This window comes from Neolamprologus brichardi, chromosome 4 (assembly GCF_056152115.1).
Source record: "Neolamprologus brichardi isolate AB-2024 chromosome 4, ASM5615211v1, whole genome shotgun sequence".
Lineage (NCBI taxonomy): Eukaryota > Metazoa > Chordata > Actinopteri > Cichliformes > Cichlidae > Neolamprologus > Neolamprologus brichardi.
Genome location: NC_142107.1, coordinates 15,026,854 through 15,148,749, shown reverse-complemented (window position 1 = coordinate 15,148,749; position 121,896 = coordinate 15,026,854). Strand labels below are relative to the sequence as shown.

Here is a 121,896-nt window from a genome sequence, read left to right as displayed (position 1 = left end):
TTTAATTGGTTTAAAATGGTATCATTTGGCATATTTTGTGTGTTTAAGTATTTCAGGCTAGAAAAATAGCTTCAATATTATTCTAAATGCATCTTTTGTGCTTTGTATCTATCTGTCTGAGCTAGGCTTCAAGGAAATAACAGGAACTTTAACAACACAGACAAAGGAAATGTTACTCCTATTTGAGCCTTTCAAGTTTGAAACCACATTTTCAGACAGATTTTTCACCTCTTCCAAAAATTCATCTAAGGTTTTTGAAATCAAAGTGACAATGAAATACAAAAGCATAAATGGTAAAGAGGATATTTATTTATCATCACAAATAAAAAGAACCATGCTTACTCATCACAGAAAGAAAAAAAGAGAGAGAAGCGCTCAGTCTTTGTATCTTTGCCGACCTTACTGTCGGATAGTTTTTTGAGAATGTGAGTAATAGCACTCTATGAAGAAATTCATTTAAAAAAAATCCAAGCCTATACCCATACATTAAAGCCCCCAACCCACACCTCCCATAGTCTGTGCCCCCCACCTCTGACACCCCAGAACAATAATCACAGCATTATTTAAATCAGTCAGTCTGAGGGTCCTCAGTCTCCAGAAGTCTTAATAACCTGGAAGAGTGTGACATTGTACAGCACCTGGTGTCCGTTGTTCCAGGTATAAAGGACCCTCTCCCTGGGGTTATAGTCCATCATGGAAATATGGGAGTATTGATTGTGGAAGGGGATGTCTGTGTACTCATAGCTTGATGTGTTGGTGTAATAAGCAAAATAGATCTTGGCACCAGCCAGGTGGGAGTTGGTGACATATAGTGTGCCGCAGATCATAAAAGACTCTCCAGCACTGCGCTTAGGAAAGCCTGTGTCCCAAGTCTGCAGCACCTCCAGACTCTGAGGCTCCAGGCGGCTGATGACAATGTTTCCAGCATTAGGGATGGTGGTGTAAACAGCCCATAGGCCATTCTCGTCCGCCATCAGGTCGATGTCAGAGGAGCCACCCCAGGAGTAGGGAAAAGTGTTGTTATAGCCGGCCCCACTCAAACTGCGCTGCACCAGCACACTTCGAGAACGGAAGTGGTACTTGATGATAATGTTGCTCTGGTACTTGTTGTAGTACAGTGAACCATTGTAGACCACATGACCAGTGCCAGCCCAAGGGTGTGGCAGCAAGTGTTGCACAAAGTTCTGGCCCTTCATGAAATCATTCATTGTGCGATATTCCAGGACCCGACGTCCCTTGAAGTAACCGTCCATGGACCACACCTGTGGAAAAAAGAAAAATGAATAACATGGGAAAAAAAGGTCAGAAAAATAAGTTAATGAGAAGGTCTCGAGATTACTGGAGAAAAATATTGTTGTGTTAAACTTGACCTTTCTGTAAGAAATTGTAAGTCACCGTTCATTATCAGTAGCTGCAATGGCCTAAAATAAGAATGTTTAGCGTGTATGTTTAGTGTGAGTGTGTGTATATCGATTCTCTGAGTTGTGCATGCATCGATGTGTGTGCAGAGCTACTGATCTGCCAGGCATGTGGGAGTGAAGATGTTGCCTGCGCTTCGCAGTCAACCACTGCTTGTGCTCCTTGCCCTTTCCAGTCCACATTTACAGAAAATCAATCCATTTAGCAACTCTATCTTTTTCCTCAAGCACTCTCAGCGGATCTCTCCACTGACATGGCCCCTCTCTGGCTGCATTTCCCATCTCATTCCCTCAGTGCTCTCACTGAGGCACAGTTCAGCTTTTAATTGATTCAATTAAACTGCAGTTGGCTTAGATGGTTATTTTTCTCTAGAACATTTGAAGGAAAGCTTTGCTACGATCTATTGCTTTTTCTGGTTCTGTTACTGCAATGTTTCTTTCTTGTCCCACTTTTGCTTCCTTCTCCATTGTAGAGTAAGTATTTTCAAATGCACAGAGGAGAAAGGAAGGGTATGGGAGGAGCTGATGGTGAAGAGACACAGCGGCTGAATTATGTAGGAGGGGAGATTATAGAGTACTAAGTGTTGTTTCTCCTATGCCTGCTAATTTAGGTCTCTAGAATAGAGCAGGAGACAGAAATTGAGTAAAGCAAAGCTCTTGCACATTCCGATTTTTTCCTCCTTTGCCTTTGGCTCATGAGCAACAATGAAATTTCCCCAGAATGATTATGATTATTGCTGCGGATGTTAATGTGGCATTGCTGATGTATCTGCCTATTAATACTTGGAGAGATTGAAGTGATTGAGCCAGGTGATTAAAGACAAAGATCAGGACATTCAGTCACAAAAATTGACCTTTTCTGTCCACAACACCTATTTAGGCTGTTATGATTCATTGCAGGAAAGAAAAAGGCCAAGCTCATCTCTCCTCTTAAACTTCATCAGTTTCCCTTCTCTTCTACACATGGCTAATAATGCAGTCTTCCGCTTTTCCAACACCACCATTTCATCTCAGTCACCATAGACCAGCCTTAATCTTCTATATTATTCTTCCCTTGTCTCTTTCCTGCTGCTTCTTGCCTTGTGCCTGACCATACAAAACTGCATGTCATGTCTGATCAGCTGAACCCATTACTATATCATTTGGGTCCAGAGCACATTCCTGGTAATTACCCAAGTGATTTGGAAAACTTTTGCCCAAACAACTCATTCATTTCTCCACTGATGATGAAGTGATTAATCAGCTAGAGTTGTAGTGACAGAGGAAGACAGGGAGGAGGGAAAGATACGCTATCCATCAGTGGCACAGCTTTGGATTCCCATTTTTCTCACTGTCTCCCCCCCTTGAAAGCTCATGAGAAGTCATTCTCATGGAAAACAGTGCATCAGTCACTGAAGTGGCGTATAGTGGCACTGCCCTGACACATATTTTCTTCTTTTTTTTTCCTCACTGAGAATGTTGACTGTGGTTATCCTCTTTGCTTGGTTATCCTAATAATAATAATAATAATAATAATAATAATAATAATAATAATAATAATAATAATAATAATAATAATAATAATAATAATAATAATAATAATAATAATAATAATAATAATAATAATAATCCTCTGTTCCTGTATTGGTGAAATGCAGCAGTTGAGAAACTCACTCTGTTGTCAGAACTGGGTATCATGGTATCTGTCATCCAGGAGCCGAACCTTGACCCTGATGCACGTACTGTGATGGGATTACTGACGCCAGTGAGCTTCCCACAGCCTGGAGGTCAAAGAGGCAGAAGAATTAAGAAAGCATGTATGCCTACATACCTAAGAGGCCACACAGACACGCATGCACTCAGGTGTTTTCTCTATCATCTATATCATCTATAACTATTTTTCTTTTATAATTTATCTGAAATATGGCATTTCATTTGGTTTGGTTCAGATTGTTCAGTTCAATTGTTTTCACTGTAGAGGTTTAAATTTTTTTACACTAAGAAAATGTATTATTTGTACCATTATCTCAGATAAATGCGTAGATAAATATTTTGTGCAGTCATCTTCTGTTGTCTTGTTTTCATTCGTGATTCTCAACAATGCGATCTTGTGTTTGCTTTTTGAAATCTGTAATACACAAAAACTGGTTCACCGACTGACTTTGCGGCATCATTTTTTTTATTGTTGTTTTACTGTCCTGGTTTTTACCCAGTACTCAAAAAGTGAGCATTATTTTTTTTTTTTTTATAATTCTCTCTCTTGGTTCATTTTCAAATGTAAAACTATAATAAAACGCAAATTAGCTAAGGGCTAAACTGTAACTGCGGTCTTTTTTGTTAACTCATCAGTTTATATGTGTGGGGTTTTTGTAAAATCATCAGTTTAAGCTAACACATTACACACAAATGCAATCTATTATTCATTCCATTTTTCTAGGCCAGTTTTTCTCAATTTATGCAATAATTTGAGATCAGAGCAAAGTGGAAATGTTAACAACATGCTACAGAGTTTTGACCAGCGATGATCCTAGTGTAATCATTAATTCTGTTCTGTGCAACTGTTGTCAAATTAATTAAATGCTGCAATGATATATGGTAATACATTTTTAATTGGGTAACAATGACCACATACAAACACCCACAATCATTTCCATATATACCAAGTTTCTGCATGCAGGAGTGGAGTCTGGTTTCAAGTAGCAGGACTCTCTGTCGCAGCTCCTCATAATCGTAGGCCCCCATCTCCTCTTGGATAGCCATAAGCACCAAGGACAGATTCCTTACTTCCTCCCGAAGACGCAGGATCATCTTGGCATCAGTCTTGTACTGTTCCAGCACTGGCAACAGGGGGAGCAGCTGGGTCACCTTGTCTTTTAACTCCTGTGATAGTTATCACCGAAAAGGGGGAAGAGGATTACACCCTTAGAGAATAGTCAAGATAGGGGACGCAACTGCCCTGTGATAGTCAGCAAATGAGAGTGAGTGCAATCTTCTCTCAGTGTTTGTGGTTCATAAAGCTTATGTCTCCATTAGGTTCTGGTTTATCTGTTCAAAACTATAGACCTTTGATTTTTAATGAGATTTACAACGTCTATTCTTAGTATTTTATGTCAATACCCTGAAATTAGATGTCCTTTTATCTTCTTTCAAGGACAAAAGGAATATTTTATCTATTTAAAAAGCAAATATTTTGTTTTTCCATGTCTGTAAATACAGTTTTACTTCCTTTGAAAATATTTTGGACTGGAAAGCCACCTATGTGAGAAACACAATTCAAATTGGCCAAACGCCTGTGATCTGTTTTGGGTGATGAAACTTCACCTACTTGCTGCAGTTGCAGAGCTAGTTGTAAATAAACTTGGACTGTGACTCATCGGGTGTTTAGAAGTTAAAAGAACAACATGTCCTTAGGTAGGAGTACAGGAAGCTGCATGAGAACCTGGCTGCCTACGTGGAGAGCAGTGGGCTCAAGAGAGAAATGGGCGTATCAATAAAGTGTGGCCGCCACAGGAGGGGCTGTTTCCTCCTTGTTAAGGTTTATCGTAAATCTGGTGATGGAGCAGCTCTCAGCCCCGTGGCGCCACATCATAAATCTCATTTTCACTTTTTCAAGAAGAGAAAATTCACTCTCGTTAATCTCCCGCACTCTGCCATCGGCAACTTTAAGCTGCACGCATTCATCAGCCAACCTGGTCTGGACAAATCCAGCTTTTTCCCCTCTTTGTTGAATTAAGATAGATCAGAAGATATAACTCATTTCGTTCTGCATATTTTAGTCGTCTCAGGCAGTGCTGATGAATTGGTTAATTTTATAAACATCTTCATTACCTTCTTTGGAATGGCTTTCATAAAACACACTGAAAGCAAAACACAGGCATTCGTGCTTGTCCTTGTGCTGCAGTATGGACCCAGCGGTAAAGCACACTTATCATTTATCAAACCATCTTTTAATCAAACTATTTTATGGTCCATCTAATATCTGTAAGGGTGTGAGAAATGTTAAAAAACCCCAGTAGGACAGCCTGCTGACAGGAAGACAAAAAGGCTTACTAATAATGGCAGCTAAGCCCTAGCTTGTAGACAGATAAGGTAGAGATAAATGTGAATGTATGTGCCTGTTATCTAAAGGCAGACAGCAGAATGTTAAGTATATCAAGTAGTAAGCTCACTGAAGATAGAGAACAAAGGGATACAAAGAGACAAATGCAACCCCCCCCAAAAAAAAACCCCCAAAAAAACAAAAAAACAAAACAAAACAAAAACCTCCATTCTTTTTCTAGGTCCAAGAATTTAATCACTCATGAGTGTGCGATTTACTTGGATTTCTCTGTGCATGACAAAAGAACTCATATAAGACTGGGAATGAATTTGTGTACCTATGTTTATGCTGCAGTGCATTGCGAGTCATACAAAATTTTATTGTCTGTGAAGAGCAAAAGAGATTGCAATGCATAAGTTTGGCGAGCAGTGCCTGCATTCACTTGACAATAATATACACACATATAAACACCAACGCACACACTGTACATGAGGAGACACAGAGCCAATTACCTGAAAGCCCTTTGGATTGAGGCTGCGGGGATTTTCAGAGGCCACCTTCAGCTTTCCATCTACCACTTTCATTAGACTCTCTGTGTTTCTGACATACTGTAGATCCCTGTACGTCCTTAGGTCCAGCACCTCCATTGACTGGCTGATGTTCTGAACCTGCGCCACAAAAACAAACCCACAATGACAATAATGATCGCGGGTTATCTTAGAGGAGGGGTTAGGGTTTTTTTTTTCTCATTTTACACCTCAATCACAGATCATTTATTGTAAGTTTCATTTTTACAGTTGTTCATTATTTAGTTTAAATTGCAGTAAATGAGTCAGGCAAGAAAAAAAAATCCTGCTGTAATCCTGCCTTCGTAGTTTGGGGTTGGCATGGGTTTTCCAGATACACAGGTGGTATGAACTGAAAACTTTGTGGCCTCAGTTGTGAATGTGAAATGTCTATAAACTTGTCCTTTACTTGTCTGTAGGCATCTTTTTTGTAGTACTCATGTGCAGATACTAAAAAAAACAACAAAAAACTTCTGCTCCCATTTCGTTCATATTCCAAGTTAAAGCCAAAGAAGAATATGGAGGTGGCCCTGTTTTTGAATTTAAATATGAAGTTAAAGAAGTTAGTTGAAACTACATTGTAACGTTGGACCCAAGAAACATATGCTGGAGCGAATATGTTGACAGCAGAACTTTTATTTGATACTGTGGTTTTATTGACTGGGACACAGACACTCCCGCTCTCTCTCTGCTGTCACGTCCGCTCCCCCTCCGACTGTCACTGCCAACATATAAAGAGACACAATCACTGTCAGATCCCAGCACACCTGTTCACCCCGCCCCTGCGCCGCCCCGGGAGCTCACTGCGTCACCCCTCCTCTGCAGCTGGCCAGAGACCACACCCACGCCACACACATAATCTGTGCTGTTTCGTTCATAAGCTGGAAAAATTACTGAAATAAAGAATGGGCTTTAAAATGTACACTAATCACACTGAATTATAGAATTAGGCATACAACTCTCAGTTTAAATAATTATGATGACAGGAATATTCAACAGTGATGACAATATTATTTCTGTGGTTAAGAAATACAACTTCACAATCTATCAAATTTAAGAACATTCTTGAAGAGGTAGCTGCATCATTGTCACAGTCTACAATCAAGAAATGCCTTCACGATAGGGAATACAGAGGGTTTACAAAATGTTACAAAATTGGTACACACAAAAACAGGAAGGCTCGACTTGGCTTTATCAGAAAACATTTCAAAGAGCCTACAAAGCTCTGCAAAGAAAAACAAAATCTACCTACCGTCTGTCAAACATGGTGGAGGCAATGTTGTGACATGGGTATGCGTGCTGACTAGTGGAACTAGGCAACTAGTGTTTAATGATGATGTGACTGCTGATAAAAGTAATAGGATGTATTGCAAAATTTAAAGGGCTATACGCTCAGCTCAGATTCAACCAAATGGTGCAAAATTGTCAGATAGCACTTCCTAATGCAAGACCCAAAGCATATTGGAAAAGCAACCCAGGAGTTTCTCTAGGTTAAGAAATAGGATATTCTTTACTGGCCAAATTATTCACCTGAAATCAACCCAACAGAGCTTGCTCTTCAGTTACACAAGACAAGCCTGATTGCAGAAAGACACATAAAGAAATGGCTAATGAAGGTGGCTGCAGTAAATGCCTAGCGGGGCATCTCAAGGGAGGGAGTGTAGCTTTTCAGCTGAGCCTCAGAAAATGGGGGACTATGTACAGTTAATCTAATAAAACTAATCAAAATTAAAGCTGAATGTCTGTACTTTAATCACATTTTCACTATCTGGTCTATAATCCATGGCAATGGTGTGCAGAGGCAAAATTACATTAAAATGTGTCATTTTTCAAAAGAAGTGATACACTGGTAGGATTTATCTGTCTATAACTGCTTACTGCGTGATTTGTGGAGTTTAATACATTTAATGTGCTGCTAAACATTTTTTAATGTGCGTTTTGGCAATTTGAACACCACAAGGTCTTTTCCATTTCTTTTATTTATTTTCAAGGGAAGGCAGGCATTTCTACAGCTGAGGGTGTGTAAATCGCACATAAAAAAACACTACATGTCCGAAGAAAAAAAAAAAAAATTAATAAAAATAAGTAATGAAAAAGAACGTTGGCAGCACAGATAAAGCATGAGGAGGTTAAAAAGCAGCACAGTCCTATAAAATCTGTCGAGGTAATAAACAAACAACGCAGCTATACATGACTTTCAACATGCAATGAAAGTCAACAAGTTTCACTCATATGAAAATGCTACAGCTATGAAGATAAGAATAGTAAGCTCATGATCATGACAGCGTGCAAAAGGTAATGGATGCCTATGAAATGTTACTAAACGACCTCGTGGAGGAGCAAACATGCTGTTAAGTAGGCGTTTATTGAACACTCAGTTTTGCACTATGTTTAATTTTTACTAAGTACTCAGCTTATTCACTTTTGACAGCCCACTCTGTTTCTGCATAACCAACCTACTGATTCATGCACCCCCTCATCTCCTGCACGATGCACTGAACTGGCCAGAAATCACTTGAACATTGATAAATATTACTGGGCTGTCGTGTATACTGGAGGCGTATGGGTACATATGTACAACTCCCCACAGCAACAGACGCCCACCCACAATGACATGCGCAATCAAAACTCCAAGCATCACTCCTAACATAAACAAAAAACAGACCAAGCTCTCAAAGGTCAGCGTTTGGCACAAAGTCTGCTTTGCACCAAATGCTTTGCTTGCCTACTCTCTGACAACCCACTCAATTACTTTGTGTCCCTTGTTTTCTACAACCAGTTCATTCCTCATGTGCTTCATGAACCGTTCTGGTTATATTTGGTCAGAAAATATATCCCTTCACTAATTAAAAGTTGCTTTACAGCACTACATGTGCATTAGATGGAAGAATGTGGAAGGGTAAAATGTTCCAGCAGGATGCAGCGTCACCACCCTCCAGGGCAGGTGACAGCTGGGACCACTCAGTCCTCTGAGTTGTGGCATTTCATGCTTACCTTTGGTCACATAAGATTCTCTCTACCCTCACCAGCTCAGATGAATCAGTCACAGGTGTTTCTGCTTCTTGTCCAGCGCGATGACTCACTTTGTAACAAATCCTAAAAACTGTCTTTATGTGTATGGCTGACTTTGGCCTCATATCACTTCTTTTTTTTTTTTTCTTTTTTTTTTTTACCTCAACACAGTTACATAGAGAGGTTAAAAGAGTCCATGAGGTGTTTAAAAGTCTGTTGTGAGCACTCTTGCACAGTATTCTTCAGGTCAGCTCTGCATTAAATGGCATTTTGTCTGGCTTTACAGAAAGCTGAATAGAGATTTTGCACAAGGCTACTTTAAATTCTTTGAACAGAGGGGCAGTTTTGACATTGTTATTGTATCCTTGGCTTTCTTTGTCAGAGAGAGATTTTGTGGATCTAGTCCAATCAAAATTTCACCTGCATGCTCTGAGTTCAAAAGAGGATGCTTGGTGGGCATGAAACTATAATGTGCTTATACACAGAGAATAACACGTAGTCTTTAAACTAACGTCTTGTGTGCAGCTGAAACAACATTGACTCCAGGTGTCCTCATTAAGCTGGGCTGTGGACAGTAGTAGATGGGAGTGTTTGGTTCTAATAACTAGTGTCTTACATGTAGTGTGCTACAGACACAGTAGCATGAACATCCACACAGTATGCAATATACCATAATAGCAATATTTCCAGAGCTTGTAAAAGCTCAGTTGATACTGTGTGAGAAGTGTTGACTATTATTGTAGTTTCTAAATTCTTATTTTATATAATAAATTGGATTTAGTTTCAAGGGATCACATGTAATGCAATTAACCAATGCAAATAGTTCAGTTAAAATTTACAGGTGTATAACAGCCTATCAACAAATAACATTAAAGGTGTCACAAAGACAGTTATTATGGCTTATCTTAGTTAAAAACTGTTATAAAATGTGATTGTGATCAGTCTCTCACATCATTATGGAAGACATTTAGTTTGTTCTTTTTTTCTTTTTACAATGTTGCATAATTCCATTTGAGCATTTCACCCACCACAGCATTTCAATCAGGTCGATGTCTGGACTTTGACTTGACCACTGCAAAACGCTGATTCTTTCAGTTTTTAGTTGTTCTGTTGTAGATTTGCTGCTGGGTGTGTCTTGTTGCATGGACACATTTTGGCCAAGGTTTAGCTGTCAGACAGGTGGCCTTACATGAACGTTAATATTTAACATGCTAACTGATGCCTGTAGAGTCTGAAATGTAGCTCTCGGGTTTTTTGTGCCATTTCACTGAACATCACATTGGGTGAATTTGTTGTGACATCCACTCGAGGGAAGATTGGCAACTATCTTTTCCACTCATACATAATCTTTCTCATTGTAGAATAATGGACTTTAAATAGTTTAGAAAGAGCCTTAGAGCCATTCTCACCAATATTTGCTTCTTTGAGATCATTCCTTTGTCTTTTCTCCATGGCATTGTGTTAACACACACACCTGACCAGGAAACTACCTCTGCCGTTATAGAGGTGGCCACATTAGATGGTCAATTAATCAAGTGCATTTGATTAGAAGGACTTGTCTGCTACTTACCCTCTTAATTTCTATAGAAGCAATGTACTTAGTTTTTCAGAAGACTGCATTTATATATGATTGTATGACTCATTTGAATCACTAAGGGGAAAAAATGGCAAAGTACTTTAATATTTATTTTAATTGAATTAATCGCTTACTGTTAATCAATGCAGGCTGCTTTGTTACAACAGTGAAAAATAAAAATATAAAATTTCAGTGGAATTTAAATCTGGAGACGGGCAATAAACAAACTGACTTGATCAATCCATGCAACACTACTCCAGCCAGTGAGCAACAAGGGGGTGTTTGTACTTGTATGCAGGGCAGGAGGCCAGCGGGGGAAAAAGCTGACACCTTGCTTATACTGAACTCCAGGACATATTTGGAAACGATCAAAAAATAAAAGGTCAAAAGGGAAACCACTGAAAGAAACCACACTGGGATCTATGTCGGAAATGCTAATTATAATTTGTACAATGGCATGCCACTGAAGAAAAAAAATCTATAAGAAACTACAAGCATTTTAATAAAATGTGTCATCCTCCAACCTGGATTAACAACACCGGTGCAACTGGCTGTGAGATAAGTGCTCAAGAACTGTATGCAAAGTACAACACCAAAAATTATATGTCGAAAATGACTTCACATTCGTTAAATGGGTGTCACCAAAATCGAGACTCAGACAAAAGAGGGGGATGAGGAAATACTATTATGCACTTGCTTTGCATTCAGAATTAATCTAAAGTTTTCCAAATACAAGCAGTATTTTATAATATGCACTTTTCATATACATTTTACTAGGTTATTTTTTTCCCAAAGGTTCAGAATGAGAATGAACTGAATCCCTGTCAGTTCCCAAAGAATTATATTTACCAAAAATGAGGGAAAAAAAACATCAACATGTAAACAGACCAGTGCATTTTTATAGTGCATTATTATAAAACTGAACTTGCAGTCTTTTAATATCTATAAAAATCTATTCTTTACACACACACACACACACACACACACACACACACACACACACACTGTAAGAGCAAATATGGAGACTATGAAGGAATATATACTTTGCATCGCACAAATGTGTAGGTGAACTTCTCTCACCAGTTTTACTGAGTTTGTCTCTTTATGTTCAAGGCTCTTCCTTTTCTGTCGGAATATGCTTCGTTTTAAGTGTGGATGAGTGTGGATTTTGTTAGTGTGAACATGTGCTTTAAACAGGAGCAGACAGAGACTGCCAGGGGAAAAAGGGAAACTTCAATGAGAATGAATGCAATATGTGAATTCAGGTGTCTCATTGATCCATCAGGGCCTCAGAGCTTATTCAGCATCTCAATTTACCACCACCTCTCCACACAAGACCACATCAATGTCAACCCCTCCTGTCTTTCCTCTCCTCCATTCTGCTTCTTTGCTCCTAGGCTTTCAGTTACTCGGTGAAGCCAGCCTCTCTTTCACCTACTCACTGGTTTTGATTGTCCAAGAAAAAAAAATCAACTGTACTATGAATGAACTGGAGAGCAGACCGAAGATACTCTGCCATAGCCCATCAAGTACTTGAAAGGTGTTTAACATCATTTCTCTGGTTTCTACTGTTTAAACAGACATGAATACAAATTAAATGAATTAAATACATAAAAAGAGACAGGTGTGCTGCCTGTAGATCTGGATATTTAACAAGCCTCTGCGGATCATTTATGAACCTACCTGTTGCCTGACCTTAGTTGCGTGTTTGTGCACTAGGTATTAGCATGCTCTACGTGTCAGTCAGTAATGCTTTACTGCATCTAAATACTGCCTAGATTTACTCTCTGCCTGTTGAAAACAGCATTCATAATACACACTACATCATTAAATGCTATCAATATCACAAGTAAGCACAAGAGCTCTAATGAAATGTTCTAATCAACCCAGATTTGGTGACACAGTATTTAATTTACAAGTCTCCACCTAAAGTATTTGCAATCTTCACTGACTTGTTAACAGTTAATTTTATTAATTTTCATCTCATAAATTTATATTTATAATAGAAACATTGTAAGGCTAAGGTTCAGTGAATTCAATTACATGGGTTGATTTTTGGATATTTTTCATTAGCAATTCATAATTCATTAATTTTCAGGTACTCAGCTGCTCAACAACAGTCTTCTGACTGGCGTCGTGTTCATATGCACAACTGATCAACTGCGGCGTAAAGGAAAACCGTTCACTTCAGCAGCCTTTATGTGACAGACGGCGTCAGACACGAGCCCAGTGTGGCAGTTTGTGCTTGCATGCCTGTGTGGGTAATACTCGTGTCCCAGTGTGGGTGTGTTATTGACAGCTGTCACCTTCTCCATGAGCTGGCGAAGCTGCCTGCTGCGTGGGTCGCGGTTACACATGTTCTGGGCTGGTGCAACGACGGTACAGATACACTTCCCATCTGCGTCCTGCGCTGAACTGTAGATCTCCCAGCCCTCCTCTGGTCTTGGGTATAGAGCCTGCAGAAATACAGAGACACATATATCTTAGAGGCATAAAATAAAAAATTAAATATGGTTGTTTCTGTCTGCAGTTGTTTATCTGTGCTACTACCAAATTGGCTTTTCAAAATGCATGAGGGCAGACAAGATATTTTATTCTGCCAGCACGCATCAACGGTAATCTGAAAAGTGTTCCACCCTTATAAAATGTGTCTAAGCCAATAAATTTATCTAATACTTAAAAGTGTTACATAAAGCCTTTTGAAGAAAAAAAAAAGACTCTTTTATACATCCCATATCATGATTGGTTGAGCCTATTCTGTCACCATAAATTAGCTGCAAAGTCATAATTTCTCTATTGCATTACTTTTTTCTTTGTGACTCTTTCAGAAATAAATCCTCTCCTAAGAAAATTAATGACAATTGCTCACCCCAACTATTCAAAACCATTTGCAGTTTAATTTCAGTTTTAACTGGAGATGAAGAGACTGACAGAGCTGGTAGTCACAGTAGTAAAAGACACCAGCAGGGAGAGATAGAGGATAGAAGAGTCATCTAGAAGATAATGGAGAGGGTGAAAGCTGAAATGGGTGTCGATTAAGATAAGACAAGACAGACTGGTGGAAAATACACAAAGGGATGGAGAACACAGTGACATAACAAAGACAGAGCAAGAATTTTGTGGAGGATGAAGAAAGACAAAGATAAATTGGTGGAAAATGGGGATTTCAAAGAAAAGAGGAAGGAAAAGGGCTTAGAACAGGCTGTACAAAAGCAGAGCATCTAATAAGTTTGGACACAGAAAGGAAATGGAGCTGTTCACGATCGATAATGCAGCCCCTTACCAGTGAAGGAGGGGAGAGGCTAAAAGGATGGATGTCTCTCTCTCTGTCTAATCCAATCAAAAGCAGCGCTGTGTGCTTGCAATCACACATGTATGCATTACACAATTTACGCAAAGGTTTTTCTATTCTGATTTGCTCATTTACATTGCATCTAGCATAGCCAGCATATGACGCAAGCTGTAATAAGACAAGAAAGTGCCTTTTTGGAGATGCAATTAAGACCCATCCATATAAGAGGTCGGAAAAGTCTAGAAATAAAATGTTATGTCTCAGCTCTGTGCCTCTCTCCTGCTTTCCTCTGAGCAGTGTTATGCTGTGATCTCGTCTCCTTGGGTCGGGGGATCAGATTAAAATGTCTTGGGGGACAGGGGGACTGTGTGATTGGAGTGTAAAGTAGCAACCACCCTGCGAGCCAATGTGCTCACTGTCACATCTTGTCATTCCTGCCAATCCCTTGGCACTCCACCCCCTCTCCACTCTTTCTGCTCCCTCTTTCACTGCCTTCTTCTTCCCTTGCAGTTGCAGAAAGAGCGTATCTTCAATCTGACTTACTTTAAATCGAGGGATGGCAAACACACTATAGCTATGTGAGAGACTTAAATATCCTGTGCCAATAGCAACAATAAAGTTCTACGCGTAATTCTTATCACATTTTCTCTTTTTCATTATATTCAATGCATATTAAATAGACTCATGAATTATTTATATGACTGCATCTAAATTTAATTAAGCTAAGTAAGGAGAAATATTCTGTTCATATAGTATTAAAGAGATATATTAGCTATATTTCAGGATGACTGAATTTCTACTTTCCATGTGAAAGACTCACCGTGGAACGTATTGGCACGCTGGTTAAAATATCTTTACAGTATTATCAGTTTTGCTGCATATTTTCCAGTCCCTGCAGTGACTTGCACTTTTTTTCTGTCACTCAGTGCCTTTCTTATCATTAGTCTTTCTTCTCCGAGGCAATCGACCATCAAAAGTCTATAATATGGTGATACAGAGGCACAATAGCCAAAGCCAGAGTTAAGACAAAAGAGCCAGTCGCCACAGCAGAACCTTTCAGCTTTGTCTGATGGTCTGTTTCATTCTGCCATTGCCTTGGCATGAGGGAGTTTGTATGTATGTGTGTGGGTGTGGGTGTGTTTGGTGGGGGTGCATCTTTTTCAGCATCTACTTCCCTGCTCATAATGTCTATGTATATCAGTATGAGTATGCTTCAACATACAGTACTTACATAAATTCTTGTGGAATAATACATACATTGTGGGATGACACTGAAATGCAACTACACATCTGATCCACACCCTCAAGATGCTATGTTTGGAAATTCCTGCAAATGTAATGCATGTTTACTTCAGAACTATAGAGTCTATGTAATGGCTGATATAATACTGTGAATGTGTGTAAAATACTAGAATGTGAAGTCACAGCTGGTTACAAGCACTTACATTAAAACTGGTACCCTGCAGTGTTAACAGGTGGAGGTTTTCTAGATACAAACTGCAAAATCTACTTAAGCCGCTAATTCTCAAGGTGACTGCAGTCTTCGGTAAAATAACTGCATATCCACACACCTAGGGCTTGTCCGCTTATGCACGAGATATTCACTTTGGGCTTAGCTAGATTTTTACCAGTGGATGCAGAAGTGTGCATTAATTTTTCATATTGCTATCAGCTTCAAAGGGAGCCACGGTCGGTGTCGCACCAACTTTTTTTTTCTTTCCCAAATGAAATCTTACGTAGCGGGCAGTAGAAATTCAGCAAAATAAAACCAGAGGCACGTTGGGTTTCGTCAGAAAGGGCATCTACTGTAAAAACTTTGCCAAATAAAACATGTGGAGCTACTTGCTGTGGAGCTACTTGCTGTGGCGACCCCTTGCGAGTAAGGGAGCAGCTGAAAGTAGCTTCTTTTAATATCAGAGCCATGTCAGCCTATTATCATGCTTTCTTCATTTTCCAACATGTTTAATATCACGCTGTGCTCTTCCTGTGCTTTTCCAAGCCAGAGAGCTTTCACAGCAACCAATCTTCTCTTCTGTTCATTAAAGTTTCATAAATGCTGAGCTGAAATTAAGAGCTTATTTGAATCACTTCCAGTTTCATCACCACCCACCTATCCGTTCAGCACTAACTTCACCGTTCTCATCACAGTGGCAGTTTAGGGAGCAGGAGAGAAAAGGTAATTCTTAAATGCAAATGTGCGTTGTACCTATATGCTTTGTGCCCAGATGGATCTATATATCAGAGCTAGTGATCTCTCACATTGAACATAGTGTCATAAACTTAAATGTGTTTTGGAAGGTATTAATATGATATTAATATGAGGCATCTCTACAGAATGGCTCATTGACATTGGTTCATTTAAGACAGTCAAAACTATGTAGCCTAGCAAACATCTCATTAGTAATGAAAAGGCTAATTTCTCAATATCTTCCTTTATCCGTAATTATGTTCAAGATATGCAGAGTGAAATCGAGTGTGAGTAATGTTTGCATACTGTATGCAGCTCGTGTATTAGTTTGCTACACTTGAGTAGTGACGATAACATAACCCGAGCTGTCACCGTGCTATCAGTGCGGCTAGCTGGAGTACCTAAGGTTTAAAGGATGATCCTTTTCTCCCAGACACAGATGGTGGTTTTAGCAGAGGGGAGGCGTTTAGCTCCCTGTACCAGAAATTTATCCATTAGATGTATGGGATGAAATAAAATGTGTAATGGACAGGTTTGAAACTGTAACATGGCTGCCATGTAAAAGCCCATTAATGGCGAAGACAGCAGCAATGAAAACAACAGGAAACCACAAAGGGTTGGCGAAATTAAAAATCAATTGGGTTTGCTCACTAAAATGAAAATTACTCGTTAATATTTCTGGATTTCCCACTTTGTGCCAACTCAGAGTCTCCTCCATTTCCATGACCTCATATCAGACAGCCTGGATGCATGACGTCCCATCACCATCAGCTGCAAACATATCTTCAAACCACAAACTCCCATCCTCCCAAGGGAAAACTGATTAAAGGAGGAACTGCTTACTTTCATAAGCAGAAAAGGAGAAGTTGTGCTTTCAGAAAGGCTGACGGAGAAGAGAGAAGTGGCTCTAATTACCTCTAGCTTGGTTTAAACGGTATCCAGTTACAATGCTGATTGACAACTTTAGGGGAATCTGTGCTGAGATAGGTGAAGATTAGATGCTTCTCCACTGTTTCCTGCTGCAGAGAAATCAGAGCTGATTCCACCAAAAAAACTTACTAAGTTAAACCATTATCTGAGTGATTCTCTGTAGCACAAAGAAACTAAGACTGCTTGGTTTTGTTGATGATTAGCAAAGTTTAGAGGTATTATCCAATTAGACATTTGAGCTGGTGGTATCACTGCTGATTTGCAGGATGGACTTCCTCTGGCGTTTCATTAAACCAACCCTGGAGCCTGCTGCTGTAAAGCCAGAGTTAAATGAGATCATAAATCTACAGCTCCCTACTTTATGAGCATGACGGGAAGTCTATTATAACTTTCATAAGCAGCAGGCAGAAGGGGCAAACAGGCAGAGGCAGGCACAAGTTGTGAGATGTGGAAGAGAGCTGACCACTACACTGTGAACTGTCAACACGGCTGAGAAATTGCAACACTACCGAGGATGGACAGGTTAAGAAGAGGAGGAGAGGTCGAGCTGTACACGGAGAAAGACAGAAGACATAGAAGAAGATAAAATCTAGACGTCATCGAGAAGAGGAATTCTTATTCAGGAAATAAAATATGAAGTTCTACCTAAATAATCTTTTTCTTTCCTTCATTGTCATCCAGCAGTGCCAGCTTTCATAAAAAATCCTTTACTTTCCTTTCCTCTCTGTCAGCAGAATGATGCTTTATGCCAGGCATTAACATCCATCAGTACTTGTCTCCAAAAAACTAGACATCTGTCTCTGTTGCACAGTGTTCGATTTTATCTCTATTATACCCAAACAATCGGTTCTCATTTTTCAGATTTGCCAGTTATTGCTATAATTGCGTGTATATAGATAAACATGCAAATGCACACGTTCACTCTTCAAATGAACAATCAGTAAATCCCTAATGCCAAAGCCAGCTGCTGGGCTTTAAAATAATAAAGACACCAAGTGAAGTCCCTGGCCTCCTCTCCTCCCAAGAAAAGTGATTAACACAATCAGCTCAGCATGGTTGCCAGTCAATAATATGAATCATAAAGTCATCATGGCCCTGTCCCTACTGCCTCATTTTGGCTCCCTACTGCCTTTCTCTCCGTCTTTCTCCATCACCCTCATGACTGCCACCTTTCTCAGTGGCGTCCTGCTCGCTTTCCATCTGCACCCAACTTGTTCCAATCCACCTCACACTGGAGTGACAGTGCGGGTGGGCATATGCATCAAGTGTTTTTTGAAGAGGGGAGGGGGGGGGGGAGTTCTTGGAGAGGTTGAAGAAAATGACACTCACTGGCACTCGGCATGAGTGCGCAACTGCAACTCTACACTTTTTCGAGCCAGCGCCGTGCCAGGTGCCGTAGTGAAAAGCATTTTGATTCTGCTCTTCTGTTACAGCGATGCAAGATAGCTCTATCATGTCTGGTGCTAAACACAGGCAAGAGAGTGCCAGGGTGGCTTATGTGAGAAAACACTGTGTAAACTGTTATAACACAGTTAGTGTTTCATTGGTAGAAATATGGATTACAGAATTGCTTTTGAAAAATGGAGGAATAGCAACAGGCGTGAGACCTGCAGGGTGGAATTATGCTCTTATAATGACAAATGAACCATGTCAAAACCCTGATTCCCTTTTCTGGGATCAATGCTTTATGCTAGACAATCACATAATGAATTAAAGTTTAAAACAATTGAAAATGATCTTTTATAGATTGGGTGAGCTTGTCGCTGTTCCCACTGCATCCCATTAACCTGACGTTAGATTACACATCATCGAAAGCAGCACAATGAATGTAAAAAATAAAGTGTGCAAATAAAAGCCTGCAGTCGTATTTAATTTTTAATCCATAGCTGAGAATCAATTTTTACAATACACTTTATTGGATTCCGCAGTGGAAGTGATAAAGTTTACGGTCTCACATCCTGACAGAGGCTGCGTGACCCCAATCAGTTTCTGTGTCCTGCCTCTTTGTACACTGACGTTTGTTATTCCATTCTCTCCTCTGATGGCGAGAATATTTTATTCAGACTTCTTCCTCACAGCTTTCTTAATTTAGATATCAAAGGGAGCGTCACCACATGCATACACATCCAGGCACCCTGCTGCAGTTTTATTGAGAGGAACCTATCTATGCCAGTCTTGTGCACACATACCTGCGTTTATTTATTTATTTTTATCTATAATGAGACAGTTATCCTTGACTTATGCTGTGTTCACTGAAAGTGTTGAGAGATTCAGTGATTAGTATTATTATGTAGAAAAGCAAGCATTTTTCATCTCAACAGATTTTCAGCTTTAACTTAGAGCACAGCAGGGTTCAATTCATGGACAAGTCTTTTTTTATTATGTGTTTCGCACTGTGAATGTGTCCTTTTACTTCTATAACTAACGACAGACAGCTCAGTTTTCTTTCAACGACAGTTTTTGCAGGTTGAACATACTAAGCTGAAGAACACCAAACTGCATTAGAGACTTGGTGTATCTTGTGTCTCACAATTAATAGCAGGTAATGTTTGAATTGCAGTAGTTGTTTATGGTAATTACTCTTTTTGGAAGGCAAATTTGGAAGTCTCATTATTTCTCCTAAACCTCTGCCCGAGATAATAACTGCTCTCCTTGACACTGTTTTCAGCTTTGAACATCGTGCTACTTCTTTTACTTGAGTAGCACTTGTCACTTGTTTGCCTTGCTTTCAGACAGAGAAGATATATATGCTATACTAAGAAATTAAAACTCATTTTTAATCCATGCCTTTATGTCTCATTGACCAGAACTTGATAAATAACTGGAAAAAAGTGCAGGAATTTATCAGATATACCCCTGGTATCTGCTGTGTGTCCACACAGCACTTTAAGAACATTTCTTTTTAAACGTATAACACTCTTTATAGGTTAATAAATCATTTTGGTATCATAATAAAAAAGATGATTTAGTGTGTACACTCTGTCTGGCAGGTTTATAGCTTTAACTTGTCTTAGCAATTCTTTATAGCCACGCTTCTTCTGTGTAAGTGTTACCAGGGTCTCGTCTGCTCATTAAGGAACATGGTTTTGCACTACACAGATGTGTACAAGCACCCAGGCAGTGTTGTGCTCAGTGCCATCACAGAAAGGCCCACATAAATTCAGTCAGCTGTGTTCTTGGATCAGCTGGTTAGAAGACAGGCACAGAAAGCAAGTGAAGCAGACTTGGAAAATAGCTCTGAGCTTAGAGAATATGCAATGCAGCATGCATGGGTGCCAGGGTGGAAAGCAGGCATGCAACAGCTACTGGCATGTTAGCACCAGAGTGTCACAAGACCACAGCTAGATTGTCTTTGATTCAAGCTCTAAACAATTTGTGAGTCATGACTGCTTCTAAGATCATCACAGGCAAAAGTCTCATTAATAGTGACGGGACTTTGAGGCAAAGTTTTACATTAAAGTTTTATTTGCTGCCATTGTTTATGAGCGGAGATTATCCCTGTCTCAAAGAGAAGACATTTCCCATCACAACAGACTGTTACACAGTAATAATTTGTGGCACCATCAAACGGGCTCATCAGTTTTGTTAAAACTTTGATGAAATGAACTTCAGTAGCAACATTTTTCATCCTTTGGCAGTGAATTAGGGCTGCCTCAAAGAAAATATCCACTCATGACTATTTATTATATTTTATTGTATCCAGTCTTTTGAAATGCAAATGATTAAGCTTCTGATCTCAAATCTTGTTTGAAAAGAGTTTATTGAAAATAAACATGGCGATGCTTATTTTTATCCCATCTGATCCTGAGCAGAATGAGTTGGTATAGAAAAGAAATCAGCGATTAACTAAGCCATAACCTCTGAGGAAAACTGGAATAATAGAATAATATAAAAGACTTATAATCCAAACATTTCTTACCTTGAGTTCTGCTCTAAATTACCCGACATATGCGCAAGTTGTTTGAAAGATTAACAGTTTGAAGCAATTTGCCAGGTGCTTGACATTTTCAAAAAAAGATATTACTGTGTTCTTTAAAGGGGAAACATTTCCACTGGCACACCACTGCTACATTAGGGAGACATAAAGTGGTAGATTTATGTTCTAACAAGCCACCCTACATCCTAAAACTCTTCTTACCACAGATGGACCTTCACCCCTGAGACAAGAATGTCTAAACATTCCGTGTGTACATGTCTGAACACGCAAACACTGTCATGCACAAACATGCATGCGAAACCACACATCCAGATGGTCACAGACCTCTTGGGACTTTCAATTTCATTCTGTCTTTTTGAACAGACCAGAACATTTACTTAATGGGTAAGCTGCCACAGAAAGACACTCAGGATAGAGGAAAAGCGATCACTTACTGCAGATGATCCGGAAAATATTACATTTATTTCTTTCTTTCTGTTTTTTGTTTGTTCCCTGTCTGTCTCATTGTCTGTGTTACCTCATGAGAAAGAGAGTACAACATTATGCAAGCATTAACCACTAAAAATATTCAAAATAAATAAACAAACTGCTGTTTTATTTATAAAACACCTTAATTGCCCTTATGACCTTTCAGGATGAGGCCAGTGTTTAATTTGAGGAGATAACAATCTAAAATGCTTAAAGATAGACATAGCAAGGGAGGAATAAGACATACTCAAAGCTGTAAAACTGTATTAACCTCTCGGTGTTCCTCATCACCTCCTTCCCACCCTGGAGGTGACTGACAGATAGGATCAGCCTGAGCATCAGTCAGGACAGCTCTCTACCTCCTGTCACCCTGGCAAAAACATATGGTCTCCTGCAAACATCCACACTTGGACTGTCCGCCACTCACCATCACTCACAATCACAAGCCAACAATTCTGCATCCTTATACTTATGACTCTCCCACAAACATATGCATCATTCATGCTTCACTGAAACATTGTTCTCACATGCGTATCTGTCTCCATCGTCTCTCTGTTAACACAATGTGGACTCTTTTATTCTTACTCGCGTCTTCACACGTCTCTCTGAAACCTCTCCTCTGCTTCTTCACTTTCTTCCTCTGTCTGCTGCTGTGTCACTCTCTTTAATCTGTCACATTCTCGCTTTCTTTCTCGCATTCACAACAGCATGCTCAAACAAAAACACTGCACACGCACTTGCAAATAAGCAAAAAGAATTAATACGCACGCTGACAATCCTTTCTGATGTGCCCCCTCTGGAGATGGTGGTTCCGTTGAGTCCCACCAGAGAGGGCAGAGTCTGAGACATCCAGTTGGTCACCATGGCCATGGTGCTGAGAACTGCCCCGATCTTTAGCATAGGAACGCTCATGTTTGCTTCCTGTGGGGCCCTGGCACAAATGGCCCAACAGCCAGCCCTGCCCTGCCCTTCCCTAGACCTCAGCTCCAGTCAACCCCACACTGCCTCAGACAGCCTAGCCAGGGAACCAGCCAGTCAGCTTGTGCCTGAGCCTGAGCAGCAGCAGCACCCCCCACAGCTGGTACAGCACAATTACTAGACCCACACACCACTGTCTCAGTCAAAGGGATGAGCAGAGGCTGGTTAGAGGAGAGCAGCTCACATCCAAAAGCACCACACTGGAGCCTTCCCTCTCAGAGTGACTGCCTTAGCTTCACCCTCTCCCTCCCTCCCCCACATTCTCGCTCTCATCTCTCTCTCTCCCTCTCTTTCCACCTCTCTCACTTCCTTACTCTCCTCTTAGCTCTCTCCCTCTCTCTCCCCTCCTCTCTTCCTCAAGATGCAGAGCTGCGCATTGGCTGCCTCTCCGTCTCATCCCCTCCCAATCAGCCCTTCCTCTGTTCTTTCCAGCCCTGTTTTGCATGCATGTATCCATTCTTTTTCCTTCCCCTTTCGTTCGCTGACATTTGCCTGTTCTTTTATGACTCACATCTTGATGTGTGCGCGCGTGCACTTATTTCTTAAGCAGAGAGATCTGAGACTGATTTCACAGGACTGATCTGTGCTCTATGTTAAGTGACATGTGAATGCCCAGGGCAACTGAGTGCAATGCTAGGCACAGGAGACCATCCTGCAGTTTCATCATCGTGTTTGTACTAAAGACAGGACTGAGAATGTAGACCGGTGGGTGTTTAGATTAAAAGGTTTCTAGGGGCTCATCAGTGAATATGGGCAGGTGGTTTGGCAAAGTGGGAGACATGATGTGGGAGAGATGCAGGTGCTCCAACCCACGGCTGCTTCTGACAGCTCATCGTTCATTCTGCTTCATGACATATCCTAAATTAGCCTGTAGCTTGTACTTTTAAAGAATCAATGTCGGAGTGATAAGAAACGTATCAAATGACACTAACTTCTTGACGCTCACTGTGTTAATTTACTCTGATGTTACGTCGTGTAATTGCAAACATTTGCAAGAGGACTGCTTTTTTTTTCAACTTGGAATTTTGGCTTAAAGTTATGATAAACCTGCATTTTGTTACTCATCCTGGTGCTGTGAGATGACCTGCTGAAAAAATGATGCTTAGATTACTTTTCAAGTAGCAGAGTTTTATTGTCGTGATCAAACAGAAGGTAAATCAGTATCAGATAGCTTACCAACTGTTTCTGTCTCATTTCACTGTCATTTACCCTGGTGAAAGTCTGGTTTGAGCCTGTGTCAGGCCAGACATCCAGCATGTTCTGAAGTCTAGACCGATTTCGTGGAAATATTTTGTCTTTTAGATCATAGCTGCTTGAATTTTCCGCTCACCTCTACAATGGACCAGATGGAGCGGTATGAAAATTGAACCATGTCTCAAATTTCTCCTTGAAGCCTCTGCTCACAGCAATTACTGGAAAGTTATTTGACGACTGGCCGTGTCATTTTATGCCCCAAATGATGACAGAATGGCTTGCTCAGGCAAAACGGCCAGGTCATCCCCTTTTCTTGCCTTCTTCCTGGTCTGCTGACTTATTCATTTTGTCTGCCATGGCTGGGCTCCCTTTCTCAAACAGTCACATTGGGTGAATGATATGGGCTCTTCTGTGTGGGGTGTACAGTGAAGTGATAATCAGAAGAGACAGCTTTCTGAGCCCCATCCAAAACAAGTCAGCCATCCTCAGCTCACCTGCTATTGCCTAAGTCGTGCTTGTTTGTGCCCTACATGTGGCAACACTGACCCCTTGTGGTAGCCAGTGGAATTGTAAACAAGAACCGTCAACATACAGCAGGTGATGGCCACTGCCTGTCGCTGTTATTGAGCAACACGGAATTTGATGGCAGGTAGCTGTCACCTTATGAAAATTCTTCAAGGAGATATGAGGGTGAATGTGGCAGCACTGTTCAGAGTCACACTTTTCCATGTCTAACAGAGGTTTTAGTGAGAAAGGTAAAATGTAATGTGCATGATAGCACACGCACGCATTCACACGTGACCGCGCGCACATACACATACATGCTTTCACCTGTTTCTTAAAAAGGTTATTCTAATGGAGCCCACGGGCATTTTAAAAATATACTCTTGTATACATCTTTCATTATTAAATTAATAATATAACAGTTTGCTTCTTTTATGTTTTCTAAGAAACCATAAACCATTATATCTGTATATTTATCTCTGGATTATAATGTGCATATACGGGTCTCTAATGTAATTATATTTTTTAGAGCTGAGTATTTTTGATTAGTTTAATTTTATTTCAGAAAGTTTTGTTCACATATGGAGGTTGAGGGAAGCAATATTTTACAAATTCCCTTACTGTCTGTAAAGCATGCAGTATTGATCATATTCACAGGGTGGCAGCAAAGATTTAAGCATAGATACAGACATCTCCGAGTCTTTATTCCGTAATCAAATGAGCCAATCTTCTCAGGTTTCTCAAAGAAAAGCTGGTAACAAAGAAAGATGCCTGAGCGAAAAGGAAATTTAGGATGATGCTTAATATAGATATAGATATAGAGATCAAACATTCAATGTGCAGATGTGGCAACTAGCAGAAGTAAAATATATTTCACTTTGATTCGAAGACAAAATCAATTTATTTGTTTTGTTCTTATTTTGTTTTTTGCTTGTTTTTTTTGTTTGTTTTCTTTTTGTTTTGTTTTGTGGCTCCAATTTGTGCAGTTTGGCTGCTGAATAAGAGTTCAATAATGCATTATGCAATAGCAAGATAGCACAGAAAATGCTGAGAAAGTAAAAACACACACATTACTCTACACTTCCAAGGATGTTTTGACAGATTGCTGTTCCTAGCCCCTACTCAACAATTTCCATCATCAGAAAGACTGGCATCGTGCCAATCTAAAGTAAAAACAAACTCTTATCCCCTCCTGTGAATGAAAATAAGGCAATACAGCTTCAGTTTTTCCACTATGTCATACTCAAATTTTCACAAAACATAAAAGGACATACACAGATAAAAGTAGTTATAATTTGTCCTTTTTTAAAAAATCACAGATGCATTTTTGCATCAAGCTCAAGCTCTGAACTTTCTATTTTCAGATCTCAAAATAAACCAAATTGGTATCTTTTAGGTCAGTTCAAAGAAAACTGTTCCATCAGCTGTATATTTTGGCAGCATGGCTCTCTTCTGGAACCAGCAGAATGAGAAATGTGGCATTAGGTACGTCAGATATGCCATAAAAAGTTGGAGCTGTGGTGGTGGGTGGGCTGCAGAGCGGCCTGCAAATGCATAGTAATTGTGAGAAGGCTAAAGCAACCTAAAGACCATGTCCTTTCTGAGATTTGCCAATTAGATGAGTAGAAGGGTATCAAGTGAGCCTTCAGCTGGTGTAGGCTGACACAGGTCTATGGCTGAGCTGGATTTAATGGCCTGCCTGAACTATTGCTATGCTCAATTAAATAAAATGACCAGAGTTTTCATATAACCATCTACAGTCAGCAGCCATGAAGTACTCTGTACTAGTTATGTACTGCTCCAGCAATTAAACAGAGCCCCAGACATTGTCATATAATGTTCTCAGAAGTAATAGTCCAAACAGGTCAAACTAGCCATAAAATAGTGTGGTCCTGTAAGGTTATTGTGATGGCTGCTGTGGTGTGCAGAACGGTACGACTGAAGTAGATTTGATATACATAACCTCAAACAGAGAAATGATTCACTCTAAGGAACATATTTTTTTAGATGAAAGATTATGGCTGAATAAAAAGGCATCAAGTTTCACATGGGAGGAGTTTTCTTAGCCCTCTATTTTCTACTTTCTGAGTTCTAGCAGTGTACACAATTATGTATTCTTCAGTCTGATTTTTTTAGTGCCAGTAACAAAACCACATTGATTCTCTGGCTGCTAATTGTGCTGGTTAACAATATTGAAGGAGGCTCATCTAAGATCCAGCCTCACATCTTTTCTCCGACGTTTGACTTTTGCCCATTTATCTTGCTTTTTGAAGCATCACTCAATCAAAGTCCGCTGCTGATAAGTGGTGCTTTAGCTGTTGCTGTATAGATCATGTTTCCACTGAGCTCTTTAAAATTCTTTTCACAGACTATGGGTCATATGCCATCTTTTGTGACTAGATGGACTAAATAAATGATGGCAAAAATGGGTGATGAGGACAATCTGTTATACTTCAAAGAATTCCAGCCCAATCAACTGTCTAATCACAAAGTCTGTTGGCGGAACAAGCTTTTATTAAATATTAGCCAGAGAGGAAGTCAGCCATTTAACCTGTATTAATTTAATCCTTTTTGATTAATTTTCTCTGCCATTCCATTCCATATCATTTTGACTCGAATAATTGGCCAGCATAATTTTCTGCATAACTCTGCTGTGTCATTGTCTGCAGTTTTTTGTCCCTCCCTTTTGTTCTTCTTCACTGTAAATTTTATACAGCCTCTAAGAACCCTCGCTGTCTCCCTTTTGTTTCTCTTTGCTTTTTGGCCAATGAGAAAAGATGCACATGATGTTTTACTCTTGTTCTGGCAATACATACGTTACTGTGGAGGGATGCATGTTGCGAAGCTTTGCAGCACAGTCACACCAACATGGCCTTGTGTTGTTATTATAAACATCTTAAAAAAAGGCCATTCTGCTCTTGCCTGTGGGTGTGGATATAAAGGGCATTTTTAATCAGTTCAAATGGTGAAGCTGCCCTCCAACTACAGAAATGGAAACACTTGTGCACACCCATGGGTGGCAGTAGAGCGCTACAAAGCCCAGAGGCTATAGGGACAAGCTTTGGGTGAGACTACAATACTAGGGAACAGAAAGCACCAAGCACAAGCAACATTGTCACCCAGTATAAATACACAGCCAGCTACAGATTCACAGCTAAAACACAGAACCAAATTACACCTCAGCTAATTACACAGACCTCTATCATCATGATGCAGAACTGTTATGACTGAAGTAGCAAGGCTTCGCAGAAATAAAGCCCCCGCCTGAGCGCTGAACGATAGCGGGGTCATCTGGCTCTAAGAATACTGGCTATTTTTCTGAGTCATAATTCATTAATTAGCTGATGGACACGGAGGCCCACTTCCTTCTAAATGTATCAAGATCAAAATCAGCTTAAACAAAGTGTGACCTCATTACCATGGCAACTATTTAAATCCCGTAAATAGGTTGTACCCCAGGGTTCAGGCCAACAGACACACTGGTATTTGCAACATGGAATGATTAATCTATTAATTGCTCCTGCAGGCCTCTGATTAAGGAAATTCATCTGGCGTTTTACATTTTACAGTAGTGACAGAGACCATGCGAGGACTGTATACACAATTCAAGACTTGCGTGCATAAAGTACAGAGGGCACGCCCGTTTCTGAAGAATATGGTCAATAATTCAAGTAGTGAACAATCACCAGAAATAAAGTAGGGCATTTGTTGCACTCTGACCGCAGAGATGACAGACGATGATGAGTATGAATAATGACAGGATATATGATGCTTGCATACAGACCTTGCATGGGAGTCTGTTAATCTTGAACTTGCATCAGGGTAACTTTTAAGCTTAATTAATCTGATGACAATTAGGTGACCTTAGGTACAGACTGCCCGTGAGAGCTACAGTGCAGCCCATTTGTTATGTTCCTCCTACGTTTCGATTTAAGTGTGGGTGTGTTCACATATGCATGCCGAGTTTTGTCTGTGTATGTCAAGGCTTTTTCACATTTGTGTCCACTTCCATGAGCAACAGCACTTTTTCTCCACTGAGCTGTGAATCTTTCTGCATTACCCTTTTATGGTGCTTGCGTGACAGTCCTGGCTAAGCCGTGCCATGCGGGTTAAAGTAAAAAAAAAACAAGGAACGTGACAGCATTAGCGTCAGGCTAAAAGCGCTTAGCTAAAATAAAAGTCATGAACAAGTGAGAATTTGTTCTTCTCACCTGTGCTGTAGGAATATGTAGTAAAGAAAATTAATTTGGTAAGTGTGTCTGCATGGCTATATTGACACCAACACAATACCTTACTGCTGAGCTTATTTACTGTCTTCACAATACAGCCCATAAATCCCATCTAATCAAGTCACAATGAAAGCAAGAAGATCCATCCACAGACAAAGCAAGACTGAAGATTGAATACACACATCAGGCTCCTGAACCTCTAATATTCTCGACTGAGCTCACAGAATGATCAAACTTACAGTAAGATTTCAAGAACTATTGTGCAAAGAGTGAGTAAAGCATTTAAATCCAAGCCAAACTCGCAGACAGTATTTCTCTTTTACCCAGCACACATGACATGAAAAAAAAACAATCTTGTATAATATACCGGGTAGCTTTCTGAATATACTGCTGGAACATGCATTCAAATTTATTCACAGAAGAACTGATTGCTCCTGATTGCTTCCTTGATTACAATCCTAACTGTCTATGGGGGTTTATACAGTATTATTTGAAGGATACGATAAACTGTATGTGTTTGGTTGAATCTTAGATAGCTCAATCAGGCACAAGCAGCGTGCCACATTTTGCTTTGGGCTTGGAAAAAGAAAAGCCTTGATCAAACCAATACACAAGGACTACATGTGGCAATCAGCAGCAATGCATTCTGCAGCCCAGCATGGCTCTATGTTCCGCTCCTTCTCGTGCCCTCATCACCAGCTGAATGTGACTCAGTGCAGCCCTTCCTGAGGCTTGATACGCCCAGTTAGATTGCCCCCCTCCCCCCCAGACACACACACAGAGCCACTACACATATGTAGATGCGTGCAGACATGCATTGACACTTACAGATACTGTAATACTGTAGTCATTTTCTGGATATGTGACCTGTTTACCAATGTCCCACACACCAGACCAACAGCAGAGCCCATGCCACATATTGACCTTTTCTCCCAGCTAATCACTGATTCTCTGTGTAACATAGCGAAAGCTATTACTGTAAATGGAGTAATTACTGACAGCAATTTGGAAGTCTTCTTCACAACAGAAAGGTAACAAAAGCTCAAAGAAATCCTCCTAATTGAGACAGGCCTCCCATAGCTACCTACCTCTTCAAAACAGCCTTTACTGAACTTACAATATGATTTTTTTTCATCCAGATTTTAACTTGTCTTATTCCGAGTGTTAGAAACCCTCAGATATTGAACCACTTTAAGACATTTAAGTTGATAAAATACATGTAATTGACATAACATTTACAAATCTCTATATACTATTTTGCTGTTTAGTCTTAAGAGCATTTTCAAATCTGCTTTAGCATGCAGCATAAGCGCTATTCCACCATCTTATCACTTTACTTTCAAACTGCTTTGTTTCATTAATGTCCTGTTCATGTTTGTTTGCAGTAGAGCTGGTAGCTATTCTTAGATAGCATGTATCTAGTACCTTGTTAGATGACCAAAGAGACAGCCAGTGGACAAAGTGGCTGTGTTTGGTCTTTGTCTGAGTCATTGTTTACAAATGTCACCGAGTCACAAAGTGAAGGTATCACAGTGATTAGCTAAGCACCGTGGTCGGTTACACAAGAGGAAAGTAAGCCAAAGATAACTCTGGAAACAGACAAAAAGGTTATAAAGGAAACTGTGATGCTAATAAGAGGCAGAGAGAAAGACAGCAAGACAAGGAGAAGGGTGTAAGATGTATTTTGAAGCTCCCTGAGGTGATGAATTTACATCTTTGTCGGTTTTCTGCCATGTCTGCAACAGTGAAACTAACAGGACCAGAGAGGAGTGGTGAGGTCTTGCCAATTGTACTTTGGTTTGCTGAGAGATTGCAGCAGTCAGATACTAAAAAAAAAGAAAAGAAAAAAACATGCTTGACATAGACAAGGAGCAAACAATGACCAGAACCTAACAGCTATGTACCGTATATTAGTAATTAAGGGACAGAACCAGCCTGCAGTCTTGTGTCCAACCTCTTTGTCAGAGCTCACATTGAAGCCTCCATTTGTATCCTCTGTCTTCAGGTCATTAATGCTCACAGAAGCTGTAACATTTAATTAGGGAGACATTATTACAACACAGGCCCAGTGTGCAGCAGAGAGAAATCCCCAAACAGCCCCTAACTGAATATTACATTTGCAGCCACATGGAATTATGAGGGTAAAGGTTAGCAGAAACTTGTAGATAAACAAATTAGCTTGTCACTTTATACTTTTTTGAGTTGGGAAGAAAAAGCCTGAAAAAAAAAAAGGCTTAGAATAAACAGCCCTGAAATAGCCTGTGTTCTTCCTTTGCCTTCCTCCAACTCCCTGCCGATTTCAGCCATATACTATAATCTGCAGTGTCTGTGCTGCACATCAAAATGAGGAGCCACTGATCCATCCAGTGATTACACAAACAAACAGACAGGAAAATATCAGCAAACTGCAATGCGGTGCAAAAATGAGAAGTTTGTACAAATATTATAAAGCGGTGATATTGTGTGGAGTTAGTCAAGTGTGAGATGAGAAGATTGGGTGAGTTAAGTGAGTGGGAAGGTGATAGTGGGAGGAGGGTGGATAGGCCCTAATGGTAAAGAGTAGTTATAACGTCTTCTGCTATACCACATGGGACATTAGTCTGGATCTGTCAGCAACAGATGTAATGTTTAGCAGTTACAAAGCCGTAAACTAATAACTGTAGTAGCATTTGCTATGTTACTGTCTCTAGTCAGTTCTTCTTCAAACATATGAATTACACTGCAGGATTTATGTGAGTTTGTCTGTGTGCTAAACAAAGACAAGCAGCTTTGTGGATTTGTCTGCAGAAATTCTGTTGATGCAAGATGTTGTGCAGCCTGCGTTTCACAATGAAGACACTGCAAGATCTGCAGTGCAACTCGTGAGCGAATGTCTGCGTTCAGATAGGATAAGAGAAAGGTCATTCTTTGCACTAATATTCCATGCAGCACCAAGCACCACCTTTCTTTGCTAATCGATAACATAATTACTTTCATTGGTGGTCTTTAGGACATGGCAGTCTTCTACTCCACTGCTCGATCCTCATTGGACAAACCATTGTTGACTTTTAGCTGATTGCCACGGGTAAAATGCATTCAAAATAAGATCTACCCTTTAAAGAAAGGAGTTTCTAATAACAGGGAAAAGACTTCTGGTGATTTTTTTTCTCCTCATAGATTAAATCATTCATTTAAATTTTAACAACACCCGTGCAAGGACTCACCTCTGAACAACAACTGAGTGTTTGTGTCATTTTGAAAAAGAAAAACTTATGAATAAAGATGGCCCTAACGAGATGCAGTCAATAATAATTACATTTTCTAATTTCCTTGATCATTTCCATTTATAAGCAGTTATAAAATCCAAATCCTTTATGCTTAGATTTTTTTCCCTCATTTTAAATGACCTCTAAATTCATCAAACTATGTATGGGCACAAATCGGTTAGTTTTACTTTGAAAGGAGTCCCGCAGGTCACACGTAATACCCTCCTTCTGGGCTGTTTGGAAAAGTTTAACCCTGATTTTAAGTATGGCAGCTGCAGATATTGATCCTGACACGCCAAGTAGAAAAATGTGGATGACATGTGAGATGTATTCTGCTGTGAAGATACTTGCACCAGCTCATTGCAAGCTGTTACTCTCACTGAGAAGAGTAAGAGATGAGAGCTGGGCCGAGAGGGCCGGTAGCCTGAGGCACTAAGGCGTAAAGAGAGGGACCTCTCCTGAATACCTATTCATCACATCACCATTAGTGTGGCTAAAGCACTCAGCTCTGCTGCTCATACCATATAACAAGAAATACTGCATTAGATCCCATTTCGTAGTTTGACATGACTATCACTGCTGCCTGATACACAGCAGTACTTCAACCTGCTTGCTTTTCTCACCTTGTTATGCAACGAGATACAGACATAGTTATCATGCAGCTCATCTACACACACACACATGCACACACACACAAACTCAAAAGTAGACAAACAAGTGTGGACTCTAATCATCATGAGAGCAGGTTTTTATCAGAGCATGGCGCCTTTTTTTCCCTCCTCCAACAAAAATGCCACTCTACATCATATTCTTGTCGCATCTTGCCTGTCAACACTCATCCTTCCATCCTGCTGCTTCCTGTGCCTCTCCCTCCCAAGCGACAGGATGCACATGTCATTGTTTTGTCATGGTCATGGCCGTATTGATTAAGCGATGTGCAGCTAATTAAAGACAATCTGCAAAAGAGTGTCGTTGCCAGTGAGGGGAATAAAATCACAATGACAAAGTGGTAGGCCTCTAATTATTATTCTCTTCTCGTTCGAGATGCGAGAGATAAAAACCCTGCAGACGCAGTCGTAAGGCTCCCTCTGACTATTTCTCCTTCTGTCCCTGCTCACAATCTGAGTTTTCATTTTCAGTAACTCTACTCTGTCTTTCACTGTCTTTTCAGTTTCTCTCTCTCTCTTTCTATCACACACTCACTTACCAGCCATGCTGCCCTGCTCAGCTACTCCACTGGGCACTAATTCAAACTCAGTTCACATCCTTTCACTTTGTACTGATACTGCCCACCAACCCTGATCAACACAGCAGCTTTAGTCCACAGCATCTGTCTACAGTGTGTGTGCCGGTGTGGCAAAAACGTATGCATGCACACTATATGGTCTCGGTTATAGTGGATTAGCTTTTGGAACTACACTTTTTCCTACACACACACACACACACACACTCACACACACACAGAGTAGATTTAATATAATTTAGATGCAATATGCATACGCATTTCCAAGAGTATTGCTAAGGGACAAGAGGGGGGAAAGGATGCTTTCTTTTCAGTACTTGAAGTACATTTTGTCCTTTGTGCAGGATGTCTTCGTGTGTCTGAGACTGCCATTTTTTTTTTTAAAGAAAAAGATGAAAACATTTTTGTTATGAAGTTGCTTTGCTCTAACAGGCTTATCTAAACCTGAGCTTTCTAATCTAGCATTGTGTTATCCATGACTCTACTTATTTCAGGACATTCAGCAGTGTCATAAAATAAAGCAATGTCCTGTGCATATCATAGTTCTTGGTTAATATATATTCATGTTTTGGTTTTTAGCTGCATCATGGTCTCTACTTCCAGATGTTGCATTCACATCCAGTACTGCGCACTAATGTGTCCATGTATGTTTTATAGAGTTGGAGAAATCCTGGGGGTTTAGGCTCAGCTATCATAATGTAATGCAAGCTGGAGTTCCTTCCACTGGATCATCTTGTTATCGCCCCCTCTCCGGCATGTAGTGTCTTTATCAAAGGACCTTTCTACCTTGCTCACCGTGGGGCTGCAAAGAGCAGCATTGCCAGCCTGCTTGATATGCAGCAGTGTCTGGTCGCTGCTGGGCTCCCACGCCTCCCTGACTGGAGCCTTTAAGCCCTGGCGCAGTCAGAGAAAGTGAGTCTCCCTCATCAATGGCCCTACTGAGTGGCTGTGACAGTGCCACGTGGAAAACACATCGATTAAATGGTTCCTCCTGCCTTCTACTTCCTCCTCTACTGTGCTGTATAGCTCTCATCCTTCATTACCCAAAATGATCACCCTGCAATTGAGTTAGCTTTCAACATGGGAGGCAATGCTGTCAGAGTCACACATGGCGGCGAGAAGAAGATTCGACGGAACAAAGGTAGCAGGGATCACGAGAAGTAGAAGCAGGAAGAGACAAAAAACTGAAGAGATGAAAGGGAAATGAGAGAGAAGACGAAGGATAGCACAGTTTGAGCAGTTCAACCAACATTTACTCTGTCACTTGTTTATCACCCCTCATTTAGTGTCAGTTACTGCTACAGCTCTCTGTTTCATACAATGAATGTCAGCAATTAACTAGGACGTTCAAAAGGAAAACAAAATCCACGACTGAGAATCTGACGTGAAAACCAACCGCTTTAAGAAGAAACAAGTTTGTATGTTGCCTAACCATGTGAGCGAGCAGGTAGAGGCACAATCTGTGACTGGCGTTTTTGAATGCACAACGCTCCTTGATGTGTTTCTTCCAATAAAAGTGAAGAAATGTAAAGAGCAACGTTCAAGTAGCAGCTTGCCCAATCTGCTCAGTCTTATGAAAGCTTTTGTATCAGAGCGGGAAGAGGAGCTCTAGGCGCAACAGCCATATTTATATTCCAATCTTCTACACAGAAACCCACATTGCCAGGCTCATAAAAGATTCATCGAGCAGGGGAAAGCAAGGTCGTACAGAGAGCTGGTCAGGAGGTGCCTACTGCAATGCAAAAAAATAAATAAATTAAAATAAAAAAGAGCCGATTGACACACACAAACCCACACTCACGTACACCCCAAAACACTGGGTCACTCCCATAGTGACTGTTACTAGGGCTACATGTGTTGTTATCCTTATCACAGGCAGCTGTGTGTTCAGCACTGACCAAATGATCAAGCACGTCTGTGCACTAATTGGCATCTGTCACTTAGACCATGCACTTCAGCAGCCTTAATAGCTTTAGCCGCGTTTGTTTGAATCGATTCTGTGGATTGCCTGGCTCTTTGTCTACTGTGGATCCGATTGCTGACATGCTTGGAAACTAGAGCGCAAAGGCGAGAGAGAAAAGGAGACAAAGACAATGTGTATTTGCGAGAAGAAAGAGTGTGCGTAGAGGTGCGTGTGTGTCTGTGCTGGGTGTTGTCAGAGAAATGTCACTCTTGCTTAGAGTCACAGACATAAACCTCTGGGAGTCCTGCACCCTCGAGCACACTCACACAGAAGGAAAGAGAGAAAGTGGGCTAGAGAATGCGATATAGGGATGATATTCATCCCACCAGTCAAGCCGATGCTTCCATACTCTGTCGACAGGAAGCATACAAATAACATCCTATGCATTATATTAGCAGCCAGAATGTTTTGAGAAATTATTTATGCATGAGTCAAACATTGTAAATGCTGTAGAAGAGAGATCAGGAGTCAAGGAGGGGGACATAATTTCAAAATATGATACACGCAATGCTATTTTTTAGGTCTCCTGTATGATTTTTTTTTTTAATCATCCAGTTATTGCTGGTTAAATGTCAGGTTAACCAACCATTTATGTAGAAATGACAAAGCTAAGCTTTCTAATAGTGATTGCAATCTGTCCTCCAGTCAGACAGCTTAGTCCATGTGAATCCTAATGGTCGTTATACGACAGCAGGCTGCTGGATTTTCAACACGACAGAAAACAGCAATAGAGGTCATTTAGGGCCCGCACATGCCTTGAGCAAATGTAGTGGACAGTTTGTGACTCGGAATGAGTAAGCGGTCATTTAAAGTGAAACTAAACCGTAATGTTCTATTTGATGCTGGCAAGCCCCTTTTCAAGTAATATTTAAATGTCTGCCAAGTGTGTTGAAGGTTTTACAAAACATATTTTTTTGGTTTGGTAATTGCAAAAGCAAAACAAAACAAACACATAACCTATGTAAAAAGGTTATTCCGTATGAAGAGGTATGGCCAAGCTTATGCTAGCTCTACCTCTGGAGGCAATCATGACAGGGAGGCAGTATTAGTCTGAGAGTCGGGCCACTGACCTCACATGCTTCTCTACTCAGCAGTGCACCCGTTAACCAATTACCATGCAGACCACTGCCTGCCTGTGAGGCTCATCCAAGGCACCGCAGTAGTAAAATCAGCTACCCGTTACACTTTGTCATTGAGACACACCTCAAATAAACTCCCCAGCATCATCAGAACCTAAGTCACCCAGGAGTGAGTTGTGAACAAAATAATAAAGAGCAGGTAAATCATCATTAAGAACTCAAAAAGCACAATAACCTTCCTTTATCTGTCCCTGCACAGTACTACTTGATCTAAATATAACCGGCATCATTCACAGCTGTCCCAACTTTCAACTTTAATTTTACAACTCATTTGCTCATAGTGGGGTCATCTGATTGCTGGGGTTTTTATTGTGGGGTCTTTACCTTACAATGGAAACTGAGTCGAACTGAATTTAAGTTTTGTTTAAAAAAGTCTTACAGCAAAAAAAAGAACCTCTTCAAGTCCTGATTTCCGTTCTTAGTCGTGAATCCATACAGTGTCGGTGCTTGTGAAGATTATTTGTCCCTGCAAACGCGATCACACACACACATAAAAACGCCTCTGATGATTAAGCAGCAGGCTACATGAAAGCACATCAAACATTAAGATGAGGGAGTGAACAGTGGACAGCACAAAGGCTCGATAGCTCTCAGTGCATCAGCCCCTTTCTTAAGCAGTATCTCTTTTATAAAACAAATCTCTCACACAATGTGGTATCATTATCGTGCCCTAATTCAGGCCCTACCCTAATCAGTCATGACACAAGCACATACTATTCAATCTCTCCAAGCAGCAGTGAATCAGATATAACGCAACCTCATTATCTGTGGCTGATTGTGAAGCAGCACCTTTGTATATTGATGGGGAGCGCATGAAAGTGGATGCACAGAGGCTAATATAACGCTGCCTGCTCACTTACTCACCCACATCATGCTAAACATGATTGCTTCTGAGTCACAGGCAACACAGGTATTAGTTCAGATAGGTAATTATGTGGTGTTTTATTCAAGAAACAGATGAAATTTACAGTAAACTTACATAATGTTGCCATGTAACGCAAAATATGTCTTTAAAACCACATTTTTTAGCAGTGAGTCAGTTGACTCATCAGTTATGTGTAAGCTACACCCATACTATGCAATGCTCTTGGCGTATGAAGATATATCTTTGTTGCTGCTTGACCTTCTAATTACATGGGCTTGTGTGGTCATGCAGTGTTAATAATTCATTCAAGCTCTGGAGCTGTCTAGTCCAGCAAGGTGATTTTATCAGCTGTGTCTTTGCCTCTCGCTGGCAGATTTACACCCATGCTCCTGCAGCTTTTCATTTGTTTAATTCTCTAGTTGGAGGTTATGATGCGGCTTGGCAGAGCACACTCTGTCCAGCGTGCTACTTAGTGTCCTTCTTCCTGGAAAACATAGATTCACATCTCTATTCTTAGAACATTATCCAGCTACACGTCTGTTTTCTCAACATTTATATAAACCTTTACCTAGTGGGTTCTCTGATAATAATGGCAGTGGGAGAATTTCTATAAAGAAATATTTCTGACATACAATTTTTTTTTTCTTAGATTTCTACTGTAATAGGCTTTTGGTGTGGAGACGAGGATGAAGATTTAACATGGCTCTGTCACGTTCGTATCTGGGGAAGGGTTTTTATTATGATCATGCAGCTTTGCTCTCATTCAGCTGGCACCAGGCAAAGCCATTTTTTCCAAAGGGTCAATGCCAGGGTGGTGGATTATTTAAAACTGTCTCATGTGGACATTCGCCAACCAAGCTTTTTGTCCTGTCTGACTCTGAATGAACAAAGCTCTGTCCTTTTTGTCCTCACATGTAGAAGCACTGTAAACAGCTTTACATTAGGCCAGCTTACAGCATTATCGTTACTGTTTTTTGCACTTGTGTTACTAAAAGCATCTAGTTTCTCTGACACTTATGCTGCATCGCTAAACTACTGTATAATTAGCTGAATGTAAATAAACTTAACGTTTGTGCCAAATGATGTTTTAAACAGCAGCCTGATTTACAAGTGCTTGTTCTGTTACACTGCCTGCCTTTCAGCTATAAATTGGCCCTGGCTGGGCAAGTTCCTCCTACAATCATCACACCAAACTAGAATGAGGAAACAAAATTTAACAAGGCTTTACAGGGTAGTATTTTGAAATTGGTTGTTTATCATGATCACTGGCAACAGGAGGGATCAAGAAAATTACTGAAGAATCTAGCCAATTGCTTACACAGGCTCCTGTCTCCCTCTTTGAGAACAACAAGGATTTCTCCCCCAATGCACTTTGTGTCTCAACGGCAAAACACCAAAGCAAGTGTTCATTTCCATCAGTCTCAACCACACTATTATCGGCAGGCTTCAAGGTGAGGAATCTTAAACCAATAACGGCATTTCTCTGGCACTCACTCACTCGTCTGGGATAGAAGCGTTTGTATTTATTTATTTATTTATTTATCAATTTATTAATTTTCCTTGCCCCCAAACCCTAACAGAGAAAGTACATGAACCGATCACTACACTACTAACCAGTAATTGTGCCGCTCTAGAAAAGGAAACAAATAAATCATTTGTTTAATTGGAACAAAATACACATTACATCCCCATCAGGCCCCTTGCATGCTTTTTAAAAGAGCTTGATTGTCGAGCAGGAATATAGTATTCTTCTCAAGTCTTTGATTGTAACAATAAAGTTATATCTATTGATGAAGAAGTCACCTTATTATTCATCTTTACTTCAATTCAATAATGCATTATTTTTAATGTATTACATTAGAGTAACTTTCCAAGCTGCAATACATTACACTCCCTATCTTGTTAATGATGAAACAGACAAAGTATACAATACATGCAGTATTACATATTGCTGTATGGTAAATCCTAGCACTTGATTGAGTGTACCTGTATTCTGTCATGCGTCACTTGGTGTGCACATTATAGCAAGACATCTGTGGCAAGGTCAAACAGGTGCCCATTTATATCAGTGGCACTAAGGACCCCTGGGCTTTATGGGCACTTAACAAACACACGCAGTGAACGAACAAGTGCATCTGTCTCATTAAAGCTGTCTAAATATTTCATAAAAGCCTGTGTTGAAACTGTGACTGAAGCTTACTGTGGATATGAGCTCTGCTGGTAGGGAGTGTTATCCCCGTTGCAGTACATATGCAAGAATTCATCAATACTTTATGTTTGCAAAGCAATCTTAAGAAGATGGGTGGTGTCATATTTTCTTTCAAACCTTTCAATATTTAATGTAAACACTTACAACAAATTGTCCCCCAAAGGCAGCTACTATATAAACCCACTGAAGAAGAGGTTGAGATATGAAACTGTATCATCAGTTACGTTGTCAGGATCACATTTGCAAGTGTTTTCCATTTATTGAAGTGCATCTGTGATGCTGTGTGAGTATTTGTTGAACAGAGAATATTGTGTAATTTACAAATTTCCTCCAATTTTGGCTAAATTTTTTGGTTTGGATTAGAATATATCAGTTTTTACTCCATAATTAAGCATCAGGGAAGTTTAATCATGCTGGGGTTGTGCTTGAAAATAAATGAGAGTTTTGCATGTTGTTACCACTCTAAGAGTTACACACAGTTCTCCTCTAATACCAACTGTGCTGTACATGATTTATTTTAAATCTACCAAACAGGTGTATGGCACATCTACTCATCTCCTATAAATTGAAAACGCACAACAGCTTTCACTCCTTTTACAGGTCAATTGTAATTGTTTACTCGGCTGGTAAACATAAATGAGTGATGTATGGCTAATGCAAATGCAATACGAAATATTAGTGAATCTGAACAGTTCCAACAATATACTGCATTTTACAATGATAATCGACAGCTAAATGGAGTAACAGGCTGTGCTCATATTTGAGATGAAAAGTCTATTAGTTTAACAGTATACATTTACTGCAAATACCTAAAGAGCCATTCTGACAAAGAAATGCAATCGAAGACAATGTAATAGAGAGCTGATGCAATTCTATTATCCATGAGTGACGGCCATATTATTCACTGTTATTTTTCATACCATTTTAACGTCGAGTATTTCACTGACCTTGTAAATGCACATATATTCCGTGTCATTTGATCTTTGGTGTTATATCTGCAAGACCCTGAGGCCTCTAGATGGCCTTTGCCAAATGGTGATACTCACCTCCAACGTATAAGGAGGCGCTGTCTTCGGTGCTAAATTGACTCAGGCGCGACACAGCGCTGTCCACGGTCCTGAATATAGCTTGGCTTGTTACTAAAGGTATAAACAGCGCTGACCTGCAAGGGCCATTGGCTAGTTTGTGTGATCCTAGTAAATGTGGAGAATTGCAGCTGGCTTCTCTGTAGACGTTACACTTTCTTATCCATCTGAGTTATGCTCATCACTGCACGTATGTTGACCAGCTGAACCCCTGCAAGTTCAAATGCTCTTGCCTTGGCCGAAAGCTTTTCTGGGTCAAATGATTTACCGTCCTTCACTTTAATTTACAAGTGTCACATCAAAGCTCGTCATTTTTCCAAACGGGCACGGCTTTTCTCGAGTGTCATACACGAGAGCACGCCACACAAGCAGGCACACATCCCCAAGAACTACAACCATTTGTTGGCGCTGGTTTGGTACAGTATAGTAATTACTCATGTCTTGCATTCACGGCCACAAATCACACTTCGTTGCGTGACACTTAAACAGCGCAATATCTGATTCTCGGTGAGCCCCGGGACCCCTCTGTCACTGATGTAGAGGTTGATAGGAAGATCTGTAAACAACGACCTCCAGGGCATCAAAAGCATCAGAGCGCCGACAAATCAATTACTATACTGTCAGAGGAAGATGGTACTTTATGTATTCTTACCATTCCCTTAAGGCGGTGACTATAAATTGCATGACGATATTCTTTTTTTTTTTTAATGTGTAAGGGCTCTAGTTTACGTGGATATGCCATCGACTGTTACAGCCCTTCTTATTGTTATGCTTGAACTTTCTCCCTATGTTTCAGTAGCATGATAGAATGCATACTGAACTGCGATATTTTCGGATTAATAGGTCTTCGCAGTCGTTTAACATATTTTACCTTCTTTGAAATTGCGATGTTGTTCCAATCAAAGCGTTGGTTCACAGGTATAATGTCAATTCTGAGATTCATAAATAGGTCCTTCAGGAACTTTTGAGCAATGCTTATTCATCGCATACATGCGTCCTTACCTCACCGGGCATGACAGCTAACATCACAAGTAGGAACATGGCACTGAAGAGATGCATTCTTGTCGAAATGTTCGCGTCCCAGCCGACACCGGTTCCGGCAGCTGTTCCTCCGTGTTTTTTTAATCGTTACTGGGGCGGTTTCTTCACATACAGAGGGATTCCTTCAATGCTGTATCGGCTGTGCGCCACCAGCCTCATCACCGGGACGCAAGGCAGCCCTATGTGGTTCGGTAAAGCGACCAGTCGCGTGTCTTTTGTGGAGCATAGACAGTTTTGCGGGAAGCGAACGCTGAACCTCCTATCTCTGAGAAGGAGAGAAAGGAGGGGAGAGAGAGAAAGAGAGAGAGAGAGCGAAATAGAGCGCAAACTCCTGAGATGCTGTAATGAGTCAAAGTGAACAGACAGCGGTCCCCTCCGTCCTGCAAAATAACTGCGACTGAGCGCCAGGAGCTTGGGGGGTGGGGGGCCAGAGGTTGGAAGGTGACTGCTGTGCTTGCAAGGTGCCGACACTAGGAGCAGCACGTCTACGTGCCAGGAGTCCAGAGAACGAAGTACCACTCTTTGATGCAGCCGAGGTTGGCTGTGCACCTGTGTGTGTGTGTGTGTGTGTGTGTGTGTGTGTGTGTGTGTGTGTGTGTGTGTGTGTGTGTGTGTGTGTGTGTGTGATAGATAGATAGATAGATAGATAGATAGGACCTTAAGAATCCGACATTTAGCATTAATGTCTTCCTGCTCATTATGAATGATAGGTAGAAAGACTGTTAGATCAACATTAATACCATCAATTCAGCTCTGACATATATCCAATTACAACATGCCAAAACAAAGGGATTCTCTTGGGTTTAGGAAAATGATAAAGATTATTATTGTTCCGATTACAATTAAAATAATGAATGCTCCAAGCTTTATCCACTCAATTATCTAAGAGATAATTGAGTGATTCTGCTGACATTCATTTAATACCTATTGTCCGAGCCAGGTGAAGATTAGAATGGGTGTGCGCACAGCTTCTTTGGTGTGTGTTCATGTAAGCTGTGACAGGCTGTGTTTGTGATGGTGGCGATGGTGATGCTTTCTTTGGTATAAAAAAAAAGTATATATTTCAGCCTCTGCTTCCATCTTGTCCTAACCTCTTAAGGATGTTCTGGCTTAAAAACGTCTTTGAGGTAAATGCAAAGTGTGTCATCTGTGGCTCTGGAATCTCTCGACTGACCAAAGCTAAGACAGCTAAAGCTGCAAAGGCAGGACATGAAACGAAAGGTGTATTGCTACTGAATAAAACATGCCTGTTTATAATTTTCATTGTCGAATCCACACAATACGGCAGTGTTGTTGTGTTTCGTATTTATTTTTCTTCTAAGGTCACAGTAGTTAATTCCATAAAACATTACTCTTGAAAACAAAACCCTGTGGCTGCAGTTCAGAGTTTTCCGAAGCTAGAATAGCATAGAATAGTTCAAATAAATTCAGAAAGGATATCAACTGTGATGAGTTGTTTCTACAATCCCTTTTGCCCCTGTATGGTTTGCGAGAGGGTTGACTTTCTCCACCCCTGCTGCTGCCCTCAGTGACATAGAGCACACCCCTCTATTTTCCCAGCAGGAAAAACAACAAGGAGGTGAAATGAGTAGCTAGAGGAGGGCGAAAGGGAATGGTGATATCTGAGAAAGACAAACATAAGAATGCATGAATGATTCCTCCTTCCAGTCATGCTCTTTTCACCAGCGTTATTGTATTTTAGTGTTTCATTCTGGATGCTGTCTTTGCTCATACATACAGTAAAGCATGAGAAGCCCAAGATTGCCAGAGTGTGTAAAATTGGTGATAAGTCATTGGCCAGGGTGCCACTGTTATTACTGAGGAAATACTGTACACTCTACTAACAGACTCATCCCTTCTCCTGGTTGCTCTACTCCATCTCCATCCCCTGTCACACTTTGCAGTCCTGGGGCATTCAGAAAATTGTGGGACTGCTTCTTGGGTAAATGCAAACAAAGCATGACCCATTTGTCAAACAATTGCACTATTTTTCTCTTGTTATCCTCAAGGCAGGCCAAAAAGGCCAAGGGAAAGAAGAATGAGACCTCCAGAGCCACTATACGTCTTCTCAGGCAAGCAGGCATAATCTCTCTGTGTTTCTGTATAAGGCAGATGTAGCACTAAAACCATGATGATCCCATGGTTACTCTCAGTGATTATCTTATTAGTTGACTGATTCAAGATTCGGGGATCAATTTGACTGTGATCATGGAATATAGAATTGTGTAAGTTAACTACAAACTTCTTTCATACTACTGACAAAAAACAAATAGATATATTTACATGGATGAATAAATAATTATTAAGAAATGTCATGATATTGTTGTGGTGAAGGAATAATGTATACTCACAGCCTGAGGAGAATACAGGCTGTGATAAAAGTTTGGTGGTATGACAGATAGCTCTATTTTGCTTGCCAGATATTGTCTTATAGCATCCTTTAGGCTTTGCTCAGACACCTCACATAACCAGAATAGCTGATTTAGCCATTTTTAGTTTTCTTAAAAAGAACTGTGTGATCAGCATAACAGGTTTCTGTGATATTAATTGCCAAGAACCTAAAGCTGTTGACCGACTCTCCCTCATCTTCATGGAGGGAAATGTGTCTTTACCTTCTTTGTTCTATAAAACCAGCAGTCAGCTCCTTAGTTTTGTTCACTGAACAGTCAATTGATCTGGTGTTGTATCTGTAAGAGCAGAGTTCTCTCCTTATTTGGACAGTGCGGTTGTACTTATATAGTATGAATTTGGGGTGGTGAATACACAACTGTAGGGAGCTTCAGTGTTGAGAAGATTTGATTTGCGATCTCAACTGTCTGGTATTTTTTTTGTTGGGATGTCCAGTATCCACACCCAGGGAGGTTAATTTGTCAGTCAGTTTCATGGGGAATTTCTATTTAGGTGTTGTTATTTTCCAGACAGTATGAAGACAGGGAGGAGGGCATTCAACATGGCATCCTCTGTGGATGCAATGCAAACTGGTAGGAAGCTGTCTTTGATGTACTGGAGAACCAGCTTATCAAAACATTTCATCAGAATAGAGTTGATTGGTTGTGTGAATGCATTTCATGCTTTGTGGTTCAAGCTAGGATTACCTGCGGTGCTTTTCTCCGAGTTAGTGTGTGCATTGCTAAAATATTTGCAATAATGGAACACACTCGAAGTGGCCTAAGGACTATATTTAACAACCATGGCATCTTGGTGCCTAGGTGTATGTGTGTGCAAGTACGAGTTTGCACGAGAGTGTCTGACTGCCTGCAGGCATCTTGCTTGTCAAAGCATTCTTAAGCATTAAAACACAGCTGTGCAGATGGGGCCATTTGTATTGAGCCACCGTTGCCAAGCCTGTTATTATATAGATTTTCAATTTCCAAGACTTGACTCTCTTAAAACAATTGGAAAGCAAGAAGAATATTAAGGATACTCTGAGAATGAACTGTGGTATAGAAGCGCTAGAGAAAGAGTAACTACACTTTGTTTGTGGTTCTAGTGAATCTAAGACAGGTGCATGGACCCAGGGAGCGACTAAATTGCAGAGCGCAGCACAGGCATACACAGACAGTCTAATTGGATTGTGTGACGTTGGAGTACATGAGTGGCTCCATCCATCTAGAAGACATTGGAGTCTGTCCCATAACAGAGCTTGTGGTTTTCATTGATCTTTGTAATGTTACTGCTGCTGCTACTGCAGCTGAGTTATTATGCAGTAGAACTGAAAGATCATGTGCTCCTTCAAAGTATCCAGATCTTTAGTCTATATATAGTATGTTCAGCTGGCATGTGGGAAAGTGTAAAGTTTATGGAGTTCTTAGTATCTGGCCTAGAATGCATAAGCAGACACTAATAATAATGTAAGATACTTCACTACAACATCAGCTTGTTGATAATAGTACAAATAGTGTAACTCTGGTATTCCAGAAAACATAACACAGATATCTAACAACAAAAAAGCAAAGTGCACAGCTTCCTAGAGCATGCATCTCACATTCATACTACCTAATGAATCTCTAATGCCTAAACAGCATGAAACATCTTATTCAGCAGTCCCAAAAGTACAGTGTCTTTGTGCAACCGAAGACTGCCACTGCTAACACTCAGCTGCCTGCTGAGTTTTCCTTTTCACTTCACTAGGGGAAAATCGTCGTTAATCTGAATTTGAAATTTTCAAATACCTAGTTCCAGAAGTCTAGGCTTGGTGAAAAGGGCAAACGTGGAAATCTAGTCATAAAATCCATTATCCTGATGTTTAAAGATTAATAATACAACAATGACAGCTTACTAAATCTCATCTTTCTCTCATATCCTGATAAACCTAGGAGAGAGCCTAGGTTTATCAGGATATGTCAAATAATATAAGGAGAAACACGTAAATGATGGCAAAGTTAAAGCAGTCAGAAGGTTAAGAGTGCAATGTGCCTGACGCAATTCTCGGCTGAGTGCCCAAAGGGAGAGGTGTGAAACCTTCAGTGTCTGCCTGAAGATAGAATTTAACATGGCTTTTCACACTCATCTTAAGCTGCTTCACTTCACTACCTGATCATAACCAAGGCAACGAAGACAAGGACAGCTCAGGTTCAGTTGGATTTTTTGCAAAGAGGCCTTGCCATTCCTCCTGTCTGCGCCTCGCCATAAATCAGTCATCAATCACCATCTAGAAGAACTGTATGGCAGTGTGCTCCTGTTGCAGAATCAAAACGGCGAGTTGCTGCCCAGCACAGACTCACAGCAACATAAAAAATGAGAGGCTGACCTATCAAACATAGAAAGGGATTGTTTGCCAAGAGTTCCACCCTTAAGTAAAGCTATGTACACGTGCAATCTTCCTATTGTTTTATCTTGTACCATCCTTTTTGTTGTTCATTGTTTCATTGACAAGTCTTCCTCTGTTTTGCTCTGCTTTTTATTTCTCCCAGAGTGAATAGTAGTGAGATGCTCTGAGTTGTTCTGTTGCCTGTATTTGTGCTTAATTGGATGAAAAGATGATGCATAATGCGGGAGGAAAGAAACATGAGCGAACCAAAGTCCATGTCGCCTGTGGCAATAGAAACCAGCAGCTATTTGTTGTTGACATTTTTCTCTGCTGTTTTTTTTTCTGCTCCATTGAAACTGTGGCAGCTTCCTGTTTTTTCCATGCATTTAGGGTTTTTTCTCCTTTTGCAGCCTGTCTTGGCTGTAAAGTTCCCAAGCATCACAAGATTTCACTCTCCACCGCCACACTCTCAAGGGTGAGCATGTGTTTGTGTGCGTGGAGCTTGTACACTGCGATATGGGGATCTCTGATGTACTATCGAAGGGGAGCTTTGATGTGGGTCTATCTGAAAAAGAGTACAGTCAGGTTCTCTCCATTAGGGACAGAAAGAATGATGTTTACTTCATTGCAAATAACCCGCAGCAGCCAGCGCACATCTTCACTTCCATAAGTGTGAAGCGGGAAATGTGTTCAAGTGAACTTGAAAGAAAGACGATATGAAAATTGCATGCACATTTCTTTTGAGCTGTACTGTTCTTCTGATCAGTACTTAGGAGGGGTAACAATAAGCTCCTCCACCAATAAGTGGTCAGGGCTTTGTGCTCATTTTTAAAGTAGCTCCAGCTAGTATAAATCCTTCAGTGCCCATTTCTATTACTCATTTGCCACTGTACTCTATCTTCCAACATCCACTGCACTCTATTTTCCAGCATCCATTAAGACCCAAATATGTGCCTCAGGTTGATAAGTCCAAGGATGTGTGTCCTTTTCTACTGCATTTTTACGATTTTATTGTGCATTATTTTCAAAATATGAGGCAGAGATAGAGATTGAGAGGGAGAGAGGAAGAGATAAAGACCTAGACATTAGTAGGATAGAAAAATGGTTTTACATAATTAAGCAGATAGAAGTGATTACAGCAGCTTATCCACAGAGCACGAACTGCGCACATTCAGCCTCATTATGATGTCAAAGACTCCAAACTGTCGCTGATGACTTAATTACAGTTTCACAGTGGTGCAAATGTTGTAGAGCCATTGTGGCGATTCACAAACCTTTCTCCTGAATGCAATCGTCAGAGAAATCAGAGACGGCGCTTTTATTCCACTCTATTTTTTTTGTAATCTTTTTCCTTCTTTTTGCGTTTCTCCTCCCACTGATGTGTTTTATCATCTGATTCTGCTACATTTATGGCCAATAATATAGAAATGAAGGGGATGGAAAGGTTCACTTTTTCCCTTCTGCTTGCATCACTAGGACCCCTTGCAGTCCTCTGAGTGGTAGTTGTGGGCTGAAATTGTCCCACCAGCTTTTGCACTGCTTTGCCAAGCTCCATAGAGGAAGGCCGACAGGCAGCTGAGTGTGGATTCAGCACTTCTCCGGAGTTAGTTTCTAAAGCCAGTCACAGGGGTTCTTATTCTCCAGTCTGCTTCTGCAATATTGAATAAGTGAAGTGCCTGAAGCGTGGAACTGGACACAGCCGAGAGGCAAGATGCAGATTTGATTAATCATTATATTGCAGGGGAACACTGTGCAGAAACGACATGTAGAGTATATACACTGGTAGAATGGATGGTATAGAGCCAGAGCAAAGGATAGCTTATATCTGCTACAATTGCTTATCTTTTCATTCTGCAGTTTTAAATGTCCACATATGTATATAGTCCTTAGGCGCATACATTGCATATCACACCTGCACGTACATACACATCCTCAAGCACACACATACAGATATAAAACACATAGTCCCGTGCTTCTTCCCCTGAAGGCCTTCATTAGATAAAAGGAAAACAGCTCTTTCCAGAGCTGCAGTGCAATTATTCAGTGTAGTCAAGCATGTCTCTGTGTGACAAAGCAAATTGCTTTTTCGGTTTGCTGTTCCTGATACAGATAGGGCTTTCAAAATCTGAGGGGAAGACTCGCGCCACTGCTCTCGATGCTGCAAGAGATACCGACAGTTATTTACCCCCACTGTGTGTGCTCGTGTTTACAGATGACTTTATACATGCCTGTGTGCCACCTATTTGCGTGGAAATAGCAGTGTTTTGCGCTACATAGTGATGTGTGACAAATATCCTTACTGCATTTCACTGAGATCCACCTTGATTGATAGAGGTCTTGAGTGATATGGTCTGTGCCAAATAACTTCAGGCCCTGCACACTCCTTTGATAACATAAGATAAAACAGAGAAGCACCTGCTTTTTTCTGCTATGTAGTTTAGCATGCTCAGTACATTAAGGCTTATGTCCATAAACTTTGTAGCTGCAGTCTGTTTAATTTCAGTTTTAAAGAATAGACTTATAATGAGCTTCACTGAAGAACTATAGTTCATCCATAAAATATAATACGACTGAGTCGACAAGTTCTACCTTGAGTCTACAAGCCATTAAATTGTTGCTGAATCTAGTAGGTTTGGGAGCACGTTACGGTTGGCACTGGGGATCCTTGTGGTGAAGGCAATAGTTGAGACACTTTGCATGAAAGTAGCCTGAAAAAAAATACATGACCACTTCCTCAGGCCTGGCAGATGATTATCCTTCCCTTCATGTTAGGGTGAGCGAGAGAGCTGTTCATGGCCACTGACTCTTTATTTATCTTATCCCTGCACCTTCCAGTAGGGTCCCAATCAATAACCTGGAACCTGAAGCGAGAGAGAGAGGGAGACAGAGGACAAGTCATCTGAAGAGAGGTAGAGAGAGGGAACAAGGACAGAGCAAAGCGTGGAAATTTATTTCTGCTGCCCGGTGGTTTGTGACCACACACAGGGAGACAAATGCATATGGGAAGCTTCAGGAATCTCCCCTGCAATTATGGAGACTGTCAATTGATTTTGTAGTGGTTTTCATCTCTGTGCAATATTGACTAGCTGTATTTTATTCAGAGGTAATTTTAGTATATAATGAGACTTGCAAATAGGAAAACAGAACAATGAAAGTTTGGCATTTATTTGGAGGATTAATTATTGTTTTTGTCCAATAATCTTATACAAAGCTGTGTTAGATGGGAAGTCTTCATAGTGTGTTACTGTGGTGCTCAGTGTGTCTGTGAGAGGAGGAAAGGGCAGGTTAACCCCTTATGGCTCAGAAGGAGGTATTGATTATCATCTGCTCGCCTTTCACCGTGTGACCAGGAAAACGCTTGAAACAACACGACATGTTCAAACAATAATGATTATTGTTGCTGGCCAGCCTGTTGCCATAGAAACAGGTTGTTGTAATGCTGCCAAGTTAGGTAGAATATAAGGGACGGGGTGAGGGAGGAGACCATCTTTCAGGCTGTGAATGCACACAGCTCAGACAAGGAGGGCTTGGAGGTTACATCAGTATTAACATAGGATGAGAGACACATGGAAAAAGAGTCTCGAAGTCTGCTGAGGAAGATGTTACACACTTTGGAAAGCAAAGTAAAAGAAAGAGATTTGGCATGAAAATGGAGCTAGACGAGGAGGATTTCATCCACTGGTTCCACAGAGCTTTGGCTGCTCACTATAAGCAGTCTGAAGAGCCCTGCATGGGCACTTCAAAATACTCATGATTTATGCCCATCAGTGATGTCCATATGTGCCTGGAATATCTGATCAATTCTACTGATGTAGCTCCACGCCTGCTGGGTGGGGGGAGGGATAGACGGATGGAGGGAGGCAGGAAGAGAGAGGGAGAGAAGGTTGAAAATGGTGGAAAGGGAAGTACACATAGAAAAGAACAAGACAGGATGAAAGAAATAACAAAGGAAGTGCAACAGTGAGAGAGAAAAGAAGCTTGGGCTCACATGAACATACTGACATTTGACTTAGAGATGCTAAAAAGAGGCTAAGAAATGGGGAGAGAGTGAGTGAATGCAGGGGAGATAGGGAAAGAGTGAATGTGAATGGTCTTAGACCCAGTGGAACCCCCTGACCAGTCTAATTACACCCTATTTTCTTCAGAAATAGTGGATTTAGTGTGAGTCAGTCTTCTGGGACCAGAACCAGTTCCTCATTTTCTCTGAGATTCAATTCCACTCCATCCTCCTCTGTCTTTTACATATAAAACACTTTCTTCAATTATCCCTCTGACGTTCATATCTGTATTATTTGACGCCTTTGCCTATTCAGAGTGACTGCTCATTTCGCCCCACTCTTGTGTGACTAGAATCAATCCCAGGCTCATTCCAAGATGTGCGGAGAGAGTGAGTGTGTGTGTGTGTGTATGTGTGTGTGTGTGTGTTGGTGTGTTCATACACCCTCTATCTAGCTGTGTGCTGAGTTTGATTGAAGATAAGACACAGAGCAAGATTGGAGAAAAAGACAGACCAGGGGAGGGAGTGAGGGGTGGAGGTGAGGGCGGACATAATTTAAAAGGAGAGTGCAAATGAGTGTTTTTGTGTGTGTATGTGCACGCGCATGGAAGAGTTAGGCCAAGGAAGTAAGTGTGCTGGAGTGTGTGTTTGGTGTAATGAAGGTGTTTCCAGCTTATCATTGCCCTGCTCTCTCCCTTGTGTAGGACAGCATGGTTTATTTGAGATCAAATGAGGCTACAATTACACGGTGGATGCCTTTCTCTCTCAATCGATTACAAACAAAAGGAGCATTCCATCAGAGTATTTTAACTTGGCATACAGCTGCATGCATGGTCATCTATAGCTTACTCCCTTATTGTTCCTCAGCTTTGAATCTTTGGGCTGTAAGAATACAGAGAAAGTGATTTTAAAATGGATGTTTTACACCCAAATAGATGTTTAGTATAAAAGTGAAATTGGACTAAGCAGTTTTTTGCAGTTTCTCTCTCACGGAAAACAGGTACTAATTACTCAAAAGATCTAAAGAAGTGTTCAGGAGATACATTATTTTGATCAGAAATTGAATATTAATGTATATGCAACTTAGTTTCTATACTGTTTTGTGTGTACTAAGCATAAACATGAGACATTTGGACAAAGAAAAGAATTAGACATGAAAGTAGAGTAACTTAGTATGTGTCACAAATAACCTTTCAAAGTAAATTCATTTATTCTATCATTAATGCATGATTATTAGAAGTCAGTGAAACCATCATGATGGCCAGGTAAGAGAGATTCTCAACACAAAATGCACACTAGTGTAAGAAAATATTCACAGCTCTTATAAAAAACTTGATTGTGTTATAAACATGTAAATGAATAAAATTCTCATTTCCCCTGGTGAATGGTATTCAACCATTCACCAGGGGAAATGTCAAAGTAAAAACATAATTTTAGACATCTTTGCTAATTAATAATCAAGAGCACTCAAGTGAGTCTAACCGAGACAAAATGAATGATTTGGCCACAATTAATTCTGAATAAGGCAGTTATATTTGCCCTCAAATTTTCTACTACAAGAAAACTATTAAAGAAAATATTTTTAAAGTTTATGATTTGGTTCCTTCTGAATGGGAAAAAGTGGCTTTTTATTATTTTATAACTAGATTAAAACACAGCAACTGATCAGTCGCAAAGTTGGTCCTGGCCCAACACAGTAATGCAGAGATATCAGATGTGCTCCTAGAATCAAAGAGCACTCAATGATTATGAGAGGGGAGCAGTTTTAAAACCAGCATGGCTGGAGGTGGCCTTTCAGCCAAATTGAGAAACAGGGAGGTGGCCAGAGAGATGACCAAGAATCCACTGATCTCTCTTAAAGGACTTCATAAATACCATCCACTTCAGTAAACCAGGCCTTTATGACAAAGGAGAAAGAAGCCACCCTGAGTTGAAAGCATATGACAAACCGCTGGAAGTTCCTAAAACAAACTCAGAGAGCATGGAGAGAAATATTCTTAAAAACTGATCTGTTAGAGCACTGCTAATAACATTACATTACCTTAATAAAGGAGAATAAATGTAGGCAAATACAAAAATGTCCTTGAAGAAAAACTTGCTCCAGAGTCTACATAACCTGAAAACACAGCTACAACATACAGATAAAGTAATACTTTTGTGACTTTAGGGACAAGTCTCTAACTTTTGGTAATTAACCAAGCCACAGTTCACATTAAAACCCCATTGAACATCTGTGGACAGTTTATAGATGGTTCTATTCTTGTCTGAAAAGCTCGGCATGATCCGTTAAAGATGAATGTGATTAATACGCATTTGTAAAGCCAGCTGAGTCTCTGGGAAGCTTTAAGTGCTGTAAAATGAATTTCCACTAAATTAAAGATCTGAATACTTAAAGCTGAGATTCTAGCTTTTGAAATTTAATTTTAGGGTAGAACAGTTGCGCAGCTGTTAGCACTGTAGCTTCACCACAAGACAGTCCTGGACTTGAATCTACTGGTCAACTGGGGTTGTGCTTTGTGGAGTTTGCGTGTTCTCCCTGCATGGATTCTCCCTACATTTGCTGGCCATCACCCATGATCTAACCATGTGCATGCTAGGTTAATGGGTTATTGTAAATTGACTATAGGTGTGAACAGTTATCTGTCTCTTTGTTAGTGCTGTGATAGACTGGAGACCTTTCCAGAGGGTAACCCAACTTTACACCCCATGACAGCTAGGCTGCAGCCCACCCCGTTACCCTCAAGTGGATCAGTATAAAAATGTTATTATTTTGTGGTTCTAGGTTATTGAGTGTAGACTAATTGTAATATTCAAAACTTTTCAAATATTATATTATTATAGTATATCTAGTTATATTGCAACACAGTGTATGAAATGTGAATGAATCTAAACAATTATGAAACATAATGCCCAATCCAGATGTTTTCATTGCCAGATAATCTCTGTTATTTCTGTGCAGTTCTGCCAAAATGTCTGTAGCCTACATTGGTTTACCTGTTACATTATGATTGTCTTAGCTCTTGTGATTTTGTCCTTTATCCGCCTGTCTGCGCTTTGAAAAAACCTGTTTTTGAACATGGTTCTAAGTAGACTGTAACTGCCAAGTCCCTTGAAAGCATTTGAGTCCAGCGTGTGTCCTGTTGCCAGTTACTGTGAGCATAGCTATCCAAATGAAAGCGAGAGCAACATGTACACCATTGAAGTTCTTTCTCTCGGCACATCTGAGATTTAATGCTAGTGGCATTCGATGCCTGGAAAATATGTATTGACTTCTTTTATTTTCTTTTATAATCCTTCACTTAATGAGCACTGTGTTCGAAGCTTTCACTAAACTGTTTTTTGTGATGTGTTTGTCTGAGGTTTCAGCAGGAATCAGCACCCCTTACATATTACTGACATCTTTTGATTTGATCATACAATCTAGTCAATAATGCTTTAACTGAATTTCACAACTATTATGCATAGTCTGTTTTGTTTTTGTTCTTTTTAGAGCTCTAATACTGATTAGACAATACATTTCCAGTACTCCATGCCCCATATTTTTTCTAAATGACAGATTAACTGTAGTTGTAATTTCTTTTCACCTTTCTACCAGGACAGGTAGCATTTCATGCTTGTTGAGTTTAATTGTCTTAGCTGACAGTGCCAATAAAATAAGTTCAAAACAGGGATCGGTGCACTGAAATCAACACATTTCACACCATATTTGTTTTTCACACATCAAGCATCAGCTCAGTCAAGCTTCAAACATATGCCATGTATTACACAAAGTTATGCAATGGCTGAGTAAACAACTGACTTCCACACAAACAATAATTCCATGATTTCCACTATAAACTCCTCAGAGCCCACAGAGTGTGAAAGCAAGCCATGCATATCTAAGATCAAAGACTACACTATTATACATGCACAAATTAGTTTATAAGAATGGTTGAGATACAAAAGCTTGAATTAGGGCCAGGAATGAAATGGTGACAGGGGCTTAAGTGACTGGGTGAATAGAGACGGGTGAATAATGGGCTTGGAAGTACTCTGGAAGTGAGACTGTGTGGGTGGGGTGGTGCTCATTGAGTAATGATGTCATCATTCAGCTATAGCTCCTGTACAATAAGAGGAGGAACTAGCATTTTGGGTGAATGGAGGGTTTCTGGGAACTAATATAATTACAAAAGCTGCAGCACACTGACACCTCCACACATATATAGATGGGCTGTATTGGTAAATGGCCTGTATTTATATAGCGCTTTACTAGTTCCTAAGGACCCCAAAGCTCTTTACATATCCAGTCATCCACCCATTCACACACTGGTGATGGCAAGCTACATTGTAGCTACAGCCGCCCTGGGGCGCACTGCCGGACACTGGCGCCACCGGGCCCTCTGACCACCACCAGTAGGCAAAGGGTGAAGTGTCTTGCCCAAGGACACAACGACCGAGACTGTCCAAGCCGGGGCTCGAACCGGCAACCTTCCGATTACAAGGCGAACTCCCAACTCTTGAGCCACGATCACCCCATGCAACAATACTCGTATCGATATTGAACCGTTCGATAAAGTGCTTTCGGTTCGGTACGCATATGTATGAACAATACAACATTTTTAATTTATTTTATCAACTTTCCTTCTGACGATGCTGTCTGTGTTGAGCGCTCAGTGGATCTGCGCTCAACAGTGCAGCCTAGGCGGAGTAGTCGAACGCAGATTCACTGAGCGCTGGCCAAGCTAGCAGACAGAAGTTAAGCTCTCCTTGCAACATGGCAAATTGAACCTCCCCCACCCTAATTCAGATCTGGAGTTTGGAACTATTTTGGTTTTCATGTGAAGTATGACCCTGAAGGTAAGCGCGTCATGGACTAAAGTAAAACAGTATGTTGGATGTGCCACGCAATGCTCAATTATATTGGTGGGAACTAGTGCGTTAGCGCAGTTAGCTCGTTAACGTTGGCCGTCCAGCCCCACGCGCGGGGCGATCCGCGGTAGCTAGTTAACGGAGATTTGCCGTGTTGTGGCGTTAACGTCATTTCAACGAGATTAACGCTGACAGCACTAGTGGGAACACCACGAATATGACTGCACATTTACTCCGACAGCATCCTAGTGCAAAGACAAGTGGAAGCAGACAAAAAACAAGCAGGCATGCTACAAACTTTACCTGAGTCATTTAGACAGCCGTTAGCACATGATTCTCCTTATGGGGACCTGATAATAGTTTAATATGCTGCTGAGAATATAGCCCAGAAGAAGCATATAGTATAGTTTTTATTTTGGAAAGAGCCATTTCTCTGTAATAAACTCTCTTTTCCAAAGATGAGTGATTTCTCAATCAGATAGATTTATTTTTTATTACTTTGTTGTTTCAGCAACATTAAATTTAAAAACTGTACTTTTGAGTTAAAATATATATTTATAATTTTAATAAATGACAAATTAAAAAGGCATGAACATTTTTTTGTATTGAAAAAATATCAAACCGTGACACCAAAGTATCGAACCGAACCATGAATTTTGTGTATCGTTGCACCCCTAATAGATAGGGGGTGGAATTAGGGCAGTGGATGTTAATATTTCTATTATATTTCTAATAATTTTATCATGCTTAATAAATAACTTCAGCGTTCACTTCTGTGTCACTGAGGTCTCAGGGCCTTTTGCTATCTTTGATTGTAGTAATGAACATTAAGCGAAAATCCAGAGACAGGAACTCTGATTTAAGACTGTGTCTTATTTAGCTGTTTTGCTATTTATTTTTTGATAGATAGAAAGTTAGTAGTAAGGCTTTTGACAGATTTTTGCCTTCTGGCTTTGTCCGAACAGAGAAACAATATCAGCAGCTGCCCTCTGCGTTTCTTTTTTCCCACCAAGTAAGCTAAAGAAACTGTGAGGAAAGCAGAAAAAGAGAGTTTCTTTTAAAAGTGTTCATTTTTTATGTCTTGACAGCTTTCAGAAATGGGATATGTTGTTTTAAAAGAAGAAAATGAAAAGGCTTACTTAACTTTTGACATGCCATGTCATATATCACATAATGCTTTCAGTGTCCTCCTGGGTTTGCCTTCTGATTTCAAGGAGCTCCAGTTTCAGATTATTACATGTTTAAGACTGAATTATTTGGAAGAACAGCATGTCACCATTAGAAATGTAATGAAATATGAATGTATGTCCAATATCTAGGTCACCTTTCTTTGGATTTTTTACTTTAAGTTGTTAAAATGAAAGAGACAGACTCTGAAGGTAGCACACAATTCCTCATAACAACAGCATAAAAAGTCCTGAATGTCACCTGTTCTGCCTTAGCTGTAATCTTTTGTGCCTTTTGCACTCTGGACCTCCTTCAGAATTTATATCTAGAAGGTTTTTCCATATTCAGCAAGGGTCTTGCCCCAGTGGGAGTGGTAGGTGCATACAGGTAATAGCACACGGTGCTCATGCTGTCAGAGGGAAAGGCATGATTGGCCTCTACTCGACAGCAGGCACAAGGGATCCAGATGAAGGGGATATGAACTGTGTGGATGTCTGTGTGGTGCTCATGTTGTTCACCAAATCTCCATAGGATTGCACATATGTGTGTGTATTTTCATATTGGTATGTGTTTATGTGCAAACGTGTGTGTAAACATAGAGGAAGGGCTGCTTTTCCAGTCTGCTGGCTGACAGACAGTCTCTTGGTTAATGAGCAGCTGTCGGCCATCACTATTCATGAGCCCTGTCACTCACCTCCTCTCTCAGCGCACCAGCACCTGAAACCCTGAAACCCCTAGTCTCTCATTAGTACTGCAGCAGCAAAGAAACACATCAAAAGTCTCTATATCACAAGGATACATTCAGTCTACATCATGACTGTAATACTTGTACTTGCACATAAAAAAGAAGATATACCGTACGCAGAGCATAAATGAAGCCTGGATCTTCATTGGAATTTAAATTGAAGCATTGTGCTTTAGAAGAATAGGTTCTAGTTTATTCAGGAGGCAATGAATTCAATCAGAACATCATTGCATTTTCATCAGATGCTGAAACAAGCAAACATTTGAGACTTACTGTAACTAGAAACCTCTGTTTGGTGTGCCCTGGAGGAAATGAATAGAGAGCTGGGGGTTTAACTAAAGACCTCTGTCTGTGCTCCATTCATACAAGAAAAAGTGAAAGAAAGCGAAACACCAGCATGTGTTTTCATTTGAACATTGGCCTGTTTGCTATGTCTTTGTCAGCTATATCCCAGAGAAACAGGTCAGGACTTATCAGTAACAAAGACAGGAACCTTTATCTATGCGTAAGAAAATGAAAAATAACCTAATGTTTGAGGGGTTGAATTTACAGAAGACTTTGTCGAAAAGCTGGAACTCTTCGTGGATTTCTTTAGATTGCAAAGTGTAATTTATAACAGACACTGATTCTGTCACCAAAAAAAGAAATGCTATTCATTATCAACTTTTCCTGGATGCTTTTGCACTAGAAAATTCCCACTGTAGCAACCAAAGCCAACAACACACTCCATCCGTATGCACAGTAAAGACAGCATGGGGCTTTTAAGCGTTAGTGTTCGATTATGTAGCGAAAAGAGGGAATCAGAGTAAGTGAGTAAGACAGACGGGTAAAAAAAACAGTGCCTGGAAGAAGACTAATTCCCAATTGTAGTCTGAGAATATTGCTTCATGTCTCCGGTTAGTTCTAAATTATTAAAGAGCGACAAAGTCAGGCCCAATTGTACTCATTACTGTTAAACACATGAAAGCATAATTTAAATGCTGTGAGTTGCGCTGTCAAGCCAGGAGCAAATGATGCAGTTTATCTTTCTAGAAAGAGTATTGATTACTTAGACTTATCCATTTAGGTAGTATAAATATAAGCTGGTATAAATATATAGATTACATTCCACTCGCAGGTTTATACAACCAACAGGGAAAAATGTTATTTCCTACCATTTAATGACGTTTAGCACCCGCACACTTCAAGCAGAGTATTTTGTCTTTGCAGTTCACTTGTGCTTTGCAAGATTTATGAAAAGTGTCCAGGTGCCCATGAAATGCTGCCACTTCTGATTCTGTCTGATAGAATAACAACCTTGTTAGTGCCACTACTGATGCATTGATCACTCAGTGAGTGAAGTGAGCAAGACAGAGGGAAAGGAGGGGGAAAGATGGAAGGGGTGTGACTGAGTAAGAGGTGGAGGATTTCTTTGCATTCAGGTCCACAGACAGGAGACAGGACTCACTGAGGTGAATGGAAACAATTTGTTTCCCTCGCTTTTCAACTGAAGTCTGAGCCAATGTGTTCTCAGAGCTGAATCGTTCGTTCTCTGTCTTTCCTTTTCGCTCTTTTGCTCACAGCCTTGTCTGAGTTATGGCAAAAAATCATTTTGTATTGAGCAATAGGGTCATGCAGCTACCACTCTCTCACTTACTCTTGCTCACTAACAAGTCAGAAGCACACATGCACGTGAAACATAGCTGAATACAAGCCCCCTCTGATTATTCCTCATGTCTTTCTGATCAGGGCTAAGTTTGTTCATTAACACCGTCTGCCTTGAATTTATGAACATCTGTTCATGTTTAAATTGCTCTGAGTAATTCATCCAACTCTTGCCTGTCTAGTGAATGACTACCACTCTCTTTTTCTCCCATCTTTCTGATTTTCTGCATTGCCTTAGTTTTCATTCTGTCTTTCACCCAATCTGGTAAGTAAGACACAGTGATTACTTTGGCTGTCAGGAAAGACCAGCAAAAAACGTTGTCTTCCTTTTACTTAGGACTAAGTTAACTTAAGTGAGGCTGGCATGGCGGTAGCAGTGCTCGCGGATTTAGCCGTGGTGGTGCTGAGAGTTGCAGCACACGGAAAATTACGAATAGGATGTGTGTGCTGGAGGTGGCGGGGGTGTTCTCAAGCTGTGTGTTTAAATCTGGGCTCTCTGTCTGCCAGATAATCATCTGACACTCTCAGACACACAGGGCCTTGGGCTTCCGAATCATCACTGAGCTGTTTGTCCACTCGCCCAGGGATTTCTGTTTCCCTCCCTCGCCTTCAAGTCATTTTTTCAAACTGCTTTACTAATGTTAGCTTTGTTGATAAGTGCTTGACGGAAAAGGCATCGGTGGAAATGATTCCCCCAACCCTTCATGAGATAAAGGAGCTGTGGATGGGACCTGGCAGGCGAGGTGCCTGCATGCACGCTAATAAGAGAACCCCTGCTCAGCGGCAAATGCTCATGATTTTTACATGCCCACACAGACACACACATCCAAGCCTATGCATGAAGGACCATGCTCATGCTTGAAATCATCCAAGTTATTCCCCACCAAATGTACTGTACAAGATGCTAAACTGAGAGCAGCATGCACACGTGCACACACATCAGTGGGTTGGAAAATAATGTCTGCTGTTATCTACTGTGACACAACATCCGCATTTGGCTGGACGCATTGAGACCAAGGAGATGTCCCCGTTCTCCCGGAAATGTAGATGTTTCCACTGACTCTCTCTAATTAATCGTAACATCTGTTTAATTTGTTCATTTCTCACTGTGACTTTGTGACACGTTCAGCTTAGTTAGACTCAATGTCACAGGAGAGGAGCTGAGGGAAGGGAAAACTAGAGGGAGAAAGCGGGACGACCAGACAGTCCGACAACAAACAATAGAAAAATATCTAACATTTTCAGCTCCAGAATAATGAGACACTGCGCAAGAGAGTAGCAGCCACAGGGAGCGAGATAAGAGAGAACAAAGACAAAAAGGATAGTTCAGGAGATGCCATCATGGGTTTTTTCCCCCAGTATGTGGTATGTAAGAATTTTGCAGCTGCGTTACAAATGTAAACCTGGGTCAACTCATTTGTACCAGCTCCAACCATTCATAGGTCTTATCGGATTGTTCATGGAGTAGATGCAATGCAAAGCTAGCCAAGACCAAAGCTTACAAAGTGATATTTTGTGCATCACACAGATAAGGGTTTTTGATTAGAGTGCAGACTTAATTAAAAAAACAAAACACCACTGTACCATCTTGTGGAAATTGCGCCTTTAGCGGTATAAAATTTACATGATGTAATTGTCAGCAATATGAAATAAAAACTTCAAAGATAAAAGATAAATTTGTTGTTTTAGTTTTTTTTGTATGCTAATCTTATGCAGAATTATAATTATAGAAAACAATTGCTTACATACAGTTTTACCTTTCTTTTCAACATTATATCTTGCATTGTATTTTTTTTTTTTTAATTTGATATTGGTAATATGAAACACATCTGAAAAGAAATAGTAAATCCGTATTTCATGGTACGTTGTTTTCCCGTCCACATTTTTAAACACAACTCTTTGTATTGGGTATGTTCATATCTGTATGCTTAAAATGCCATTTTCCTGACACGAAAGAGCAATTCCATGGTATTCTCACAGGCTTTCACAGAGCTGAGCTCCCAGATCAGTCGGATGAAGAGCTCCTCTCAATGCTCTGTGCATCTGTGTGCGATGGTAAAAAACACACCACAGTGGTTTCCAAATGATTGTCATATTTGACATCGCAATTATGAGGATTTATTTGGCTATATCAGCATGTCAGAAACATTATCATCTATCAGCAGAGACAGTATTTGTGCACAGCACTAATAAAGGCTTAGCACACAGCAGAAACAAAATTTTGGAAACAATGTCACAGAAGTGGTGGGCTCTAAGATGGAATGTGGACAAAATAAAAGGGCATAGTACTGTGGAAATACCATATTGACAGTCACATTGCTCTTCTGCTTGATCATTATTCTGAGGTAGTGGCAACAGATGACCTTTCGTGGTCAAGAGCTTAGTGTGGTTAAAATTCAATTGAGTGGAAGAGAGCAGAAAGGAGAAAAACATAGTAACCTTTATTCTGCCATTGATGCTAACCTTGAACAATGGTCCCAAAGGGGATGAGAAACTTGTACTCTAATGTGAGCAACAGAATGGGCTTTAGAGTGTGTGTATATGTGAGTGCTGTGTATTGGAATGATTCTGTGACAATTTACTAATCATTTGAGTCTATTTCACATAAATAGTCATTTTCACAGCTCTCGCTTTCCTAACAGAAATGATTACATTTCCACAGCTTATCGTCTATTTCTTTACTGACCCCGTCTCTTATTCCTGCTATCCACTGTTTCATCATTCCCTTTCTGACTGATCTCCACCTTCCCTCTTAAGAACCAAAAGAGCGCTAATTGAAATAAATGAACTTGAGAACACATCAGAGTAGATTGCATCTTCTCTGTGAGGATTCTGACTGAATGCTTGTTAGGCGAATGTTGCAGAACTAGTTTGTATTGAAGAGCATGTCTTATCTATTAAACTTTGACCAGACATTGCAGACAGGGACATGTAATCATGGCTGTTGTTCTAACCTGCTTGTCAGGTTGGGAGAGGAAAACAAAACAAAACAAAATAAACAAACAAATAAAAAAAATCTGAATTATTTTTTGTTTGTTTTTATTTGGACACCAACGTTTGACAAATGCATTCGTTTTTCACTCACACAACAGGTTATTGCTCATAAAGTCCTGTACAGTATATAAAATTAGTACAACAAACACTATACAAAGGAGGGGCAGTGCATGATGGGACAGGAGGAGAGGCGTTAATGATGGCACTGTATAAATGCTAGGAAAAAAAAACAGAGCGAATTGCAAAGTTAAACATGCTAGATACAATTAGTCAACTAATTATGTTACAGGAGGTATTTGGAGGATTAAAAAAATCTAACTTGCTAAAGGAAAAACTAATAAAACTTGCACAGAAATCTAATTTCTGTAATATTTCACAGCTCCATTTGTTAATTCATAGAAGACTGTTTAAGCCAACGTACAGAGACAGACTGTAGTAATAACATTATCTAAAGCGAAATCCCAGAGCTGCTCCACAGACAGTGAATAATGGAATTACACTTGTGACACTACAAGTGCACCCATGGTAATTTTACTGAGACGTGACAATCTCTGATGCATAGCTCCACAATAAAAAGGATTTTGAAAAAAAAAAATCTCCACGGAAAATGTATGACGGATCTACTTCTGCAACATTATTAACTCCAGTTTTGATGTTATAATTTCTACTTTAGGGGCTATTAAGCTGCTATCTAACTGTAATAGCAAAATATAAAGTTGGTTTAAAGCTGGTTTTTCCATTTAAAGCAATTGACCTAAGTGTTCTGAATTGACCTCCTCTTACAGGCCCTGTGAAATTGGCCAGAAGATGTGCAAAAAACAGGAGACTAGTCCCCATCCTCTGAGGATGGTTCATGCTGCTGAAAGGGCAGTAACCCTCTCACTCTCTAGTCCTATAATCTTGCCCAAAGATACAAACAAACAACATAGTGACACAAAAATAACAAAATCGTCTTTAGCACCACTGAAGAGCAAATTGTTCCAAGTGAACAGCAATGCACTTTGTTCAGATAGCAAGATATGAACAATACAGAGAAACAAAAACCTCTGAGCAGGGCAGAAAAATGAAAACGGGTTGTGTCAGCAATTCTAAAATGCCTTTAAGAGAAGCTTGAAATGTCTTGTGGTTTGAAGGACTGCAGTTCAGACTAGAGAGCATGTAAAGAGCATATTCTCAATTCGTGCCTTAAAATAACCTCAATCCAGGCATTGAGGTATGCCACAGCAAGTATACAGTATACCACAGTAGGGACAATATTACAATGACTTACACACTACTCTGGTCTGTAGAAACATGGGCTCAAAAAGCAGTCCAATCAAGGAAACAACCTTATTTGTTCAAGTAAGTGTCGGGTTCAATAACTAGCTACACCAAATGAATACAAATCAAGGTAATTCACTGAGCAAACTGCAGTTGAAGGGTAAAAAGGATCATTTATCATTCCTGCACACAAGAAATTAATTATAGTGCTTCTGTGTAATTAATATGCAAGGCTAGTTCACAACTGCTATGCAATTGGCATTAGAGTAAAATCCAAGCATGCAAGAATGGCAACATCTCTGACTTTTTTCAGTCTCAGTCTTTGTTAAACATGAGATACGAAGCACCACTCAAGTGACCGTTACCAGTAAAATACAGACTATTCCTTTGTGTGATTGGAGAGATCCATCTTGTTTATGAAAGTGGTCATGGTCAAGTGGCATAGTCCTTGAAATTCTAGAGGATCATTTACAGCATAGTGAAACAATGAGGAAAAAAAAACAAAGAAACGAGAACAAATTAAATATATTTAACTGAAATAATTCCCTTTGGTAAACGTGCTTTGTTCTCATTGTTGCATATCTTCTTTCTTACTATTATTCCTGCTGCTGGAAAGCCATAGAAACCATGTCATTGGCTGTTGAAGAGTCTTAAATAAAACCCACCACATACAGGATCATAACATAATAAATATTGTTTGGGGCAGCAGTTAAAGCCTAGTTTCTCTTGCTGAAAACTTGCTGCGCAGGCCTTTGTATGGGTTTGTCGGTGCCAAGGCGTTAACCATTGAAGCATACTTTTCCAACTTGGAATCCAAACTTCTGGTTGCTGCCGCCAAAGTCTGCCGGAGCAACATCTATAATAGGAAGTAATTCTGCTGAGGGTGAGTCAATCTCTAAGACAGTATTTTCCTGACCTTTGCGAAGCTGAAAGAGAAGAATGAAAGCAATTAATGGAATTTGCTCGGCTTAAATCGACTACTACCTCTCTCCACTTTCCTCTTAATCCTAATTCAAGTCACTGATTTGGTAGTCACCCATGTACTGAATCAAACACTAGCCGACAACAGCAACACAATTGACAAACACATTAGCTTCATTAAGGTTAATTCCCATTTGTGCAGCTAGTCCCTTTCCCTGGCACTGTTACTGCACTGACCTGGCATCCATCATGCACTGCATTGATGAAAGGGCTTTTGGCTTGCGTCAGCTCCTCATCGTTGCTCCCCCGGAAGAGGAGGGCATGCTGGTAGGAGAGGGAAGTGCTGTCAAACCAGCCTGCTGAGTTCTGGCAGTTATAAGTGAAGGACTGCTTGGCCGTGGCACTTAGTAGTTTCAGGAAGGTCAGCTGAACTACATGAACAGGGTTCCCATCTCTGTCATTGTAGGAGAACTGAATGCCACAGATACACAGGTTTTAGTGTCCAAACTAAGCAAAAAAAATGTTCAAAACATCACTCAAATCTCACAGAGTACACGGAACCCTCCACTTTCACCCCAACAATAAGGCTACACCTCACTGAGATTAGGAAAAAATAACTTGTTATTAAATAATTTCAAATTATAATGAAGGCATTTACATGTGCGAGGGTGAAAATGACAGTGAAGGAAAATTAGAAAGCAATGGAATTAAGGGAAGGAAAAAAAGAATCTATTCCAATGACCTGGTGTGAATGAGTCAGTGAATTACAACTGGCAGCTCTGTGATTATCTGAGAGGGTTATGAGACCTCTAAATAGGTGCACATGAGAGACCACGAATACTAGTCAATGAGACACAGCTGCCAGTGACTGTGTGAGTCACTCTGACTGCTGAAATCAAAGGCTGGCAATATCATATTAGCTATGTCATTGCATGTGATCTACTAAATTATTATAAAATTACACAGTAAAGAGATTTACAGAGAAGCACAAAAATATGTTTGCAACCAGGTGCACTTGGATGGACACACAAACGTACATCTACAGAATCACATGAACATAACCTTAAATATTAGTATGACTCAGGTAAATTACCCAACAGCAGCTCTGATAAGTAGTTTACCTGAAAAGAACTGCCAGGCGTCTGGAACTACTTGAGATGAATGCTAGGAGGTGGGGTTGGTTAGGTTTAATTATATGTTTATTTTTGTTGTACCTGCTTGCCTTTCCTGAATTGGCTGTACCAGCTTCCTGGTTTCTCTTTGTTCCATGCTGCTAATTTCACCTAGATACAAAGAGGAACACAAGTACTGTTTGTAGTGCAAAATTATAAGGATCAAGGGATATAGTGAGCAATTTGTTGTCTGATTTGTGCATTTCAAAGACTTCTATCAAGAGACTGGAGACTCACCATCTCCGACTTTTTGTCAGGGAAGAGACAGGTCTGTCCATCAGCAGTGAAATTACAGAACACCTTGATGGAGTCTCTGTTACACCCCTGGTTAGGATCTATCCAGTAGTCACCTGCAAAACCCACAGAATAATGGCGTCAATCAATTACACCAAATGCTGATATAATGAAAACAACTAAGGTAACAAAATGGTGAGCAGCCTCTTGACTTAAAAGGGTGAGGGTTAAAGAAGATGCACATCACTTTTCTTTGAAGTAGATTTCTGATTAAATATTTGTTGGCAGCAAGTGATGAAAGAAGCATTAATTACTAAGCATATTTCTTGCTAACCATCTTTGTATTTCGGTTGAACCATCATGAGCTCTTTGCATGTCCGAGCAGGGCTCTCAAAGGATCCAAGAGGCCGTCTCATGAGCTCCACTTCGTTTTTCATAGAAGACAGGGTGGCAAACACTTCTTCCATTCCTTCAACTTCCTCCAGAGGCTGGTCTCCTTGGAGGGGCTCCTCCATGTCCAACTCTATATTGTCATCCCTAGGTGGGGCTGCTCTTCTTGTCCGTTCCGAGTGCCTTCGTCTCTTCCGCCTGCCTTCCATGATAGGAAGGGGCTCAATGATTGTTGCAGGCAGTCCCTAAGGGAAGCACAGAGATGTCAAAAAGGGGTCAAATAAAAAGAAAGAGGATAAAACCAGAACTGAGGTCACAAAGTGGATTATTGCAGGTACTCACTGGAAGTCCTGGGGGGCCAGCAGGACCCGGATCTCCTCTGGGACCAACGACACCCTGGGAAATAGAAGGGGACAAAACTTTATGTCAATCACGTCTCACCTGTAGCCTCTCTAGTGCCTCTAGGCTAAATTCTGACTTTATCCGGCCAGATATGGATGCCGCTTTAAAGGATTATCCAGCTGTGTGCATCAGCACGCTGTGGTCAAAGCCTTCACTCTCAAGACACACTATACTAGTTTTCATAACATCACACAAACCAGAGCCAAATCCTATTAAATAGGCCCAATGGAAAAATCAGACACAAGGCAAGCATGGCTGTACAGCAGGCTTTTAGTTCCAAAGACATGCCGTAAACACAGCAGAGTATTATGATTATGAAGCATGGTACATTTAAGCCAACAAAAGTACTTTCTCTCTCTTCCCCAGCATATGTTCCCAGCAGCTGCTTACGAAGCAGAGGTGTGAACACAGGAAGAGCAATATATAAATAAGAGAAATTACTTAGCTCACCGTTTCTCCCTTTGATCCTTTCTGGCCAGCTGCACCCTAAGAGAGGAGATGATGAGTATGTTAGTACTATAAACATACATAAACTTTTAGCAGCTATTAAAGATTAGAAAATGATCTAATTACTCAAGAAAGCACTGCAAAATACTAATCAGGCACCGTCTCAATAGCAACAATAATCTGCAAGCCAGCTGCTATGTTGGGTCATAATAAGTTATTATTTATTATTTGTGCATTTCAAGCTTGTTGAAGTGTGTTTTACATTAATTTGTTGGAAATTATTTTAAGAAAAAGTATAAACAAGACAACATTTACTGACATAGCTGCATACAAATGCACATGCAAATACTAATGTATTGGCCTTAGCAAAATCTAAGGATCCACCATGTATGGCCACTCAAAACGATTATTTATACATGCATGCAGTAGATGAAAAAGAGGACACTGTCTTAAGGGCTGCTGTGTAACACTTACTGCGAGTCCAGGTGGTCCTGGTGGGCCAGTGGGTCCAGGAGGACCATTCATACCCTGGATATAAGCAAAGATTTATCATATCTTGTTTGTAGACTGACGTTCTGCATGTATTGGTGTTCCATGCTGCAACCATATATACCTCATCTCCTTTGGATCCTTGTGCACCCTGGTTTCCTGGCAGGCCTCTGTCTCCTTTCTCACCTGGTTCTCCCGGGGGGCCAATTAGACCAATCAGCCCACCATGGCCCTGCAAATAGAGACATGGTTCATCATCACTGTGTCATTATATTTAGACTGGTGCAAAACGGCCTCTCTGTCGAAAGCTAAACACTCACTTTATCGCCCTTGCTACCAGGATCTCCTCTTAATCCTGGGAGTCCTGGTGGCCCCTGTTTACACAGTCAAATGTATTATTTACATCAGTAATGTAGGGTGTACAAAATATAATTTATTCTGTTTTCATTATTTTATGAAAACCGATTCAAATATTAGCCACATATAAGAATCCTACTATTGGTCCAGGTGGTCCAGTCTGCCCTAGCGGTCCATTTAATCCTGGTTCACCCTGCACAAAAAACACACACAAAATATCAATGTGTATGGTATTCAAAGTCAATTTTAGTTTCCCAATATTATGCCACCTTTGAATAAAAATACAATTTTGCATCCATATACATACCGCTGGACCTGGAATGCCTCGAAACCCTTCTGGACCAGACCTTCCTGGCTGTCCTTGGGGTCCCACTGGGCCTGTCTTCCCCACTGATCCCGGGGGTCCACTTGTTCCCTACAGAGCAAGGAGACAGATGCAAGAGCAAGGCATCAATAGCAAAATAGATCAAAAAAGGATTCTTCAGAGAGATCACTGTTTTTTGAGCTTACCTTAGCTCCCTTCATGCCTTGCTTTCCTTCTTTTCCTGCAGCACCGACATGGCCCTGAAAAAAACAGCAGAGAATGGCATGAGCATGAGTATTATCTGCAAATAAACACTTCATATACCTATACATGCAAAAAAATATATATACAATAAATATACTGTAAACTACGATTACCCTCCTTCCAGGTGGTCCTGGAGGACCAGGCTCTCCTGAAGCCCCTGGCGGTCCCTGCAGAAATAAAAGGAAAAAAAAAGAAAAAGAAATTCCCATCAGTTGGAAAGAAACTGGCAACCTTTACTTAATGTCACTGTGTCAACAAATGAACAAGATTTCAATTAATCTTATAAAAAATTAATGTTAAAAGAAACATTGCTGCTTACTGCTTTGCCGGGATCTCCACTATCTCCTTTAGGTCCTGATGCACCATCGACTCCCTGAACAAATCAATGTAATGTAAGAATAGAGACTAAAAAAAATCAACAACAACAACAACAAAAAACAAACAGAATATGACAGTAAATAGAAACATTTGCTCTGACCTTAACACCAGGCTCACCAGGGGGCCCTGCATCTCCAGGGAATCCAATAGGACCCTACAGGCAAAAGCAGTGAGTTAAAAAAGCATCATATGTGGCACTAAAGGACTAGCCGGCCTAATAGCAAGAAAGCAATAAAATGTCACTGATCTGCAGAGACTAACAAGGTTGCCTTTGGGTCCGTCTTCTCCTGGTGTTCCTCTGGGTCCAGGGGGGCCAGCTGCACCGGGAGGACCAGAATCCCCCTTTTCTCCGACATCGCCTTTGGGACCCTGAGACACGAGCAAATGTAATGACAATCCTTGAAAGGTTAAGGAGCCTAAAGAAAGATAAAATGAACTTAAAAAGACCAGAAGATGGCATAAAGGTAATGTGACTCACAGCAATGCCAGGCTCTCCAGCTGGTCCAGGGTCTCCAGCTTCTCCATCATCACCCTGATGGTGAGGGAAAAATTGATAACACTCTATACACACAAGTTCAAGTTTACACACACACAAACCTCTACTATTCTACTGTATGTGCATATGCACACACGTGTCTTTACTAATGGGAAACGCTGACCTTCTCTCCAACAAGTCCAGGCTGTCCGACTCCACCAGGCATTCCAGGTGGGCCCTGTGGCAGGAGGAGAGAGAACAGCTTGAACTGCAGCATCATAAAACAAGAGTGAGTTTCAAATATTCATCTGATTTTTGCAGCATTCTGCAGTATTTTGTGTTTGTTTGTCAGCAGTTTTCCCACAGAAGGCAGAAACTGGAACAACACAAGAAAATACTGTCAGATTTGCTGTGTGGATATTGTCTAAATCACAGAGGGTGGATATTGTATTTCTTCTCTTTCTGTCACTTGGTTTGTTTGTTTGTGCACGTATGTTATTATGCACACACATATGTCAGTGTACTTTGCCCTGTGTCTAGAGACAAACCCAGAAAAAAACATGTTTTTGGTAGAGTGCACAAGCCTGGGAGTTGAATACAGCCACGCACTACTACTGAACTCCTGCTGTCAACTGCTTTCCTCACATGCTGTCTCACCCCCATTTCACTCTTTCCCACTATTCCATGTACCGGTCCATTTATGGATCCAACCACCTCTGCACCGCTGTATTTCCAAGCTTCCTGTGATGAAGCAAAAGTGTGGCTCACATGCTTTTCTGCAACTTACTGCTAAATAATTGACTGGCATGAGAGGCTGTAGAGGGACGACCATTACTAGAGGTAAATATAACTGCCTCTCAAGGATAATAGTCTAATACTTCTTAATGATTCATAGAGCTGTAAATATAACTCTCTCCCAGGGATTATATCCTAATTCTATTTAATAATTCAAGTTTCAAAGGCAGCGTGGAAGGAAGTGCTGAAAAGAGACTGTATAGATGAAGGGCTGGAAAATACAAAGCATTGTGCTTTGTATTTCACCGCACGAGCTATTACATTGGTATTTTTGATAGTACTGTGTTTCTGTTATTTTAATGCTTGCACAAGGTGTGTGTTACTTCAGTATTTACAGACTACTTTTAAAATGTATTAAATGACAAAAATGTTAATGAAATCTTAATGACTAATTTTCCTAAAGGCCAGATCAAGAACAAAGAATAAATATTTTCAAAGCTCTGAAAATGATCTGAAAAGTTAAAGGATCATGGTACAATATGACAGAGTAATTATGAAAAGTAATGCACATCTATTCATCACGAGAGGCAAATTAGAATATCTGGTAATACTGATTATGCTGATTAGCATTACTAAATCAAGCAAACTGTGCTGGTGCATTTATTGTTTTAACTAATTTAACACTTGTTTCTTCACTTTGTGCATGTTCCAGTCCATGTTTTGCATGCATATGAACAGCTTTATAAACATTAAGACTAAGTCCTGAACAAAAATCTATCAGAGGATTTTGTAACCAAAAAAGATTTCAACTTTCAGGAGAAAATCATGAAGTGCCTGGAGCGGCTGGTCGAAGGTCACATCTGCTCCTCCCTCCCTGACACACTGGACCCTCTTCAGTTTGCCTATCGGACAAACAGAGCCACAGAGGATGCCATCGCCCTGGCAACGCACACCACCCTCACTCACCTGGAAAAAGGGAATACATATGCAAGGATGCTCTTCATCGACTACAGCTCGGCATTTAACACCATCATCCCCTCGAAACTTGCCATGAAGCTCGTCGACCTTGGGCTGGGAACACCGATCTGCAGATGGATTCTAAACTTCCTCACAAACAGGCCCCAGGTGGTGAGAGTTGGTAAGCACACCTCCTCACCACTCATCCTGAACACAGGTACGCCACAGGGTTGTGTGCTTAGCCCCCTCCTATATTCCCTGTTCACACACGACTGTGTTGCTAAACAAGAGTCCAACATCATCATCAAGTTTGCGGATGACACAACCATCATAGGCCTCATCACAGGCAATGATGAGACGGCCTATAGAGAGGAGGTGATGGCACTGTACGAGTGGTGCCTGGAAAATAACCTGACTCTCAACATCAGCAAAACTAGAGAGATGATAGTGGACTACCGGAAACGACCAGTCAGAGAACACCAGCCCATCCACATCAACGGTGTCAAGGTCGAAAGGGTCAGCAGCTTCAAGTTCCTTGGAATCAACATCACTGAGGACTTCTCCTGCACCCTTCACACAGACACTGCTATCCTCCTTTACTTCCTGAGGAGGCTGAGGAAGTTTGGCATGAACGCCAACATCACCTCAAATTTCTACAGGTGTGCTGCTTGCTGATGAGCTGCATCACAGTTTGGTACGGAAGCTGCTCTGCCAGCAGCCGTAAATCACTACAGAGGGTGGTGAAGGCAGCAGAGCACATCACTGGCACGAGGCTTCCTGCCATTCGGGACATTTATCTCCAGCGATGCCTCCGTAAAGCACACAGCATCATCAAAGACCACAGCCACCCAGCACATCAGCTGTTCTCCTTGTTACCATCTGGCAGACGTTACAGGAGTCTGTCTGCTCGGACTACAAGACTTAAAAACTGTTTTTACCACCAAGCCATACGACACCGCAACCACAACACTTAAACACACACAACACAGCACTCAGAAGCTACCCCGCAGCTTCACAAGTACTCTGTTTAATCTGCACTGGTCACTTCACTTTATTGTTATTGATATTTATATTTAAAAGTGCAATACTGTAATTTTCTGCTGCTCATTCCTGTGCAATATCCCATCTGCCCTCCCGTCATATTTCTTTTCAAGATTTTCTTATTTAAACACTAGTGTACATATATTTATATTTATAGATACATATATATTTAGTCATCTTTTCTCTTTTACCATGTCTCTCTAATATGTTGCTCCTTACTATTTTTCTATTTTTTTTATTATTTTATTTTATTTTATTATATTTTATTATATTTTCTCCTACTGTATCATGCTGCTGAGTGACTGCTGCTCGTCAAACACATTTCATTGCAATGTTGACCCTGTGCTAACTTGCATATGACAAATAAAACTGAAAACTGAAAACTGAAAACACCTCTGATATTAAAATAAAAATGAATTTAGATCATGCTCCACAATGAGTGCTTTGAGATTTTTCAAGACTGTGGGCAAGTGATGGAACTTGTAGAAAATATTACTTAATTTTAAATTATTTTACTTTTTGTACATGTATAGTTGTCTCTGTCTTTATGTGTATTGAAACTACCTTTGTAACAAATGTAGTATAATAGTGCAGTATTTATATCTAGGTATGTAATTAAAAAAGATATTTTAAAAAATGAAAAAACTACCTCTCCCCCAATTGGCCCTTGAGGACCGCGTGGACCCGGCTGTCCTGGAGGCCCCTGTGAAGACAGAAATGACATGTTTAACTAAAAGTTATAATGATAATAATAACAACAGAAATGCAGCTGAATGTAACTGAATGTAAGTAGTGCATTAGCTAGTGCTTTTGAATTTAAGTCCATGTTGAATTGTTAATGATATGGAACTAAGTATCTATGATTGCTATCGTAGTGACACGGTGAAGACATCCACACAGGTCAGACAGTTATCCTCAGTATGACACAGGCTCCGATTCGTTCTCAAATTCCCCAAACATCCTCTCTCATATTCTCTCTTATTAATAAGAAACATCTATCCTGTGATGCGCAAGACCATATTCTTCAAACCAGGGACAGCATGTGATTTGACTCTTCTGTGTTGCTCAAGAGAGCGCCAAGCAATTAATCCTAAATGTGCTCGGCTTCAGTTTCAGTTGAGTAGATGCTGAGACGCGCTCTGAATCACTCTGAAGTCTTGTGTTGTAAAGACACTGAAACAGAAAGACAGACAATCTGCCCAGAGAGAGACTATGTGGGACTAGAGGAAACACATATCCTTCTGGTGGAGAAATACTTCGGCATTAGGGGGAAGAATTCTGTGATCCGCGGCACTCACACATGAATGAAACTTCCCCACTGAGTCCTCAGCATCTCTCTTCTCTCCCTCTCTCTTGTTTTGGTTCCATTTTAATGCATTCCCTCCCTAATCTGGCTGTGGAGAAGAGGGGCTATAGAGAATCTTGTTGAGCGTGTGTTCATGGCTGACAGCGTTGTGAGATGACTGTCACAAAGGAGGATGCTCATTAGACGGCCAAGGCTGAGGCTAATCTGATTAGCAGCTGTCACACCGTCTTCCTGCTCACAATAAGAGCCCCGCCTCTTCCTTCCACTCCATTGCTCCACTGCCTCCTTTATGTCACTGCTTCTTTTTCTGTTTTTATTTATCTTATTTCTTTCTTTCACATACAGAATGACCTATTCATTTCCTGGGATAATCTTTCTTACACATGAAGCCAAGGTCTATTGAGTACTACTACTTTTCAATCTTGGCCTTAAATCACAGATTAAAAATGATCTAGCGATATTACAGGTTAATGCATTTAAATAGTTTTCTTTCTACTAATAATAATTATTTATAAAATATAACCAAATGCCCAAATTTACATGCCAGATTTTAATGACTGACCTGTCAGCATAACATTGACTGCTATGGAGCTAATGAGGGACTATAAGAAGTCTTAAGGATTGCTCATTTGTTAAGCGTGTCATTATGTCACTGCTGTGATATGTCTCTACTAAAATCTTTTGCTCGCTATGATATTGTGCATGCTGGCTCTCTGACACGGCTTACTGGGATCATTACCTGGAGCGGAACCGTAGTTAACATTATTAGTTTCACTTGTGCTTTTGCTGTTATGACAAGTCACACTGCCTGCGTATCAAAATGTCTGTTATTGGGAAAACACAAATATAGCTAGGTTTTCATAAATTCCTCCAAGGTGGAATTTGTCATTTATTACGGTTTTCAAGCATGTTTTAAGGGGAACACTACTGGAGGCATTTTCTTAAGCACTTGTCCACATGAGGTCCCAGAGCAGCTGGAGCTCAGCTATCACTGGCCAGGAGGTGTTGTACATCCTAGGAAGGTTGCCAGTCCATTGCAGGGACACATACAGTGATTCCCACTCACATCCATAAATAAAACCAATTTAGAATCACCACTTAATCTAATGTGCATTTCTTTCGACAGTGAAAGGAGACCAGTGTATCCACAGAAAACCTACACAAGCTTTGACAGAACAGCCTTATTTCAGGATGTAGTTGACTCCTCTTTAATTTGTGTGCATTTGGCTCACAATAAACTGGAAAAGCCAAGACTGGATTTTCTTTGGATAGCAGTCTTACCTCTTGTAAAAACATCAGCACTAATCACTGACCTCAGAAAAACCAGCCCCACTCAACAACACATCCCACAGTTTCAGGGTAGTAAATGTTAATGATTATCGGCAGAGGAAAGGGTGACTCACAAGTTTAAACCACAGCAGCAGATTCAGCACAGCTGGTGCTAATGAACTAAATAGGTAGTACTAATTAAAGCTCAGGTGGGGCGTCTGTGTACCAACTATTGACTGCAGATACCTTAAAACTGTGCAATACAAACACCAGAATCTTAAAAATAAAACAATTTTGCCTTCTTTGTTGTCTCATTAGAAGTCTTTTTTTTCCATAATAAGTAATTAAAAAAAAAATGTATATCCTAAAATAACATTTAGCTATTACATCTTTTCATTGGAGCTATCTCTCTAAAATAAAGGCATATTCTATTATACACTTACTGAATTTCATCACTTATTCTTTCTTTAATTCTTTTTATGTTTATTGTCCTGGAGAAAACTATCATACTCATAGCTATTCTATTATTTTCTATCCAGAAACAGAAATTATAACAAAACATAATGAACTAAATAGTGGTGCATTTTTTAATGAATTATTCTAATCTTGCCAGCTTTGTCTTTCCATCTCCTTTTAGTCCCACAGAAAGGGGATGGTATTTGTTGTTCTGCGGGAAAATGCAAAAGTAATAAGTCAAAAGGAATGCTGGGACCAAGAAAAAGCTGTTTCATTTGTATGAGCTGGGCAATAACTTCTATAATCTCACACAAAATAATGCTAATAAGACCATTTTCCTCCACTTATCCAACTCGGGGCTAGCGTGGGGCGGAAGCCTATCCCAGCTGTCATAGGACGAGATGAGGGTTACACGCTGGACATGCTAGACAGCCTGAAATTTGCACTCACACCTACAGCCAATTTAAAATCACCAAATAATATAACTCAGCTAATTGCATGTCTTTGCACTGGGATTCAAACCTTCTTGCTGTGAGGCGACAGTGATAACCACTGCACCACTGTAATGCCCAATTTCCTCATCATGGATGAGGAAAAATGTATATCATGTAAATGTGTAAAGTTACACACTATTTGCAAAGGCTACAGATCCTATGGTCTAATATCTTTCTTGTAAATAATTGTTTCCCATTACTAAATACATACATGTTTGAATTTCAAAGAGATTAAACTGTTCTTGATAAAGTGAAAAAATTAAAGAAACATATTTAAAGGTTTTTAGATGAAGTGAGAAATAGTGTTTAATATTGAAAAAGATTATGGGTAGTCAAAAAGATAATGATGCAAGATCTCAGAGAAGTGATGAGTCAGAAGCAACCTGAAAGCAGCAGTGGACCTAATGGACATGAGATGAATGATGTATGTGCTGAGATTGCTGTGGAGTATTCACCATTGAGCCAACATGCCCACTCTCTCCTTTCTCCCCTGGTGGTCCTGGCATTCCCTACAAAGAAGTATAGTGATAGGCATGAGAAGGGAAAGGAAATACTCTATTATAATTATGGAGACATAGTCACTCTTGAAATTCAGTGCTTTTTTTTTTTTTTTACCTGTAGTCCAGAAGGACCAGATCCTCCCTTAAAGCCTCTAGTTCCTTCATCTCCTTTTGCCCCATTCATGCCCTGCTGCCCACGAGGACCTGGTTCACCATCTGCACCCTAAAACAAACATAGACACAGACAAGTCCGCATTGCACAATTGCACAGATCAAGCCAACCTTTATGGGTTTTTTTTATTGTTTTTAAATTGTGGCACATACCAGCAGTCCTGGCTGACCCACAGGTCCTTGAATTCCAACAGGTCCTGGGGGTCCCTGTAAAGGAGCAGACTGATAGTTCAATACATATTTACTGATGGAAGAACACGATTAAAGGCTCAGGCTTTCTAAATTATGACAAATCATTCATAACCCTTTATCCCCCACTTCCTGATGATTCACAGTCATGCTTATACTTAAAAACGCATACTCACAGCTTCCCCTTTGTCTCCTTTGCTACCCTTCTGGCCTGTTACTCCTGTTTCTCCCTATCAAGGTAAGTGCAAACACATGAAAAACTAAGTCCAAAAATCAGCAAGAACAAAGGTTGCAAATGTTAGCTGTTCATTACACCTTGTCTCCATCCTCCCCTGGAGGCCCAGGAGGTCCTGCAGCCCCTGGCAGCCCTCTTGGTCCCAGTTCTCCATCACGCCCAGCTGGCCCTGGAGGTCCTTTCTCTCCCTAGCAAACAGATAGCAAAACAGCATATATCTATATTATATATTATAACTGTTATTCTCATTAAGCAACACGACACATTGATTAATGTGTCACACCAGGAAAAAAAACCCACTTTCAGGAAAGCAGACATAATCACACGTATATATATCCTCTCACTGTCTTCTTTACCTTTCTCCTGCTCTCTGGCTCATAATATCACATTCCAAAGTGAGAGCACACGTTGCTTATTACCCAGTGGTGGGAGGTGATTGTGCCATACGTGTTAGTGGACATTGTTGCGTAAGAAACAAAATTAACAATGTTCCAAATCTTACTGGCTCGCCTTTCTCTCCCATCGGCCCAGCAGGACCAACGCCGCCAGGGCGTCCTGGCTGGCCAATAGCGCCAGCCGGCCCAGCGGGACCCCTCTCTCCAGTGGAACCCTGGAAATAAGAAGAGATAGCGAGGTGAGAGAACTATATCACATGATTCACTATTTGATTTAACGCAACGGTCACGATCACTGGTCACCATGGAAACAGCCTCCTGCTTCATATGTCCTAGCATTCTATAAAACATAGCGGCAGAAAATGGAGCAGGGAATAGGATGGGAAAGCAATTTCAACAAATTAGACGTACAATAGGTCCAGCGACACCTGGTAGGCCTTCTCCCCCCTTCAAACCTGCAGGACCCTGGAGACACAGAAACAAACAGCCTTCACAATCCTGGGACAACAAATCTTTTTACACCTTTAATTTGCAAAATTCTTAACTTGAGATCTAAAGGCAATCACATGAATTAGAGTACCTATAGTAAATGTAAGTACTCTAATTTAGTGCAAAAACCTGACTCATCAATTGCTGTTAGCAGTCAGCACAGTATAGATATTAGGTATATGAAAATATTTGTTACTGTTTGGCCAGGCGTCCCTCTGCTCCCTCTGAAGCCTTTAAGCCCAACAGGGCCACTCTTCCCAAGGGCACCTGATGGACCTGGGTCTCCCTAGAAAGAGCAAATAATTGGCCTTCATATACCAACCAGACAGTCACACCAAGGAAGAACATTTATCACTTATAGGCCATCATACACTCGAAACTGTCTGGTTTCATGTGTTGTTTATTAGAAAATTAGAGGACAGGATGAGATCCAAGAGATATTCTGGCAGTGCTGAGAGAGTCTTTGGGCTTTATCTAATATAACAGTGATAAGGCAATACTGGTAGGTGATTATGAGCCAAACATCATGATGAAAAGTACTCACCTTGGCACCCTCTTTTCCGGCAGTTCCTGGTAAACCATGCTCACCTGGTGGCCCTGGTGCACCTGGATGGCCTCTATCTCCTGTTGGTCCTGTCTCACCAGATTTGCCCTAAAAGCAACCATAGCATACAGCACATAGCAGATGGTAGTTAGTTATTGTAGATGTCATTTGTGAAAAACATCCAGTTTATTAAAAATTGAATTAAAAATTGTTGATTTTCTTACCTGTGGTCCAACCACACCCGGGGGGCCTGGGGGCCCATTCTTTCCTTGGAAGCCCTACAGAAAAAGAAAAGTGATAGTTGTGACCCTCTGTCACAACTGAGAGGAGCTGATCCTTTTATATGATGATTGATTATCAAAAGGCATTGTTTTTTTTATCAATTGTTTACAGTAGATCAAAAGTGACTCACTGGTTCTCCCCTCTGACCTGGATGGCCTGGTATTCCATCCTTTCCAGGTGGACCCTGCAAAAGAAGAATTTTCTGATATGACTATAATAAACAAATCATCAAAGGTCAATATAAATATTGGGTAAAGTAAACCAAAGGACAAACACATTTTAGCCCACTCACATTAGGACCTTTAGGTCCTGGTTCACCGTGTCTTCCCTGTGGTCCTCGAGGACCCTAACAGATAAGGCAGGTTATCAAAACGTAGCTATGATGCCAAGATTTCACACACAAAATATTATTTAGGTCCTAAATGTATCATATTTATTATGAAGTAGTTAAAAACATTACCTGTTCTCCAGGGGACCCTGGAGGACCATCTTGTCCAGCAGCACCCTAACAAATGAAGCAAAAGGCAAATGAATGTATAGCTAGAAATCAGACACTCAAACATTTTTAGTTTTCGGACTGCCAACAAATTATTAGCTTTCCCAAATTGCTCTTTGAGGGTGAGAGTATGAATTGAAGTATCCCCTTCTAGACCGTAGCGTGCCAGATGGCCTGCCATCAAGGATTGCAAAGCAACAACCAGTTTGCACTTTGTCAAAGCATTAATCCATGAGTTAGCCAGGTGTGTGTAAATGTGTGCATGGACATAATCTTTGTTTATGACACTACATGTACCTTTTCTCCAGGCTTTCCCGTTGGTCCCTTTCCTCCTCTTCCCCCGCGGGCTCCCTATTGGAAAACAAACAGCAGGCTTATTAGCACATTGATAAATTATCAGGAGGTGGAAGACAAATATGTTGTAATATGAAAACATTGTGGTGATGTAACCGTGTGAGTCACAAGTTATCACATTGATATACCATATATAATTAGACTGAGTATACTTGGGTTTCTATATTAAAATAAAATGGTGTGTAGGCAGGGCACCTAAAGCTGTACTCACAGTAGGACCTCTTTGCCCACCGGTGCCTTGCTGACCAGCTGGGCCCTGCATTGTAAAGGGTAACAAGTATTCATCAGTCAGTTACTTCAATACATATCCCCTACATAATAAATGTAAATGCATATCGTGTGAAAGTCAGAATGTAATGTGTATTAAAATGTTCATATAGCTCTCACCCTTCGTCCTTTCTCTCCTGGGACCCCGGCCACACCAGGGAAGCCAAGTGATCCCTGGAGACACAAGTAGAGGTTAATCAGCCTCAGCCCTCCATTTATCAGACATCACCCCTAATGTCTCATTAACTTATAATTAACTACTGTATCAAATTAAAGCAAATCTAATCCATGAGCTCAACACAGCCTTAAACACACCATTCATCAACATGTAATGAATTGATGTCACTAATGAACTATAAATAAAATAGCCTTTTTTTAATATGCTATTCATCATCCTTTATTTTTAATCAGACAGGAAACAGTCGAGCCAGTGACACACATCTTTCTTCTTAAAGCTCTGATAAAGGACCAGGGGATACATTAACTGATCATAATAGCCCATCAACACTAAATCACCTTAGGACCTTGTCTTCCTGGGTATCCTGGCAAACCGGGCACTCCAAGGTTACCCTGGAGAGAGAAAAGACAAAAAATAGAGAAGTAAGAAATAAGGCAAGTATTAAATAGAAAAACCCATAACCAGTCAAGATATTTATAATGTACTCCACATTATTATTGTGCCAAACCAGCAAGCAATGTCTGTATTACTGCATAAAGTGACGACATAAAGATTAATAGCTAATACATGCACACCGGTGCAGTGGCAATTTCACCTCAGGACTGGGGTATAATGCATCGTAATAAATGTAAGGCCATTAAAATCCATATGTTCAGTATTTTTGTGAAATTTTAAACTGTGATTTTATAGGAAAGCGTTGTCATTAAATAACTGAAAAGTAAGCAAAACTAATCCATAACTTCGCTGCTCAGTTAGAAACAAGTTTTCTTCTTTGGCAGTCTTGAAGAAAAATGTTTTTTTTGGGTTTTTTTAATAGCTCCACCTTCTCTCCAGATATCCCTGAAGCACCAGTATCTCCTATGAGTCCAGCTTGACCCTTTAATCCCTCTGGTCCATCTTCTCCACGAGGACCAGGAGCTCCATTATCACCCTGAAGTCATGAATGAGAGCAGAAAGCAAGTAAGAAAAATATATCTTAGTCAAAAGACAATAACTAAGAGAAAACAACATAGAGGCTTGTTATTAGTTGTCACTCTCACCATGTCTCCCTTGACACCCATGTCACCCTTGAACCCAGGGAAGCCATCTTCTCCCTGTCATTCATTGTGAAGTGGTAATAACTGGACTTTAAACACCATCATAACGATAAAATTTGTCAAGTGTCCTTATAGTTGCAATCCATTGTTTGAGCACTAGCAGAAAAACAATCTATGTCACTCACTTTCTCTCCTTTGCTCCCCTTTAGACCTCGAACTCCATCTGCTCCCTTTGAAAAACAAAAACATCCAGTTTAAGAAAACTAAGAAACCAACATTCAAGAAAAAAAACCTCTGGGCTTTATATAGTATGCAACTCACCTGTATTATCAGAAATGAATCAACTTAAAATAAAACAACTGTAAATCTCTATTGATTTTCTCTTTACATAAAATTGATCCAGTTTCCAGCAGTTATTGGCATTACATTCATTTCATGGTAAAAAATCCAACAAGGGCTTCCCCCTGGAGGATTTAACAAACCCAAACCCAAGCAGAAAGCCTTTCTAAGATAACTTCATATTTTATTCCACTCTTTCAAAAGCATAGTCAGTCAAAATGGACTACTTTACTACTGTATGTAACTTTTGTTCTATCTGTCAAATGCTTCTCATTTGGCTATTGGCAGTCCCCTTGAGAACTAAGGTGCTCTCCCTCCATGTGTCACCTGTCAGTCATAGACTCACGTAGCTTGTCCATCATTGTCTCACCTTTACTCCCCGAATCCCTGGGTAACCAACTGGTCCCTGAGCCCCTGGTAAACCCTAAATGAAAAAATAACATTACTATAGTGCTCTTTTTAAAATAAGAAGTAGCCACCAAAGAGGCAATTCTCTTATTAGATATGGATAAACAATGCACTCAGTGACTTTTTCTCTTGTCAGACAAAAAGGAAACAAGACAAGCAGATGAATCTGAGTGCATGCTGCGTACACTAATGGACTTGGGCTTTTTTATAATAAAGATGGCATCGTTGGGACACAATGATCATAATGATAAGCCTTAATGTTAATACACAGATGTAGATTTGGAAAAAAAAATATGACATTGGCATTTTAATATCTTGATCCATTACTGCTATAGACAAGCTTCAGACATGCAGATACCCACTTGGATGCCTTTTTCTCCTGGGGGGCCCTCTCTTCCTGGGTGACCCTAAGCAGGAACAAAAGTACCCGTTTGACTTATCAGTAAAATACATGATTATTATATCACCTCAACATAGGAATTTCTGTTTGAAAAGTGAAAAACAGGAAGCTGCATCAGGGCTGAGAGTGAAGCACCATAATATCTCACCAAGTTTTGCCAAAAAGTAATACAAGAACCATTATGTATAAAAATGTGTTTGACTTCCATCTAAAATTAATCCTAGTAAATGAGAAAAGCTTCACTGTGAAATGTCTTTTATTCAAAATGCCTTGCCTTGGATCCTTGGATCCATTTCAGAAAATGCCTCCTATGTCCCCTTACCGGCAAACCACAGAAAGTGTAGGTTAGCCAATTTAATCCTTGCCTACTTTTCTGCATTGTGTGTGTGTGTGTGTGTGTGTGTGTGTGTGTGTGTGTGTGTGTGTGTGTGTGTGTGTGTGTGTGTGTGTGTGTGTGTGTGTGTATCTACATACAAACAGCTGTATGCATACACAGTTTGCTTAATTGGCAAGGCAAGGCAAGTTTATTTATATAGCACAATTCAACAACAAGGTGATTCAAAGTGCTTTACAGAGAAATTAAAAAATAAAAACCTATAAAAAGGATGATTTAAAATGGAAAAAAAAGAAGTTTTAGAATTTAAACTTAAAAATGAAACAGATGCAGTGGGCAAACAACTCTCTCTGTTTCATAAGCTAATATCTTTGTCTAGATACTATTAAAAATTAATAAATAGGCTTATTTATTAAAATCTGTACATAAATGCTATGTTTAAACTGATTGCAGTACATCAGCTGATGGTGACTGGTGCATTATCAGTAGAAAATTCTGATACTGAATATAAAAAGATGTGCACAGACACAGGTTTGTGTGTTACTTACGGGAGGTCCGTCAATGCCTGGCAGTCCCTGCATGCCTTGTTTCCCCTGGGGACCCTGTATGGGACATAAATAGGTATCAATACTAGAGTCAAGCGTCAGATGCATAACACCTCAACTCATCACTGAGTGAACAAAATTTCCACTTTGCTGCTACATATTGTATTTGTGACCAAGTCTTTATTATTTCTTTTATTAGTCTGGCTTTATGATGTGCAGCACCCAAGGCTGTCCCAGGTGTCTGTTATGCCTGTGTGTGTTTCTTGTGTATTGATTTCTTGTCTAGCTCCACCTTGCCTGAATGGGAGCCAGAAGTTGCTTGGTCATATTCCCCTGTTCAGCCTGTCTCCTTTGAGTGTGTGATGTCAGGGTTCATAAGGGCACAGCTTTAATTTTGAAATTAAGTGAGAGACATGCTACCTACCTTCTCTCCTGGCAATCCAATGGGACCCTGAGGCCCAGGCAAGCCCTACACCAAAACAAAGCATCAATCAAGTTAAGTGTTGCGTTTAGGAGACGGCTGGGAGCCTAGATTTGCATGACTCTGTGTTTTTTAATATGGCGCATTTATGTAAGAGCCGTAAATAATAATATGATCTATCTGAAAATATGACAAACACTTCTTTACATGACTGTAATGTCATTGACTGCATTTTAAAATGACACTTTGTTGCTGTCGGGTACAAAATGTTGTTTCTACTGAAACAGTCCTTTCATTAACTAACAAAACAGCCTCTTATATTGAATCCTTTATTGAGTCATGCAAATGTATAATTAATTTTCATATGCCCAAAAGGCCAAATATACTTTTTAAACCTAGAGAAGAGCAAGTAAACCTTGAGATGGAGTAACAATGCAAAGAAACAAGTCTTCATGCACAGAAAAAGAGTTTCTAAATGCATTCTCGATGCCAACTGTGTAACACTGAGGTGATTAACTCTCAAAGTAACTTTTCTGATGATGAAATACCTGCACTCCAGGATTCCCCTGTTGACCTGGGGGGCCCATCTCTCCAATTGGACCCTAAGAACAAGAAACCCTGGTGATCATACAGTCTGTCCTCTCATGATCTTGGTCCAATGACATCACATGACTGGTTAATATTTCCATTAGCAGTTAAACCTAAGTTGCTATGATTTTTCTAGTGTAAATAAAGCCAGTAATCATTGGTACATAATAGTAGGTTTGCGAAGATGTGACTGACCGGGTTGCCCTTTGACCCTGGTACTCCATCAGTTCCTTGAATTCCCTGACAAAAAATGCATGTCAATAAATGTTAGAAAACGGCAAATTTAATGTCAAAGTTTAATCAAAATATGGAGATAGTTCGACAGTTTTCTTGTCCATCTTAGAAGCATATCGATGATTCATGCACTAGAGAGGCCTTTATAGAGTTGAAGCAGCTGAATAGCTTTGATCCTGTAATTCAGTCGATGTTGACTTACCGGTTGCCCAGGTGGGCCAGGTGGCCCCCTTGGCCCAACAAGACCTCGAGGACCCTGGAGACAAAACACAGCAAATAGTCAGCAGCTAGCCTGCATTCATGATGAGACTGAATGAGAGTGGAATACTAAATCATGAATAAAAACTAAGGAGAGGGAGAAAAACAAGGAGAGACATAATATACTTTGGTGTGTGTGTGTGCATGCATCTGCTTTGTATGTGCTAGCCGCGGAGACTGTGCTAGCCTGTTAGCATGAGTGTGTTTGTGTGCTCTGTTTTTGTCAGCCTCCCTCTTTGTAGGCTGGCCAAGCCACCTGTTCCAAAGCCACATCTGTGATCTCCTGGGAAGTGATTGATATGGAAATATAATCATTCAGGCCAGGATTTTATCTCTTCTCTCTCCTACTCTCTCTTTCCACTTTCCTCACTCCATCTCTCTTATCTCATTCACCGCCAAACAAATTTCTGTCTTGTGTTTGTCTCTTATTGTGTCACTTTTTCTATCTTCCTCGCTCTCATCAACAGTTAAATCCTCTCCTCTCCTACGGCTTTGTAGTTGAGCACAGTTTTCCCAACATGTCTTACTGCGCTCCGTTTCTTCCTGCACTCAGTGATCCATTTGGAGGGACAGAACCCTGCTGAGCCCTAACCTCATCTACGGGGAGAAAGACAGTGTGACTCATAACCAATTAACCAATGTTCACTGCAGATGCACAAAAACGACAGCCTCTTCAGTGGTGCTGTTAAAATCTTTCAGGGATCCTATAGTAATCTCTAGGTATAATCTCTATGACAGAACTAGAATGCTATACCTTTGTATTTGAGATGCCTTTTTTCAGTGACCTTTTCGCTTATAATGCAAAGGTGAACCCTGTGACAGTGTTACTTTAATAAGGTGTGACTGTCCTAGTGTTTTTAACTAGGCGCTATTGTTCAGTGTTTCTGTACATGAGAAATACAAGCAGCACAGTTTATACTTGTGTAAGTTCTGCTGTATGCTTTGGGCAGAAACTTCAGTCAACTGCTAAATAAAGTAATCACCGGCAATCCCCTCTGGGTTTGCTGGAGAAATCGGTTTCTGTTTTAGTCGTTTTTTGTTTTATTTCTGTATTAAAGAGCGTTTAAAGCACAGACTAGATTAATGCATCCTTTGAATCAAGAATTTGTCCCGTCGAGGAACACTACAAAATAAATATTTTCGTTAGAGACATGCTGTGATGTGTAACTACATATATAAACAATATCACATTTTATTTTTCTGTATGTGGATACTCACAGGTTCGCCTGGTTGCCCTCGTGGCCCAACAGGTCCATTAGATCCCTAAAATAAAAGGAAGGACACACATTCGACACAGATTTTGTGTGCCTTTCTTACTCAACCTTAGGCAGGGATACATTTATATCCCCAGAGACATAATCTGTGGAAATAGCTCATTAAAGAAATTCACTGCCTGACAGATAAGGCTCAACTATCTTTGAGCAAAGACTAATAGACCGCCCTCTCAAACCTTACCCGCCAGCTTGCATAAATGGATACTATCCTGACAGAGCTTCTATCTTTCATATTTTCAATTCTATTGCAGGGTTGTATTACTAGCTTTTTTATGTATTTTGCAAACGAAGTTACCAAATGAACTCAGGCTAGCCAAGCGGAAATAAAAAAAAGCAGGAAGTTATAATATAGACCTTTCATCTACTGTGAAGTCTGCTTCGATATGTCCTGGTTAACTGAATAAATGGTTTTATTTAATGCTCTGTGAAGACCTTCCCTTTAACTTTCCATAACAGAAAAATTAGAAAAACTATTTTCAGCGTGAAATTAAATTTTGAGAGGCATTGCACACTTACCCTCTCTCCTGGTTCCCCCACAGGCCCCTGAGGACCAAGCTTTCCTCTGTCCCCCTACAAGAAAAAAGCATTAGCGACAAGCCGCAAGATGTTTAGGTATGTTCTGTTTATAGCGAATGCTTTTTTTAGTGCACCCTGTCATCACAGAAGTCACAACAACCATTACGGTCACATAATGGAAATAAACATCTGCTATACGATGTGTAAGGTATTCATGCATGCTATGTTATCATGTTGGTGTCTGAATGACTAAGTGCTTGAAGTACAGTGACTGTATCAAGTAGCCAAATGTAACTCACTCTGTGCCCCTTGTTTCCTGGGAGACCTGGGAGGCCGTCAAAACCCCTGTCGCCCTGCAAAGTAATAGAGAACCAAGTGCATTAAACCCTGAAACACACACATATGGTAATGTGTAAACATTAGCAGAATTGTAGTGAAAGTCTCCCCTGGCAGAGCCTCCCATCTGCTCAGAGTGTGCATCGGGAAGAGAAAGTGTGAAGATTAGCTGTAGGTCTGCTAAAATGCTTGCTTTGACTGATAAAGACTCTGCTGTTCTGTCAGACACATCAGGGAAGACTGAGTTATTTGCTAAGCGCTTCCTGCAGCTCTTATATATTGAGTTGCCTTGTTGTCAGTAACGTATAATAAGCTGGGGGACACTCAACACCTAAAGGCTTACTCTTGCAAGTGGAGATAGTTTGTTATTGTTTAAGACCTAAACATGTGTGTTACTGTGTTCATGGAAACAGGACAATGAATTCAAGTAAAGTTAACAGGAACAACAATAATATCATCCTACAACTTACAATGCAGCATTCACACAAACACACAATCTAAACGAGATTGTAGAAGAGCCAAATGTGTGTGTACTGGGTGTAGCTCATTTGAAGGGCAGTTCAGTATAATTACAAAAAACTCACCTTTGTGCCAGTTTCACCTGGAACGCCACGACCACCGTCCGCTCCAGCACGGCCCTATGAGATACAACATCCAGATCTGATTCACCGTAGGCCACTCTACACTACAAAATACTTTTTACACAAGCTGTAGACATAAATGTTTTCAGCACTTAAATGTCCAATATTTAAGATATCTCACCCTCTTGCCTGGCCTCCCATTAATTCCAGGGAAGCCTGGCAACCCGCGTGGTCCCTTCATGACAAATGAAGAGAGCAAGACAAATAGGAAAAGGTGTTAAAAGGAAGGCAAGAGGACAAATGGAAATCAATACCATGACAAAAAAGACAAAGAGGCTATAATCCAAGGTAGGCGTGAGGTAAAAATTATGTCTAGTCTTACAGCAGAGCCACTTTCTCCACGTTCTCCTTTGAGCCCAGAGGAACCTGGATTACCCTGGGAAATAAAAGGTCATGCATGACATGACAAAGAGGGGAAACTCAACTTTTTCAAATGTATATACACGTATGGTAAATGGACTGGTTCTTATATAGCGCTTTTCTACTCTGTCCGAGCACTCAAAGCGCTTTATACAGCTAATTCATTCAACCAATCACACCCATTCACACAAGCACTTCTAAGCATCTAACATTCATACACATTCACACTCCGATAGATGCATCGGAGTGCAACATGGGGTTAGTATCTTGCCCAAGGATATTTGGCATGCAGACTGGAGCAGCCTGGGATTGAACCACCGACCTTCTGGTTAGTGGCTGATCCGCTCTGCCACCTGAGCTACAGCCATCCCCTAACGTATACAAACATACTCCTCAAATATAGACCCAAACCAAAAAATTAAGAATGAACTGAAAATAAATCATCTAAAAATTGTTTCATTTTTCCATCTCTTGTTTTTTTTTGGTTGTTTTTTGTTTGTTTGGGGTTTTTTTTGGAAATACAGACAAATTTCTCAATTTAAATATACAGAGCAAGCGTAATGATGAGGTTAGGGTGGGAAAGAGAGACATGAGATTGAGCTTGGTCAGATAGAGTTTAAAGCTGGGGGTAGAGGACGTAGGAGCCCTTGAGATATGATGCAAATTTGATAAAGGTCAGAGAGCAAGATTCATACCAATGGGCCCGGTCGCCCTGTAAGACCAAGCGGGCCTGGAGGCCCCCTGAGTGACATCTGAAAGAAAAACAACATTATGCTTTATGTAAGCTAAAGAAGGTACCTACTGACTTGCTACATGCTACAAAATATTCTGATGGAGAACTAAATCTCAGTATGCTGTAATGTTGTATTGTGAATTTGCTTCTTTGAACTATACCTTGGCCTGTTGCAATATAGCTTGTGCTTGGGCCTGCTGGGGGGACACCACTGGGCCCTTCTGGGAATCACCTCCAAACTGAAACTGGAGGCAATGACAAGCAGAAGTCACTACTCACTGACTCACTCAGATTTCCCAAGCATAAAGCTAGTTCAGTCACACAGCCCCCCCTTGTGGTCTTACCACTACACCACATGTGGAAAAAGTGTATTCTTTGTGCGTTTGCGTGGGCATGTTTCAGTGTGTTTAAGGTCTTACTGGTAGCATTAACAGTGTTCCTGGAGGGCCTGGAATCCCGTCAGCCCCGGAAAGACCAGGCCGTCCTGGGGGACCCTGAAAAGTGAAGACAGGAAAGGGATGAAAAATAGCTTGACATCAAGCATAAGAGTGAGTGAGTGAGATTGAGAGAGTAGAGATTGAGAGAATTTTAAGAGGATGGGTTTTGTTTTTAAGATTAGGGGTTAAAATGTCACAAGATCCAGTTGTGACTTAGCTTGTGAAATGAAGGCAAGTCAAGAAGATGTCCTGTGAAATCATGAAAGTTCAATGGTGTGTACAGCATATCACTGGGAGAAAGTAAGAGAAACACTTGGAAGCTAGATGAAGAGGAAAACAATCCACTCTTTGAAAAAAAAATGTTGCTCTGTTTCTACAGCTTGTCTCACAAACGCACACATGCACATCCACACACAAGACTTTACATTCTGTATACACATTGTGTGAGTTGTTTTATATTTTCTGACTACTGAATGAATATTTTAATAAATCAATGATATTTTTCCAAATGTTGCCTTTAGTCTTGAATTTTTAAACCATTTCCAACAGTGACACATAATTAGAAATATTTACAATTGAGCTTTTGCTCAATTTTGCTTATAACAACACGCTCAGAATAGCCAATAAAATACGTGTTAATGATTTGCTGAAGTATATGTCGACAAAGTGGACTTGAGTAAGTGTTATATAGTGCATTAAAGATAATGTCCGTGTAAGTCTATGTCAAAGCAACGCTGGAGCACAAACATCAGTAGAGTATCACCATAATGCTTTTCACATCTTCATTTGTAATACTTAGAATAAATGTTAAGCTATCCAAAAGCATTATATGTGATAAGTAAAGATCTGATAAGTAATCTGTGAAGAAGAAGGGTTGTTGCATTTGCATTAGGCTATTAAAATAATCCAGTAAATATTCTATCTCTACAAAAGTGTCAAATTATCCTGTGATAGGAATAAATGTAATACCAAATAACTGTTCAGCTGCAGTTCCTCAAAAGATCAAGCCAAGGTGAACACTAAGGTGGAGGAATGTTGTTAGTGCTGCTTGTCAGTTTGCCTTTGTGGCATTAAGATTCAGGTGTGACTGCAAGATAATTTTCCTTCGTGGTTGCAGTAGCATTTATTCATCCACTCAATTTGTTTTTTTCTGCTACTCATGCTAATCACAGAGCATCTGCTGGTGTCTCTGTATGTAATTTGGCATATTTTCTATGATGAATCATAGACAACAACATTTGTGAGCCAAAATGAATCCCTGAACTCCTGCAGGTTCATTTCAGCAAGCCAGGACATCTTGATCCTGCTGATGTGTTTCACATTAAGGTCACAGTTAAATTCAGAGTTGAGTCTCACAGGTGATGGAAAAGACTGAGGTCAAACTAATTCACCCTACATTTAACGAGTGAACCCAAGTCCTAAACCTCACTCACCAAGTCACCGGGATCTCCCCTGGGTCCTGGAGGTCCTACTGGACCAGCTGGTCCAGGAGACCCCTGTGGAAGATACATTTAGTCCATATTTGCTTACATAAACGCAATAATCGTTTAATCGCTAATTGGGTATATATGTCAATTCTACATACTAACTACTGTTCAAAAACAAACAATGTCTAACACTGAAAATCTCAGCATTTTGCACCTCATCTGAAAAGTTGAGGTGGAATTTGTTTACCTCTGGCCCTGGTAGCCCTGGGGGTCCTTTCACTATTGTACCCTAGAAAAACATGGAGAGTATCAAGTTATTTTCCATACTCATAGCCAAACTACTAGCCTATTCATTAAAAGTCTGTAACAGTTCACCGGTTCATGAATAGCTGGCTCTCCCTTCTGGCCTTTCTCTGCTCTGAGGTTACCCTGAGGAGGGGTAAAAGATGAATAGATGCGGACTGTCAGAAATCACTTAACACAGGCAACTGAAAACATCACCACTCACTTGATGTATGAGGTCACTGTGAGATTTACCTCTCCATCCCATGTCTGAGCCCTTTCCCGCTCTGCAAAGTCAAAGCCATCCTCGTACATTTCATACTCCTCATACTCTAACTCTGTATCATTCTTGAAATCCTCATATTCAAGAATCTGTTAAGGAATAACAAACTATTAGCGACTGGTGTAGTGAAAACCAAATAACCTCACAGTGTTTCTATGCTGTGCTGAAGACATTTCTTGCGTTTGCGTTTAACCTACCTCATATTCAGTAACATTTGGGCCGACTGTTACTGTGGAAACTGAGAGATTATGATAAAGGTCTTCTAAAAGGTCATCTTCATACTCTTCCACCACTGGTTCCCTTACAGGTGTGTCCTCCTGCAGGCGAGCACACAGACTTAAGTGAGTCAGAGCAGAGATTAACCAGGCGGCACTGGGCATGTCTCTGTGCCACGCACTGCCTAATAAAAACACTGCATTGTACCACATGGATGTTAGCAAAACAGGTGGATTATATGGGAGTACACTGGTTAACCAAGATAAAAGCTTACAGGTGTGCAGTTAATTACAGTGTTTACAGTGTTATTAATTGACAGACTACATCAGATTCATGTGACAGCATGAGAGAGGCTGCTGCAGCAACAGAAACAGTGTGAGTGTGACAAATTAGTTTATGTGCAAATTATAAACAGACAAATACATAGTGGTGGTAAGTGATTGCGGAGGTGAGAGGAGGAAGAGGTGCTCTCTAAATATTAGGGGAGTGATTGGTTAGAGCTGCAAATAGTGGGAGGGATTGGAACGGACAGCATCTACAGGCAAATTTGTCTACCTCCTCGGTAACCTTTGACACAGGTATGAAAGTAGAGGCTTCAGTTGTGAAGTCAGGTTCATGTGTTGGTATCTCCGTGAAGGTCTTGTAGAAAACATCAGTTGGAATGGTAGTTTCTAGGGTACTCTTAATATCTGGCAACTTAGTTGCGTGAAAAGTTCCCCTGGTTTGATATGGAGGCAGTGTTGTGGAAACTCTAAGGAAGCCTTCCTCCAGAGCTTCCTCTTCGTGTTTTTTCTTTCTGGATCCCCTCTTGCCCTTGCCCTTGCCTCTACGTTTGCCTTTAGAGCCTTTATCCCTCTTCTTTTTGTCCTTTTTTCCTTTCTTCTCCTTTTTGGGGGCCTCCTTTGGTTCAGCTGGCTGGTCACTTTGCATCAAGGCATCAGACCCATATTGGGAGGTCTTTTTATGAAAAAGTAGAATGCAAGATGAGGACATAGATGGAGGATGGAGAAAAAAACAAACACTGCTGTAAATGAAAATCATAGAAATAGCCTGCTTCAGGAAAGCCAAGAAATGTAATCAGGTCCCATGACACCCTTACAGATGCCCACTGTAAGTTCCAATGAGCTGATAAAAGCCTGACACAAAATATGAAATGAGAAGGAATACACAAATATAGATTCTAAAAAAACACATTCACTTGATATTTACTTGTGTGCTTAGAGGTCACAGTGCCTTTAATGCTACAAATGTGTTAATTATATGCAAAAAGTGTTCTCTACTAAGTGAACAAATGTGAAGGACTGCACCCCCCAAGGCAGCCGTAGTCTCTCATGTTGCCCCTTGGGAAAATTAAGTGCCCACCCCTGCTCCAGACTGACGTCCGTTACATGTCAGTGTTAGGAATGGCCCCTGCCTGAAAATGATGTTGTAGGCAAAGTCTGTAAAAGACATCAGCGACATGAATTAGATCCACTTTTAAACAAGCTCAGCGTGTAAGGGAGAATGATGGGAAGTAGGTCAGTGAAGTGACAGATGCTGACATATTCTGGACTCAAGAGTTCATTGCTCAGCTGTAGCTCTTTAAAAGCCAGCTGGATGACTATCGAAATGGACACACAGTCCCATTAATGAACTGTTCTTACATGATCATCAGTGGCTTGGCTCAACAAGTTGTGCATTCATAATTTTTTCACCTATGTTCATGTGGCATACGCACAAAAAATAGACAAACACAGAAAACATTGCGTGTGGTTCATGAAACCCACACATACAGCTGCTTCCTTCCTTTCATCTTATCTCTATCTTTCATACAGCACCAAAGACATATACAGTAATTTATGTCTATGACAGATACATCCCTTAAGGAAAGGAAGAGCTATTATATCATATTTGAGTTATGAGCTTCTGGCACTGTCTATTTTGCCAAAAGAGCATCTGACCATAGAACTGCTCCACTGCTGGCTGCATTTAAAAGAAGATACACTTACTTGCCCTATTCTGTGGTAATCGTCCAAGTCTCTTTTTAAAAGCCCTCAGAACCTTTGAAACATGTAGCTGTGTGCTTTTGCTTCTTTAACTGATTGGCTGTGAATTAAGTGTTTGGCAGCCAGAGAGACCTGCCATTAGGGCAAGAAGCAGAATTTCATAATACTGCTTAAGCATTAATACACAATGTTGGGCTACTATGAAAAAAAGACAATGACACAATATGTACAACATTTAAAAATTTCCAGGCCTTCATGTTCAGACCAAAACATAAGCCAGGATTCTACAGTTATTTAAGGTCACCAAAAGCTTGGCTTCACTGTAAAGTTTGAAGTGTCAAACATTTTTCCAGTAGGCATCACCTCCTCTCAATGGTAGTACTGACCTCCTGCAGGTTCAGAGCTTGGCTGTGATAGGGCAAAGCTGAGTCACAGTCTGGTATGTAGTTTACACAGTAGTTGGCAGCAGCCTCGCCGTCCTCCACAATCAGCAGTTGTTGAATATCTCCCTGAAAAAAATAATAAAAAATAAAGAAATCATGCAGCTGCTACTGCATGCTGAAATGACATTTGGGATGGAACAGAAAATAGAAATTAAACACTCCAACTTGACAGATGCTATGAAAACATCTGGCTACATTGCTAAATGTAAAGCAGAGTGTTGTAAAGGAGTGCCACAAAATGTCAGCAACAGTAAAATTGTTACTGACTATTGGACCTCTTTTTGGCCATAACCCCATGAGGGGCCCAAATGTGTGCACGAAACAGTCAAGCAGCTCTCTACCGCCGCCCCCCGTCGGGACCTTTCACTTCCCATCCTGCCCTGTGGGCAATGCCAGAGTGTATATATAGACACACAGAGAGACAGCATAGCTGTACCCTGCAGCACTGAACCCAGAGTCTTTTTTTGGCTTTAGCGGCCTTAAACGCAAGACAACTGTAAACTTCTATCAACATCATATTTCACATCAGTCCTTCTTGTACTGAAATTACAAGGTTAATTAGTTTATAATGCCAATGAATACTCATCATACAGATAGTATCAAGAAAAGTATCAAAAATAATGTTTAAATAAAATTATATAAGATATTTAAAATATTTAAGAAAATGTTATATTTTAACTATTTTTTGGCTGAGATCACAACATTTTAAAGGATGAATAAATACAAAAATAACAAACACAAGCTTCAATAGTAAAAGAATAGGAGCTGTGGGGCTAATTTCTTTGAGACATGGATCAGAGAGTAATTGACAAAAAAACACAGTGCTGCCAGCCCCACAGGACAGTGGCTGATAAGGTTTTGATTGAATTAGTGATACAAATCTATGTAACTGACACGCTATAGCAAACATACTGCCTGGTGAAATGTGTCCAGGGACAGTTGGGCAACCATTTATAATAAATTAAGTTAGATTAAGCATTTGATTTTGTGGTAATTGTAGCCCCGTTGTAATCTCTTTAATTAAGATTTAGCTGCCAGAGGTGAAATAAATCTAAACACATCACTTCTCCTTTACCCACCGCCTCATATTTCTTCCAGCACAACTCAAATCAGCAGTGCATGTCTATGCAAAGCCTTGATCATCGTGAACAAAACTGTAATCCTAGGAATGACTGTTCAAACAGTCATTTATGCTTTAATGTATTAAACATGAAAGGATTTGTTATCCATTTATCCCTTTTTTCTTCCTGTTTTGGCCAAAAGCCCATGTCAAGCAAAGAAAATTATTGCACTCTAAGGTGTGATAGAGAGAGAGAGTGAGAGCTGCAGGGAGATGGAGAGAGAGCAAGAGAAGGCAAAAAGGAGCTAATCCAATCTAATCCAATCTCAATTCAAGATCAAAGGAAATGCTTCCACAGACAAGTTTTCCTGTTTTTCTTGCCTAGCAGGAGCCCTCTCTTCTTGAAAAACACAGCAAGTGAGTGTTGCACCAAATCGTGTGTACGCTGCCATTATTCATTTAGGTTGGGGCAAGGACATCTAAAGAGGCTATGTGAGGGCGTGTTGAAAAAGGAGTGCACCTCAGCTGAACCTGCAAATTTCCAGTGACGCCCAATCTTCTTTCATGTTGTCACACATGTCACTGTAGGCACAGGCTCATTAATGTTTAAAAGTCCACTCCACTTCCCCCTGCCGTCTCATATAGGGTGTGTTGTGCCAGATAGCCAATAATCTTCACCAAATCACAAGTAACCAGGCCTTCTCTGTGGAGTTGTCCAGCCTTCGCCTAATCAGATTTCTTGTGTGAGTCATAATCTTGTGTGAGTGAAGGAGCTAGAATATAATAAGCGATCTCACTGCAAAACTGCATTTTGACACTAACAGATGCTCATGTCTAACCAAAAACATCTGACTATCATCAGCTATGAGTCATTAGCGAGACAAAATTAACTTTGACTTAAAGAGACTTTGATTAATACTTCTCTATTTTTTAATGGTAAATCTATGTATGCCTTTGGTAAGCATTTCAATAAAGCTAAACTTTAAAGATATGCTTGACAAAACTTTGTTTCAACATGCCTTACAAGCAGAGCCAAAAATATTTCTTATTTCCTGTACTAAGCGAGACAGAAAGAATCTGAATTTCCTAACAAATAAATACTGGGCTGGATTTTATCTGAGCAGTCAGCATGTTGGAGACATACAAACAGGGCACATAGCAGCCAAAAAGGAGTCCAGTCAGACCTAAAATTTGCTTTCCTATAAAGAGCAGGGTATGAATGCAAAATTTCTGCAGTCATTTGTAAGCAATCTGGAAGCAATAGAGACATTAGTGGCTGACCAAAGTCTCCATGCTCCCACGCTGATCTCCCACGGTGGGAGAACTGGGCTGGAACACTGACCTCCTCCCCAGAACCAGGGTCTGGGAACAGAGGGCCAAAGGTCAGCCTACTTAATTTTTTTTTCCTTGTGGCACCAGCCTCACCCAAGGTGTACAACTTTGATAATCAGATAACATATGTGAGAAATGTGTCTTTTATCGACACTTGTATCAACAAAAATATAAAGTTGAACAAATTATTTTGGGTTACTTAACGCTCTACAGCAAACAAGATTTAAAGACTCTGATAGACTAAGCTGATTGCACGCTTCCTTACACGTGACCACAAAAATTGCATGTATTAAAGTAAAGGATGGATCTGATTAAGGATGGTCTGAAGAGTATTAGTCATCACCACAAATTTGGTATCATCATCATAACTTTTCACAAACGAAGACGAATAAGAGCATGGGAGTGTTTTTGGAGCGAAGCCAGAGATTAAATAGTCTCCATTGCTTCTGAACAGGGAAATTTATAGAGCCCACAAGGAGACACATTTCTTAACTGAAGTGGGGATATAAAATAATTTAACAACTGAAATGCCTGAGAGGAAAGGGTAGGAAGGAAAAAAAAGAGTGACTTACAACATGAGATGGTCAACTAGATTATTGCACAGGAAAGATTAAAAAATGTATGGACAGGGTTAAGGAATTAGTTATTGATTATGTATGAGGAAATCTGTTTCTATATGTCAAAAAAAAAAAAAGACAGAATGAAGTTATAATAACCCTTCCTCTGGATGTTCATAATTTCAGATGCAGTCTTCCTTTTTGCAGACTGTGTAGTATTCTTAGGTCGCTGATGGAGAAGAAAAACTACTTTATTAACCCAACTGTATAACTTATACCTCTACTAAAATTAACATCTTATACCTTCTCTTTTTTAAATTTTTTTTTTGCTCCATCGCTGAATAGAGACAAAGCCCTGGCGATATAGCAGGGGAAGGGGCTTGAGCCCGTCTCTATTTTATGCTGTGGATGAGAGACTTAGAGTGGAGCTTCATTGGGAATGACAATGGGGCAGGGGTTGTGTATTGTTATGGAAAGCACGCAGAATTATTTATGACAAAACAGAGGAATAAAAAAACACAAGTTTTTTTGTTATGGGTTTCTTTTTTGGCTTCTCCTTTTTCCATGCATATTGATACATGTGAACAAATCTTTGTAACTGAACAAGGATTAAATCACCAGCTGTTTCAGGTAGATATATGCTGGCAACCCCCCCTCAAGAAATGCATAATTATTGAATTTGAGGTGGGCTTGATTAAACTGGTCATATCTCCTTTCTACTTCCTCTGAAACACATTTCTTTTTATCTTTTTTCTGTTCAATAGCACTTGATTAATATTAGTGCCCTGTCATCACAGGCTGAAATGAATGCTATATTGTGGCAGACAGACAGGTAGATAGACTCATCTTAGGCATTAAAGAGCTAAATTGGTATTAGTATGAAACATTAAGAAGTTCGAGAGGCTCACAAACACGAACAACTCATGCAAATGAAAATAAGGTCATCTTGTCAATGTGCCCTGCATTGCATTGCATATCAGTGAAACTAGATACTTGTATACCTCAATAAATTAATGCACAAAGAATGCACACTTGATAGAAATTGACTGCATGGTTTGCCTCAAGTAACTCTGGGATGCAATGTTTTGCCCAAGAACATTTTAGCATGTGGAGACTAGAGGAACAATTCATAGCCAACATAAAAATAATCTATTCAAACTTTTATTTTTTGTCTGCAACGGATGTGCAGAAATGTTGAGTGAATACTAAAAAACTCCAAAACAAACAAATTAAAAAAACAAAACAGAAAATTGTACTGCCTGAAAAACTATAGAAACATTTGAGCTTTATTTTTTCATAATGCCCTACCTCAAATATTTCTTCATCCAGCAGCCGTGTCCCAAACACAGTGACACCCTCTGTGCTGACTACAGCATTGTCCCCTCGCAGCAGTTCAACGGTCTCTACTTTCTTGCAATCCAAGTAAAGGGTCACAGTTTTATCCTGCACACTATAGGCTATCCGGTGCCATCTGAAAGAAACAAAGATAAAGGGAAACTTAACACACTTTGGGCTTGAGGTATAAGCTTTGTCTGTTTAAGGTTTAAGAAAGTTGTTGCAAATGCAGTTAATGTCATTTACGCTGGTGCGCTGGTTTGATCTACCAAACACACAAATCACCTTCACTCTAAATTTTAATAGGTCTTATGTAGAAGAAATCAGCCCTCAAACTACCCACTTTCCATCAGCAAAGTTGACCTTCTTGAAAATGGGGTACAGTTCTGGTGCTGGCTGCCCATCCTGATCCTCATATAGGAAGACAGGTGACCGGCCTACTTCGAGCCCCAGCTGTTGTACTCCCTGGTCATCATACAGCGAAAGCAGGAAGAACTGGGAGCCCTCTTTAGCTCGCATGGTAGTCATCAGGGAGAAATTCTCAGGAAACGTGGTATCTGAAGGGAGAGAGGAGAGAACAGGAGAGAGTTGATAAGTCATACAAGAGAGAGCACAGCAGGGACCCCTCACCCTCACTATAGTGACAACTGAGTAGAAATAATAATGGTTAAAACTATTGCCAATGAAAGCCGTCAGCCCAGGAGGAGCAGTACGTGCAGTTTGTTCATATCTCTCGTGGTTTTGCTGAAACAAGCTGAGACACATTTGAGTGATTTCTGCTTGTTTCTTTGGAAAATTGCAACGTTTCTTTCTTTATATTACATTGAAAAACAACTCTGTATAAGGTCTTGTAGGAAAAAAATAGGCCATTACCAGGGAAGAGCTGTTTGGTGGGAGCACTGAGCTGGATCTTTTTGATCCTGTAGGCCAGGTCTGTCTCCTCTGTGTCTCTCCTGCTGGTGCAGAGACCAGCCTCCAAGGACACCCCCTCCATGTTCTCTGACAGCTTCAGCATTTGCAGAACATCGATGGAATCAGCTGGAAGTGAAAGAAAAGATAAGAAATTAGCCATCCGTCTATAGTTCTACATCAGATAAAACAATTTAGTGGGTTTTTGTTTCTCATAAACTGAAGCTAATTTTCTCTCTTTCAACAAGGTGATGTTAACTTGCCTGGCTTCCATATTTTAATCTTTATTTCTGTATTCTTGTATAAAGAACTATAATAAACATGCTGAGTGGAGGTTGTGTTTTTGCTTGTCACTTTAAAACTTAAATTCTGCCAGTGTGACAGCACTTTTGTGTCTGGCTGAGTTAAGTGCTGGTTGCTACCAAGCTGAAAGGCAGGGTTTAATGAGGCTGGAAGCTTGTTTGAAAGTGTGGAGCCTTCCTGCTTCCTAGGAGTCGGAAGAGAAAAGCTCCTCTGAGATGTGGCGGCAGGTGGCCAGACTACTGTGGGTGTTATTATAGGACTGGGGTAGTACAAAGCCTAACCATAATCCTGCTCTAGCACACCTGGCAGCTGACACCTGCACACCACTGACCGTGTAGCAGCTAGCAGCAATATGCCCCCCATCTTGTTTATCACACTGAACAATTCACTGGTTTAAATTAGTTCATCAGTGATTCATTACTTAAACATATTTAAGTAAGATATCTAATTTTAATATTAATTTTGGTAACGGGGTGACACTTCTTTTATTCCCATAAAATTCCCTTTGCACTTATCTGAACAATAGACAAAGAAATCAGATTAATACCATGACGGTACCTGATCACAGTAAAATGACTCATTCCAAAGCTGTTGAAATCTAAATGGACTAAACTTCATTACCACATCAAGCAAGAAAAATCTTGAAAAATAAGAATTTGTTGCCATGTAAACGCATATATTATTAAATTGTACTTATTTGCAATAAGCAGAGCAACTTTTGGCCTGACGGATATGAAATGTACTCCAGTATAAAGTCTCTCTCATTATAATGAGCCTGTGCTGTATTTGCAGTATGCTGTTCGTGTAATTTTAGATGTTCCGCTGATAAAATGCTGCTATGAGCATTAGCCAGGATCAGAGCTTTGTGTGCAGCCAGTCCCCCACCAGCTGCTAGAGAGAGCCACTCAGCACTTAGCATTCCAGGCATCTGAAATGAGGATCCTAAACCCAAATTGCCTCCTGAAGCTCTTGTCCCGTGTACAGAACTCTCCTTTTATCTCCTTGTTAATTAAACATATGGAATGAGTTTACTGTTGTCCAGACAGTGCTTACTGAAAAAACACTGTGTTACATTTTATGCCATTATTTATTTGCATAGCATACATCCTTTATTCAAATCAGCTCTGAGAGCTCACCCTCTCAGAAAGCCAGCATGGCAACAGGGTTGTAAAGCTAGTAGCCAGGCTTGAACAATGTAAAACAAAAAGGACAGATCTAAAAGTGTTTAAGATCTCAAAGATTAAATATTGCATTTATGCGCAGTTTTAAACAAGCTTTGTAAATTAAGTAGTTACAGAAGGTCCTATCTTCTTTCAACAGAAACTTTGCACTGTTATACTCCCACACACTGCCCACACTTATAACCTGATTGAGGACTGGCATTCCTTCCTGTTGCAAATTTCTGGTTGTGGTTTTCAGTTTCTCATATTCTCATATCTTTAGGGAGGCTGTGTTAGTGCTTGTTATTTTCACTGTGCAACGTTTTAAGAGTTTTCCTCAATACTTAGCAAAATTATCAACAATAGTATCACAGAAATATGTTAGAGGTACCTGAGTTAACACTATAATTGTATTAATTTCATATTACCTTGTATGTCTTTTTGCTGCGTACAACCATCAGGTTGAAAAATAATGACAAATGGCTAATGGAAGTGTTAATATGTATGTAAACCTTACATGTACCATTACATATGTAATATTGCATTAATCAATTAATTTATTTATTTATTTCCTGCAAAAATACATTTATACTGATACTTATTAAATGACTTCATTACAACACACAGCTTCTCTTCTACTAAGCCCTGCACACTAACATCTATAGCCATACTTACTATTGAAAATACACAAAAAAATGCATTTAGTTGTACTATTAATTTATAAATTTGATATTTACTAAGCTCAGCTTTCCTTCTAAAGATTTTGCTTACTTTGAAAGAAATATTAGAAAAACGTGTTTTTTAATTTGAACTCGTGAGTATAATTAGGCAGAGAAGAGTGACGTAATAAATTAAGCACATGATCTGAACAGTGAATTTAACATATATTGTTCATTTTCCTTTGATGATGCCTAGCGACAGACTCCACTATTTTCTTGCCAAGTGAGAAAGAGAAGACTCCATTAATGAAATCACCACTAATCCAAATTACCTCAAATTTTACATTTCACTTACTTGAGTCCTCTGCAGTAAACTGGCCAAATCTGTTAATCACAGATTTGGCAGTATATTACAGGATCAGGTGCTGAGAGAGGCAATAAACAGATGGATAGGAAAAGCATAGCAAGACTCTTTGAATTATTATTGAGATGTGATCAATAAAAAATTATTTGGGCTGTCCTGCTGGTTAAATTTGCTCCCAAAATGAACTCGTTATAACCAGTTTACCTTTGTGACACTTAATATAAGCAAGTCACCAAAAAAACCTAGGAATTTTCTTAACTGCATGTGCAGTTCAGCGTTACAGGAGCCAATCACAGCTGTCATAGGAGAAGAGATAGGGCACACTGAACCTTAAACATGCAACCAGTCGACCATATGATGCCAGAAAACAATTCATCCTCACATTCATTCTAATGGCCAATCCAGAACCACCAAGTAGCCTAACGTGTCTTTGGACTGTGATAGAAAGCCAAAGTGAATCCATGTACAGAGTAGCCGACTAGTAAAGTCAAAACCAAAACATCTTGCCGCGCGACATCAATGACAACCTATAACCACCACACCATGGTGCAAATTGATGGTTGGATTCAATTCAATTCAATTCAATTTTATTTATATAGTGCCAAATCACAACAAAAGTCACCTCAAGGCGCTTCATAGATACAGAGAAAAACCCAACAATCATATGACCCCCTATGAGCAAGCACTTTGGCGACAGTGGGAAGGAAAAACTCCCTTTTAACAGGAAGAAACCTCCGGCAGAACCAGGCTCAGGGAGGGGCGGCCATCTGCTGCGACCGGTTGGGGTGAGAGAAGGAAGACAGGATAAAAGACATGCTGTGGAAGAGAGACAGAGGTTAATAACAGATATGATTCAACACAGAGAGGTCTGTTAATACATAGAGAGCGAGAAAGGTGACTGGAAAGGAAAAACTCAATGCATCATGGGAATCCCCCGGCAGCCTACATCTATTGCAGCATAACTAAGGGAGGATTCAGGGTCACCTGGTCCAGCCCTAACTATATGCTTTAGCAAAAAGGAAAGTTTTAAGCCTAATCTTAAAAGTAGAGATGGTGTCTGTCTCCCGAATCCAAACTGGAAGCTGGTTCCACAGAAGAGGGGCCTGAAAACTGAAGGCTCTCCCTCCCATTCTACTTTTAAATACTCTAGGAACAACAAGTAGGCCTGCAGAGCGGGAGCGAAGTGCTCTAATAGGGTGATATGGTACTACAAGGTCATTAAGATAAGATGGGGCCTGATTATTTAAGACCTTGTATGTGAGGAGCAGGATTTTGAATTCAATTCTGGATTTAACAGGAAGCCAATGAAGGGAAGCCAATGAAGGATGGATGGATGACCAAAAACTCTCTGTTGACTGCCTATGGAGAAGCAAAAGACATAGCACTCTAGAGTCCCCTTTTTTCATCCAGCTAAATTCTCACTAAATAGTTAAGCGTTTACATTTCTGTAGCTCAGGAGGTAGAGCAGGTCACCTACAAAGTTTACTTTGGACTTCTCCTCATGTCTGGGATCTAATCCTTAATGTTTGTATTTCATTGAATTGGTAGATTCTCTGTCTAATCCCAAGAGAGTTCTTCATTGCTCTGGTGTGGCCTTGTTTGATTCCTGACTGCAAATCAATTTCCTTTGCAAAAGTAAGTCCAAATCCAGTATACACACAATGTTCCTCTGTCTGAGGATGCGAGGTCATGAGGCAATGATATTTGGAACAGTCTGAATAATGTTTTAAACTAAAGTCTTGTGGTTTTAATTATAGAGGATTTGTAACATTCTGTCAGCAGAATTTAGACCAGCACCTGACAAAATGACCAATGTAAGCTAATATAATTTGCTTTTGGGCACAATTGTTAAATTACCATCCACAGATTAATTTAATAAAGCAACTACTGAGTCATGGAAGATTTTTTTTTCCTCTAATCACTATGAGCCTTAAAGCTGTTACCCAATTCCAAACATTTTTTTAAGTATGGACTGACAGGAGACTCTTGACCTCTGACTTTCACAAGATAACAAAGAAAAGTGGAAAAAACACAACAATGCCACAGGGAAAACTCTGAGACAAGCTGCAGGAACTCCTTCGAAAAGGATCCATCCATCAATTTAATGGGCTACACTGAAAGAAAGAGAAAAAAATAGCCATGGATCTGTTTGGTAAGCTGACTCAGAGGGCATAGGAAGTCACTGTCCTGACTTCCTATGTCCTTAAATCTATCAAACTTTCACTACTGTTACAGCTTGATAGATTTAAGGATGACTATCCCTATTTCACCTCACACCTTATCTGGCATAAAAGGAAGAACTAAGAGTGGTGGAAGATTGCCAAATGAAGTCTGGATCAGTGAAAGAATGTTATCTATTCCCTGCTTTGGAGTCTCTTATGTCACCTTGAGTTGTGTCAGTTCTTGCATCCTCCTTACCTATCCTGCAGCACTGACTGTCTGAACAGGTTCTGCTCGCATCTCATTATGCTTTGCAGTATTCGTGCCCTTACCTCACCCTTCAAATTATGTTAATTCTACAGAAACTTGGGAAGACTAGCTGAGCATAAAAGAGAACATCTGGTACGGGCTACTGATAAACAAAACGGTCCCCACCATTTGGCTGAATGTGCTGTGAAACAGCATCAGAAATTCTCAAAGGACTGATGACTCAGAATGTTTTCCAATCACGCCAAAAGGTCAGACTGTTTGGAAAAGGGCTGAAATGTCCAGCAATTGCACAGACACCAGGCATTTTTTTGAGAATACTCACAGCTAACATGCACTGAACACCATATGATGATACATAATCATCCATATAAATGCATACAGTTCAATGTCGTAAGACACTTGTCAGTCTGGTTTTTTGTTTGTTTGTACTTTTATCTTTGAGAACACCATGTCTGCCCCACAAGAGTGACAGGCACAGTTTTCCTCATAGTAAAAAGCTCTGCAGTCCAACTCAGAGTTCCCATGTAAATACAGCCAAACAATCCACATCTCTCTGTGTCTTCTCTGGCTGTGTGACACTTGACATAATCTCTCCATCGCCTGCGGTCATACAACTTAGCACCACTTCAGTCGTAGATCGACATAATGTGTTCTCTGTGTTTGAAAAGCAAATGTCTCCAAAGACATTCTCCATGACTCATACCACCTACGCTCACAACCATCCTTGAAAATACCCCTCACACACACACTACTCTGTCAAAAAGTACTGAATCCTGAAACTGGGGACTTTTTAAAAGAAATGCAGCCAGAAACAAATCTCAGCAATAAGAACTTCCCATAGTATCTTGGACCACACCCTGAGATGAGTGGAGGAAGAGAATCTCACATTTAAAGACTGAAATACTTTTCAGATGTAGCCTATAACAAATGAGACAGAAAACATGTGCACATGAAGCTGAAATACACAGCCAGTAAATTATTCTTTTTAGATGGGTATATGAAATCCATCTAAAATCTATTTATTAAAATCCAACTCACCACGAAATCTGCTGTTGTGACAGAATTTCTTCAGAAAATGGGAAATGTTGTAAAATATTGAATGGTATTGAAAATGATGACAGACACAGTGGTTGAATAAATCCAGACACATTTTCCCCCGTGGCTGCAAGAAAAATAGCCTTTAATCTAATTAAGACTTGGTGTGACCTTTTGTCTGGGTCACGACTGTGTGTGGACAGAAACTCTCTGAGCTGCAGAGAGCTAATGCATGCGGAAGAGACACGCAAGCACAAAAAAAGAATAATAAACTGTCTGCACACCTAGTCACAGCAGAATAGACAAAAACTGTTTGTAGCTCAGTTCTAGCTTTAACATTCCCAGAGGAAGAGAAAAGCACTTTGGAACACTGCCTTTGGAACAATTTCTCTCTCACCATATTAATTACTGTGTCAAACACTTTACTCATTTGCTTATAAATAAAAGTAACTGAAGCACAAGAATACATTTGTGCAAACTACTGCAAAAGCATTTTTTTTTTCATTCTTTGGGCATTGCTTATATACTGAGGCCACAACAACCTACTATTGACTAAATATCTCTCGTGCCATTAAATCATCAGTCATAGTCAAAGGACCTTTAGAGATCTGTGTGCATGTGTGGATCAGGCTTGTTCCGGCACATTCAGCTGAATCTCTCTGAGCTTAGGATCTGGGGAATCTGGAGGCTGGATCAGTGCCTTGGGCTTTTTGTTGTGTTCCTCAAGCTGTCCCTGTGCCATTTTTGAGTTGTGGAGGGTGCGCTGTTTAATGCTGGGGAAGCTGCTGTTTTGAGAGAATGCCTTTGCCTTTGGGGTTGTGTTTGGTCTGGAGCAATGTGTAGGTGAGAGTATCCCACACGAATACCAGGACCAAGGACTCAAGGATTTGCAGAAGACTACTGCATTTGAACAAGATGATCTGTGTCATTTATACAACATGGCAATGGTTTAAATGTTGTGGGTGATAGGATTATGTCTGTCTGTCTGGCTGCTTGTCTGTGGGCAAGATAAAGTCATCACACTGGTGACCGAAATAAAGGTTGACTATGAAGAGAAATGTGTAACAGCCCACAAAGAGACTTTTTAGTAAAGGGCACCAGAAACAAACACCCTAAGTCCTCCTTATCAGATGTATGAATAAATATTGTTACCCTGCAGTGCCAACTTAAGTGCTTTTTTTCCACAGCATGTGATTGTCTAAGAAAATGTGTTTCACAGTGTCATCATGGCAAAATTTGCTCTAAGATACACCTTGGGGGTGGGGAACGTCATTGTCATTTTGGTTTTTTGGCAGAAGCTTCAATGCCTGTCTGTATGTCTTTGGCTGGATTTTGTCAATATGATGGGTGTGGTCAGAGTCAAGTCAAAGTATTATTTTGAAAGCCTGCAGCGCATAAAAATGCAGAGATATTTATTACACTGAATTTGTTGTGTTTATAGATCTGCTTTTGGTTATCACTGACGGTTTAGGAGCGTGTCAAGTCAGCAGTTGCACAGATGGTGGCTGGGAATTTTTGTTAATCATTTTCTCAGGGGTAACGAGTTAGGAAGTCCTATTAATGGGGTCAATCAAAGCAAGGATGTGAGTAAAGAGGACAACCTAATTGAATATTAAGTGTTCTGTCTTAAGCATGTATTATGTAAACCGGGTATCTATCATATGCTCTCTTCATAATAAGAACTTGATCTATCTCAAGTCTACACTCAAAATAATCCAAACAGGTGAACGGAAACAAATATTACAACAACACTGCTGATTGTCAATGTAGGTCACTGGGCATATGTGGTTGTTTGGGCTAATGCCCACACCAGTAATGCTTTTTGTGTTGACACTAAATGGTGGAATCCAGTTACACATTTTGCTCCAGTTCACATCAGTACCACATTCTTCAGTCTCCACAGTTTGTTTTGCTCATGTTTGCTCACAGCACGACAGGCTAACAGGCCAAAAGCTGTTTGGCCCATAGAGAAAACACCTGCCCGTGAAGGCCCATAACTGGACAAGCAATACACACAAACATACATAGAAACACACACACACATTTATACTACTAGGCTTGTCAGGACTTTCTTTCACTAATGTAGATCCATTCTCTACTGCAAGGCTCACAATGGTCCTTGTTGATTCAAATCATCAAGCCCTGGGCAATAGTGAGGGAAAAACATGCACATCTATGCATGACCAAGCCCATTTTAGTTTCAAACACAAGCTGTCATCTAGACTTTGATACATAACATTAAGGCAGCTTTATGGAGAGCAACAGGGTTTCAAAAATCAAAGCAGAACACAGTATTATAAAATAAAATATTCACAAACTATGTGTAATACAGGTACAGACATGACTATTTCATTTTTGCTCCAGAGAAACAGTATAAGTGGAACTCAGAGACCAAGATTACTCCAATGTTAGTGGTCGTATATGGTTTTAAATTACTTTAATAGGAACTCTTAATGATTATTCAGAGATGGTGCACGTGATGGATGATTTTGAAATAACTTTTCTGAAGTTCGGAAATGTGGATAAATGACATGCGAGGATACATGGACAGAAAGGAAACTCATTTGATGTTTGTTTATTGCAAGTCCACAGGAAGCCGTTCCAGCTAGTCTCCCAAAAAGCTGCTTGGAGCATCCAGTGATCAGGAACTCAGAGTCATAGAAGCCTGAGGGGAAGGGAGTTTCTGGAAGCCAGATGTCCATTGAAAACTATAGATTGAGGTTTGGCACCACAAAGTGTATAGGCATCATATCTAAAGATGAAACACTTGGGGGAATTCCAAACAGTCTGCTTCATCACAATGTCAGAGAAGCAGTTTTGATGTGATACTTGCAGCATCAGCAAGTAAGGACAGACATCAGCATATCTAACACTTCTCATGTTTAATGATTCAATTAGAATAGCTTAAACTCATTTCACAGGAACTAACACTAGAGCTGTAATGTCTCTTTTCTCATTCTCTATGCTGATAAATGCAGCAGCCTTTTTTTCATGTGTTTTCATTTGCCAGTAATTTGTTGCTGGATCAAAGGCGAACAAGCTTTGCTGCCATCCTTTGGGAGTCTGGTGAAGGATCGGCAAGAAGACTGAATCAAACGGGACACAGTGAGGGGGCTGTATGCACAATTTGCCCCCTATCACAGGCAAAAGCAAGAGGAGCAAGATGATGTAAATGATGTGATAAGGCATATAAAATAAAAACAAACATCCCATACACCCAGACTTTGAGCAGACTAAAAAAAGAAAAGAAAGAAAACAAAACTGAGCAGAAACACATCAAGGCAGCACAACAGAGGATTCTAAAAGAAATGAACCGTGCACAAGTCCAAGAACATCGCACTTCCTGTTAGCAAACATAACTACAAAGTACTCTCTCATCTCCCGAACACACACAGAAAGCATATGGGAAAGCATTCTTGAACTGCAGTACACACAACACACACACACACACACACACACACACACACACACACATGCATGCTTAAATTCACAGGCACAAGACACAAACACATTATCAGCCACATGTGCATATCTAAGACTGTCATATCTGTACCACCATATGTCCTATTCACTCTTTTAATCATGTGAGGCTCTCACTTCACAGACCCTCAATAGAAAGCAATGGACACCATGGACAACCGCTGTGCCACCTGAATGCCACTTGTGTCACGGGGTGGCTGTAGCTCAGGAGGTAGAGCAGGTCACCTACTGATCGGAAGGTTGGTGGTTCGATCCTTGGCTCCTCCAGTCTGCATGTCAAGTATCCTTGGGCAAGATACTAACCCCAAGTTGCTCTCCGATGCATCCATCGGAGTATGAATGTGTGTGAATGTGAATGTAGTTAAAAAGCACTAAGTATAGATAAAGTGCTTGTGAGAATGGGTGTGATTGGGTGAATGTGGCATGTTGTATAGAGCGCTTTGAGTGCTCCGAGAGAGTAGAAAAGCGCTATATAAGAATCAGTCCATTTACCATTTTGTTTGAGCCAATGAATTCCAAAAATCTTGCCAGTCATAAAAGTAGGTGCAGCCGAAAAACCAAGAGGGACAACAAAATATGTGTAACTACTTTGGAAAGACCACAAAATCCCTCCATCACTGAATCTGTAAACTGCAACTCTTGTAAAGAAGTAGTCTGTATCAGTTAATGATACTTGTGCCAGAGACCTGCGTGGGTGACAATTAGAAGTGAGCTACTTGCCATGTCGGCAACAAGCAATTCTTAAAATGGCTGCATCAATGGCTGGTTTTTATTTATTTATTTTTGAAAGTGCAACAAATGTGAAGGCCTGGACACTGTGACAGACAGATACAGCTGTTTGATAGTCACCAGATGTCTTCTTTTTTGCAGGTGGATAACTGGAAAATGTGTCCAATGATTATATTCCACCAAAGTGGAAGTGGGTCATATCAGTTACTGTGCAAATGTGATCTGAGATTCAAGTCTGCAATAAAATACATCACTATAAAAGTGTGCCAGAATCAGGAAGGCAGTAGTAATATGTGCATTAATTTAAGATCTGTGTGCATGAAACCGATCCATGGAAGGAATTTTAATCTGCCCACTTCTTGCAGTGTTTCAGCCATTCGCAAGCCAACGTCAAACCCTCTTTCACAGTAAACCGACGCCGGTCACAAGCAAACTCAAACATGACATCACACATCTCCTTAAATCGCTGATTTACACCTGACGCATGAAGGACACAGCCCAATTCAAATCTTGGAAATATCTTTGATTAAAATACAACAAGAACAGGAAAAGATGAGAAAGCTGCTAAATACCCTCCCAGTGCAATGAGGCGGATAATTAATCTGTCGTATGCAAGAGGGGGTTATATTACAATCATCTGCACACCTCTCAAGCATTCCGACAACTTCTAAAAGTCATTTGAGTCAGCTTGCAATTTTAATCCCAGCCCGAAGCGACTCTGTAGAACAAGTAGCAGCATCAACAAACCATTTGCAAAGATTTAAATGAGTCTAACACACCAGGAACCAAACTGAATCTAAGATGAAGGTGTGAAGATCTGCGCTAATAACTTTGTGTTGGCTAAAGGTTAAGTGATCAATAAAAGAGTCTTTAAAAATAGTCAGGGAAACTTAGATGAAGGGGACAAAGCGTCAATCAGACCACAGAAGGCTATAAGGGGGCATAAAAAACATTTTTGCATTTTCAAGGATCTGTATTGTACATTTGAGTGTCCAGCTAAATACTTTACCCGCTTGTGTCGTTGTTACATGAAGCAGAACAAACAGAAACAGTGTTAGTCTCCAGCGCGACCAGGTCCTTATTAAATGGTCCATCTTTCAATGCGGGGACCTGTTTCCAGACCCAAAACTTTAGACTGCAGGCGTTGTTGCTGCTGGAACTAGGCAGCCATGTGCGAAGAAACGGAGACAAGCCAGTGTGCAGCTCCACTTGCTTGACTGTTGAGAAGTTTTGTTGTGGTGTCTTCTCTGAGGTTCGCTCTGCTCCTCTAATTCAATTTCTCCCTCTCGCCATCACTCCCTCCCTCTCTGTGTTCTCCTCCTCCGCCTTGTCCCTCCCACAGGACGGTGTACTGCGTCGCATGGCTGCGCCGTGCGCCTCCAGGGACTCCATCATAAATCACGTTTATTACTCGCGTAATTTGTCAGTTCCCACTTCTGAGAGGTTGTCATTACCCACAGACAACGTGTAAAGTACAACAAATTTACCTGGTAACTTGTCATATAGATTTTTTTTGCAGAACTAAATTAGAACAGGATGACACCTGAGTCAATTAGATACAAGATTTTTAAAAATGGATCACTGGAAATGCTGCGCTCGTAAAAATGTGATTTTTATTTTATGTAACAATGACCCTAATTATGCTCATATTGATGGTAATATTTTTTTTTAAATACATGTAAATGTCAGTATTTCATTATTGTTATTTTGCTTGAACACTGTTTGTTTATTGGCTGAATGAACTCAGAGAATGAGCCCACCACAGCTCAGAGTCATCATTTTAGAAATTAATAAAAGGGGCTGGGCGGGTCCTAACTTTAATTTTAGTGGCTATCCCATAGTAGATGTCTCTAATTTAGTCAAACCCACGAGAAAATAGCAGGGCTCTATCTGCACAAAACACAAACATCCACATTGTCTCACTTTTTTTTTGCAATTTTTAAATGCCAGTTAATCTGACTTAAAATATCAAGAAGTAAATTCTGTTTAACGCTGCTAACAGGAATGAGAAGAAATGTCTTAGGTATAGGTGACATCTTTCCCAGTCATCTGAGCTCAAACGTAGCGATCATCACTTCTGGGAGCTGAATACATTCTGCCAAAAAATCTAATTAATTCCAAGGCAACTGTATTCAGTTGAGACATGCTTTAAGATAAGACTTGTGAAGGCCTTGTCTAATTGGAATATTACCAAAGATAATGATTCTAGAATCCAAGCTACAGAAGGCTTTTGTAAAAATAACTGGGAGATGAAATCCCAGAGAATATTAAAGACAAAATGAGCCAAGTCATAATATCTCAAGGGAAAAGAGCCTCTAACCACAGAATGTAGAAGGCCTCAACTCGGTCATTTTCCAACAGAGCTTTTCCATATCATTTCAGTCCAAGCCAAATGCTAAGCCCCAAATTATTCAACATCATTGACTTAGCTATGATCTGAATCCAGAATATGTTCTTTTTTTTTTCTTAATGGTTAAATAAATAAATTCAAACTGTTAAGTTCAGTATCATTAAAGTTTGTTATCATTTAATAATCGTCCTTCAAGTTCTTTAAAATCAGAAAATCTTTAGGAATATGAAATATAAATGTATTTCCTGAATTTCCTCAAAGGGAAATAGTCCAAATTGTGGGAATAAGTGTGGGCCTAATTAGAAAGAGTACAGAAAACTAGTGGTAGCAAGAGATTAGAGGAGGGTTGACAGAAACAGATGACTGGACACATTGATGTTGATTTGTTAGGTAAACAACAGTCTCCCTGACCTCCCACAGTACAAGTTTAGCTTTAGCCTGATTTAGGGCCACATTCCTTGTAGCTTTTAGCAGATAGTTACTAAGAGTATAATATGTAGTCTGAACTTTGAGTGAGAAATACTTTTAGAGCGTGTGCTATGTACCTTTGTCCTGTGTAACTTAAAATCACATAACGATGGACAAAAGAAGTTACAGTTTCTCCTTTATTCAAAACAAACAAACAAACAAACATGACATTAATTATCCAGACTTTACTACATGAACTGCAATTGGGACTCAAGCATAATTTATAATTATTCGTATAATGTGATAACTAAAATTAGGTTGATCCTTTTGACTCATTTCAGCATTTTGTCATCTTCAATGAAGCAGAATCCATAAAACAGCCTAAATAGATTTACCTTTTCAAGAAATTTACAATAAACACACAGATGTTTATAAAAACTCCCAAATCAGTTATTCTCTTTATCCTGAACTAATGGAGCCACTTTTCTACAAATTAAAACTCACGAGGAAACACAGAGACTTTTGTTTGGTGTGCATTTATTAGTTTAAAAGTAGGAAATCGGAGATGAAGTTTGGCAAGAAATGAAGAAGAAAAAAAACAACAAATAAAGAATCTGTTTCTGTTTTAGTTTTCATCACTGACATTCCTGTTTTTACATTTTTATTTCTTGGAAATGATCAAATTATAAACACAGTACTGGAGTGTGAAGTTAAAGGCATGTGACAGACTGGAAGCAACTCTTTCTCCCTCTGCAGGTCACTCTTTGCTGATAAATAACTGTCTAGTGTTTTTTATTACATTATCACAGAGAGAGTGGAAGTTAAGGAATCTGTTGTTATCATGTATTAGACTCTACTGCAAAACCCAAGTAATCCACAAGATGAGCACATGAACACTTAGTATTACATACTAGAGATACAAAGACGAGATTTCAGTAAGATCTGTCTGCTCCCAGTGTTGGAGAAAATGCTATAACAAGACAAGAGGCCAGTAATCAGGAACAGAAATATGTATGTTTTCAGAAGGAAACAACAACTGACTCTCTCAAAATGCCAAAATATGATTTATGATCAAAGATACTTTTAAAGTATTTTTTTCTAGTATGCAGTCATTATGAAAAAGCTGAATTACAGATCATCTCGAATCTCACAACATTATTTCCTTATGGGCTTTCAGTGTCATTCATTTACGAATGATTTAAAAACAATGTTATTCACTTTAGCCACTGTGGTAACTAATCCACTGTGACTTAATTACCATTACTTATGGAAGAATTATGACTAAGCCTTGGGCAAAAAGTGTTGCATTTTTCTCTGCAGGCTGCTAACATCTGTCTGTAATACAAATTACACAGAGAAGCAATGCGGATTCGGTGCTCTTAGTTAAAACAATGAAAGATGTGGTTGGATGTTGGCGAGTTCACAAGAAAAACAAACAACTGACATCCCTATCTGATCAACTGACGTTTCCTCTACTTGTGGAGAGAAATGTAGGTTAATCTGTCAAAGGCTGTAAAACCCCTGATCTGTCAACGCATCCCAAGAGATACGTGAGCGTGCCACCCACTGTCTGCTGATGATAGGACTTCAATATATCAGACAGCATGTGCTCTTACATAAGACTGTTCACATAACCGCAATTACATACCAAATCATCACATAGTGGGTTCTTTTGCCTTTCTGTCCTATAAAAGGACAGAACTAGCACGTTTGACAGGTGTAAGACTGCCAGGTTGGTTAATCAGCTATCATTTTTGGAATTTAAAAAAGAGCTCTTTGCCCCTGTCTTATGGAAACAACGAATGGATGCAGGATTGCTTCATTAAACATATATAACTCTACTCTACACAACCCTTTACCAAATCCTGCTATAGTGACAGTTTCCACATTGGTCCTCTGACTCTAAGGAAGCATGTGGAAATTTTTACTTTTGCATTTGGCTGGCAACTAAAGGAAAACCGCCAGTCTGGTGATAATTATAAACATTAGAGATGGGAGGGGGGGGACTAAACTAATTAACATTTAAGGACCATGTTTGTTAAATGAGCTGCTCAAACAAATAGGCTAAATGAGCTGAATCAATGGCCACACTCATGCCTACCCTCCTGTGTATCCTTGTCTATGACGTGCCACCATGACTGTGCTTTCTTCTCTAGACAGAAAAGTAATTAAGAGGAAAATTGGTACGGTGAAAAGAAAAGTTCAACACCAAATGAAATTCTTCCACACATATCTGGAAAGCTGCAGACATCCACAGTCCATGAGGACATTTAAAATCAGCAAATTATTTGGTCTAAAGAGTTACAGCATGGTTCCACAGCGGAAGAGTGAACAGCTCTCGCAGGGATCCATCTGTGTACTTTCTTGGCAAGAATCAGATGCAGCTGGCACCATGCTGTTGTTTGTCTTTGCTTTCTTTTTTGACTGTCCTTTTACTAACCTGTAGGTGCATGACAATGTTTTCCTTTAATTTATGCAAAGAAATTAAGGGCCATAGTAAATGTTTCTTTTTTTATGTAGCTACACAAAAAAGGGTTGTGAACCAATTTTTTGATCTTTGAATATTGAGTGCTGATGTCCAAATTATGCAGAATCATGAGCTGTTATAAAAAGGACATTTCTGTGCTTAGAGTTGTGACTTTGTTTTTAGAATTGCTGTCAAGGTTGTTCATTGTATGTTCATTGAGTGATCTGTTACAGCAGCAACTTGAACTCTTCTTCTGGTGCAGCCTGTGAGCTTTTCTTTTAGCACTTCAATTAACACTTTTTTTTTTTGCACCAGAAGCCCACAAACACTTTCATTGCTTTCTTTGCACCCATTCTTCCCCTCTTCGAGTCTCCCTCCCATGCATCGACCCCTAGCTTCTCTTTCCCTTCTTCTCTTTCTTCGCCTCTGTTCTCATGAAGTTTGCATTCCACACCTCCTCTGCAGACTGGACACAAAAGAGCAGAAAGCGCCACTCCTGACCTGCAGCAAACATTCCAGTCCTCTAGACCTTTTCAAACAGCTAGAGTCCATTATCCATTCAGGAGCATCAGCCAGAGCTGTCTTGTTTTTAATGTTACTGCACTGAGATACAACTAACAGAGGGTTAAAACGAGCAAAGTACGTCTGGTACTGTTTGATGTGAAGTCGTAAAATATTACTGAGAGAAAGTAATGTACATTTTAAGCATAAAATTTAAAAAAAATGAGAGGAAAATGTTTAAATGCTTTGCTATTAATTTGTTATAACAAGTTTTAAATTTCACTGTACATTTAGAACAGTGTCTCTTATCACTAAATCTATGTTCAATTATGAAGGAGGAAAACGTTATACTATCAGCTGGAAAAACAGTCGAAACTCAAGGAGCATCTGTTCATGTATCCTTAAAGTCTGTATACAGGAAATTGACTATTAAGTTATAAAAGTTAGGGTTAGAGCGAATAGGAGTGCCATTTTCATGACTTGGACTTTGGCAATGGGGTTAGAGATGATTTGGGTCTTTAGGGCACAGCTGTGCTCAGAGGTGTCTGACTGAGGTGAAAAGTTCTCAGCAAGTATAATGAAAACCATTCTGCTTGAAATGAGGATTTGATGCTGCAGGCATACAAGTATAGATGTGCAGAAGAGAAGGTGGAGAGGAGAACATTTGAGGTTAAATGAGGAGGAGGGTTTACAACAAGGCATTTAAAGCACAGAAAGCCTATGGCATGGAAATGCACGCATGGGCTTGCATTATACCTTCCCCTTTGTCTCTCCTAATTCCTTCTTTGTCTTAGCACCTCAATCCTCTGACATTCCACACAAATAGCTCAGAGGCTGACGGACATCACTGACTGTCCAGTACACCTCCTTTTCTGCATCTACACCTGCAGGCATAAGAAAAAGCATGCGAGGAATATCCAGGCATTACTCCAGCAATTTACATTTACATTCATTTTTCTAGTACAGATCTTCTTTTATCCAGTGACAGATGATCATCTGGGCTCTCTCAGAGGAGCACAACTGACTCCATAAAAAAAATAACAAATAAAAAATATAGACAAATGATTTTAACAGATGTGGGACACTTTTTCCCCCTAACAACCACCTTTAACGACAGTTTAATTGGTGAGGAACCACTTTTGTTAACTTAAATGCACAGCAAAATTGGTCAAATGGCCAAATGGATTAGCAAAAATTTTTTGACAAATGGTGATATTCTTGCATCCAACCATCAATAATGGGCTAAAATTTGGGTTTTACTCCCAATACCCCTACCTATTATCAGACTGTGGTAACTTGATGAAAACCATCATATACGCATCATATAGTTAATGTTGAGATAGATGTTGTTTGTGTTGGATTTATATAAAGGAAAGCAATTTATATAAATTAAGGAAATTTGTGGCAGAAAAATTCAATCGTAGGCCCCGTTGACCTAAAACTAGCATAACTGATGGTAGAGTTTTTAGATGCGCAGCAGATGTATCTAGAAGGCAATGTTTTTTTGTAAAAAATAAAAGAACAAAAAACATATTATGAATGTAGAACGGTAGTAGTCAATAGTGTATTAAATGTTGCCACAACTTCGTGTATCACTATGCAGGGATCCAATGCAAAATGTAACCTATTGATAGATATTTTCAAGCAAGAAATAGTGGAGTATGTTATTTTGTATGTTTTATGACTTTATCATCTGTTTAATTAAAAAGAAATCCTAATCATGTTGCATATATTGGTGTTTATTTTTCTTTAGGTCTTATCACTTCTTAATAAGACCTATTTGTTTTATAATTCACTATTTGTAACTAATTTCACCTTGATTTAATTATGTATAAAAAGACAATAAGGGGTACCACCAGTAGTTATAATGCTATTTTTTAGTTCTTGTTATGTATTTACAATTTCGATCTTAATATATTTTGGTTGTAAGAAGATCTACACTTCACTGTTTTCTTTTAAATTTGGCTGGACACTGACCCAAAAATCCCCTTAATTTTTTTTTGCAGCTGTCTACCTGGCTCTTTTATGGAAGCCATCCCATCAAGTGCTATGTCATAGAATAGCTCAGGCTGTATTAGGCTATATGTGTGTGCTCAGTTCAGTGAACTAACTTAAAGCTTTAAAGAAAAGTATAAATGTTTTTGCACTTTGCATTTAGATCTGCGTGTTATATTTATGAGAGTGAATCAAGGAAAATGTTCATAAATAAATGTTCCTTTAAACTTATATGTATTTATTTTCCTGTAGTTTCTGCAGGTAGTTTTTATATACATATTTATATATATCATAAACAGACAAGGAACCATATATATGCTTCATTGAATTTGATTTGTGACATAAAAATAATACATTTTGGAAAGTCCATGTATTTTAATGAGTAGCCTATGTGGTGACTTACTTTTGTGAAGACGGCTCTTGCTTTAAGACTAGTTTCTCCTAAGGTCTGAGTGATGTTTTATTCACTTTTATATATTATATATATGCTCAGGCCTCAATGGGCCATAAATAATATAAAAGGTCATTAATTTGTTGCAAATAATTGCACAGTTTTTTTCTTATTTTGCAGAACCATATGCATTTTTTCTTATATTACTACTTTTGGTTGCTTATGGTTTTACTGATCTGTTCTGGCACTTAAATATCAGTAAGCCAAATGATTGAGTATAACCAAGTATATAAGCTTAATTTACACTGAAACACCTGCTGTTGTAAAAGTCTGGTTTATCTGACAATGCAAATTCTGTTACTTTAATGTTCTAATTTTAATTTCTGTTTTCACTGTGACAGTCAGGTTTTAAATAAGCTGTCATTAGCTTTGTGAGACAGCAAGAAAAAAAACTGGGCCTCAGTCAGTGTAGGCTGAAAGTCTGCTCTGTGTTGTCAGCAAAATATGGTCTTTATCACAAGCAGTGATGACTAGAAGTCCATGACAATCACTTTTGTACTGTGTGTTCTAATTTTGAATAAAACAGTCACAGAAAGCATTCAGAGCCCTTCCACTACCATTTTAAATGAATAAAATTGGCATTTACCCCAATGTACTCTTATGAACTCATGATAATAGTGCAATTTTGTTTATAGAAAGGATAAGAAATTTATTAAAGAGAAAAAAAAGAAAATCTCTCATATGTAGATGTTTTTATACTTTTTGCTGTGGCACTCTGGTCTGTAGTCAGGTGCATCTTGTTTGCTTTAAATATCCTCATGATGTATATACAGCTTTACTGGAGCCCAACCTGTTTCAAACTAAATAATTTAGAAAGAAATGACTAGATCAGGGTAAAGCAAATAAAACCAGGAATTCAGAAGCTTATAAACTTGTTTATAGCGCAGTAGCCTCAGTAATGGATGAAGTTTGAAGCTACTAGTTGTCCTGCTGTATTGAGTAAAAGAGCAAACTGGGAGGTGACCAAGACCCAGAACAAGAACGCAACAATCACTCTCAAAGAGCTTCAGGACCTGGAAGAACATGCCAGCACCTCAACAAGGTTAGCTGAATTTAACCAGTCTGGCCTTTACGGTTGAACAGTCCCTGAGCAGAAGGCCTCAAGGTATATTTCCAAAACAGCATTTAAAAGCATTTGACAGATGACACAGATGACATTTCTTTTGTCCAGTGAGTGAAATGTTGATCTGAGCAGACCTCGAAACATTATATTTGCTTAAAACCAGGCACTGCACATCATTATCTAATATCATTTGTTGTTGAAGTGTGGTGGTGAAAACATCAAGCTGTGGTGTGCTTTGCAGCAGTGGGAACAGGGTGATTAGAGAGCTAAAAGAAAACATGGCACTTCACAGCTGCTTTTGAATCAGTCAGATTAACTTTGACAGAATTTACCAAAAAATGCTAATTCTATTTCTTAGCTGAACCAGCAATACAGGGGAAACAAGCAGCTACAGGCAGCTACAAGTTTACACCATCCAGGTCCACATAGTAGTTAAATAAATGCAAAGACTTTTGTAAAAGGGAAATGTAACCATAAGAATTGTAAGTGGAAGTATGTGAAATACTGATTACTTTCAATAGCTTATTCACTTATTAGTCACTTTAAAATAGGCTCCAGCCCCCGCGATCCTGATATGGATAAGCAGAAGAGAATGGATGGATGGATAATTACCTTAGATTACTCTTTAGAGCAAGGGCTAGAAGCATCCACCATATATGTCAGACCATATAAAGCAGCACAGAATGACACCACATGACCATTTCTCAGCATCTCTTCTTCTGACTATCACAGCTGACAAATCTTTCTTGACATTAACAAATGCAGCTGACATCAAATAATGGCACTTAACTAATCAACCAAACAAAACGACATTAACCTCTGAACAGACGTATTACAAACACTAATTCACTAATGTTATGCGTGCACTCTTCCCCAATCATACACCATCTTCCTAAACAACCAGTCAAGACTTTGATCAAAAAGCATAAATGTTTACTCTTCTACCATTGTGTGAGAATCATTCCTTTTTCAGTGTAACAGTTTGCACGTGCTTGCATCACATTTAGCAACAGGCCCAAACATGACAGACGCTGAGTACTGCACTACAGTATTTCATTAGAAAAAAAAGAAGCAAGTTTCATTTGAGGTCTTATCAGAGCACCTTTGACCCTCTCACAACATGAACCAAGAACAGAGTCCACTGGTCAACATAACAGCCATTTGGTAACAGCACTGCTAAAAAACAAACTCTGAATATTCTTCCCATGTTTTTAATAGCCTTATTACCTGAATGGACAACAATATCGCAGTTAACATTGTTTATGTTATTTTGTGGGGGCACGATGAGGTCAGAAAGCCTCAGTGCTATTTCAGTGCGCTGCGCCTACCTTACCACTAGGTGTCAGTGGAATGCAGAGCATTAAGTAAATACCTTTACACTAAATTTCAGCAAAGGTTGGAATGTTTTATAAATAACCTAAAGCTGGCGAGTATATGTGTGTGTATTTCTCCGTGTGTCTGTGTGTGCAGCTATATGTGGACCTGTTATTTTAAAAGCCCGTTTAAATAGTATGCTTTAGCTTATTTTTAGTTTATGCTAAGTAGATTCTAATTAAATTAACGCATTACAGTGTTGAATCATAGGATAGGCAACTTACTGAAAAAGCCCTGATCAAGGTTTTATCTGGAGCATTGTGACGATTAACTCCATGATTACTGTTACAGTTGCTGGGGTCACCAACTCAGAAATCAAATAAGCACTGCCCCCTCTACGCACGCGCGTGCACGTCCACACATTTTTAAGGAAATTAACTAGGCTACTTTTTCTAGGGCAGTCGGCACCTATCAAGTAACTGCAAGGGGTGTTTGCGGTATCACGTCTTTTTTTGAGGGGGGGTGTTTACTGATTTTTATGAAACATGTGACTGAATTAGGCGCTCACATGGCTGCTGTGGCTGCATGATCGGCTTTAGTTTTTTAAAGTTCGGTTATCGGTAGCTCCCTCGGCTGGGACCATCTGGAGCAGAAGACCCCTGAAAAACACTGCGCGTATACGGACAAATCATGGCGAACAGTGGGCAGAAAGTTGTGCTGATCACCGGCTGCTCCTCCGGCATCGGGTTACGAATTGCCGTCATCCTGGCCAAAGATGAAAAGAGTCGTTACCATGGTAAATGCGCTTTCTTCTACATTGTTTGTTTGATCGGTGCTGTTTGTAACAAGCCTGTAATATTGTGGTTCGCTTGAAATATAATTTCGTGCTTATTTTTCCCTGCAACACGCTGCAAGCTTCCTTTACGCATAAAGTTTGATCAAGTTTCATGCGCAACGCTCCGTCTAAACGCTCATACGTGATCTAGCATGGGTTAAATTAAAATGCTAACCCCTGTAATATCGGATCCATATCCCTTTGTAAGGACTGGGATTCGGTCGCCCCTTTGACTCGACTATTATCATCTGAAAGCGCAGTTTCCAGGGTAGGGCTCTGCAAGGATGCCGCTTGCCAGGCAGGATTCATAAAAGAGGTCTTGTCAGTTCTCTTTCAAGTGACTTCTCCAGCACAAAGCCCCCTTTTATTGCAGTGAATTGTAGACCGCCTGCTCCGGTTTAGTGCCGTGTCTAATGTGCCCATAGTCCCCTCACTGGAGCGAGTGTTGAAAGGGGGACAAAGTTTGAGACCTGTACAAGCGAGGGTTCACTCTAAAGCAAGGGCCTTGTTTGAAGTCTTCATTGGTAGGCAGTGGAGTTAAGGTTTCACACTTTGACACTGTTGGTCCTCTCCTGCTTCCCAGCTATTATTGATGTCACTGGAGGAATTAGAACTGAATCAAAAAATCCTCCTGTGTCAATCTGTGGAGCCTCAGACAGAATTATGTTAGAGGGGTTTGTACCAAGAGCCTTGTGACCAGATTTTGTTTTTAGCTATGACTCTAAACTGTATAATTTGCCATAAAGCTACAGTCAGCCCTTGCTTACTTTGACAGGTTATGGACAGTTAGAATTGTCATTATTAACATGGTAAACCTTGTTTGTTTTTTTTGTTTTGTTTTTTTCTCTGTCTCTTGTTAGGGGCCACTGGGATATGATGGGATTTATTACTGCGAAATAGATGAGGAAAACAAAACCTCCCTCCCTCCCAACACTGGTTTGGTTTGAACAGTGTGACCTGCTTTCAATAAGGCCACATCTTGGCGATTGCATTGATCTGCTCTATTCCTTAGGAAATCCAACTGAGATTAAATATTGCGTTGTGCACTAAGTAGGAATTAGTTGCAGTGACATGGATGAAATTCAGAGAAGGCCTTAAAATACCCCTGTGTTTGCAGTGTGGTTCATTCAAGAATAGTTAAGCTGCCCAGTTGTAATTCCTTCAGGAGCATTTAGAACAATAGACCTCTTGTTCATGTCTTATTCAAAACGCAAAGCTTTCTGTTGCTTCCTTGAAACCTTTCCTGGACATCCTGGTCTAAAGTAGACCCAATTACTCTTCACAAGATGTTGTTTATGCATAGAGCATATATGACAGACACACAGACAGACAGCTAGATAGATAGACATTGTTATACATCATGTTGCATCAGTAACACTGCACAGCAGTCCAAGCCTCCACAGCAAAGCGGTCCAAATCTGATTACTTATCCAACCTCATCTCTGTTCACATGAGAATAAGGTGAGGATTTGCTTTTGTCTGCCAATGACAACAGGTAGACTTAGGTAAATGTTTGAATAAGAGGTTGTTTATTCCTGCCTATTGCCATTGTGCAACACCAGTGCCTCTGTTTTCTCAGTTACATAACGCCAGTCTGCCAAGTGTAAGCAGAACACACAAAAAGGAAGAAGCTGTGGAAGCCAAGTCAGCGGCGCTTATATTCATTGTTGTTGGTCATGGTAGATTCCTCCGCTTTATGTAGGTTAATGTTCCCCAGCGGGTAAAGTTCAGAGGAAATCAATTCTGTCCCCTGTAAACTAACAGGCGTGGTCTTTTCCAGGAACTCTGACCCACACGTCTGAGTGTCACTATCTGAGCATGTGTGGGTGCTTGTTTGTTTTTACACTGGTGTGTTTGTCCAAGAAGAAACGTTAATTTAGTAACGTCACTTGAGTCCTCTGTCACTTCTTCAGCATTAAAAATATAATGATTGCATTAATACTTTCATATTAAATGCAACAGTGATAGTCAGAAAAATGTGTAAATGCATTAATATCTTAAAATAATAAACTATTCAAATACTGATAATTTTAAGTGCTCCTCACATTCCTAAACATTTCTTTGCCGCTTCAAGTTGTGTTAGATGACACTTTTCCGCTATCATATTTATTTTTGCAAAGTCTGAAGCCACATTATCTCCATACAGTTCTCTGTGTCTCCCTATCAGTCATTGCCACGATGCGGGACCTGAAGAAGAAGGACAAGTTGGTGGAGGCAGCTGGAGACGCATATGGAAAGACCTTGACGTTGCTTCCATTAGATGTGTGTAGCGATGAGTCCGTCAGGCAGTGCGTCAATAACGTTAAGGACCGCCATATTGATATTCTGAGTGAGTGGGACACAAAGTGTATCTCTTTAAAAAGCAGGTCACGATGATCGATTCTCTGTCCTTGGATAAGTCTATGTTTGGTGTTTTATTATGTGTTTTACAAGAGTTCATACACAGAATTATTTTTTTAACATATGATGGAACACTATTGTTCTGCTTCATTTTATAGTTTTGCGTATTCAATATAAAGTCTATGCTATTATTGGGGAGAGCTGCTTTTTTATTTCAATAAATATAATATCATAGACATAGATTTTATTTAATCACACTGGGGAAATTCAACTGTTTACAGCAGCTCAAGAAACAGGAAGAAAAGGTGAATTAGAGATGTATGCAAAAACACTATAATATGTACAGATGGTTACAATATGTAAATAAAATGCAGTGAGAATGATAATAATATACATGTATTTATAAAAAGTAAGCCCTGTGCTATTGCTAAAGTTATAACAACAGTTCAGGACAAAGGCTTTGATTATTCGTGAAACAAATATTTTAAACAGTAGGTGCACTTGTTGACACTTAGAGTATGTGGAGGGAGGAGTCTGAGTCTTAAAATTCCAGTGGTCAGAAAGATTATGGACCAAAACTGAATGGGCTACCACATTAATATCCCGAGAGAGAGTTAGCTGAAGCT

The 121,896-nt window shown here is 40.0% G+C and overlaps 3 protein-coding genes across 4 annotated transcripts in view; 1 reads left to right on the top strand and 2 right to left on the bottom strand.

Moving 5' to 3' along the window:
• Positions 1 to 297: 297 nt before the first annotated feature.
• Positions 298 to 41,517, bottom strand: olfm2a (olfactomedin 2a). Of its 2 annotated transcripts, none has more exons than XM_087839886.1 (6): positions 41,062 to 41,517; positions 12,897 to 13,046; positions 5,949 to 6,104; positions 4,058 to 4,277; positions 3,072 to 3,178; positions 298 to 1,262 (listed from the first exon to the last, which is right to left on the bottom strand). In XM_087839886.1, the coding sequence occupies exons 1-6, from the start codon at positions 41,116 to 41,118 to the stop codon at positions 588 to 590; spliced, it is 1,365 nt and encodes a 454-aa protein (XP_087696012.1). In that variant the 5' UTR covers positions 41,119 to 41,517; the 3' UTR covers positions 298 to 587. The 2 variants fall into 2 exon arrangements, with proteins under 2 accessions (XP_087696012.1, XP_087696011.1); XM_087839885.1 differs by lacking the exon at positions 41,062 to 41,517 and adding an exon at positions 22,174 to 22,627.
• A 19,756-nt stretch (positions 41,518 to 61,273) lies between these two features.
• On the bottom strand, positions 61,274 to 108,830 carry col5a3a (collagen, type V, alpha 3a). The gene is made up of 67 exons (XM_035910902.2): positions 108,556 to 108,830; positions 97,351 to 97,515; positions 96,821 to 97,034; positions 96,451 to 96,613; positions 92,137 to 92,259; positions 90,321 to 90,722; positions 89,747 to 89,866; positions 89,522 to 89,638; positions 89,360 to 89,413; positions 89,232 to 89,273; positions 88,991 to 89,053; positions 87,540 to 87,614; positions 87,282 to 87,365; positions 87,083 to 87,139; positions 86,350 to 86,403; positions 86,149 to 86,202; positions 85,971 to 86,024; positions 85,350 to 85,403; positions 85,051 to 85,104; positions 84,479 to 84,523; positions 83,205 to 83,258; positions 82,964 to 83,008; positions 82,729 to 82,782; positions 82,184 to 82,228; positions 81,763 to 81,816; positions 80,843 to 80,887; positions 80,443 to 80,496; positions 79,919 to 79,963; positions 79,737 to 79,790; positions 79,520 to 79,627; positions 79,035 to 79,088; positions 78,639 to 78,692; positions 78,463 to 78,507; positions 78,195 to 78,248; positions 77,862 to 77,906; positions 77,694 to 77,747; positions 77,532 to 77,585; positions 77,344 to 77,397; positions 77,120 to 77,227; positions 76,772 to 76,861; positions 76,498 to 76,551; positions 76,194 to 76,301; positions 75,772 to 75,879; positions 75,633 to 75,686; positions 75,421 to 75,474; positions 75,212 to 75,319; positions 75,052 to 75,105; positions 71,721 to 71,774; positions 68,523 to 68,576; positions 68,342 to 68,395; positions 68,125 to 68,232; positions 67,964 to 68,017; positions 67,805 to 67,858; positions 67,599 to 67,652; positions 67,428 to 67,481; positions 67,225 to 67,332; positions 67,057 to 67,110; positions 66,881 to 66,934; positions 66,685 to 66,792; positions 66,546 to 66,599; positions 66,075 to 66,110; positions 65,565 to 65,618; positions 65,167 to 65,467; positions 64,836 to 64,948; positions 64,641 to 64,709; positions 63,664 to 63,897; positions 61,274 to 63,431 (listed from the first exon to the last, which is right to left on the bottom strand). Exons 1-67 carry the CDS (start codon positions 108,638 to 108,640, stop codon positions 63,285 to 63,287), a joined length of 5,607 nt encoding a protein of 1,868 aa, XP_035766795.2. The 5' UTR covers positions 108,641 to 108,830; the 3' UTR covers positions 61,274 to 63,284.
• A 9,699-nt stretch (positions 108,831 to 118,529) lies between these two features.
• The window catches only part of rdh8a (retinol dehydrogenase 8a), a 6,556-nt gene continuing 3,189 nt past the window's right edge, over positions 118,530 to 121,896 (top strand). Inside the window, exons 1-2 of the mRNA XM_006798108.3 lie at positions 118,530 to 118,891; positions 121,098 to 121,259. Of these exons, the coding sequence (XP_006798171.1) occupies positions 118,786 to 118,891; positions 121,098 to 121,259 (268 nt within the window). The 5' untranslated portion in view covers positions 118,530 to 118,785. The remainder of the gene's footprint in view (positions 118,892 to 121,097; positions 121,260 to 121,896) is intronic.

Bases quoted from the DNA above. Each gene is read 5' to 3' on its own strand.
- olfm2a (XM_087839885.1), bottom strand. From the start codon at position 22,317: ATGAGCGTTCCTATGCTAAAGATCGGGGCAGTTCTCAGCACCATGGCC. The intron at 13,047-22,173 runs GTGCGTATTAAT...GTATTTCTGCAG, and splicing joins CATCAGAAAGGATTGTCAGC to GCTCTATACCCAAGACCAGA. The intron at 3,179-4,057 runs GTATATATGGAA...TTTGACCTCCAG, and splicing joins CTCCTGCATGCAGAAACTTG to GCTGTGGGAAGCTCACTGGC.
- col5a3a (XM_035910902.2), bottom strand. From the start codon at position 108,640: ATGGACCATTTAATAAGGACCTGGTCGCGCTGGAGACTAACACTGTTT. The intron at 86,203-86,349 runs GTAAGACTAGAC...TTTGTCATGAAG, and splicing joins GTGGAGAAAGTGGCTCTGCT to GGACCACGCGGGTTGCCAGG. The intron at 63,432-63,663 runs GTCAGTGCAGTA...CTTCTCTTTCAG, and splicing joins CAGTGCATGATGGATGCCAG to CTTCGCAAAGGTCAGGAAAA.